This window comes from Galendromus occidentalis, unplaced genomic scaffold (genome assembly GCF_000255335.2).
Source record: "Galendromus occidentalis unplaced genomic scaffold, Mocc_1.1 scf7180000077487, whole genome shotgun sequence".
Taxonomy (NCBI): domain Eukaryota; kingdom Metazoa; phylum Arthropoda; class Arachnida; order Mesostigmata; family Phytoseiidae; genus Galendromus; species Galendromus occidentalis.
In genome coordinates, this window is record NW_003805475.1 from 359,979 (window position 1) to 503,853 (window position 143,875).

General features: G+C 53.4%; 1 protein-coding gene and 1 pseudogene across 1 annotated transcript; one reads left to right on the forward strand and one right to left on the reverse strand.

The window, feature by feature from the left end:
- Nucleotides 1-12,874: 12,874 nt before the first annotated feature.
- Sol1 (CUB domain-containing protein Sol1) lies at nt 12,875-91,251 on the reverse strand. Its single transcript, XM_029112235.1, has 11 exons — nt 90,853-91,251; nt 88,815-88,942; nt 86,545-86,770; nt 80,893-81,117; nt 78,650-78,709; nt 25,263-25,452; nt 16,759-16,952; nt 15,155-15,330; nt 14,756-14,987; nt 13,650-13,706; nt 12,875-12,942 (listed from the first exon to the last, which is right to left on the reverse strand). Exons 1-11 carry the CDS (start codon nt 91,154-91,156, stop codon nt 12,875-12,877), a joined length of 1,860 nt encoding a protein of 619 aa, XP_028968068.1. The 5' UTR covers nt 91,157-91,251.
- A 31,409-nt stretch (nt 91,252-122,660) lies between these two features.
- On the forward strand, nt 122,661-126,684 carry LOC100903664 (uncharacterized; annotated as a pseudogene).
- The last annotated feature ends 17,191 nt before the right edge of the window (nt 126,685-143,875 follow it).

Consider the following 143,875-nt stretch of genomic DNA (forward strand, 5'->3'; position numbering starts at 1 on the left):
CGAATGTTTGTGCTCGGCTGTTTTCCCACAACAGGGTGTTCTCCACGCAGTCGAAGCCCCGCGCGAATTTCGTAGCAGTCGACAGAGCTCCACGATGTGGTGCAGCAGGTCTGGCGGATGGAGCCGCATCGTTCCAAACGTTTTTTCGGTTCCGGGGTACATCTCGTGAGCTCTGGTCGTCAACATGTTTGCCCTGGCCAAAGCCGGGAAGGCGCTCCCCTCACTTCTTTAGCAGGTCAACCTATCTTCACCTCCGGGTTTCTTTCCCTGGTCATAAGACTCGATGGTTACTGCGATGACGTGGAACTTGAGAGGCTTATCGTACACGTGAAATCGTACACTTATCCGATCTCTCGCGCACCAGCTGTTGCGAACGTTCAAAGCGAGAGCTTCTCTGCGACGCTTGCTGTTGATCAGAAGATGTTTTGCACTGGAGTAATCAGCCCTCGGACATCATCGTTCGTCCACGTTCTTCAGATTGCGTGATTTTTCCGATTCCGTGATTTCTAGCATATTCTCTGCTGTCTCATGCCCTGGTCATCATTCTTCTCGGGGGGAGCAGTGAGAACACTGATTGGACGAACGTCGTCTCCGCTTCAATCTTGAACGTCCGATTCCCAGGGAAGGGATCTTTCGACCATCGTGATAGCCTGCGCTCACGGCTTCTCGCCTCACCACTGTGCCTATATCATAATTACAATATGGGCGCTCCCAGAGGATGGCAGGGACTCGCGCTACTCAAGTCCCCATGCCGCGCCGCTTGAGTATTCCGCGGCAAGAACACGATTTTCGATTCTGAGAGCTGGCGGGAGAATTCGGTACTTCCTCCCGTTTTGTTCCGAGTGCCACACGGAATGGTCTTGGCAACGTGAGCTGAAGACATGATGGAATCATTCCCGAGTGATGTGCAGCGATATCGATTTCCCGCAGATGATCTCGGTCATAAACAGGGAGCACGTGGGGCGGTACGCCCAGCTGAGGACCACAACGTCGGTCCGAATGGTCGCGAATACGAGAGCCCTGGTTGAAGCGGATGTTTCCCGCGTAATCACTGCGGGAAGTTTCGTATCGCTTTTTTATAGACTGGCGTTCTCCAATGGCACACATAGTTTTCTTCTCATTTGTTCGCTTGATTAGAAACTATCAATCACAATTAATTGTTCCATCAACGGTCCTGCCTGACCCGCCTGAGCCGTCGAGGTAGGAACGGGACGAATCACGGTTCACAGGACCGCTGTATGAGATCTCCGGGCCTCGTAGAAAATAGGACGGGGAACTGTATCGACTGCAGTAAGCAGCTGATGAGAGAACCGCAGCTTGATCGTGTCGGGATGCGTGGCAGGGCTTCCAGGGATCCTCATCTCGGGGATCGAGCGTGGATTGAGAGAGCAAGTGCTCGCTGCTTACGCGTTGGAGCGATGAGCTTCGTCAGACTACGCCGTCTGATCTGAGCTGGCTAATCTTCAAGTTTTCGATGGAAAATCAGGAGTTCTTTCTGATTCCTTCCTGATACTGTCAACGGTAAAGAATCACGCTCATAGTTCCTCATAACTTTCCAACGACGACGGCTCTCCTGCGAGAAGTAGCCCTTCTACTTCTGTCGCCCGTCGCATCGATTCTGTTTCCTCTGTGACGAGCGGCAGAATTTCGGCAGCAGCGTGCGCAAGAAACATCCACCGCCCCACACCGAGCCTGACTGAAGTCCCAAGTAGGCCGAATACTTGGCCGGGGCTCCGAGACCGCCAGCAGCTGTTGGCGGAACTCTCCTCAGCTGAAGAGGCGGGCAGCAAGCAAACTGGTCAACATTATTCCGGCCACCGTTTTGCATAAAAATGCCATCCCACTCCGCCCCGTGGGACTCAAGAATGCGTCGTCGACAGCTCCGTCTTTGGCAGCGCCGTCTTCGGCATTCGTTGACGCATATAAGACGCTGATCGAAACGTCGCCGAGAATCACGTTTTCCATCGTGAAACACTCCGTAAATGTCAGAGGAGGATCCCATGGTAACTTGCGTGGGAGGGACATTCTAAATTTTCGAAGCACATGCAAAGAGGGGAGAGAGAAGTCCCGTTCTCGTTCGAGGCCATACGGGAGAGACTTGACCAAGAAAGAACGCTTTCCCAACCTTCGGGATCCTCTCGAGTGGAAGTATCGCAATTGGGAAAGAATCGGGGAAAATAAGCGAATACCACGGGGACGCGATTGATCGTGAACCCGAGCTCACCGAAGACATCATCTCGATAGTTCAGCGTATCCGACTCGTCCCGATGCGCTCCCTATGTTGCACCTCGTCCGTACGTTGGCCGAGCCCCGTAAGGAGCGGTGGATTCACGCGTGAGCGACGCCTTAGGAAGGAAGTCAAATTCCTCCAGCTGTCACAGATGTCTCCGCTCGCCTGAGTCGTGTAATCCTTTAATATATTCGCAAAGGGACACCGACCACACGAGCGAGCGACCATCCGCTCGAGAAAAGCGGCGAGCGCTTGGCGGCGGGAAGAGACACTTTCGCGGATCGTAGCGCCCGGAATATTCATATGGTAAATAGGAAAGAGAAAGGGGACTCGAGGTAGACTGTGTGCCCACTTGCCTATATTTTCCCGTTCGCAAGCTTAATTCGCTAGCCGACGACCAGCCGCGGTCGAAGCTCCCCCCTGGTCATGGCCAGCGGGAATGGCTTCTGTGCACGGTAGCTTAGTGAGCTTTGGCTCGGTGTCGGCACAGGGTTTGTAGCGGTCGCTCGTAGAGCTCGTATTCTTGGCCCTAACTGGGCCTGGGGTGATAGTCATAAAGTCTTTTCGGCCGCCGCCGCGACCATTCCCACATCAGATCCGAGATTTGCGTTCGTCGTCAGCGGACGTCATGAACGTCGCCGCCGCCGCCGCTTGACTGAACGGAGAAGATGATGATCATGGCGCTGCGTTTCCTAGAGACGGTTGGTCGTTTGGATTTTTTTCTGTATCATCTCTGTCCTTTTATCTCCAGACCAGCTAGCGGAAAAAATTCAGACTCACGTAGCGGACGAAAACCGAGAGATAACAGAAGAACACGGAAGAGAGACTACTGGGAGCGAGAGCGAGCCCGCATAAAAATGGTCTTGATGACGCGCGCCACCCGGTGAAATTAAGCCAAACGAAAATCACTGTCTGTCAGTCACATGGAGTCCGTCCTTCCCACTGGCTGCGCTTGGGAGGGTCTCGCGAACGAACTCCCTCCCTATCTCGCTCTCTCACCGGGAGGATGTGGAAGTGTCCCCGACGCAGAGCTGGCAGAGGACGATTCATCCATTCTCTCATAAAAATCCCGGCCGTTTCCCGAGTTGCAGCTTCCAACGTAATCTTCGGGATTTTTCCAGCCCGTCTGTCAAACCGACATAATCGAAAAGTGATTCTATCAGAACGAGATCGCAGTCATTTTGGGGTGAGTCGATCCGCTCGCGAAACGGAAACCCTGCCTTCGCTCCGGGAAGCTCAGTCAGCCAACTCTGGGTCTCTTCATGGTCGGCCCGCAAGGACTTGCTCACATGATTCGTCGAATCGAAGTTGGTGCGAGTGGGAGCTTGACCTTTTACTCCGCTGCAGGGGAGGGAGCGACAGTCCACATGAAATCGGTAGAAACTTCTGAAGTGTGACGGAAGCTCATCAAATGAAAAAGTATCATAGATAGCAAAATTTGATCTTTCGTAAGAATGCGACTCTCCGGGATGGAGGGAGGGAGGGAATAGGTGAGGGGGTCGACGAATCTTCAGGATTGAGGGAGACACAAATCAGCGGACTTTGAATCAATCCTCCTGGAATTTTAGGAGACTGGACGGTCAAGGGAAAGTCAATGAGTAATATCGCGGATCGATCCGCACCTCGGATCGCGGCTTAAGAGCATTTCCGTACAATATGCGAACAAGGAGACTTCATAGAGTAGGAGTACCGGAGCGTTGCATAATTGAGAGTTCTGAAGGATTCTCATCCCAAACGGCTTCTCATTCGACACGCGCGAACACAACGACCGACCGGCACCTCAATATTTGCTCTTCGCGGTCTCGGTGACTCGCCTTGTACTCCCGGGACACTGTGTCCACACGAGCGAACACGTGATTGTAATGTATGCGGCAGCTGGGAGAGAAGACGCGCGCTGGACGGTTTCGCGATTCTTTGCCTTATCGAAATGTCGAATTGTTGTCAGCTGCAGGCCAAGTCCATCCAGAACTGTCAAGGTCATAATACCCTTCGACAGTAGCTTCCCCGAGATCGATGATCTGAAAAGTTCGTCGTAGGGAGTCGATGTCAATCTATTCTCACCTTGGTACGTGTTCGCGTCGACGTCGCATAATTCCTCTCATGCCGCTGATGGGACTTTGAGAGCACAGAAAACTTAGTTATGAGGAGGTCTTTCGGGTCCGAATTCGTCGCCAATGTGGAACAACAAGCGATCAGCTGCAGCGCGACCCTAATCAAAGAGGAATTTCGTCGTGTACAGAACGCCACAAAAATTGCAGTGTCGCTCGGCGAAATCGCTCTGCCGACCGACGGGTTCTCCGCGCGAGAGCGGTTTAATATGATTTTGATGAGATTAAATCAAATACGAGCGCCGGCGTCGCTGAAAGTTTAAGCCAGCAGTTCTTAACAGCGGCGTGATACGATACTCGGAGGATTCATTAGACGTTGAGCTCGTAGAAGACCCTCGAATCGCTCGAACGACTTTTCTGAGGCTCAGGAGCCGCTCATTCGGGTTCAACACAATTTTTCACAGAGGATCATCCGTTCCAAGTCCACTGGCCGATTGATCGCAATCAGGGAGTTTTTACAGAAAGAAAGGGCAAGGTCATTGAGTTGGTCCTCACGGAGAATCGGAGATCCCGAGAACGGCGGAGAATAATTGTTTTCGCATTCCGACCTGTCTGAATGAGAATCCGCTCCCCAGCCCCCCGTTCTTCCCTTCTGATTGATCCGTGGGGCTCAAAACTATTTTCGACCCGCGGCAGCGTGTCGATGTTGATCCGAATCCTTGCTGCAGCAGTCACTCAAGGCTCAAGAGTTGAGACAAGCTCATTCTTCTCCCGGATGAGCTAAGGAAAACATTGAGGGCAGCGTCTGAAAAGTTTCCTCGACAACGACCGTTGCCTTATGGCATCAGACTTAACAAGCCTGCTAATCATCGGGGTAAGGCTCGCATCAATCACAGGGAATTCCAAGAACTGCTCGACCTATGTGTCGCTCGCGATCACGAGCATCCAACGCCAGGACCCTTCCGGAACGACCTCTTACCTACACCACCAATATTACTCAAAGCTCTCCTCGATGCCTCATACCATCAGGTGGGATTAATTCCATTCAAACGGCTCGCGTATCGGAAGTATTCTTTTCTCGGAAGTCTCCTTCCCTCAAATGTATGCTCTCCCCGAGGGTATCCTCGATTCTGAAGTATCCTCTTCTCACGAGTATCCTCTCCACGGGACGATGCTCCCCTCGGAAGTATCCGCGTGCATCGTTCCCCTCCAGACGCTCAGAAATATTCCCCCGAGGATCGGATTGCGTCCCACACTTCCTGCTCACTCACTGACGGGGCGAAGATCTGCGGCGACACGCTTTCGTTGCGATGGAGCGAAAAGACTCTCAGGCGGCATTGTAATGAACAGAATGCTCACATGGATGCATGGGAGACTTCGTGGAGAGATGAAATGCTTCCGGTGGAGTTTTTACACGTTCTGAAGCCGACTGGCTGGCGTGATGGCGTCTGTCTGCCGGAGTTTCGTATCTTCGCCTTGGGCTCAGCCTCGCTCGCCGACGAAGAATCGGTATTTGTTCGCTGCGGTTCCGACTACGTGTAAGGATCGTCCGTTTGTGAGCATTATGATTCGCCTGGTTGCCATCTGTGAAGACGCTCGGATTAGCCCCGGGCGCTATAGATACGCTCTCTCGGATCGAACGTGTTCGCTTCGAGAATCGACACCTGCGGCGGCATCATGGAGCACCTGTGAAGCGATCTCGAACCTATGGCGCCGACTCTCCGATTGCGAGTCTCGAGAGACCCGGGCCGTGGAAGGGTGACACCGCGCGAACGATGACCGTAAAGACAATACATATTCGGTGAGTATCGACGTGGCAGTGCGTCTGATCGCGTGGTCGATACCTCTGACGCTGCTCCGGGCTGGAGCCCACGATGACGACGAGAATTATTACGACTCTAGTGTCAGACGATGATGAACATAATGGTATTGCTGGGAGCGTGTTCCATTACGGAGATGTGCCGGATACGTTCCAATATTGTGAGTGTATAATTAAATTGACGTGTGCTTAATCGAGTCGAGACGGAGCTTCTGCACGACCGACCGGCCGGGCAACGAAGCGGCTGGTCGGCCGACGCGACGCCGACGGTGTCTCTGAGGACCACATCAGTCTTCCGTCAGTCCCTCAGAGATGAATCCTCGTCGAATACTGAATGAGAACTAGCTCCAGCGAACGAGCGATTTTTGCCAGACCCAATGTTGCTAAGGCCTTGCCAAGCTGCCGCAGAAGCTAAAGGCGACTATCTGTATAAGAAGAAGAAGTGACGGCCGAAGCGATGGAAACCTCCTCGAGGGAGGAGCTTCATATATTCACAAGACCGGCGGTTCAGCACGGGAGAACAAGGCAGAAGGAAGCAGCTAGACGTATGGCAAAGAATGCATCTTTTGTGATGCAGCGATGCCCTAATAGCAGCCCAGTGCCATTGCGGAGCTCATCCATTGATTTGATGCTAAACGTCAATGTTCGTTGGGAGTATTTATCACGTTCTCCATCGGGTGTTTATGGGCACCGTGCAACGTGCTCCGCGGAAAAATTGAATATTCCAACGGAGCCCCTGAGAGACACCCGCCGTATCGTTGAGGGAATAATATCCGGGGGAATGGGATTCGAATGGGAGACGTGGAGGAAATTCCGGGCGCTCGCCTTCAAACTTCGCTGATCAGGCACGACCTCCGAGTCTTTAAGAGAAAACTCGAATTTCGGGGGACTGAGCTGATGTACGATGTTCTGGTTCGATTTCCGTCTCGAAGAATTATTGGAGTCTTCGGGAAGCACGAAATATATCAAGGGGGGAATTCGGAGTCCACAGGAATATTTTTCTAGGAGCGACGGACAGTTCTTTTCGCAATTGTCCCCGTGACACGGGCTGCTCCGTTCCGGCGCAGTCCATTCGCGAGATAAGTCAGTACGTGACGTGCAGAGGATTAAATATTGAGCCAGCCTTGTTCGCGTACCCAAATCGTGAATTATTTCCGCGGTGCTCTTTTCTTATTGAGAGATCCCCGTGATGGCGTCAGTCAGAGGTAGCGCTACAGGAGTCAGCCTTTCCCTCCATGTTCCATTAGCTAAAAACTAGAGTCAGGGAATATTCGTGATGCCGGGAATCTTTGAATATGCGACGTGCAGGGAACGAAGTCGTCTCAGGCAGATTTCGCCGCTTTGTCACAATCGAGTTCTGCAGACGATGCGTCTGAACAATCCGCGGGTCTAATAGGAGTTCCATACTTCAGAGTTTCGCGAGAAAAGCTCAGCGATGTGATTCCCCTCCCATTTCGATCCAGGCTCAAGCCTGGGCTCTGATCAGATATCAACACATCGAATGCGACAGGGAAGGTCCCCTCCTCGGAAATACTCATCTCGGAGTAGGGAAAAGGGATTCCAATTCAAGTGTGCACCAGACTGACCACTTCTTCTCGGAGCTTCTGGAGTGGTGCGACAGGACTGCAGGGCCGGAGTGGAACGAATCTTCTATGACTTAGTGGACGCGATCAGTCCTTTGACGAACGACCGACGGCAGCACATCAGCTGGGGGGAATCTTCCTGAAATGAGTCGGCTCCTTGTGTATGACATCATCGGCCCTGTCGCTGACGGTTGGGGGCTTGCGGAATAACACTGCCGCCCCTCCCGCCGCATCGATGAGTGCCCCGTCCGATGGAAGCCTCGCTGCATTGTTGTTCTACTCGACAGGATAGAGTCCACTCGTTTTCGTGTGAGCGGATTGGTCGCCGCCCCTGTGTTCATTCGCACGGCGCTGTTCTCCGGACAAACAGATCACTGATTGACGCTGTGTCGTATATCGTTTCGGAATATACGTACTTCGGCCGCGAGAAGTTGTCCCGCTAATGACAAAGCTCCATCCCACTGAGAGGGGCTCGTTCCGGAATTCCAAATCGATGTCAATCTTGGTCTTTGTCCGACGAGCTGTTTCTCGGAGATCGCTGTCTTGTTCGATCGGTTGATCGGAGGGAGGGAGTCGCGAGCGGAATTCCCGGAATCGCCGTCCACGCTCAGAGGAAGGGATTCTGACTCTCAGCGACGCTCCCAAACTTCCCAGTTCGGTAATACTCTATTTCTCCATCAGAACTCATCAGTCGGGACAGCAGAATCAAAATCGGAATCGAAGGAGGAATGTAAACTAAACATCAACTCATATGGGAGGAGCATTCTGGTGATAATCGTATTTCCGTGAACAGGAGTTCCGCAACGATCGGTCGAAAATTTCCGACGGAAAGTACTCGAGGAACAGCGAGCTGAACGGACGTCGGTCGCGACGCTCTCCGCTCATGCAGCGCGTAGACTCGTTGCCCTCCAAGTGATGGATTGCTGTATCGAGGTTCCGATATTCATGTCAGATCATGGAGTTTTCCACCGCGCTGCCACTACCGACTACCTGGCAAAGCAGTCGGTCGTAGGCTCGTCCATCGACGCATTCAAGCGCGTTGTTTTAAGTAAATACGAGCCTCGGGAAAGCGCAGGGGCGAAATGACGTCGAGAGTGCGGAGCGAACGAGCTTCCCGCCGCGGCGTGTTTCTCTATGCTGCGCTATTGCGTCGATACGGATCCCAATTTCAGCTGGTGCTCGCCAAAAGAAAATATGTATGCCTGCTGGGTCCGCTCTCGCTCTACGTAGGACCCGTTCGGTCCCTGTCGGTCTTCGAGAAAATATCCGCGTCTGTTCGCGGAAGCTTCCTTCCCCCAATGGGAACCAAAAAGCAAAAGATCTCCGGGCTATAAAACCGCCACCTCGAGTAACGGGAGGAGAGCCTTGCGAGGAGCACTCTTCGTCGAGCGTGCATGAGAGAAACCACTACCAGTGGTTCTTTGCGTTCCAAGGAGGAATGACTTGTCGGTTCCTGCGTTTGAAGTGCAAGGGTGGCGAGGTACCGGATGCATGAACCGCCCGAAAAGGTATGCAGTGTCAAAATGAATACCTCGGAAGATATCAGTTTCTACAAATCTCGAAGCTACGAGCAGTACTCCGAAAAACCCTCGGGAGAATGTCCTGACTTTTCTCGGTCACACCTATTTCTAGACTCCGCGTTTCCTCTCAAGGTTCTCCGAGTCAGGAGGAACGCACTTGCGTGCCAGGTGCGCCTTTCCTCGCGAATCTATCATACGTGGACCCGTCGACTTCGATCGGAAGACATGGTCGCTTGTAATGCATGATGCCGATTTTCCCTCATTCCCTCGACAGGCGTCCTCATTTCTCCGGAAACAATGAGCCAATTAGAGAAGGTCGTTCATTTCGCCCCATCGAAACTGACGATGGTGTCATCACGCCTCCGGGCAATTTTTTTTTGGTGGCTCAAATCGCATGCTTTCGGAAGGTATTCGGTCCCCAGAGTGCCTCAGCTCCGCTTCTTGATCTTCCCCTTCCCTCTGGTGTGCTACCCTGGTTCGGTGCGTCAGGAGCGAACGTTCGTTTTGTGTTCACTGTCCCCGCTCCATACTGGCGGCATGAAAGGTACTAGATAGGTGAGATGGCAGAATCGCTATTGAGAGCGGAGTGAGCTCGCGCTTAACTCTTCTCGAGTCCTGAACTCGAAAATGACGCTGTTTGCCGCTGACGTGCAAATCCTATGGGAGACGGGTCGGGAGCTCTCCGTGCGCGATTCCATTGTGCACGGGGCTCCACACGCTGTTAGAGGCGAGAAAACGACTGACTGAAGGAGTGAATGAGTGGGCTTCAGCGCATGTTGTTCCTGCTAGTGCCGCCTCCGCTGTATTAACATGATAATCCCTGCAAGCAAGCGCTATTGTGAAGAGGTTCTCCTTTTCACTCCTGCTCTCCGACGGTCTGGCGTATGGACCCCGTCAACAGAGCCCACGTTCGTCGACTGTATTTCGATGCATCAGACGACGGGCCGCCCCTTCGTCGGAGCAAAGGTCTGGCGTGGACTGACTGCGAATACTTCCGACCAGTCCGGCTGGGACGGAACTGGGACTCCGGCACAGGAACATGTCGGCACGAGGATTCGGTACCGATGTTGCAACTTTTGTCTCATCTTGGAAGCGCTCCGATCTGATCGAGCACCTCACTGCTCGTCTCGGCACCTTGGCTCTGGCGTCTCGGAAAATGTTCCCGTTCGATATGCGCCTCTGCCATAATTCTCAGGAATGACCCGAGGACATGAAATCTGTGTTTCCGGATAAAAACTAACGAGAAAGAAACATGCCACCGCGCAATGAGAAATACCTCAATTCGTTCTTGAGTCGGCAGAGGGCCGGCCGTGTGAGTTCGAGATTCCTTCTCGACTTCACGGTTGAGTTTATGGCGACAGCCGGACGGAGGACTCTCCACCGCTTTCTTGGGAAACGATAATCGATATGATGTCTCTTGCAAATGTTCGCGCAGAAGCCAAAGTCCGACTCTGCTTCAATTTCTATTAGCCTTAGTCGAACCGGGAAAGGAATAAAATTCAAAGAGCAAAACCCAGCGAGAGGGAACGAGCATCGGGATATTCATCGTATATCGGTCGGTGATGACGAGAAGCGAGAGCTTACTCACTTCAAAAGTCGATCGAGCACATCTATCTCCGGCCGAGAAGAACTCTTTCGATTCGTCAATGTTTTGCTTCACTGCCATCCCGATCGATAGAGTCGAAAGCGTCTCTTCTCCTCCGTCGTGCAACTCCAGGAAACTATCAATCTCCGAGGATACTCCTCGTCTTCAAGACTCGCACCTCCCAGAATCGAGTCAAACTCTCGACATCCTTCCTCAACGTCTCGTACTCGATTTTCTTTTGAATAAGGTACACAACCCTTGTTCCAGACGAAAGAAAAAGTCTTCTCGGGCGCTTCTCGACGCTGCGATCGCTATCGGGACGAAACAACCGCGAGGGTCTGATTAAGCCTTTGCTTATCCTGCGTCGCCGCCGTCTAATCAGAACAGGAGGCCTCGCTCTCGCAGTAGCCGCATGACTGCAAACAAAAAAAAGCTAAACAAGCCCAACAACGCCGACGATGAGGGCGACAGCAACACGGAGAACAACAACAAGACGCCGACGAGAAGCGTCGACAAGCTGGGACGTGCCCGGGGGCAATATTGAACTCCTTGGAGAAGTTCAGAATGTTGCAGGAATCCTTTCGCGGCTACAGGACGCCAGCTTTCAAACTGCGGCGCGAGTCTATGAATACTAGTCATTCGTTCCGCTGTTTTCCGGTTCAGCAGGCCAACCAGCTATCGAGCAGACGGGCGTCTCGTGTGACGTCTAATGGGAGTGTCTACTCCGTGTCTACTATATGTGAGAATCATTGTTCTCGGTTCTTGTGTTCCTAGAAATTCGATCGGCTCATCCCTTCTTCCAGCAGGATACTTGGACAAGCGATCAGAGGGCCCAGGAAGCCTCCTACTCGAGTACGCTGCCCACAGCCGCCGATGAGAGCCGATGAAACCTATGATTCCCTTTTATGAAAATGGCCTCATACCCCGAACATGGCTGCGAACATGCATCATGAGTATCAAGGAGAACAAATGATTTCAACGTAATTTTTTAATAAACTTTGGCTGTGACTCACTCTTTCTCGATATTCATCTGATCTCCGTTCTAAAGAACATCCGCGTCGACAACATGTCGATCTCATCGACGATTCATTACTTATATCAATTCCCTGCTTCTCTTGTTCCACCTCCGGGGTACCGTCGTTCTCCCCGTCCCATCCGTCAACGTTCACATCATCAAATTTATTATATGTTCATGGGAATGTGATATACGGCTTATGTACAGACAATGTGTTCAAAGAAAAAATAGAGACAGAGGAAAACTCCATCCTGGATATGAAAACGAGCATTTCCCTACGAAACGAAATTGCTTATCGCACCTGCGAGGAGCACAAGATTCTCGTCGATGGTCGCTGACAATCGAATCGGATTCCCTATCGAGAAATCGCTCCGATCCGCCTTAGAACACAAGTGAAACCGAGGGAAAAGGCACGGGGACATCGTCCCGTGCGACGCGTTCGATCTCGACGAGGTAAGCGAGGGATGGGAATTCCTGTGACTCAATCGTCAGAGGAAAAAATTGACCGCCGCACAACAATTTAACATTATGAGACAGAATTCTAGGCCTTGGAATTGTTCTTCCTCCCCCAGATCTTATCCAACCGAAACATTTGGCCGGAGGAGGGAACAGACATGTTGAGCGAAGGAGCCTGGAGCGTCCGAATCATCGATCACGGCTCGCTGATGTTCCATCAGATGATGACATCGGACGTCGACACTGTTCTTCCGATTAACAATTAGCTGATACTCGCCCGTCGTTGCTGGTGACAGCGACGACAGTGGCGGGAATATCACGCTCGATGACCGCTTATGACAAGCTACTGGATTCATTCAATTCATTCTCGCCATCAATCAATTAATCAGTGGAGACGATCACGACGTTGCAGTGATGCCCCGCGTTCGCGACGTCGGGCTTCCAGTCGACGGAGGTTTCGCAGCTGTTGCGGATGTCGCTGGATATTGATTGATGATTGCTGTTGGTGTAGGCACCGCTCCGGGCTCGATTGTGCAAGACTTCGTCCCTCTTTTCGCTGCTGTCTCTGAGTTCTTGTTCCTTCACAAGCTCGCTCGTCCGGCGGCTCGCTCCATCTGCTCAGTTGTGGGTACAGACTCGACTTATAACTAGGGCGAACAGCGTGATCATCGGGAGCGAAATCACACCTGAAGATGAATGAAAAAAATTGAGGATTTGAATCGAGCCTCAAGAAAGCAGAAGATTGGACCGCCTTCTGTGTGCTTGTTTTCCGTGCAGAAAATCCGGACCCCGGAACGAAACTCCGGGATGACCCCTAGACGATTGGTCTCGTCAACTTCTGTCGCAAAGGTGAACGTCCGATAGAGGAAATATCCAACGCAAGTCACGACTTCCGAGTATGGAGCTCCATTGGCTTCAAACAGCCAATAAGACAACGGTCGAAGTCCCAGTCTGGCGCTTGCTCTGAGGAGGAGCTCAATGTCGTGTATCTCTCACTATGCGATTGATTCCACACATCGTGACGTCACCTTCCGATCCTACTCGACCATCTGCGAACACCATCTGTGTTGTTCAGAAACTACGATCCACTGGCGAGGCACAAGCTTCCAGACGCTAATTGGGCCCTTCGCTTCGAGTATAAATCTTCCCGACTGTTCTTCGGCTCCCTCACGAGATGGAGAGCAGAATCAGAAATGGAATCAAGACAAATGATGGCGCCCGAAACGAGCGGCGATAACATTACAAACGACAGCATTGATATTTTCATCTCGAAAGGAAACCGAGGGAATCGGCACCATCTGCACTCCTGGTCTGAGGGTGTCCCGTCGATTGTCCTCTGCTCTATACCACTCCCCTAGCTCGGAGAGACCCCAGACACGTTGCTAATACTCACCGTGATATCTTGTTGAGGTTACGCTGACGTTATGAACATGACGAATCCTACCTGTTTCTGTAACGGATCGTAAGAGTTGGCCGTGATTAATTTCTAGCGAAACTATCGAGGGGGGCTCTGAGGGCTCTGTCGCCTCAAAATGAAAAAAGAGGGTACAAGGGAGGAATTTTTTTAATGAGTAGGATCCCTTGCTTGAATTTGAATGCTCCTCGAGGAGTAACGTCATTCTCTATGAGCCGCATAGGACTGGCAGAGAATCGGGTAATTGATCAGCGTCGGATCGCGAATCATTGAATCGAATAGGCTCGAAAACGTTTCGAATTCCGATTTTCTGAGTCTCGGCATCGCTCGAAGAATTTAACTTTTTGCTCTTTCGGAAGAAGATGGAATCGGTGCGACGACTAGATTATTTCAAATACAACATGACCTCTCGATGGGGTTCGACCGTTCAGTTTAGGGTGAATAGTCTATAGAGACTCGGTGTTGAAATCAGGGACGACATTCGAGGCTAAGTATCTACACCTACTCTATCAACGTGGCTCTATAAAGATAGAGGGAGAACGGCGTTGAAGTCTACGAACCTTCACGTGCAACTTTGTCTCGTCACATACATTAACATTAACAACAGACTGCAGGCGAGCGTCAGGACACTCGTACTGTGGTTCAGACCACTAGCTGAAGTTCTGCCCGTGGAGTGGGACGGTGGTCTTGGTTTCGGATCCTCGACTGTTTAGAGATACGAGCAATTATTACTTTTGTGATGAAATCCTCCATCGTCGCTACCCTGAGCTTTCGGACTTCGGGGATCAGGAGCGATTCCATGAGGAAACGATTCGGCTCCCGGTGCTTCCGGAGTGTCTACAGTTATGGGCTAATATTCTGATTATTTGTCTGAACTTTTCCTGAGGAATCGTATCGGGATGCATCGAGCCCAAACATATTCATTTTATATTTCAGACGTGTCTTGAGTGACTCGATCGGTATCGAGAGAGAGAGAGACGTTTCCAGGTGGGTGCAGACATATTCTTTCTTTGTTTCGCATACGTGAATCGAGTGTGCAGTGCGTGAATACGGATTAGCATTCGTCAGGTTTAGATTCCACCTACCGTGAACGCCGCGGAACTGATAGAAGGCTTCGAAACCGGTTCCGTCGAATTTATCATTGGAGCGAAAAGCTACCCGGAAGAAGTCCGAGTCTGATTCGATTTTGTTCGGCTTCATATTGCCACAATGCCGAGGTATTTTTCGGTCTACGGTTTTGAAGTTGGAGAACTCGACGTAGTCAGACGCCGTGTCCGATGTGCAGGGAGGTACGCCTTCGACATCGAAGTAAGCAAACTGGAAAGATGAATATTCATCCGTTTAACGATTATGACGTCGGCACCCATTTTCGAGAAGCTCCCGGACTCAATGGCACGGGAGCTAATGTTGGAGCAATTTTCTGAACGGTGAAGGCTCGACGGGGACTCTCTCTAATTCAGCCATCAGACAGGCACAGGGCTTACCTGAATGTGAATCTTCTCCTTGTCCTTGCCATAGAACAAGTAGTGACATTCGGTGTCTCTTGGGTACACTCCTGGGTAGTTGGGAGTGGTGAACGTCCCATTCGACACCTCACTGCTGTTGTAGATGAACGTGCAGACACCTTGCGGGTCTTGACGACCCGAGGGAATCCCAAAATCTGAAACACGGGTTGCTTCAGCCACGAGCAGCTCTCAGTGTGCAGGCCTGCGAGGAAGCGCCGACTTCCACCGAGACACACAGCCTCATCAAAATGAACGGTCGGTCCCACAGCTTCGTGTAGAACCCGATCTGAGCATGATTGCGTCCCCGAGCAAGAAAGGAGCCGACAGGAGGTCCTGGTAGTTCCCTCCTGGCTCAAGAGAAGGTGGAGCATTCAGAGACTCCGATTCCATCTCTACAGAAGCTCCGGATCGTTCCGGATCCTTCTCTTCAGGAAATCTCGTCAACGGCTCACCCAAACTCGGGAGGAACTCGTACGACTTGCTCCCCGACGAATCCGTGCAATACCTGGAGTCGGACAACCGACCATGAAGTGACCGATTCGACCGGAGCTCGGAGAAGCATTTCCGACGAAAACTTCCGCCCCGCAGAATCGTCGAGCACTCGGGGCAATAAATCCAATGGGAGCCACACTTGGCATCCTCCCATCGGAACATAAAATGCCATAATAGCGAACGGTGTTCGGCTCCGGCAACGGCTGCGTAGCCGAGCTCACCGACTCGTGCTTCGGCTGACTTGTTCCTCCTCGAACATGATTCAGTTCGGTTCCTAATCGACCGAAAGGAAACCTCGGCGCAACACAAAGACGAAGGGAGGGGTGTGCACCCCTACCCCGAGAGCTGAACCGAATGTCGAATATCTTCATACTTTTGCCAGCCGGGAAAACAAATTCGCTCTGACTCCCGGACATAAATCAGTCAGATGCCGATAAAGGCTATCGGAGAGGGGGGAAAGACGAAAGTTTGGAATTGTTCATTAATTTTTATTCGGTGTGCTGCCACTTCCGTTCTGCGGAAATAATTGAGGCGCTTGATGAATGGATTCTCGCATTCGATAGCTATTCAAATTCTTCTGCGCGCTCTGTCGAGGATCCTTTCGACTCAGTGAGGAGAACTCGGGAACAAACGAAGGAGTCAGCGGATTCACTGACTGACTGACTGTCTAACTGACTGCCCGGCTGGCTGGCGGAAGCTTTCAAGAGTTCGAGAGCTTGAATCTCGAGATAGAAGGAGTCGGGAGTAAAGAAAGACAAAGGAAATCGTCCCGACCGCTGGAAACGCGGCACGTCGTCATTGGTCCTGAAGAGGAGGATCCCTACCGAAGATCGCGTGATCATTTCCAATTGAACTTTGCTTTTGGAACGTAATTGGAAGAATTTGCAGAAAAGATGTCCGCACCTGACCGCCCCGACTCCGACCATTACCGGCAGCCCATCCCGGGCGAGTCGAGGAGGTCAGGCAGGAGCTCCGACTGAGTCTTCAGAGCGAGGCTCGATGCCACCTTCCCCTCTTTCGAATCCTCAGTCTTCGATAGTTCGTTTTCCTCGAGTGAGATGTAAAAACTCTCTGTAGCAAGCGATACTCACTAGTTACAAATTGATAGATGGCTCTGAACCCCTGGACGGGCTGGGATGCTGTAGCATGGCTCTGGAAGATGACCGTCATCCGATGTTCATTGCTCATTATCTGCACGGGCAAAGTGTTCCCGCAGAAGTTGTCCACCCGTTCACGTTGTCCTTTGATCGTGATGAATACCACGACGGAATCGACGTTCTCGCAACTGTAATTGACAACATGAGCCCGATTAATATTGCTCTCGGCTTCGAAGGCTGACCACTTGTCAAAAATCGCTAGCACCTGGTTGGGAAAATAATTATTCTTCCTTGATGGAATCGACTCGGCGGTGACTCAGAAGACAACGCGGTGATTGGGGAGAAAGCGCGTGGCCTTATCCGCGTCGGTTCTTCTCTCCTTTCCGCACCACAGATAAGGAGAAAGTCCGCTCGGGATTGATCGAGTGAAGTGAAAGAACCCGTAAGGGGGACTCCGAGCAGTAGACGAACTCATATGTCTAGCGCGTGTGCGGCGATGCCGTGCCGTGAGAAGATTTGTGCCGAGTCTTATATTCGGCCGGGCGTTTCTTTTCTCCATTGATGCGACTATTGCGTATTTCCGGTACGGAGCGTCTGGAGGGCGGCGTTCCACTCAACCACTACCAGTTCATTCACATGCACGCCACTCGTGGGCCCTCGGGTTCTCAGTAGTGCGGTCGGTAGCCATTGCACTTTCAAGTCAATGTTCTGGCCCCGAGATCCATCAGCCGGCGGAGTTCGCTGACACTGGGCCTCGTATTACGTTCAATGGGAATGAAGCAACTAGGGGATTTGTTCCATCATGAATGATACGGTAAAAACGGGAGTCTTCTCAATTCCGACGACTTCTGGATGCGTCGAAAAAACGTCTGGTGACAGTCTCATGTTCCTCCGAGAGATTCAGAAGCTCTGAATGAGAACCAGAAAAGGCTGACCGGAGGTTGTCCGGGAGCTCGTTGAATTTTAGGTAGTATACTCATGGACGAAGAATCCATGTCATGTACTTCAAGCCAGCCAACCAGAAAACTGTGGGACTAGAAGTTCTGAATTCATGATTTCACGGAATCTCAGAGCCCCCGCTCCCGAATGGGGCTGAGAGGTCTGAAGTCCTTGATAGGTTCGAGCGGAAAAACTCCGCCCTCGTCCTTGCCAATAGTGCACGACATGCTCGGCCGCTGCGAATGGTCACTTGTTCCTTCGTTCGTCTCATAATTGCGTTGAGAGAAAGAGAAATCATCAAACTTTTGGCACCATCGCCTAAAAGCTCGAGCGAGCCAAGCAGGACCGGCGGAGCGAGCGGGGGTCGACGGCGAGTGAAACGGAGCTAAGTATTTTTCTTCGTTCTCCGGCCGCCGAGCCCGCCGCCGTCACCGCAGCGGTCTGTCTGGACCTGCTGCCGGAGCAAAAATTGATGCCCCTCTCTGTTGGAAGCTCGGTCGCTTTTCATGTTTCCCTGTCGCGCACTCCCCGCTCCTATCCCATCTTAGTTTTCGTGGCTAGTGAACAGGGAACGAAGGCGACAGCAGCGGATAAAAATCGAACAAGTGCTAAAAGTCAACTGCGTCACGATTCAATTTCAACAACGTGGGAAGTCAACCGCCACACTCGCTCGCTTGGCGTCGATCGGCGCCATTCTTTGGCTCGAGACGCCCTGAGCGCTTTATTACGACAAAAACGTAGCGTTTCCAACGCCTACGGACCCGGGGTCTGTTGAACCGCTACCGCATCGAGATCGGCTCCACCGGATATCTTTCTGGCACACAAGCCCTCGACAGGATATCAAGACGCTGTTCGAAGCTTTGGGCGAGATCGGGTGAAGGAGAAGTGCTCAGCATATAAGAGCCTTTGTGCTCACGGAAGGAACTCATTCACAAGGTCCTCAGGAACAACGGCGTCAGGCATCACCTGACTAAAAGGCTGCCATGGGCAAGTTCTCGGGGATTCGGTCTCTAAGAGCCGAGTCAGGACGAACCGATCGAAAGACCACCGCCCTACTCGGCTCACCCAATAGTCTCCTAGGGAAATGGCGGTCTGCTCCTACATTAAGGTCCTCCAACCACTTCAAGTACTTCCTGTTTCCAGAGGCTCGGTTGACTCACTCAGCTGTCCTCGTCTTGCGGAGGTTTGCGTTTCGGTTCGACATTTGGCTCAGAATGTGCTCTGCGAGGTTCCACGGTAGGGGGTGCTTGCAGGAAATCTCGCTGAAGTGGGACCAGAGTCGAACAGACCGATATCAAATCGGAGCAGACTCAGATCGAAGGAGTTTGCTCCGAGTTCAGGAAGACTCTCTTGCGGCACGTGCGTCTACCTGGGATTCCAAACTCTGTCTTCTCGTGACCATGGCAAAGCGAGCCCATCGACGCGCCCACATAAGATGCGGTGCTTTGGACAGTGATCTGAAGCTTTTTCCGTTTCCAGGCGTCGATCTTTGGCAACGGGCTGTTGGGTGAGCGAGCGGGCGACAAGTGAGAATGGGGTTTCAAGCTCGACGGTGGAATTTTCCGCGGGTTCTTCTGCTCGCCCGGGCGGCTTCCAACGAGCGTGGAGCCGTCTAGTCCTTGGTTGCAATTGACAGCAGACAAATCGCGTGCTTTTCTCAAAATAGCAGCTAGAGTAGCGGCGTGTGTATTCGAGCCCATGAGAAAACTCCACCTTGCAGGAGAGCTGAGCCCCGCCGATGTACTCGATGTAGCGTAGACGACGGAGACTCTCGATTATTTCTCCGAGAATCTATTTCTCCAGAAACCTCGGTTCAGGACCCTATTCCTGGGTCGATCTCTCTCATACGCGAGAATTAATGCAAAAAACAACTTCGCGATCACTGTTGATCTCCTGGATTCTCCTGGGTCTCTGCATCGGCATACGGATCCGGGTGGTTTTCACACTTCGATTTCGAAAAATACAATTTCCGCCGTCTCAATTATCCGATAATGAGCGCTGTCAGTTTCTTAAGGCCATCCCTCGCTCCTTCCGCCACTGGGAACGGTGGTGCTGTAATTGCTGACGTTAAAAAATAATTATATTAAGGCAGAGCACGTGGACCGAGAGTGCGAAGAAGTTCAGACACACAATCCGGTTGAACCCGACCCGCTGGCCCGCTCGAGTGCGCCGCTTGTCCGACCTGGCCCGAGTTTTGACGACTTCCCTCTCGCCGTGAGACGTCTTCTCTCGGCGGAGCGCCCCGACCGACCGGCGGCTCAGCAACATACATAAGAGAGAAGGAACGTTCAGGGGAACGTCGGATGAGCCAGCAGACGGGCGACTTGGCTGACTGAGCGACACAGTCGGAAACACTGTCGTAGCGACAGAGAAAACTCACGTGAGAACATTTGCATAGCAGACGTCCCTCGCATCCGAGTTCGGCTGCAAAGCAAACCGAGTCGTCTTCCTCGAGTCGCGGGATGCGTGCGAGTCTGCGTGGCTGTCTCCCCATGCGTGCTTGCTTGCGTGCGTGCGTCCGTCCGCCTGTCTGTCTGCCCTTCCGTCTGTTGGTCTGACTGATGGCGCTTCGGGGCGTCTAAGTCATTATAATTTTTTGTCGTAAGTTCAGAAGAATGTCAGGGATCGTCTGCGCGTGAACAACCCAAGACGTCTGTCCGCCGCGAAGACAGCGGGTTCGACTGTCACCCTCTCTCGTCGACGGCAGCCAGCCTCGGATTCATTTGTCATTATTGACAATCGATTTTAGTCGAAGCCGCACGGCGCAGGTGGAGCGCCATATTCATATATTTTCATTGGTGTTCTAGGTCTTGCATACGTTGGCTGAGGGCTGTGCCCACATCCTGTCTCACGCCATTACGAAGAGCCCGAAGCGAACATTGAGGTTCGGGAAAGTTTCCCAAGGAGAAGAGTGCGCGGAAATATCGGAGACCTGAGAGATGCTCGGCTCCGACGGCCAATGATTGACGGACGATCGCCGGGAGAAGGGCTACCGCCTACCGCGAGGGAGAGGCCGCAAGAGGAGACCTCATGGACTTTCTCCTCGAATATTCCGGGCGCCGCAACGTGGTCAGGGACAGGTTTTCCTGACCGAGAGGGAGCACCGAGAGAAGGAAATTCACAGACGTAGGCAAGAATTAATGAAGAACAATCAAAAGCATGCCAGGAGCTTCGTGGTATCTAGTTAATTGAGCGTTGAAAAAAACTTTGAGGTTGTCACCAGCAACACCTCTCAGCAGCGCTCGGGCGATCAAGCGAGCGAGCACTGGTCGTGCCGACAATAGGACTCGCGGGCTCATATGCCCGAAGTTCTGACGGTCGTTCTTCGTCGCGTCCCCACTGCCGGGGTCCGTTTGGATAGACCTTCGCGACCACTGTTCGCAGCTCTTGATAACGGTCTCAACGCTCGAGTTAGCCGACGTAATAGCTGAAGCTCGTTCGTTGTTTCGCCGGCTCACATGGGAGCACACCCACACAGAGACAGAGTGGACCGGCTGCACCTGCATAAAAGAGTTCTTATGTCGTCGCCAGCGCCAATGGTCCGCACTTGGACGCTCTCCGTCGCGCTCGTACCCGCTGTCTCCCTCTGGCGTATTGTCTTCGAGCTCGCCGCGGAAGCTTGTACCTACGATCGTAAGGCTAGACCCTACAGCTCATGGTCATCATCCCTCACCGTTATCGTGTTGTGCAAAGCAATTGTACTTTCGTCCCCCGGGGTCATCGGGACGAGGGGGGGACGCTTTCCCGACCGCCTACGGACCGCTTGCCGGGCGGCTCAGCAGCTAATAAACACAGCGCTCTTCCGACTCGGAGGAGGATACGAGGGCCACTGGGATCACGAGGAATTGCGAACGTTCTGCTCGCGATACGATGAGAGAGCCGAGCGCTCTGAGCCAATTACACTACAGAGTATCGAATTCCACGATTGAATTCATTGCTTCGGAGAATTCTGCGCTCGCTCCCGCCTCGCCTAAGCCCCGGGTCGACGAACTGCGTCGAGCGACATCTTCCTTCGTTCTATCCACGAACGCTGCGGTAGGGCTCAATAAACGGGAGAGACAAAGTCAGCGTTTGCCCTCGGTTTCATTCTGTCGCCTTCTCGGGGTGTGCGATGTAGTATGTGTCGAGAACAGAACAAGGAACAGTTGGTTTGCGGGGGATGCGACGAGAGAACAAGGAAGGCAAAAATAATTACTTCCCTAATCGGTCGCACGGCTGACTGCCTTGTTGGTTGCGTAGTTGGCTCCCGTGTCGGCCGCTTGCTAAACCCGTTGTCTGTTGCAGGGAAGTCGAGCGGACGACCCAGCAGAAGACTAGGGGAATATGGAGAGGAAGATGGCAACAAACGCCTCGAGGAAGCAATTCACCGAATTCGTTGTCTTACGTCTGACGCTTATTCGGCCTATTCGTGCGTGGTTTTCCCCTCTGGTTGCCAGACATCCGCAAGGCGGAGTGCCACCGCCAGCCGTCGTTGACGTCGACTCACCCTCATGTTTCGAGAACAGACTTCTATAAATGAACGGAAGCGCGGACGAACACACGAATTGAGAGACAAACAAATCTGAGCCAAATTTTTCCATACTGAGAATGGAAGCGATTTTCGAACTGTTCGTCAATGAGTGGAAGGGGCGGGGAGGAAAACGACTGTTAGTAGTCGAAGGGATGGGGAGAATCCTAGTGGAGTTTTGTGACGTCATCGGGCTCCAAGAACGCGCTCGATACTCGCCATAGGGCTCGTCCGTTCCCTCTGTAATATTTTTCCCTCAGCAGCTCCCGCTCGGTTTCGAAGTAGCTGCCGAGAAACGCTTCCACTACCCTCGCTATTCGTTGTTGTTATCATGTTCGGAAACAAGCGGAAGAACAGAAGGACGATGAATCCAGCGAACAACTGTGCTTTTCGCATCCTTTCCGGTTTTTCCACGGCGACTGCTGCCACCATAGGAGACCCGATGGCCGGGCGACCGGCCGGCCGGAAGGAGCTCGACGAGGAACGCCCGGGGCGTCAGCGACCGAAACAACTGCTCCGGCTTCCACGACAACTTCTACAACTACATACACAGTTCTACTGTTTTGGAGCGTCGCTTCGTTGCGCTTTGCGAGCTACTTCACTTGCCATCCCGGCCACAGGCTGATTCTCGCGTTCGTGGATGGTCCCGACTCCGAGTTGGACTCATCCCACTGAGTGCAGAGAAGCCGAAGGAAAAAAACGGAACTTGTCACAGGCACTCCCCGGCCAAACCCGAGCGGAACGTATTCAAAGCCCGAGATAGGGCACGGACGACGGCCGCGATGGTCGAGATTTCGGTCATCCACCCTCAGATATGGGAAGAAAGCCCGGGAAGGGTGGAACCTGACGCTCAAGTGGAGAACTTTTTTCGAAAATCTTTTCTCCCCCTATCCGGGTTAGGGAATATCATGCAATCGTCGCCTTCGTTTTTCTTCCGTCGAAAGTTCCGCGTGGGAGCTGGGAGAAATAAACCACTCCATTGGGTACGGCCATTGAAATTGGCGCAAAACGTCGTTTCTGTCGTCGTCGCCGCCACCACCGCCGCCGCCATCGTCGCTTCCTAAGCCAATAGAGAAATTCCAAAGACTTTTCGGTCCTTTCATTCTTTTCCCAAATGACTGCGGATGGCAAAAGTAAGAAGGGAAAAAAGTAGGAAGAAAGCCGACAAACAGTCTCTCGACGGCAAGGCGAGCCGGCCGGCGCTCAGACTTGGCCCACTCGGCTTGACTTCACTCGCCACCAAGAGCAATAGACAAATGGAAGGCAAGACAACGAGCGAGACTTGAGAAGCGAAGAAAAGGAGAGTGTGCGAGCCCTGACTATCCGTCCCAAGTCGACCCACGACGAGAATCCCGAGAGCATCGGCGCGTTGTTCGATTCCGTCAGACGGTGTCAACTGAATCAAGAGCAGGGATTCGAGAATGAGACAACGGATTTCGATCCGAGACGCGCCTGCCAGCCGCCAGGATTCGAATGCAGTACTCCGAGGGACGAACCTGCGATTCCGAGCGGAGCTTTCGCTGTTTTAGCTCATCTTCTTTCGCTTGTCCTCCCCTCGGCTCTTCCCCTCGCTCGTTTTCTCGCTACAATTCACTTCTTTGACATCAAACGCTATTTTTCACGCTGACCTGCCACGAAGGGAGAAAGCGTCGGATGAAGAAGAACGTCGCGAGGTGCGTATTAGGGCAGTCACCCGTTAGATCCCCCTCAGTTTCTCTTCTCCCGGTGGGAATCTGGGGAATCCGGGTGAGGATTCACCGTTTTCCGCGGGAATCGGCACACCTGTCTAGGTGGTTGCCGTCGGAGAAATATTTTCCCGGTGTTATTGTGACCATGCGAAGTCTGTGAACGGCGCGGCGCTCCGAGGTGATCCCCTAAGAATCCTGATAGAAATATCTGCTACTGATTGAGCCCGCAATGCCCGTCCTTGATAGTTTTCCCGTAACATCGTGAACTCGCAGCTAGGGAATCCGGGGAATTTTTTCGCATATGTTCAAGCTCCTGGTTCGGGTGAAGGAATACTCTGTCTGGTATCTGGTGGTTTTTCCTTCTTTCTCGGGCTCTTTAACAACGTTCGACCTCCGCAATGGACATCGGATGTCGAGCCGGAGTTTAAGAATCGAAAATCCCAGACTAAGGAAGCGTAGCGAGCTCCTTAAAGGAGGTACATATATACATTGAAACTCTGGAACCTCTACCGGACTCTAAGGTCGCCCAAGGCGGTTGATATGGTCGCTCGACTGCTTAGTTCTTGATCGTTTGATGGAGCAAGAGGGAATGAAGTACGACGACGGAGAGGCCGCTCACGATGAGCGTGCCTGGCACGGCCTGCTAGCTCATCTTTAACGGATTCCGATATTGAGATATTTGCATATGGTCGCAGAGGAGTTAGGCGGCAATCTCGCGCAGAACTAACGAGAGAGGTCCACGTGTCGAGAGGCTTCCGATTCGGAAATGGAACCAAGCCTCGCAGCTTCAAAAGTAGATTCGGCATTGAGCTTGTTTATAGCTCTTGTGTCCTGTCGCCGCGGGTCAACTCAGCTAGCTGCCAAACGTCCGACAGGATTTATTCACTGCGTGGAATTCGGCTCTTCTGCAAGAAAAACGACTCTGCCCGGAACTCTTGACGTCGAGAAGAGCTCCGCGAGCCGAGCGTATAGCTCTTGGCCAGCTTTTTCTTGTCGCCGTCGAGTGAGCAACCGTCTTGACGGAGATCCCGAAACGGAGAGGGTGAAAAAACGCAGAAAATCTCAAAGAGCCCCCTGTGGCGCACTTGGTTGGGCTCTGGAATTTTTGGATCTAGCCCACCTCTAGAGGAGAGTGTGAGCTCTTTACGAGCATCGGATCTCATCCGCATTCATCTTATTTCACCCCCCACCCTCCCCCGTTGCGAGTACAGTAAAACGTGAGCCCCGGCCGACCGGTGCTCGGAAAGTAGACCCAGGAGTTTTCGGAGTCCCCAGGAGGACTCATGCCCAATGCTCCGTGAATTCAAAATCTACCTCGAAACCTGAATTTGACAAACCAGTACCTAAACAGAAAAAACACTCACTCTCGAGAGTCGTCACTCGACTTGTATAAGTCGAAGTCTGTGAACTTGATCTGGACACGTTCTTTCCCCTCGCCTTGGAAGTGGTAGGTGCACTTAATGCTGCCCGGATATGTGTTCGGGTAGTTGGGCGAGGTTATGGTGCCATTCTTGGAGTGGTTCGACGATATCACCATGTCGCAGCTGCCGTTTGCTGGAATAAGAAACGGTTTTGCGTCAGAGCTGCTGTTTTCCTTCTCAGTTGTTCCATAACTACGTCCAAAGAGGCCATTCGTCTGCTTGCTGTTGGTACGCTGTCTGTTTTCAGATTTCGCTCCGCTGAGAAAAAACGAGGGATGGGAGAGAATCTTTTGTAACTTGATCCGAAGGATTTCCCGGTCGAGGATCAGAAATTTCAAAATATCTCAAATTCAAGATACTGACTCAGGAGCCGCATTCCACTCTTTCTCGTTCCTTTCTTTTTTCACAGAAAAGAACAAAAAGCGCAACGCGGCGCTGCGTCGACGAACGAAGGACAAGAGAACAAAGTCATTGTGAAGTGCAAGAGCCCTGTCGACCAAAGGAGATACCCAGTAGCGCTTCCCGAAGAGTCAACAATCGGCAAAAGTTCGTCTTCGAGTCGAGTGGTTTCGCGACTTCAATCCTGTTGAGTTGGAGTCTCTGCTGCCGATGTCTTTCGGCGTGGCTTGATTCAAATATCCGCTCTCCCTCCCCGTCTCTATACCGACTGCGCTTTATAACCTGATGCATTACCAATATTGAACAGTGAGGAAAGTTCTGCTTTCCGCAAGAGTTTGCGATAGCTTTCGACAGCCTTCGCAGCTGAATGAAGCTTGTCGCCGATGCTGCAACCGCTGCCGGTGTTGCCGCTTCTGGTCTCGCGATATACGCGTTGTTGATGCCTGCGTTTGATCAAATCAGCAATTTTTGCTGCGTTGTTCAAACCACCGCTGCTGTTGCTGTCGACAGAGGAAGCCTGTTTCTATAGGTGGAAGGTACTTTCTCGTTTTAGCGGTAACAGCGTCCCGCAGTTTCCCGTTCGTCTGCCTTCGCTCAACGAGCCGTCCTTCACGCCGTAATTCCGCTCTCCAAGCATCGCGAGACAGAATTCTGCGTGATGTTCCTCGCAGAACACCGGCAAAGCGGGAGCGAGAGATGACGGGAGCGGGAAAACTGCCCCGGAGAGAAAAACGATGATGGCAATAGAGTCTTCGATATCACCCTCGCTCGTTTGTTGTTGTCACTGGAGCTATCCGAGGAGGTGCGTCGAGGATAAGCGGTAATACAAAGTGGCAAGTGCGCGAAGGCTACTACCCCGACCGAAACGGAAGAAGGACCGGAGATAATGGACATCGAGAGGACGGAAGAACAGCTGACCCTGGTCACTGAAGACGACCACCCGGGGCGCTTCATTTGTCTCAAACTTCCGTCTACAGGCGACGTTCCGAGTCAGAGCCACTCGGAGTGTCCCCGTTCTTGGTTTGTCCGACGCTCAACCGGCGCTTGGGAAATCTGAAGATTCCGAGGCCCGATCTCCGAGGAGTGGTTCCGGACTTCGTAATGGACAGGAGGAACCACGACAAGCAGAGAGGGCAGAGACAATCCAAGCAGGGGAGGGCGAAGCTCACAATCAGATGAGCAAGTCGTCGCACCATGTTCTAAGACCTCGATATTTCTTATCTAAATCCCTCCGCAAGAGAGTTCTTCTCTCCACCGCACTCTTTCTCAGCACTCCGGTGTTTATTCTGCTCCCTTCCGTCCGTTTTTTTTTCATACCGGCAGTTCCCTCTCGACATTCGCTATGCCGGAATCTGTTCTCTGTGAGAATCTTCCCGTACCTTGCAGTCGACCTGCGTTTCCAGGGTAACCTCGAATGCTGGAAGCTGCCGAGATATATATTCGGAACACACGGCGCGTGGTTTCAGTATGCAAGCGACTATCATAAACCTCGCGATCGTTCACGTCGAGATTTCGATTTACCGGAGCGAAACGACTCCGGTTGGTAGAAAGTGGAAGGAGCCGTCATTGAGCGTAGCCGCACGATTAGCCTCGAGAAATAGACTCATCATCTTCGGGCGGGACGTTGTCGTCGTCGACGACATCGATAAGAACGGATGCGAGGACGGCCGGAAGAACTTTGCTTTCGTCCGACCGAGGGAAAAACATTGAGTAGGCTGCGGCGAGCTTTTTTCTCCTCAACTATCTGATCCTTCCAGAAGCCGTGCTGCTCCGCGGGAACTCGCTTAGATGTTGTGGAACGTCCGGTCGGCATTCCCAGCCAGCAGCGGGTGAGCCTCGAAGATGGAGAGATATAGCGAGAGCCTCAATCCATTAGATTTTCGATCATTGAAAGGGGGAGTGAATCCCCGAGGAGTCTCGCGAGCGTCCGCGGCGAACACAATGGGACTCCCGTCGACGACATCGCGCTAAGACCCGTCGGTTCCGTCCCGGAAGACGCCGGAAGGGAGGAAAACAGAAACAGTTTCGCAGACGCACGAATGCCCGCGCAGAGGAACGTCCTGAGCTTCCTCTTTCGTTCCCGGCTGTTCCTCGAAGATCTGGCCACTAAGGTAATTGGCATTCCGACCATTTACAGCCGGAAGTTGAAGGGAAGCCCTTCCTCCATTCTCTCAATGTAGTGTCACTCGCTGAGAGTGAACAGGATGTTGACAAAGGAAATAATACTGGAACATCGTGAGCCTTTACTCACTGAGGTACGCCTACGCTAGATGGACGCCCAAGGAGATAGAGTCTCCGCTGTCTGCTGCGAATACAGTTGTTTCTCGTCGGCTCTTCCCGCTGATGGAATGGACAGAATGAACCGATATACCCGAAAGCAGACGTTCCGGATTGGAGTGATGCTCGAGCCCCGATTCACTGCGCTCGTTTCCTCATCGGAACGCGCTGTAGGGAATTTTCTCAAATGTTTCTACCCAGCATCACAGAATATCTCGTTTCCTTATTTCATCGGCTGTTCCTTCGATCGAAACGTCGACATCAGAGATTCTGACGTTTTTCCTCCGTAGGGAAGGTCGGGAATGAGGCGAGGCTCTGAATTTCCCTGAAGGTACTCCCGAACCCCTCCTCCCCGCTCTTGTTATCGGTGCACTCCGAAGAGTACCTACATGCGAACTGAGCTGCCGATGAGCTTTCTTGTCGATTCATTCTGATGCCCCATCCTATCTCTGCTACTCCGAATCGAAAGCCCTCCCCCGCCATGCCATCTCGTCGACAAGAGGTGAAATCGACGTATCAGGGGTAGTCCATAGGACGTTGAGGAGGAGCAGCAAGGCCGCGACAGCTTGAACTGGGGGCTTGTCCCTAACGAGCGACGAGCACATTATAAGCCAAGCGGTCTCCAGAGCAGGTTAGTAAGCCAGGAGCAAAACAACCGATAGCTGTCTCCGATTGGCAGACGAGATCTGGGATCAGCGACGTGCGGAGCGTAGTACCGCCAGGGCGAAAATCGCGCAAATACGACGAATCAAAGCCGTATGAGATTAAGGTCTGAACTCGCCAACGCGTCAAATCGAGCGGGCGAGAAGCCTGGTGCCGTGAGGTTTCTACGATTCGAATGAGCACGCGGGAAACTCGCAGTCATCTCCCGGAATCTCGTCCCAAAGGCAGAGGGTTTTATTTTCGTTTTGTCGACAAGTGTGCTTTGTCTGGCAGCGCTTGTGTCTAAAGCTCTAGGTTCTTTTTCCTGTCGGATTCGGTCCGCTTCTCTTGGGTTGAGTCTCAGGAGTGAGTTGCCTTCATGAGGGTCCCCTCGCGCGTTTGTGGCTTCCTCGGAAACGATAAATTACGCTGCGGGCAAGGGGGAGGAGGTACTAAAGGATCACAGTCTCGTGCCAGAAACACGCGAGCTGATTCCGGTCCTTTCGTGCGTTGTGATTCTGAATGGAATTCTTGAGAATCTTGCTTCAGCATCGCTGCCTCTCTTTTATTTCTATTCGAGTCCTGTTCCCGTTCCCGGCACCATTACCGTTCGCGCGCACTCCTCGTCGAACGTTCGGGATTTTTTTTCCATGGAGTCAACTCCTCGAATGCGCGATTGAGCGAGACGCAGGGCGGGAAGAGGCGCTAAGAGCCAAAGAACACCGAGAAAGAGCGGGCGGCTCGTTTGTTTGCGCCTCATTAGTGGTCAATCCTCCTTTCCGTTCCGCGTCTTCCAGCAGTCCTGTTCATTTCCCTTTGATTCTCAGCACGAATGTCGGACTGAGTCGGTCAGTGCAAAAGTGAGCAGGAAGAAAGACGGCTTGCAATTATCGAAACGACCCATCTGCGGGACGCGGGCGATGTTACGCTTCTCGTTCGCGATGGAAGTGACGGAGAGCAGACGACGCGGCGGGGAAAGGATTCGGATGAGGAAATGGAACAAAGAAATGTCGATCCGATAGGGAATAAGAAGAGCGAGTGCAAGACCGCGTAATGCGCGGAGGAATGCCGTAATGATCACAGAGGCTCCGGCGCTTGTTCGAGAAGGTCAGACGGACCGAGTACGAGAGCGGAGTTCATGGATTAGATCGAAAGCACTCAAGCCTTGACCTCTGCTGTTCTCCCTCGCTCGCAATGTGGAAACGGCAATTTACAAACCAACCGAGTGTTCGTCCGTCCGTTTGTCTATGCGCTCACCCGCTGCTCTGACCGGGAGTTCCGACTGAGGTCTGACTGACTGCCTGCCTGAGTGAACGGAGCATTGCAGACGAAAACAACTTCCTGCCGAGCGAATACGAAGTAAGAAAAACAATGCACGTTGCTTTAAGAACCACGTCCGTAGCCACGTATACTTGTATGTGTTCCGTGCCAGAGGGCCTCCGAGCGGTGGCGGGAACGAAGGCGTTACTTGGCTCGCTCGCTGCCAGGTCTGCCAGCTGGTAAGCCGCAAGGTCGACCGCAACGGACTTATGGAGAGATTTGAACTCTGAAAGGCCGCTACGCAACTCGGAGAACGCTATGCTTCGCTTGGTACAACATCGCCAGACAGACGGCCGACCGACCGACCGTCAACAATGGCGCAATCATGAGGAGCGATCCAGTAAAAAGACCCTTGAGAACGAGGCCGCCGAATGACGTCGGAGGTTTGTCGGTGCTTTTGAAGGGCTTCAAAAGCTGCGCGAGTCTCCGCTCCTGGCTTCGAGGATCCGTCCCGGAATGAGCAATGCGAGCGCAACAGCACGTTTTCGAGAATACAATTTCAAAATGCTTCTCCTTGTAGATATCTTTCGAGCCCTACCCAGGAGCCCGCATGATATGTTCCACCGTCTGACGCTTTCAGACGTCGTCGACCGTCGCCGCCGGGTCGCCTCGAGCTTCCGGGACCCTGTCCCTACCGGCATCGTGAATTCGTTCCCGTAGGGGAAAAGATGTGGTCTGTCGCGGTGCCTGATACGGGACAACGAGCAGACGTGGGACGGGGAAACGTGAGATGTCCACACGTTCGATGGACTAAGAGCCCTAATGGGGTCCTGGGCGGGAGAGAGCAGACAGAGAACGGTGAGCTCTCTCTCTTTATTTCGTCGTCGCATTCTCCGTCGTCCTCCTCGGCCGAGCGACTTGTTCCTCGTCTCGGTCCGTCTCGTCGCTCTCCTGGTCTCTTGTGCTCACTCCTGGTCTTGCCTCGTGTGGCCCGATCACTCAGCGACCACTCGCTCCCTCCTCCAATGTCGTCCGTATCTATCCGACTGGACGGAAAGACGAACTCCCTGTTTGCTCGCCACGGAACTGATTGACGAAGTGACTGACGGAAACCCACCAACCGCAGGTCGTATCTCTCATTCGCAGCGTCCCGCTGTTGCTCTTTTTCCTCTCTTGTTTTCTCCGAAGCTGGGTCTGCGTCCTCTCAGTCGGACTCCGGGTTGACTTGTTCGACATGTCGGGAGAAGGGAACGCCATCCGCTGCGGACTTGATCGCGAAAATTTCCAAAACTTGCTTGTGCTCCGCAGCAGCGGCGGCTGCATAATAAGGCATGAATAGGAGTTGCTGTCGCTGACGTTCGTTGACTCGAGTTGAATGGGTCGGGGGAAGATGGAAGACAAAAAAAATCTCCTAAACTTTGAAACAAATCCAGCCAGCCGGAGAGACACTTGCACGCTATGTGTGCAGCATCTCGTTCTGCCCTCGAAGGCGAAATCCGACTCGGAGGCGGCAAGCCCAACGAGCACAAGCGCAGCACTGAGGTTTCCGAGGAAGTAACAAAAATTTATTGAGGCGAGTAATGACCGCGGAATATTCGACCATAACGGGGAAAAGGTCGGAAGTACTTCCTCGTAACTGACTCATGGTTCCCCATGTTTACGATGACGATTTGTTTACACCTTATTCCTTGGCCGGGACGCAAAGTGCTATGAGTACTGAGTCGGCGAGACGACGGCAGGCAGGACGAATCGAAGGGGAAGGACCGGACAGACGATGTGGCCAGTTGCTTGCAACGCCCTGGGAGCGATGCCATGCTGTCGGGAGGGACGAACGGAAATCATATTTCTCCCTCTGTGGCTTGACAGACAGCAAAGCTCCATCCTCTGACCGAGTTCAAACATTGATCTCGACAGCTCATCTTCAGATTGTTTTGCTCTCCCGTTTCGCGTCCGGTTTGTAGGTCCTCAATACTAATTATACACTTCCGGCACTGGGCTGCTGATTCGGTGGTTGGGCGGCGTCACGCTGTCCCTCCAAGTGAGATTCAATGTGAGGTCCCGGGTTCATTGTCGCTCCTTCTTCCAGTGAGCTCTGATCCTCAACCACAGAAACCACATGGCTGCTCGAAACTAAAGTCCATCCTGTATTCTGAACCCCTTTCCCTCTACACATCCGGCGGCTGCTGTTCGGCGATCTGTTCTGTCTCATTCGAGCGATCACGACGATTTTATGCAAAGCGAAGACCGTTTCGAAAATGAGCCGAACGCCGAGATTCCCCACGGGAGGAAGGCCTAAGAAGAATCTCATCTGGCATTGGAATCTCCTTTTCTCCCGGCTCTCATTTTCCATCCAGAGCTCATTTCAGATATCGTTACGGTCGGTGTATCCCGCGAGCTCTGCGGTCGGAGCTCTGAAGTTCTTGATCATCATTCAAGAACAGACATCGCTCGTTTCCATTTCACGCTCCTTTCTCTCTGTCAATTTTTCATTTGAGTTGTTTCGTTTAGTCAAGGATAGTCAAGTTGTAATAAGTTTCTCAGAAGCGCCGGCGCCGTGGGGGAGATGAGAGTCAGTGAGCATGAGAATGGAAAGGAATCGAGGAGGAGACCGCAAGCGAAAACAGACTCACACCGAGTGAGAAAAAGACCCGCCAGCGTTCCTCATTCGGAAGTTTGTTCTAATCGTTAACGGACGAGGAAGAGAAACGAAACTTTTTCTGCGGAGCTCGGGATCCGGAGTCTGCCTTCGTTCTGATCCTCGTTCCGTTGTGTCCCTTCCTCTTTCTTTTCCCGCTCCCCCCATTCCAGTGACCCACCCCCTTCATCTGCTGCCTGCTGGCACTTCTGGGTCAGACAGGCTCGATTTCGCGAGAGATTTGAGGAGCTGGGGAAAGTTTCTCGAGTTCGTTCTTCTCTACGGGCGGATTTAAATTTCCATGGTGAGAGCTCTCCGATTATTCCCCGTCGCTTCATGCCCAAAACTCAGCATGTATCCCCGGGACTGTCCGCTCACGTCGCTTGGTATTTGCGATGATCCAGCATCCATATTTCAAAACTTCGAACGAACAACTCGCTTATCTCAGGCTCCCCGACTTGAAACCTCTTGACTTCTTGACCCTGATCGAATCCGGTCCCATGAAATACAAATCAAAACATTCCGAATGGTTTAGGTACCTACTACGGGATTGTTTCTGAGCAAGAGAATCTCTGTCAACGATCCTCCTTCTCCTCGTCCTCGAACTCGGACTGAACGCGACCTTGATTCCCAACGGCTAGAATCGTTCAAAATTCCATGACACCGCTCGCATTCCCCTTCTCAGATACTCGGCAAACTCAGAAGTACGAAAACTATTTTTTCCGAGACCCTGCCGGAGCAGAGACCGGGGCCGTAGAACCCTTTCTCCCTAGAATTGAGCTCCGGTCCTTGCGGACCAATGTCAAGAGAGCCCACGTCTCATTCTTCTCTTTATTGCTTCAGATCGAGCCCCGGGAACGCTTCTGTCGTGGGCAACCTCACCTATCGCCGTAAAGAGAGGCGAGGCCCGGGCGGTTCCGTTATTTCTCGTGGAAGGAAAGACTCGACACCGCTTCAATCCTGCCGGTTCAGTGACCGCGATCTCGCTCCGACAGCCTCCGTTGTTTGAATCTTGCCTCCTGCTTGCTTGGAACACTCCTCCTTAGAGATTTGAACTCCCGGGGATCCTCCGCGCCGCAAACCCCGGCTCTGCTCCTTCTCGCTTATTGACATTCAAACGGAGTTTTGTTTAGAAACTTATTAGCACCGCTCGTCGACTTTCGGGAAAGCTTACAAGGGCAAGCGCTGATCGAGGCAAGCTAGCGGTGCGGGTAGCCGCGGCGACTGCGTCCGCCGCTTCCTCCGAGATAGCCCGCGGGTCTTCAGCACAAAAACCGAGCGAAGTTCTCTCTTCGTCTTTTCTCTTTCTCGCTTTCTCCTCGTCTCCTTTTCCCCTCGATCTCCACGTTTCCTTCCTCACGACGTCTCGCCTCCTCCTCCGGTCATTCAAGATTTCCTTCGCTTCTTGTCGGCTACTTGGTCGGGAAGCTTGCCTTGAGGCTAAGTGAATTGTGGAGGTCATCTCCTCGTTCATCCGCAACTTCAAGCCGCCTTCACTCTCATTCCCCCCTCCTTGTCCTTTCTGATGCTCCCAATTTTCTCTTCGTCTCCTGCACCTCCCTCTCGTCATTCTTTTGCTTGACGTCCTGAAACGTTCGGAGGGTCGAGGGGCCAATCGACGAGACCGTGGACTCTAGTAGTGTGATGGCAAATGGTACAAAGAGTGTCGATTTACTTCGCCCCTTCTCGCTGTGCTCACCGCAACGCTCGACGTTAAGTTAGGACCCGAGCCTCTCCGGACACATCCGTCCCGTCCTGATCGCTATCGTGTCGCCTTGTCTTCCGTGTTTATTCTTCTTCGTCTATGCGTCCCGAGCTCCGGGAAGGGAGTCTCTACCCCCCTCTCAGAGTAAAACGCCTCTGCGTGAACCTCACGGAATCCCCGGCTGGTTCCCCACCGTTCCCCGGTTCCGAGACACCAGGAACTCGCAGAGCCCAGCGACCTAATCAGTCAGAGCGGGCGTTTCCTCGAGCGAGCCTGATTCAGACTTTTCTAAAAATAGCCCCCAAATGCGGAAAGCGAAACTCGACGGTACGCCCGCGAGCGCGGTGCCGAGCGCTACGATATTCTGCTTACCGGGTCGGTTAGATCGTCAACGTTTTCGCCGCGGCTATTTCGGAGCGCGATTGCGCATGATCGTCGTTCGGAAATCCGTCTCGGGTATCGTGCGAAGTTATCGAGAGGAGTACGCGATTACGTCAAAGCGATCTGCTCATTCAAGTCCCCGGCATCGACAGCTAGTCGCAGGGGATGCCATGATATTCGCCGGAAATTGGGTCAAGTCGAGTGCAACCCCGGAAAGAGCTTCGGGACACCTGCACCGACACTTTCTTCACCTAGAGGAGCTAGTGGTTCGGGGAATCGAGGAGAATCATTCTGGTCCATGCGAACAAGCAGGCACTGGTCGGAGGGAGTCGGCAGGCAAGTCGGCCCCAATTCTGAGGGAACTTCAGACGACCCCCAGACGAGACGCGGAGGATGGTTCGCCAGCCGTTGTTTACGTCGCCTCCTCGATCCGTGCAGCCTAGTCTGGTTGTGGTTCGTGGCTTACTTCAGACAAGTTTTTTTTTTCGTTCGTCTCTTTTTCGGGAGCACGCTTGAATGGACTGATTGGGGAGGCGCGAAGGCGGAGAGAACATACTGCCGGATACCCTCGCAGACGGGAGCGTGGGCGAATATCCTGACGGATACCCCAGCGCCAGAAACAAGAAGCCGAGCTCCCATCGAAAAAATCCGAGCTCTCCAAAGTAAATCCGCGCACTGACCTCGACGGCTCCTCGCCGGAGGAATAGGCTGGAACTAGAGCTCTCCGTCCTGTAGACTCGAGGAATCTCAAGGTGGCCCAGAAGAAAAGAGGCTGAACGATGAGCTGCAGAAGTTCGCATCGAAGCCTACGCTTTCCCGGAACAACTCACAGCAACAAGCGACGAGGACTTAAAATACTTATTCTCACAATGGACGCACCGGAGGCAGTCATCCGCACCGTTCCCTTAACCCTCGGAACTCATGAGCCCTACCGAGCCTCTCGTCCATGAGCACGTGGAAGGAGGATGAGGGGAGAACAGGGATCTCACGGAGGCGGAGGGGATCACAATGGGCGGGAGAACTAAGAACACGAGAAGAGAGATGGGGATAAAGGGCGAGAGAGCTAATCCCTTTTAGAGAATTTGCCAAAATCAATAGCGGCCCGAGGGAAAGATGGGCGAACAGCGACGGAGCGCTAAGCCCGATCACTCCCCTTGCACCACCTTCCCCGGCAGAGCAAAGTGCGCCGGCTCTTTTTCCCCAGGCCAGGCGCCTGTTTCTCACAACTCGCACCCAGTATCTCTTAATCCTTGCTATCTTCCTTTCTATTGTTCTCATCGTTGCCGTAAGCTGCTGGAGACACGCTTGACAATCTAAATTCCTGGACTTTCCCTTCTTTTTCTGCTAAGTTGCGTTTCTATGGAGAAGACGGTTTCATCAATTCCCTCTTGACGAAGATGATAGGTCGTATTTGACGAAACTCCACAGCTCGACATGTGTCTCGAGTATCCAAGATGGTGAAATGGAATTCAAACTGACTATGTCACGGTGAGGTTCAGACCGGTGTTTAATGAGACAATCGGGAAAATATAGGCCAACCAGAACGGACTCCGAGTGTACCGAGCGGTGCTCCCACAGCCGCCGAGAGGATGATGTGTTCGCCAATGGGGACGTCGTGATCGATCAGACGGGGATCAAATTTACGCGGATGCCCTGGGCAATCCCCCGTCCGAGGGATGAGGGACGAAAAAGCTTGAAAGAGTCAATCGAGCGTTGTACTTCATGGCGTGGCTCAGCGAAGAACGAGAGCCGACTGCAGCGGGATCTCAGTTCTCCCACTTTCGGCCGGCGGATCGCCCTTATCAAAGGATCTGACGAACGATCGTCGTTGAAAACTCGATAGAATGGGTGTGACTTACCCAGTTCCACGTATGGGGACCATAAGATGTAAGGAACAGTTATAATGAGGCACGGCAATTAGCCGATCTCACGTACTTATCGTCACGTGGCGTCGGGTTGCAGATTTTCACTGCCCTCATAGAATCTCGAGCGGCGGAACCAAGCTCCGTCTCCTGACGTTTCCCTAACCTCCAAGGCGGCTGCGTGGCAATCAGCGGCGACTTACTCCCGGCAACTAGAGCACCTTACCGCGCGTCGTTACTCCTGGACGTCGACCGACTCCTCCTGGTTTCTGACGTAGTCTTCCGGACGCTACGCGGAAGGGCCGCACGGAAAAAGCAACCGACCAAGTCTACCGATTGAGGGGCCTCCCGATTCCTAACTGAATGTAGCACGAGCGGGGGAGCAGGAGCGCACAATCCTCAAGAGACTGAAGCTCAGGTTCCGAGTTCAGTCGGACTCGAGAAATTTTGATTCATCCGCCTCTTCTGCGTCGACGTCCACAAATCTATTTATCCACCAGCGGGGAATTTATTCTTGCTTCGTTGTATAATCTCGGGAAATTGTCTTCTCAGAGTACCTTGAGCTACAGAACGGCGCCGAGTGGAAGTCCTCCGCTGAGACTGTAGCCCTGAGCGACATATCTAACTGGGTTGACTCGGCTTGTAGTGGATGCATACTATCCAGAGACTCGTGAGGAGTTTGTTGAGTGCACCGATTCATAATTTATCATCTCAATTTTGTACCGATTGATTCTTTCTGTAGATTCCCCCGGGAGAGAGCTCAGGTCGAGCTCGAAACTGCAACACAAGAGCTCCATCTATGTCATTCGAACCTCCCGAGCGGATCATAGCGACCTCGAGAGCATGTGTGGCGTGAAAAACGGTATCACAGCGAACTCGGTGGCGCATGAATCGATCCTTGCTTCGGACGAGCTAGGGAATAACCAGTCCAGCAGAACTCCCTTTCTGCCTCTCCTGTGATCTGGGAGAAGTTCCGCGAATGAGCCGCAATACGGAGAGAAGTCCTTCCGGGGCACCAGGCTTCGACCCCTCTTTTTCTCTTCATCCTCCATTCGGGGCCTGACGCGAAACAGAAGGTTCTCAGAACGAATTGAGACGGAGATGATGACGAATAGTCGGACAAAGAAGCGCCTTCGATCCATTCTTCATACGGAAAACTCGTATTTCTCTTTCCTCTTCTCTTATTCCCTATCGCCTTCCTTTTCCTCACATAATGCCGGTCTTCCAGGTTTGAGGAGATGAGGGCAGGAGCGTGGCGAAAAGAATAGAAGTGGGTGAACGAGAGCGAGATCAGGGCGAAGCGTATGGTTGCGGGAGGGTGTAGACTGAAAGCAGGGTGTGCTCTCCGGCGAGACGAGAAGCACACGCGAGTTTCCCGTTGTTGTCCAGGTAGTGCGGCCGAGCTTCGAGTCTCCGTCATTCAAATAGACGGATTGAGACGAGACAGTCCATTTTTTGGCAACGTGTACTTTTCTCCTCTCCAGTCCAGATTTTCTTTGAGATCGCCTGAATGCTTGTCAGACGCAGAGACTCCCGCCTGCTTTTATTTGATTTTTTGCCGCCTCAACATTCCCTTCCTAGAGTTCTCCTGACGGCCCGACTGCATTACGAGCACGGTTCTTATTGGTCCGATCGACACCGTCTGACTTGATCCAGGAATACCAATGGAGAACAATGATTCTTCGAATATTATGCGGAAGCGAATCAGGAGAACTTCCATACAGTTTTTGCACATCTCATTCGTCGGACTGATTTTCCGAGGGGCGTCGATGTCTCTCCTGACTTCGCCTGCGGTACCGTCGATGCGAGGTCTCATCACTCCAGGCGATCTTCCACAGTCTCCGGCTGGTCTTTGTCTTTTTCGTTCCCCCATAGATGTGCTCGCACCAATTACAAGTAGTAATACGAACGCCTGAGGCTCCAGACCTACAGGAGGTTACACAAGGCGAATCGCACGCGAACGAGTGACATGTAGACTGGCTCAGTCTTTTGTAATGACATTTCCTCTGATGTAGATCTCGGAGCGAACAAAGTTCGAGATAGGCCTGCCGCGGTACAAGGCTATCCTCAGCCAGTTCCGCTGCCGTTCCCCGACTCGTTTCCCCGCCGCCGTAGTTCAGGGAATCGAAACATCGTATCCGAATAGCTTGCCTGCCGAGAGTCGGCACAACTCCGGTCGAGCTATAACTCTGGCTGAGGAGGAACGTTCCTCGCAATCGGATTAAAAGATCGATGGGAACGAGTCCATTGAATTCAACAGTCACATCTCGACTCGGAAATCTCGTCGGCTCAAGACTTCAACCAAACAGAAGTCAGGATCCCCATCTGTACCTTGATTTTCGAACAAGATAGGGCAAAACGAACATGAGGATTAGGTACATGTCTCCTCTTGAATGGAGCGAATCGCTGGGAGTGCGTCCACGATCCCCCCAGCGAAAGAACTTACGAGGATGTAACGAGAAGGCGAACGAGTCCCTTTGTGGATCCCTTTCCAGATAGGACCGTCTTGGGCAACTACCAGACTTCTCCCGACTTACTTCTCGGAGAAGCCTTGCTGGGGACTCGACGATGCCACAGATTCGGAGGGAACCGAGGGCTGACCTCGTTTCCAACGCTGTCGTCGCCGATTTTGTGTTTTCTCCCCGCAGGCGGAACCAGAACCCCTCCCGCCGGTTTTGCCTCACTTGGTCGCTTCGCACATCTTCCGTTTTCAGTCCGCTATTTCTGGAACAACTCTGTAACCAGCGATCTGCTAAATAGCAACAAGTGTTGTCGGCCCCGCCTATCACCCGAGGGCCACAGCCGCCGAGCGAATGTTGTTCATTGACCAAACAGCAAGCCACCGAGCCGGAGCACACCAAGAGCAACAAGCAGGGCTTTCGATTTCACACAAGATTGGACAACAAAAAACAATTGGGAGCACGGTTCCGAGAAGTGCTCCCCCCACGTGGGGATGCCGACTCCAAGCGGCGAGAAGGTGAAGCTGTAAAAGAGCTCTTTTCGATGGCGGGAGAGCTGTCGAGACTAGAATCGTGCACGCAGAGCTAATTACTCGAGTGCGGCAGCCGTCAACACGTTGACAAAATTGAATACGCGACTGGTAGATTCAGCTCGACCACATCGGCATCTGAATCGTCGACTCCACCGCTGGAACGTCATTAGCACGACAGTGAGCTACAATTAGCGGTCGAATGTGAAGTCGCACCCTCCATGGGAATGGAATCGACGAATTGTTGCCGAGCTACAGAATGATATCCTATGCTCGAAGAGCTTCCCCGAGCGGACTAATCGTCGAGCACTAAGCCGCGGGCCCCTTCATGACACGAGCTGAAGTTTCGCGGAGAAACGACCGTGTACAACACAACTGCTACGCCGCCTCCCCACGCTGCTGTCTCGGAGGTCAACTCCGCTCCGCTAACAGAATTGTCCAGCTGCATGCTTTCGAAGTATTCAGGATCACGTCGTGCCTCGACTCGTAGCCCCCGTATCCGGCGTAGTCGACGTCGTCAAGCGAAAGTATGCGACAACATTTCCATAATCGCCGAGGAAGAGAACACGTTCGGGCTTGAGCGATGGCTCCGTGATTTTGTCGCCTCGCTCCAGGAGATGGCTCATTGTAACAGCGAGCCAGTCCCCCTCTATGCTCTATTCCTCCTGTCTCTTCCCCATTCCTCCCATCTATCTCCTATTCCTCTTTCGGTATCGCTTCCTTGCGCATCCTATCCCAGTCAGATGCGAGCACCCGTCAGCGACCAGCTTCGAAAATCCGCTATTGTGTCCGGAGCGTGGACGATCCGAGACCCCGACCTCATCATTCTCGTGAACATAACTGCTAACGTGATCGAGATGAAACGAGATGAGAGCAGCTCTCTCCAGTCACCCAGAGCCAATTATACGATTTCCCCGTAGAGATACGATAGGTGAGACGAGAGATCGAAAAGAGATGAGAAGAGTGACTCCGGTAGGGAGAATGTGTCACTTCGGTCGTCTAATAAAGTGCGACACAGGCTGCTGAGCCTTGCCTTGGGCTTTCCTGATTCAATCGGACGCTCGGTCGGCCGTTTTCCGCTCAATAAACCACAGTCTGTCTCACAATAAATGAGCTCGGTTCTTTCTTTTTGTTTTCCTCTATCCTCTCAGCTCGACTCGGTGACTATCCGTTTCCCTGGACGTCTGCCTGACCGAGGGTCGACCGCCTCCCGGCGATCCATCCACGACCGGAGTCATAGATAAGGCATTTTCGCTATGGCTGCTCTTGTCGCTCGTAATTCTTGCTTCATCAACGGGATTTCGGGGGATTGAGAATCGGCATGTAATCGCTCCTCCGAGGCTCCGTCCGGGACAGAGGCCCACCGATTGATCTTCGGCTCATCCGTCTGGTGCATTTTCAGAGGAGCACGTGGGAGCAATGAAGGAAAAACCGAGAACTTCCTCACCCCCGACCCAGTAGAGCCCAGAGAAGTAGTGCCGAGGCCATAAAACGCGGATTTGCTCTCGCGTGAGCTTGTTGCGCCAAACTCGTTCGTCTACTGGGAGGAGGCAATCTGCGCGAGACTCGTTATCCCACGATAAGGACCCCCCGCAGTTCGTCCGGAGCTGGTACTCTTATGTCGCGGGGGCTCTTCGTGTCGTATATGCTTCTCCTACATCATCATAATATTCTCATTCTCTGAATCCTCCACACTCTGCAACCGCGTGGAAACTGCCAGGACAGTTGGAGCTTGTCCCGGGTGATATTTCGGCTTCGATCATTCTCAGCCAAATTAGAGAATCGATATCGAGCCAAAGCGAGAGCTAGGTTCATTTTGCTCCTGGAAAGCTACTTCCACAATTTCAGCAAAGGCTGAACAGGGCATTATTTCTCCCAGTAAATCATTAAAATGATTGCTACAGCCAATCATCCGGTCGATTTATTCCGAGGGAGCTATTTGCCGGCAGATGATATCGCTCCTTTCCGAACGACAGCCCGCAGGACGGCAGTCACGCGGGAGAACTCACAGGCAGACAGATGGATCGACCGGCCGGAGGGACGGACGGACGACCGACCGTCGGATAAATGACAGTCTTTGACTCCCCCGGTCTGCAGCTCGATTGCGATTAAGCTTGGACCGCAACCAACGCAAGCTCGCAAGCGTTGCACGACTCGATCTCCAGACCATCCGTTGGCCGTCCCAAATGCCCAGCTCACCGACCCTCGTAGCAAGATCCGAACAGCCCCACAGAGAAGGCTGCGCGGACAGTCAGTCAGACGACCAAAGGAATTCTATCGATGGTAAGGCTTCACTGTATCCTTTCAGACTCTCAACCAGAGCGAAAACTCCGTCGCGGCCGAGAGTGCGCTCCAGTCACGACGACAGTGGAATCAATCTCCGAAGCCTCCGTCCGCCGCTGAGAAGTTCCGAGTAAAAACTCGAGAAGAAATGGATGACCTACTCGTTTTTTCTCCCTCGTGCGTGGTGAATATTCGATCGGGAGGGAGGAACCTTATCGGTCGAAGAGAAGAAACTGTCTGGTAAGTTGCACGAGTCTTATTTCTACTCTCGGAACTATCTAAACTGACAGCTCGCAAGTGGCTTTCCTCCGCCTTTGTTTCTCTCTTCGAGTCGTCGCACTTCCTCCGGGCTTTCTCTCAATAATTGCATCGTCTCGTCCTGGGCGCTCGCCGGACTACAATACGAAAGCCGACGCATCAACAGCGAGAGCAGCAATATCTTGGATTGTTAGCACTGGTCGTTCTTCCCTTCGCTTTTTCCCCTCATGATATTATCCTTAATAATGCCCGAAGGTCATTCCGACGGCTGAGAAGTCCTGCAACAAAGGGGATAGGAAGAATTGCCTACTGCAGGAAACAACCATCTTCCCGCACAAGCGGATTTGGCCGCTGGAACTTGGACAGCGGTTGTCCGCCGGCGGCTCATACTGCGAGGGATGTTTTGTTCCAATCAATACCCTTCCGCCGTTCACTATGCGGAAGAGCGTCGGAATACAAGAAGAGCCGGGACCGCGCCCGCCCCAGGGCGAAAAAGACCCATGCAACTTGTGAATCAAACTCCGGAGGATTAAGGCTGATGCTGCAGATAATTATCCGAGGGTGATTATTCCAGCTGAATTGTCGGAGTGCGACTGCCGAATCATTTCGAAGAATCTTTCGAGATTCAGCGAGCTCGGACCGCTCACCCAGGGTAAGGAGACGTTGTCGTAGACGGGAAGTTGCTGGCTTCGCAAGTTTGTTTCGCATCTCGAATGACGCTGTCTGCGCCACGCGATCCAACGGTCTTTCGATTAGGAACTTGTATGCCCGCCCGACCTCTGGGTCGGGTTAAGTTACCCGCGCCAGACAGTCATTCCGTTGGGCTTGTCTCCTTCTCCCGCAGCGTCCGTCCGTGTGTCAGTCGCCTGGACGGTCGGTTCGTCCGTTCGTCCGTTGGTCCTTCTGTGGGTCCACCTACACCTCTGATTCAATTAGCGAACACGCCGCGGTGGAAGCTCAAGAGGCCCAGCGAGAACGAGAGAAGATTCCTGTCACAAGAAACTGACAAGGAGGAAGTGGAGAGTTCGCACCAGCCCGGCTCCACTTGAAGGTTCAGCGGACTCTACGCGGCGCCTCACCAAGCGCCCGATCGACCAACGTACGGCCGAATGGACCGACTGACCGATGGCCAGCCGGCCAGCCAGCCAGCCAGCCCGCCCGCCCGCCGGTAGGAGACTGACTAGATCCTCACGGAAAGCTCCGAGTGGGTCCTTACGGAAGGAAGCGCCTTTGCTCTCTGTCTCACTGGCCGGAGTCCTTCACAGCGGGGTGAAGTTGCTTGATGATCATACCCTCAATAAGAGTTGGATCTCGATCAATCTCCATTAAAAGAACCTACCGTCTCGGAAGACGTACGGACAGACTGACAGACAGACGGACCAGCTGCATTGCTCCAGGTAACTTAGTGCTCATGGGAGAATTAGTCAGTCATACAAGTTCACTTGGACCGCTTTAATTGCTACGTCCAGTCGAAGGCGATTTCCTCCCTCACTCGGCTGCAATCCCCTCGAATCTCCAGTCTCGAATCTCCAGTGCTCTCACAAGTTCAGATTGCGAGAGAGATTGAGATTCCTCTGGCGGAGTGGGAAGGGTGCTCGGAGGGGGGGGGACGCGAGAATCGGCGCGGAAATCAAGATCGGTGGTTTCCTTGGATATCGTCGCTCCCGCACGGGAGGAGTCTCGAAAGCCATCGACAAAGTCGAACAGTGGTCAATACGCCGCGCCGTCTGCTCACCTGTGCTACAGGGAGGTCGGGGAGGTTACGTCGCTGCCCAGTCCGCTCTCGAACTTTTGTGTCAAGGAATGGGACCACAAGGAACAGCAGAAGCAGCGGCAGCAGCAAAACGGAAGGCAATTCGTCTTGTAGAATCGGTCGGAGACTTTCTTCGCGAGGGGATCACTCTGGCTTTTTCCTTTCCCTTTCTGTTGGGCTCTGTATGTCTCTCTCTCGCTCGCTCGCCCCGCTTCGACAGGCTTGGGGGTGAGCCCAGTTTCGCATGCTATGCGACGGAACGTCGGAAGAGAAAGCGGATACGTCTGGAAGAAGTGGAGCGTAGACCATTGTCTGCGCACCCGGACGCAAAATGCAAAACGTCGCGAGCCAAAATTGTTGAGCGGAGAAAACCTGCGCTCCTCCCCGCCCGATTCCGCGGCTGCTGAATGACGAGCACCGGCTGATAGAAACCAGACGCTGAGTGGTCTGCGGAAACGCGATGCAACTTACCTGAAAGGAAGGAAAGCATATTTTGAATTTCATTCACTCTCTGCATCAGCGGTCGATTTTATCCGAAGTTCCGTGGCTTTCAAATACCCGGGAGACAGTCGGATCGGGGCCGGAACGAATCGAATCCAACACGAGCTGCCATTCTGCTATGAGGCACGATAACTCGTCCGTGATCCGGAATCAATCGAGAGGAGAGCTCCGATGGAAATTCCGAGTTGGTCAGATAAGTGTGGGTGTCGAACGTCTGGTTGGAGACGCCGCGCGCAGGTCGACATTTGGCAGCGCCGGGGGAGAAAAGCCTCCAGGGGCCGTGCGGGGTCCAGACGGCGCTGGGTAGGTATCTGGACAGGTAGGTGGTCGATGATAAGGAATCGAAAAACGGAGTTGAGAAAAGAGACGCATTGCTGCTGCGGTGCTGATATCCCCGCGGTCACTTTCCACTCGACGTCGAGTTTTGTTCTCCTCGGAAAAACTGTTGTGGGAGCCATCACGCGGATAGCGACGGCAGAAAAAGGAAAAAAAGTACCACAGGCGAACGACAGAAAGGAACCGTACAGACGCATTGACAATAGTTCGCAAATGTGTGCGGAGATGGTGCATAAAAACTTCGGATTGGCAAAACAAACAGATGTGTAGGTGGTCCCTCAGCGACACCAACGTCCGCAACGATGGTTCTGATGCAGCTGTCGCCAGCCTCCGCTACGAACAGAGACAGATCTCCACAGGGAGGGATCGCAAGAGCTCCGAATCGCCGTGAGCTAGGATTTCAGAGAATATCACAAACGTGATCGACGGGAGACTACACACGGCGAATCATCCAGAGACCGATAGGTGGTCAAGGGGTAATCTCATCGGGAACAGAATTACCTAATCGGAATTCTCCACATTGATTTCTGATAAGTTTGCACAAGGCAAGGCTATCGGAGAGGTCTCCCGGCCAGCAGCGAGCAGTAACGATCGGAGAACTTCCGTCTGTCTGTTCGCTCTCTCTCCCAATGCTTCCCACCTGTTCCCCGAATGCGAGCCGCTCGTAATTATGTCCCTCGATCAAATCTGCAGGAAGTCTCCCCTGGAGCTAGATGAGGCTTTTCACCTGCTGTCATAAGCCCCGAGTGAACTTCGACGGCATCCACAACGGAGTCGAAACTTGGCGGATCATCCTCGAGTCGAGTTGTTGTTGATAGCATGTACATGACGGTGAACGTCTCCCTGCACGCCGAACACGGCCCTTGATTATCCGCACCGCCTCAGCGACGGAGAACTTCTTACAAAAAAGGGCCTACGTGTAGCGGCGACCACGGGGAACGTGAGGGAAAAATGAGCTGGCGAGCGAGCGGCTGAACCACAATGAGATAATCAATATTGGATGTGCGATGCTCCCATGCATACTTCTTTCTGACAGTTGGGTCGACTTGTCCGTCGGTCGGCCGCCCGTCGGCATAGGAATTCTACGCCCGTCCGTCCCCTCGCTCTTCTGCTCCCTCGCATGGACTAGATCGGCTCTGTGGACGCAAGGGTGATGAGATCCTTGCCGAGCAAGATGGCGGCTAGGTGAGGTTTCGCGGATCACACTCTTCCTCCGTCGGTCGGTACATCGTTGTTCGAAGGTCTACTCGTCAATGTGTGCTCGGAGCGCCCGGAGCTCACTCACTCCCTCACTCACTGTGTTCTTCGCTCGGCCCGGACTACGCCCCACTAATTACATCGATGAAGAGAGGGAACTCTAGTATAACAGCATTACCCACCACCACCATTCCAGGGGGTGTGAGTGTCGCCCGCCATCGTCCGCCGATGCAATACACCCGTTCGCTCGCCTGTCCGTGGGCCCGCACGCGTGCCCTTCTGTGTCGTTCGTTCGCTCGCGAGCATCTATAGAGCAGTAGACGATCTAAGTGTGCCTGTGGCTGCCGGCGATGTAGGAGAATCTGCTCTCACCCTTTTCCCGTCTGAATAGCTGGGGTTCTCGCTCCCTCCGCTGTTTCAACATCCAACCCACGGCAGGTTCCAGATGTTGTTGTTACCTCCCTTGCTGTTATTGTCGTTACTCCTCCATTATTGCTTGCGGTATTCGGCGGGAGAGATGGGAAGGAAGAGCGGGGGAATCTCAAAGACTCGTTTTGTCCCACGGGGAACGATTTCCCCCGATTGCGCATTCGATCGCGGAGTGCTCGCTCTGCGTGAGAGTGATCTGAGAAGCCTCTCCCTTTTCTATTTCATCAATCTCTCTTCGCTTCGATGTATTGAAAGTTGAGACTGGCGGTGTGATTCCGATGACTTGCCGGCTGACTGACTGGCGGAGTCGTGGACCGACCGGCTGCCTTGAGGGGAAGCGTTTATCGGAGAAACGCTCTGAAACGCATCTCGGTCGTCCGACTGTTTGTGCACTTTTCCCTATACACGATGGCTTCCCCCGATCAACCAGCCTCGAGGCTTTCCCCCGGCACTGAAGTGACGGCGGTCCTTCTATATTCGCTAGACAACTTGTCGCGTCCGCCGTCGTAGTATCAGTGACGGCGACACCGCAGTTCCCGCAGTCGAGGAATAAGGATTGAAGAATGTCCCACGAGACTCCAGCGCGCTCGCTTGATTCATTCATTCATCCATTCGTTTCTTCAAGCGCTCATCCATTCCCGATACGTCCATTAGCGTCAAAAATCATATCTTCAAAGTCCCCCTCCCCCCAGCAACAGCTGAGAGAAAACGTATTTTTTGGGAATAGGAAGAGGTGACGTGACGTTGACAGAGGGAACGGAGAAGGCGAGAAGAAGATTGCGAAACTTACAAGATCGTATTCTACACGGTTGAGCCTTCGGCAGGCGCTCTGATTGATGAAATTCCCCTCCTTGCGAGGGTCCCGATCCCCGCAGGAGTTGACTCGGATCGCAATTTCTGCGGGACTAGTCCGCAGCCCGCATGGCCGCGGGCGATGAGCATCCGGAAGGGAACAGAAGTCGCGGAGGTAAAAGGACTCGTGGAAAACGCAGAGCGGATGAAAACCTCCCGCGAGAGGTCTGCTCCAGCCGCCGAGAACGCTGAGCCTCGGTCACTCAGTCAGCCTGAGAGCGGAACGGTCGGGACACGCAGCTCACCGCCGACGACGACTCCAGACCTTGGGAGCACGGCCCGCACCTCGATGTCGGTCTAAGAGCACGGGCGCGTAAACACACCTCACCCCGCTTTTCAGTGTTGACGCAAAATGAAACAGCCGCCAGGAATTCCACAACCCTGACCTTCCGTGCCTCTGCCAGCGATCTCCGCCGAGTGCAGCCTTGCGCGGCGGCGGGAGAAGCGGAGCGGTGGCCCCTGTGGCCCGTTTTCCGTTGCTTCATTTTCTCTCATGAGACCTCTCTCGAGCGCACTTTTAAATGCTATCGAGATGTTGGCGGCTGTTGCAGAAGGCAGCGAGTTTTCCAACCAGGAACCAGACAGCCAGGCAAACTATATTTGAAATTTATGGCATACTACGTCGCTGGGCGTCCGTTGAGAGAAACGTACGAACGAACAAGCCTCAGAGGGAGTTTTGCCCGCTAACTCACCCACCCGATCCGTTCTCGCTAGCTGCACCGCTACCATCATCAGACCGGCGGCAACGTTTGTGCGTCTGTTTAAGCTGATATCTGGGCCTGGCAAGCACCGCGAACGTCGGTGGCAGCAAAGCTGCGGGACATGGCGGAACCGGGGCAGGGTGAGCGGCGGGGATGGGGCTGTGAACTAGTCGGCCACTTGGGACCAAACGGTCAGAATTAACTGCGTCCCTCTATTCCCTGCATCCCGCGCTCGGACCGACGGCCCTCCTTCTCGGCCCGCCGGTCGCTTTCCAGCAGGATTGGGTCTTTCCCACCTATCTCTGACGATATCGTCCAGTGGCTCGTTCACCGCTTGTTTTGAGTAGATCCTCTACCTCGTTCCCGACATTATTCAAGCCGGCTGCGCGGAATTTAAACTTCTATGAAGCATTCCGCGCCTGAGTGAGTATCGGGTTTCCGTTTTTTTTCCCGGCCTGACAGAACGGATGGAGCGTCGCTTGATCACAGATTCACCGCTTCTTCTTCAGAAACGGCTGCGTAGGAACGACTGACTTGTTTCTCGGAGCGAACAGGGCATCGCAAAAGGGAGGAGGCAGCCCGGGAGGCAGATATAAAGGCGAATAGGAACGCAAGCCGGTAGAGCAAACGTTGGATCTGTAGGGCTCCTTCCACGGAAATTCTCCGCTTCAGATACGCCGCCCTCACCCTCAACGCTCTTCCGATTCTGTGGTCAGAATCGTGATGTTTAATGCGGCTCCGAATTTAATGCCCCTCTTTCCAGCTCCGGCTGCTTCCTGCCGATCCTCTTCCGTTTCGACGTTTCCTCTCTGGTCGTTGCTCCCTCTTTTTGTATCGTCGTACCCTCCTCTCCGTCAGTGCCGTTCGGAAAAAGACCCAAGAGACTAACCAAAGCAACGTCGACGAAGACAGAATCGACAGTCAACCACCGAAACTCGTTCGACTGAGTGAACATCGGAGGGAGAATCATATACATATGTAGTCAGACCAGACTGACATACTCGGATCGAGGGAGAAATGCAGAAAGCCAATCCGTGTTCCCTACGAGAGAGCCATGAGATTGAGAGTATCGGCCCAATGACTTACAATTAGCTTCTTTCATAGGATTGTTATCATTAATGCAAATAAACACCGGGTTGGATATCGTAGTTCGATTCCAGTGTCACAAGCTGATCCACGAAACCGTCGTTTCTATCGTGTCTCTCTGGAGGCCTAAGCGTCGCAAGGGTTCCCCCGGCCAGCCGGGAGGATTCGGCGAATTCCCGCGCCCACTTGGATAACATAACTCCATGCACATCGAATTACTGCAAGCGGGTCGAACATTAAATCGAGACGGCTCTCGTCTTGCCCATACGTCTATGTCGGATAGGTCTACCCAGATCCCCGACGGAGTAGATCCGAGATGAACGTCGGAACCGGAGCAGCGGAAGCAGAAAAACATCGTTCGAAAAACGGAACAGTGATCGAGGAATGTCGAAGCCCTGGGCCAAAGTATACACAATTAGCAAGAAGTTTTCCCCGCGTGCTGCTCCGTTTCATTCACTACGCTCCGAGCGAATACACAAAAGCTGCGTCATCATCCTAGTAGTCTTCGTTCCCGTCGTCTTTGTCGACGATGGCAACGGCGGCTTCGTCGTCGTCATCGATGGGCTTTCATCGGTAGTTCGGTTCGCGGAAATGTTGTACGGTTTCACTCGTTCCTGCGCTCTCTACTCCTTTCTATCGCCGCCGCCGCTGCCGCCGCCGCCATATCCGCCTGCGATCCTACTGGCATAGCTTCCGAGCTTTCTATGGAGTACGCCGGCGCCGCCTTCGGGCGTTCTGGGAGCGAAAGGGGCGAGGGCTAGATGCGCGTATCGACTTTTTCATTACAAGTTTTGGAAATTATGTCCGTTACCAGCGACGGCGGGAGCGCCAATAGCTCCAGCAGCAACGTCCATCCCGACGTATTAGCCTTATTGGGAAAGAGACGCGAGCGGGACGCAATGAAAGAGCTCGAACCTCGTCCAGCTAACCGAGACCGAGGTGGTGGATAGCCAATTCGGGGAGTCGACTTCAGATTACCAGTCGGTTCGCACTCCTAGGGTCCCCTTGGGAGGGATGATCTCGGATTCGGATACCGCAATTTGAGACCGAACCCGTCCACCTTCGTCCGCGAAGGGAGTCCCCACACAGAATGTGCCCGTTAACTCATGGACTCCTTCGGACGGCTCAGCGAACTGCCAGGACACTCCGCCACCGAGCGCCGATCAAGACTCGATCGATGCAATGAAAGAAATCAGGGAGAGAGCAAAAGACGGGATCAAGCCGCTTTTCAGCCTCTGTTAGCCCTCCTCGGCCCGCCTCAATTACAGCTGTCGACATCTGTAATACGCTAATAGCACACAAACATCGCAGCCCAGCGAGTGGAGTGCTTCCCTCTGCTCTGCCGGCGCGGCGATTGCTCCGACCGGCATTGGGCAACGACGGCACAAGCAACAGCAGTCACTGAGCAACATGACCTATCAGCGAACGGGTGAGATAGGTCCAGTGGAGAAAGCCTAGGGCCTGTAGTGAATGGTAGACGATGAGGGAGTGCTTCCCGATTTTTCTCCATAATCCTTGCACGGTCTGGCAGTACTCTTTTGTTTCATAGTTCGCTTGTCTGCTCATTGTTCGGGGAATATGGAAGGAACTGCGATTGTCCTCCGCTGATTGCGCACATATGTATTTCGCAGAACAACTCCAAATATTCTTCAGGGCCGGCCTGACTAGAGAGGGATAAAACCCGTCAGCACGGTATCGTAAGGACAAAAGATTACTCGCCTAACCCGGACGTCGTTTCGCTAACGGGTATAATTAGGAGAATCGCCTACGTCTTGAGGGGAACAGGTGGTGATGCTGATGACGTGGTGATGGTGAAAAGATACGGCGCGGCGTCCCATCAGCTATCGGGGATCAATGGGTAGTAAAAGCACAACTTGCAATAGGGTTCGAAGTCACTTGGAGGCTTGAATCGCGAACAGATCGGGCCATGATCGGGGACCCCGAGATCGAATCGGATTCGGGGAGCGACGCGGCGACCCATTCGATTATCCAAGGAAACGTCAGATGACCGATAAACGTATTTGGGAAAAAAATTATACCAGATAGAGCAGGAACACTTAGTGACATCAACGGTCGCCGCCGACGTCCGAAGAGGAAACCGGCGAAGACGCGCGGAGACGGGAGAACGAGATAAGCGTATTAGAGAAATTATATTTCAAATTAAAGCGAGCCGGCGAGCTCGAGCCCCGGGCTCGCCGCCCGGCTGGCTGGATGACTTTGCTTTGCGATGGCGGCGAGCACGAATAATTCTGAAGCGAGTTTCTATTTCGTTCAGAGCCAGCAAACACGCAAGCGGACACAACCGTTTGCCAATCAGCAGCTGGCAGTCGGCTCAGGGTTGTTCTTATTCTTTAAATGTTCTCTTTTGAACAACTTGGCGAACAAAGAACAAAGCTCGGTGATCCTTTGAAGGCACATGGAGGCGTAAGGGAGTGCTAAATCACAGGAGCATGGAGGAAGCGGGGACGCGACGGTGGCTGGTTCCACAAGTACTTTTGTGTTTTTTCTGCTTTGCGCTCTCGTTTTTCTCCGAATCCACCGGCCACTGCTCTCCGTGGAAAACTGGTTGTTCGGAGAGGTGAGTCCGATGCTGCTGCTGTCGCGCGGTTCTGATCTCGCGACCGAAATCGCGGGTTCGCCGCGATTCGTCTTCGGATGTCGCTCTCCGACCCGACAATATCAATCACGGGAGCGATGAAGAATCGCTGCGATGTTCTTCGGTGGGTACGTTCTTCCCCGAGCGAGCGAGCCAGCCAGCCCGCCCGTCCGCCTTCGGTGGGTCGACCGATGGCGTTTGCTCCGCTCGTTCTTTTATTCATTCGTTCGTTTCGGCTCCTCTGTTCCTGAACACGCTTCAGCTAACCTGCTAACCTTAGAATTCAGAGCAGAGTGATGAAAATACGCCTGCGCACCAGCTGCCGACCCAGCCGACAAGCCCGACCGATTCGCCGGCTCTGTGGGATTTGCGGCGGCGTCGTTGTCGTCGTCGACATTATAATCGACTTCCTTCTTGAAGGTTCGATCAGGAAAATTCCGAGCAGGATAATAAGCGGATGAGCTGAGTTAGTCGAGAGAGGCGCATCCAGATCATTCAAAGCAGCAAACAGGTGAGGACCGCATGACCCGGACAGATCTTTGGATCGTGATTCTACTTCCCCGGCGATGGGGAACGAATGTCGGGGGAGACGAAACAAAAACAGTCCGTGTCTTCGATACGGGCTCCTAAGCCTCCGACTGACTCCACTGTTCGACTGACCAAAAGCCTCGCATTCCGAACGGGTTGGCTTCGGTGGTGGAATTTATCAAACACACGCGCACAATGGAGCCCATCAAGGAAGATGATTGGGGGATTTTTTTTCTCCTCGCCTCCTTCGTCCCACATTCTCCTCGCGCACCAAATTCCTTCGTGAGGTCCCTCGAGCCTTCGAGTTCGAGCCGAGTCGAGCCAGGAATAGACTTTTCAGAGCCTCTGCGATTTTCGCGCTGCGATTAAATGAGAAAATAATTAAGCTCCGCCATGGCGCGAGGGCTGTCGATGCTGTCCGGATCGAAGGACTGACTGAGATCCAACCCTTCTTAAAGCGCAGATTCCGATTCGATACTCTACGAACGCTGACTTGTCGTCGTCTCGTGCCGAAGTAAGAAGAGTTCGGTCGCACTCCGGAAGATCTGATATCCGATGCGATTATAATGGACCCGAATGAAAACCCCCCGGGTAGACGTAGCTCTCCGTATCATCTACTGCGACCGAGAGTCGAACGGAAGTAATAGATCGTTGCCGAAGGAGACACAGGAAAAAGACTCCATTTCAGATCTGACGATTCTAATTAGGTAGATTCGAATGGCTCAAGTCGCTTTTCCACCGCGTCGTGTCGCTTGCCACGACTCGTTTGCGCTCCCTGCGCAGAGGTTTTCGCTGCGCTGACTGAGATATAAATTTCCATTTAAAAGCCGCGAAAGTCGCACGTCTCGGATGAATAATCCAGAGCGTTCATTTTTTCCTGCAAGTCCACGCTGTTTCAGCTTGATTGTTTCGAATTCGCAGCTTGATTGAATTTTTTGCAGAGGTCGTTTGCTTTCACTCGGCGCAGTTATCTTCTCAGAGAGAATACGCTCTTTTTCTCGGTGACACAGCAAATAGATGTGTATGATCCTGATGGTTCTGCGTCGTTTGCTGCCCTAAATCGCAACAATTAAGAGAACTCGGCAAAAGACGATTCCAGAATCTTTTCCACGTGGAATGACGAAGAATGTCGCCGGCCGACCTCGGTATGTCGAGAGAGAAGGTTGAGGGAAGAGGCTGAGTCGTCCACGACCGGTTCAACGGAACTTTTTTCCCCTCGAGCGGAGATCGATTTTGGAAATTACTCCGATGTTGGATTAATTCTTGGGGACCCGGATAGTTTGATGTTTGCTGCCCGGGCAGTTCGGTCGAAGTGTTGAAAGAAGGGCCTTCCAAATGGCAGAGGCACATTTGAGCGAAGAGCGACGTGTTTGCTCGAACTGGGCGCCTTCGAGGCTCTCGGTGGGATAGGGGGCAGCCTCGGACGACTCTGTTCACTGAATGCTTGCGAGCGTAAACAAGGACAGAGCCTGTTTTCGACCGTCGAATTCGAATGAATGTCGTCAACGGAAACAAGACCGATCGATGCGTCTTGAGCTTCTCACGGTTTTGATAGTTGAGTCAAGCGAACGACGAGCGGAGGGGAAGATTTCCTTTTTCGCTCCCGAAACGAGGCGGCGTCCAACTCAGATGCGTCGGAAGCGTCTCTTGCGTCTCGGATTTCTGTTGCTGCGGACCCGAGCTACGAATGCGCTCAATGATGTCTTCCGGATTCTGCTCGCCGAATACTGTTGACAGAATCATCCACAACAAGACGCGGCGGCAGAGAGATCTCTCGGGAAGAATGGGATGGTGTTGCTCTAATCCGTTCTAGAGGGAGCCAGGGGGCCTCATCCGATCAGTGAGGTGATCCGTTTCTGCCAAGGGAGCTCGGAACCCTCGCCTTAGGGATCCTGGCTCCACGTCTGCCGCCTATCTAGACATCGAGCTGAACGCCCTGGCTCTCCAACATCTATTTCGCGGTGCTCCGAACGAGGGAGATCTCCCGGGAACTTCAGAAACATTGGAGAAGCCACGGGATATAAACGTCGTGTCGTTCGAGGGGATTTCCGAACTCTGCATCGGAAGATCTATCCAGTGCCAAGAGGCAGCGCTGGACCTCAAGCGAGAGTGAGGAACGAATGTCCCGAGGTCATCGTGCGTAAAACGAGCCGCAGAAGGGCCTCACGAAGTAGCGTTCGCTACGGCGACCCGCAAAAGGAGCTTCCGACGATTCCGATTCCATCCACCATAGGAGAGAAAAGTTGGAGGAGAATAGGATTCGAGTCTTCCGTCAAAATGTCATTGAACGTCCTCTCGACTGTGGACGATGTAAATATACAGCCTCATCCGGTGGAATATTCAGCAATAGAGGGAGGGACTGCAAGGGAGGTATTGACGACGGAATTGATTGGAGAGGGAAGGACGACACCTCGCGTCGACTCAGAAACCGAGACGTCGCGATCTCGATTCGAGCGGGGGTCGAATGAACGACTTCCTTAACGTTGGAAGTGGCGAAACTGATCGTCACTCAGCAGCTGGCTGGAGCGACACCAACAGCAGCAGCTGCGATGATGGTGGTGGTCGGTGACTTCGCTAATAAGACGGCTCTCTCACCCACCCATGCCCTCGCTCGGTCAAGGCCGTGACTCCGGTCACGTTCGGCTCCATTAAAAAAGTTGTCGTTCTTTGTTATCATTAAAACGATGTATCAATTATTGATACCGCCACTTTCTTGTGTGACTCAGCCTCTGAGTGAGCGGTTGAGCGGAGTTGAGTTTTCCGCCTTCGTTACGTTTAATGGAGCACGGCCCGAGATCGAATCCCCGTCCGCTGGGGCAGTTCCCGAAGTTGCCAGAGTTGACGGTGTCCGCCCCCGCATCGGAAGCGACGGGACTCCGGCAAGCTGTCGGTCCGTTCTGTCGGGCCGAGTGCCTCTCAGCCGGCGTGTTATTTATCTCGCGCATGTTTTTCCCGTGTGATGAACGAATCAACGAGTGGATGGGCGGGAGAATCGGAAAACACGGCCACGCAGTCTGTCCTGGACAAACAGGCAGGACCGTCCTGGAGTTTCCACATGACACACCCGGCGTCCATATGCACGCATATTAAAAGATAGACCATGGCCTTTCTGTGTTATGTGGTGTCGACGCCGACGAAGTGCGACAAGGCCATGAAAAACAGAACGATGTCTGCCGTATATGGGCTAGTTCTTACCTGGTAGAGCAACAGCTGAGAGAATTGCGAACACCAGAGACAGCATCACCGGCAGGGTCGTTATCAGCACGGACCGAGCCATCACAAAGGTTCAGAAACACCGAATCCTCAAGAGGTAGAAGCGAAGAGCGTCGACCGAGATCGACTTGAATACGTAAATAACGTATCGAATTCGGGAGCGGCTGATCGAAGATTACAGGTTCGCGAAACAAATCAGTATCGGGCGTTTTTCACCATCCTTGACAACATCGACAAAGCATCGCAAGCTATGTACAGCGTCCACCTGTCGCTAGCCCGCTATTCAGCGAAGGTCGCCGTGAATATCGACCGTCACGTTCCGCTCGGTTCCACCGTCACGTTGGAGTTACCGCTGTCGCAGCTGCTTCTAGTGCAGCTGTTTCTGATATTGACACTGTACAGCTACTCCGACAGCTCGACACTCAAGCACGAGAACTGTCGACTGACGTGGAGGCAAACACACACGTCCTCTTCGCAGCCGGACTCACAGCCGTGGATCCGTGAGACATGAGCTCTCTGTTCCGAGCTTGCACGCTCCAAGAGGCCGTTCGGGTTTGCCGATTCCACTCACTGAAGAACGAAGGAATTCTACGGAGGCCCGAGAGGAGAAGAGACAAGGGCCCGACGGAAAGGGCCTTGTGCGCATGCGCAGCTCACCTGGGCTCAGAAACAAGCGGCGGATATATCCACCACGGACACCCCCAACGTGCTCGCCGGGGAAGACATCACTGACGTGTCTGTCCATCCGAAGCAGCGTGCGACGGCTGGACGAGCGAACGCGCCTCCCCGCGTGAGCCCGCACGCAGGAAATCCTCACCGAGCGGCGTACGAGCCAACATGTATATTGTCGACGCTGAGGACAAATAAGCAATTTGGCAGAAGAGAGAACAGAAGGGTGATGGCGTGAGTGAGCGACACGGCGCTCCCGGAATACGCGCGGCAATGCGGGATTGGATTACTGCCGCCGCGGCAACCGACAGAGCTCAGCCTGACTTGGCCCGGAGTGTCAGCCGCCCCACCGAGCAGCCGACCCTGTCCGATGCCACGATTCTTCCGAACGGAAGCATGCCCAACTCCTCGGGGCATATTTCTTACACGGACGGCTCAAAGACTCCAAGGATAGCCGCCTATAATGTCTCATCTCCAAAGAAATTTCCGAGAGAATGACTGCACCCGTGAAGGATTCTGAAGGGTGGCGAATATCCGCGAGGTGTGACGTATTCCTCCGAGATCCCGCCGTATTATTCCTCCTAAGTCATCCGTGAGATAGATCTCAGGAGAAGACGAGAGATAAGAAAGCGCAATTCGCCGGTGTTCACTTCAAGCGCGGCTGAGAGACAGCCGCGGGCATGAGCCGTCTCTTTCACTTGCTGCAGCCGTGAAACTTAACCGAGAGTGCTGTCACGGAACTTCGAGTAGAGTTTTTTCTCGAAATAATTTGCTTCGAGCCTCCTGAGCACGACTCACTAGAGCGCCTACCCACCTGCCTGGCAGCAGAGCGGAGGTCTCCACGGCAGCTCTCGTTGTCGATGAAGGGATCAACAGCGATTCCAGATGCTCCTCGACTCTTGCGGAGCATCCTCGAAAGTTTGGCAACACGGAGCTCGGTGAATGGCTGCGGTGCTTTTCCCTGACTTTTGCTCTATAATATGTATCACCATCCGGACTCTGACCGAGAGACCCGTAGGCCGCGAGCCCATTCCTGTCCCGTTCAATCTTCAGAGGCTTCTCGGAGTTTCTTATGAAGCTCCCTGAACAGGCGCATGCGATTCCGACACCACCTCCGAGGTTGCCTACTAGGTGTAGGTCGCGAAGTCTTCGTGGAGAACCAATAGAATTAGCACCGAAACTCTCCGTGATCCCGTTGCAGAAAGTCGTCATCTCGGCAAACGAGAGGGATCGGAAGTTCTTTCGTGTCGTCCTCTCATGACATCGGTCGCCCTTGTTGACGCATCCGAATTCGCAAGTCCAAGGTCGCTGAGCGTCGAAAAGCGACCGGAGTACTCTGGACCGGACGCCACCGCGCTGGCGATTCAAAGATAACGCGGACGGAATATGAAATGCGCTTGACGGATGAGCTTATAATGGTCCAAAGCTCCTCCTATCCTCCGCTGCTCAGGTCTCCCGACAAAAGAGCCACAGATGGATCACCGACCTGTTGAACGGCCGTCGGTCGTCCACGGGCCTGGAGGACAGTCCGTCGGTGGGTCGACCGGCCGGTCGGCAACCCTCCGTTGGTCCCGATCATCTGTTTCGATTCATGATTTACATGAGCAACGAACTTGCTGGACTCCCACGTACATTGCCCGATCGATTCTGGGGTCAGGAGTTCAGTATGATCCAGCTGAGATCTCCGCCTGAGATTTCCCGCCAAAGTCTCGGATCGGGGTTTATTTGTTCTGCTCTATCGACTTTCCACGAACGATAAGCGAAAACACGGCCGGGAGGGTGAACATTGAACATTGTTGGGAAGGAAAATCCATCCCCGTTGTCGTCTCCATTGCGATAGAGCTCCAGGTATTCGGTTGCCGAGCAAACTGCCTTGCACTGCCCGAGGCCACGTAAATGAGCGCCTGGATCGGTTTTAGTCCGGTCGGGGTTTGAGCTCGGTGGGTCGGGTCTCATCAATGGATTGGGAAAAATTCCAATATCTACAATGAGCCATCAGACGTGCTGCCTTGCGGCAACTCAAAATTTGTTAAGCCTAATTCACTCCATGATCTCTCCATTGAGCGTAGCTTGGGATGAGGGGCAAACTCATCACCTGCTCTGAGCTCCGGCTTCCAGCAGAGCCTCAACTCGAGCCGGTGCATGATATTGACCGAGGAACAAGTGAGTTCCTGGCAGACTGAAAAAGCCGAGACATATTGGGCACTCACAGGGCTACATGGCGGAAAGGCCCGGTGGTCACCCGTCGGTCGGCGGCGGTAGCATCGCATTTAGTGCTGTACGTTGAGCCTCCCTAATACAGGTAGACAAGCTAATCAGAAATTCTTCCCTACAAGCAATCAGAGGATGCAGTTTCGGTCAGGGAGCGGTGAGGAGCCGGCTTGGTCGGGAGGGACACGTTTGGAGAGGGCAATCATACAGCCGTATGGCACGAGGAAGAGGTCGGGAGGAGAATTAGGAGAGAAGACAAAGCAGACGAACCTTATCCTCTACAGGTTCCCCCCTCCAATCCCCTCAACGTGAGAGCGCCACTCATGCTCGAACGTGACTCCACGACGGAAGAACATCTGAGTCCCTTTTCGGCAGAGAGGGCTAGCTGACGGCTCATCCTACAAATGATTACGAGTTCGTCCTTGTGCACACCTCCACTGATGTGGCCGCGAACTCGGTCCGCGAAAGCCTCACGCACATTTGGTACCGGTAGAGCTCATGACGCTCCGTTCGAGTTCCACGGCCTGAGGGATGAGACTTCCTCGTCATATTTTCAGTCCCCGCGTCATTCCCATGGATTCGTTGAGAGAACAACTCGAGGGAACTGGCGCTGGCGATGGAAAATTTGTGAATTATCTGCATACGTCGCGTTGAACTCGAACGCGCACCGAGTGACCGCGCGCAAATTGCAGAGGATCGACGATGGAAACATCCGGCCGAGAAATTCCAATCATTCCAAGCTTCAACATTGTCCTTCGTTGATGGCATGGCTCAAATTTCAGAGAACTCCGGAGGCGGAATGAACGTCGATAGAAGCCTGACGTGTACTGGGGTTTCACTTTTCTGGTCGCCGAAGCCCGATGCTCGTGCGTTTCGAGCTTGGCTGTTCGCGTTCATTAATTAATCCTTTCTATAATAATGAAGCATTACATCCTTTTGTTGATGCGCGATGCTCGTTCAGTCGCTGTCGCTGGCAGCCAGAGAGGATTTTGTTTGATGAAGCTCTCAGTTCGATCACCTCTCAAAAAGACGGAGCTAACCTGGCTCCAGAGAACAAAAGCGGTCTACGAGCTTTCCGACGCTCCTCTAAAGCAGCGGCCCCCGCGCTCAGCAGGCGGGGCAGCTGCCTCGGGCAGCCGCGCCTAAATTGCAGGATGCATTAAGAAATATTATCATTAAAACAAAGCTGCTCGAAACACGATTGTTATTATTCGGAAATATCAAACTCCTACGAGCGTAAATGACCAGACTCGAGCGAGGCATTTCCTTGGCCGCTGCACAACAACAGAAGCAGAAGATCGGAGTCTGGTCACACGCATTCCCAATCGTTCGCGGAGCCTTCAAAACTCGTTCGGTCGGGTTGTTCCAGGCTAAGTTCGGGGTTTCGCTCCTTGGCGCGGCGAAATGTGTTCTCGCGAATTGATCCCACACCGGTGGCACGCGGGACAGATCATCCTCCTTCACTTCGTCGCGAGCCTTCGACGCCGGGTTATTCGTTGTTCCCTTTCCCGCTCTATCCACACAAGAAGTGAATGGCCATAAGTGACTCCCAGAGGCCGCGTGGCAGCGCCAGCGTTGTGCAAATATCGAGCAATCCTCGATGGAGAAGACGTTCGAACGACTAAACAAACGGACGCAAGACGAACTGTAGCTTGTGCCGCCGTTGTTGTCGGTCACTAATAATTGATATTGGAAGTGGCTGATTGAGCGGGGCTTTTTCATTAACCCGACCCGACATTATGATGAGTCAGTCAGATAGTTCGTACCGCGAGTAGTTCGCTCGGTCGGCCGAGTAGTTCGCTCGGTCGGCCAGTCAGTCAGTCGACCAGGCACTAAGGAATCGTTCCACTCGTCCTCCCACTCATTCGTCCATATACTGGACTGCTGCGTCAGCCAACCCGTTGCTTTCGCCTCGATTCCTCCTGTGAGACTGCCGCATTCTATGATGATAAACCGCTCGACCGGTGGAAGCGATGAATGACTCTCATACTGTCTGCTCACCTACGTACACAGTGCACTCTTCCCTCTCGGCCAGCCAGTCCGGCAGACGGACAGACGGACGGAAAGGCGGGAGCACAGACAGACAGTCAGTCAATCAATCAATCCGTTCGGTCTGACCCGTTATGATTCGTTCGTCGGTCACTCAATCAGAGATACCTAAACGCTCATTTGAACGCAAGAGGACATCGTGGAAGAGCGACGATTGTGGCATCGGATCGGGGCGGAGTCGAGCTCTGTCGTATCATCGTCATCATCATCGCTATAATCGGCGATCAATTAGTCTCCGATAGTTGAAACAAAATTACGTGGAATTCTGCCGTCGAGTGTTTCGACACGGGATCGTTCCCCTGTCTCGATGTCGTACCGTGTGGACGGGGCAATGCGCGGACCTTCGCTCTACATTATTATGAATGCCATTTATCTTGCTTTGGATCTTTCCCTCCCCCAGGCGATAATGTGTGCTCATTTGTTACGACGCGCCGATCTCGCCTGACAGTCAGGAGTGGTAGGCCGCTTCCTTCCTCTTTCCGTGGCGGCCAGGTCCCCCCAACCTCCGGTGGCCCAGCGACCGTCCGCTCACTCACTCGCCCGCCTGCCTCGCCGACTAGCTGTCCGCCTGTTTGTCTGGTCGTTCTTTTGGTCGGTCGCACGCCTGCGTAGCCCACAGCACAAGCGCCTGTTTCATTTGGTTCTCCCTTTACTTACTTGTGAGCGCTACTCCCATCGACGGTCGTGGCGGCCGCCGCTGCGGGAAGCTCTGGTGGCTAGGCCGCACGTCGAGTTTTTTCTTCTCGGCGAAAGTTGTGGTCAGACACTTTCGCTCGATCTTACCTCATCCTGCTCACTCTCACACTCATCCACTCGTTCGGTTCCCGTTTACCAAGTTTGCCTGCCTTGATCCCGGAACTAGCTCCGGCCGGCGGAAGGAACGAAGCCGACTGACCAACTCCTCCGAATCTGCGGCAGGAACTTGCGGCTCCACGACCCGAGAATTCTCCGAGTCTCGGCACCTGAGCCAGCGTTAGTTATGCATTCGAGGATGGGGCAACTTCGGCAGTCGCCGGCAATCTGGTCCTCTTGGAAATTCTCGGTGCTCCCCCCATCCTCCCCCCCTTGGAGTTTTGTCAATTTCCGACGCCACTCCTCGACTTTGAAATTAGTCCACAGCGAATCCTCGCACCGGAAAACCCCTCGGTGGACTATCGACGATGGGAACTGGCATGTGGAAACGAAAAGTCGAGAGACAGAAGGTCGCGTGCCGATTCTTCGGGACTCGTTTATCAACATGTGGAGTCGACGTCGCTGAATACGGCCACATCTATGCGCTCTCCGAACGGTACCCCGGCGGGAGACAGTGCGTACAATGGGCTCCTTGAATAGGGCGGGTGCAGTCGAGCGATAAGGTGATGAAAGGAATCGAATACCCCCTTGAGACTGGATAAATACGATACCGAACTCGCTCCGGCCTTGTAAGGATTGCTCGCTTGCTTAGGTCTAGATATCTCATCGAATCCTTAGGGTCTTCAGTCAGTTGAACACACCGTTCCAGTTAACGATTTCGCTCGGTCAGGCGCATCCACGAGTCACCGAGTTATCAATCCTACTGTTGCGCCCACAGATTTGCGATTTTTGGAGAATCGCGGAGAGCCAGACGAGATCTCTTAAATTCCCGCGAACGGGACCCCTCGGCCAGAATCCAGAGGAGGAGTTCTCCTCGAGGATCATTCAATAGCGACAAAAGGTTGAGTTGATATCTTTTCTAAGGTACGCGCGAAGTAATGTAAAGATATCCCAAATAGCAAATAGCTACTTATCATGGGGATATCTTGCTCTCTGACAGGGGATCATGCCCCGTACAGATGCGTCTCTGAGTTTTCCGCAGACCACCGCATTATGTAGGAAGACGGAACTCGCTCCGAGCGTTCTGGCGAATATGAGAAATTTTAAAACCTGCTTTTCAGACTGAGCGTCAAAAGTTGTTCGGCGCCCCTTTTTCAAGGCTCCCCGTCTACTTCATTCCTCTCCTTTCCTGCAGCTCAGCATATTTCCGCATGGAAAGAGCCGTTCCGCGGAGGTCCAGCCAATTCGACAGCACTGGCCCCTACCATTACGTCGACCGTTGAGGTAGGCCATTAGTCTGTGCGACAACGAGAGCGACGATGTTCTGTCATAGAAGTCGTTGCGCGCTCCGAATTTCTCCGTCGCTCTCCGGTCCGAGGAAATCTCGCAGAACACGGACGATGCGCTGAATAAAATCCACGGTTAATTCCCAAGCCATCCACTGCGGAACTCGGTGAATCTTTTTTTACGAATGGCGATAATGAGCGATCAGCGACTTCTTGAAGATGAAATCATGACGGATTCTGCGTGCGACCGACGACCCGAAATGTCGGCAACCTCTCGACTCGAGAGGGGACGGTAGAACGTTCTCTCCGCCCTTTTCTTTTCTAAAAGCGTTTCCGCAGAGGAAATGTCTCTAAAGATTGGAGATTCCTCGGTAATCGATTCGACGTCACTTCCCGAGTCACTTTAACGCAATGTCCCGAAGAGAGTTTCGCGAGGCTTGGACACCGGCCAAGCAAGCGGTGCTACTAGATCCTTGCCGGCAGAAGGGGATCTCGATCTTAGATCAGGAGACACCTGTTCGCCAAAGTCCCGTCTCTGTCTCCTCTCGCGGATGAAGTAGAGCTCTTCCTCCGACTCCGTACCTCCATGCTGAGTGAGAGGGAAGCGAGGCCGTTCTTGCCTCGACGGTGACGACGACTGTCCGAGATAGCCAAGCCTTGCCATGCTCTTCTGCGTCGGGAGAGATTGCAGGCTTACTGGATGATCGTCTTAGCTTTTATCAAATCAATTAGCATCGTCAGTACTCCTCGCTACAGAAGAATGCAGAATTCCCCCGAGTCTTAGAGAAACTCGGATCATTTACCAACAAAGGACGGATCCGGCTCGAGAGTTCCGACTGCACAGTCGCGAGATAACGAAATTCTTTCGTGAATCCGTGCACGATCTCTAACGCCGAGCACAAAGGCGAGATCCGGACTTGTCACAGAAATAGGCGGAACAATACGAATCCCAGCTCACGGCAGCTCGACATCTATTTGGTATGCCGAGAGAGTTACCGCGAAGATCCGTCGTCCATTCTCGAGCGTATAATAAAGTCAACGATGACAACAAGCTTCGACGGATCTCGTATCACTGAGGTCGTAGCTGCGAAGCCTCTCAGTTCGTTTGATCTGTTGTTCCTTTCGTTCAAAGTACTGGAGGAATTTCCGTTTTTCCTCCGTCCTCGATGAAAACAGAAGAGATCAGTAGGTCATCAGTAGGTCTTGTTTCATCGATGAGAGTCACGGCTCAGGCGGGGGAGGGGGTGGGATCTGAGATCATTCCCTCATTCTCCAACCAGAGTCATTTCATGAGCACACAACCGAGTCCGCTGTCACGTTTTCGGTCGGTGTCGCGTGTCCGCCTCCGTACGCCTCTGCTGTTACCTCGGTGGACAGTTAGCGTGCGAGAATATCGCTGGAAAATGTCGGCACGAGAGCGAGTTTCCCGGAGAGGCCCGCGCGTCGAAGGCCAGGAGGAACAGGCGGACGCCCTAGCGCAGCTGTGGCTAATGTGTGTCGGTGGCTTAAAATGACTCAGTCAGCTCCCTCTTCTGAATACAGCCACGGGCGAACATCCCATGGATGGAAACACTTCTAAGCGACTGCAGCAAGAAAAACAACAGATGGCCCCTGCCGTTGTTGCCGTCGCTGCGGCCGTCGTTGCCATTGACAGAGGTGGCTGCCGCTGCTCGGAAACCGGGCGAACAGGCGGCAACTCAGCCAGACAGCGAGCAAGTCAGTGTTGCCTCTTTCCAAAGCACCGCCATCGAAGGCGAGTCATATTGGTCACTTTGAAGGGACCACCAAGCTCACGGTGTCGTCGTGCAGAGCGGGCAGCGGCCAAACCGGGAGAAGAAACATACAGCGTCAATATAGCGAAGCCGAATATAGGGCGCCGAACGGAGTTGCCAGCTGCTGTGGGCTCCTGGAAAACTCTCGGTCTGGAATCGACCCGTTCCGATACACTTGCTCCCGGCTGCCTCGACTTCAAACCACCGCTTGCCTTCCCCTCGAGCTTCCCCAGGCCGGATCCGAACACCTGCTCTCCACTCCCTCTACCGCTCTATCTATCCGACTATCTCTCACCAGAGGGCTGGTCTCAGTTTGCTGAACACCTGCACTTCCGCGGACGTCATATCTCAAATATCAGGCTGCGTGTCTGTCGGCGTAGGTCCGACTCACTCATTTGGAGAGCTATACGTCCTCGACGGCGATCGAGGGATGATGCTGAGACGTTCGTATGAGTAAGCTCCGGTCTTCGACGGAGAGGTGGGGAATCGCTCTCGACCAGAAAGTGTGGAAATGCTGAAGCATCGGATCATCGCGGAGCGCCTCGGTCTTTGTCGATGATCGCTGCCCGTCAGACATCGTGGAGGTAGGGACAAGAGCTCATAGCTCATCTTACTCTTCGCAATGACTGGGGAGCTACGGACTCCTCCAGCAGCGGTCATCAAATTCCACTCGCTAACGACCAGCTAGATTTTCATCAGGGCTCTCGGAGATCGTCTCCGCGCTCGCACGATATACAAAAACATTCGATCGGGGTTGCGAACCTTCACCCTTCGGAGCCTACTGCTTTGCGACACGATTATTAGCTCCAGACTTTCGATCAGCTAATTGATAAGGAGTGCATAAGTACACACATTTAGTAGAGATTTTGATTGGCTGCCGGTGGATTCGTATAGTTTTGGATCGAGTCCGATGCTGCATGGGGACTTCGTCGCATTCAAATTACAGAAGCTGCAGATGTCGATGTCGACCTCGAAGCGCGGTAGTGAATACTTTGCTTCGACATCAGCTGACCCATGTGCTTTTGGGAGCGTCGAAGAGCGCCGCCGGAGCGACGAAACGGGTGACGGGGGACAATGTCTGGACTCCTGTGTTGCGATCGCATGCTCAGAGAGTTTTTCGGTACTCCTTCTTCGTTCGTTCAGCTGTCTGCGTTATTCTCACGATTCCAGTGTTTGGCTTTCTGTCGTGGAGCCGCTGGCCGCGTACCCGCTGACTTCAGACGACGAGGTTTTTCGAAGTGAGCGGCTGTCCGGTTTTCGGACGCCTCGCTCGTCGTCCCCCTCGGTCGTGCTTCCTCCAAGCGGCATGAATTGTAGTTTGCATAGGGGACCCGCCATGATTCGCGGAATCCTCCGCCCGAATCGATCAGAGGAACCTCAGTTTCATGCTCCACAGCAATATGTGACACATCGTACCCTCGGAGAAGTCCTTGTCCGCCTCTTGCCCTTGCAGCTTTACCCTCCACGTTCTAGACGCTTGGGCTGGCCAAAAGACCTTGAGGGTCGGGAGGAGAGCGCGCAAAGAGTTCGCTTCATGAAGGGAGCAAGACACAGTGTGTCTTTAACGAACTCATTTGCCTCTTTACCATCTTGTCGGGGAACCAACGAGCCAGTCGGTCTCTCGGCTCCAGATGGGCGAGTTCGCGCCCTAAGAAACGCATTCTTCGAGTCATTGCGCGCCTAATCTGCATACTAACATCACAATTGCGAGTCGCCCCTCTACACGCCAGCGATAACGTCAGCGGCCCGAACACGGCGGCGCCGACGGCGTCAGCGGGAGGAGCGGTCTGAAGTTGCCGCTGTTTCAGGAAGAACTTCGCCGGAACGAGAACGCAAACAAACCCTCTGGCTCTTCCGTTCCGAACCGTCTCGCGCGAAAACAGGAGGGAAACCGGAAGTCGATTTGCGAACAATTTCATTGCATGCAACAACGACGGAAGTGACGGCGGCTGGTGACTTCACTTGGACGCGAGTTTCTCTTTCAAGCGCCCGTATTGAATATCAGCTGTCGCGCCGCTCGCAGTCGCTCTGCTATTGATATCAGCTCGGGGAGGCTGTGTTTGTCTCGGGTCCGGTAGAATCGAAGAAACGCGCTCTCATATTCTCCGATGGTCGATCGTAGGGGTTCAGATACGCCCAATAATCAGTCCACGTCCCATCAGGCCGTCGGCGAGTGCATCGTCGCCTTTCCGAGAATAATCGCAAATCATCAGGCGGAGAGCAAAATATACGGCGGCCAAAGTCGTCCTTGAAGAATCGGGTTTCCCTGAGAGCAGACAGACAAATTGTGAAAATTGGAAACGTCGAAAGACTTCCCCCTCTACGCTCTCGACAAATCGGCGAGTCGTCTAGCGGAACGTTCTTTAAGGAATCGAGAAAAAAAACGTATCTCGATAGAAACGGACGACTCTTTTCGATTCAGAGGAGACTTTGGGCAGGTGAGTAGCCTGTCAGCCAGCCACTCAAGCAAGAACCGCTCTCTACTCGGGCTTCCCCATCGTGGATATACGCTTTGCCGTGCCACACTAAAGAGACCGAGGCCCTCTGGGAACTCGCAACGAAGCTGAATCTTCGCCAGGAAGGCGAGCCCGGAGAAGGGCTCGAGAAACATTTCTATTTTCCTTTTGAATATTTATGCCGCAGCCCGCTGAAACCAAAAAGCGATTTGCGATTCTTCTGCGAGTTCCTCCTCGCTTTCCCGATTGATCCTTCCGTGCAGCGCTCGCCGAATCTCGCTCCCCGCGTGGGATCCGAATCACATCCAGAGGAAGACGCGTCGACTCTCAAATTTCATCCGTGCACTCGACGGATTAGGCGAGATCCGTAAAATATTCCCGCACCGCGAAATCTTCGGATATATCCTCCGACTGCAGAGAAAACGGGGCGCCTGGATCCAATGGAGACAAAACGCTCGGCAGAGTATCCCGGAGACGTCGGCGCCGTCATCGGGGAAACACCGGGGGGAGCAGCGTGCGAATGAGGATGAACGGCGTGGTCTGTAGGCTCAACAATCGAATTACGCGTCTGATGGGTCAACCGTCGAGCGACGGCGATTCTCGCGGAGAAGATCGATAACCCCAGAACCGGTCTCTGAAAGCCGAGCTCTCCCCTCCCTTTTCATCATGGCTGTCCGATGACCGTCGTGGAATGGGTGCAAAATAAAACGTGGAAAAAATAAAGCTCCCAATTCTCTATGTGATGTGCTCCCATCAAAGGAAAGGAACAGATCGGTGACCTTGCTTTGCACCAAGCGCTGGCCTATGGATTGTTGTCCGTCCGGTAGAAGAAGAGGCAACAGGCTCGTGTGAGTGCATTTCTCCGCAGGGATGAGGCACCGCGGAGTTAGTGCGGTGTCCGGTGTGAGCAATCGGCATTCTCGCGAGTAAGGCCGTGCCGTTGCTTGGATTGCCCACGAGTGCCATCGTTAGGTTGCTTTTCCCCGTTAGGAGGTTTCTCGAAGGCGTTCGCTGCCACTCGGCTTGATTATACGATGCAGTGTCGTGGAGAAGTTCGCCGGGGGAAAACTGTCTCAGCCATCTCTCCGTCGTCGGCGCAGCGGCCGTAGAGCAGCTGTGCCGTAGCATCGTATCAACTCTCCTGTCTCCCTTATTGCAGGAACAGTAGCAGCAGTGGCGAAGAACTTCCATCCGGCGGGAAAAGGATGGAGACGACGAACACGACGAAAGCGTTTCATTTAGAGATTTAATCGAAGCGCGCGCTATGGTTCCCCCACGAGTGCCGCTCCTTCCCCCCACGGTCCCCTACGGTCCCCGTCTTCCATTTCAGCCCCTCACAAACCTCAGCCATCGGCAGTTCGGCCATCGAAGAAATCGAGGGACCAAGCGGCTTTATTTCGGGCCGGCTAGTCGACAGGCAAAGGGATGATAAGAAATCGGGTCTAACGGACGGGCTGATATCATCCGACGACGGAGAGGAAGAAGTCGACGACGTCACCAGCGTTGCCATGAGCAGCATGTGAGCGGGAGAACCACGAGAAGCCGGAGAGAGCTCGGAGCCAAAACCTCCACAGACAGGAAGCGGAAATTTAATAAAGCAGTATCGTTGCCGTTAATGGTAGCTCACTCTACCGTTGTCCGTACGGAGTGGCTTGCTCGGCTCAGCTGTGCGCCTCCCGTGGGGGGGCTCAACCAGTGGCTGGAGCAGCTCCGAGAAATCATCGGGGATGCTGGGCACGCAGCGCGAATCCAGTCTAATCAACAACTGGGGTGATGGCTAGAAGACTATCGACGACGACGACGACGATCACGTCATCGACAGCTGCACCAGCGGCGGCGCGTGAACACAGCTGGGCTCGGTCGAGAGAAAGGGCCTTTGACGTCGACGTGTCTGAACATCATTAACCGGAAACTACGTACAGATGCTCCCGCGGGAGGAAAAAATAGCGACAAGGCCGACGAGCATGCCGGCGGGCGGTAGGGCACTCGGATGCAACCGGAAATCATGATCAGCGTTTCCAACAATGACGTCCGCGGTCGCGAGCAAAAGGAACATCTCAGCCTCTGTGGGTGTCGACGGCACTCAGGGGCTTGGCTCGTGGTCCCTGCCCGCCGTCAATGAGGTGATAAGCTGATCGGCCAGAAAGACGGCGCGGCGACGGAAAACATTCGACATTCCGGCGTTCCATCCCGATATTACTTGAAAGCTCCGACTCGAAACCCCGTCGTAGGAGTTCAGGCTCGCCGGCCGCTGCTTTTCCTCCGGGAAGAACTCACCTTCGATCCCTCTCCGGCGGCGCGTAGCTACGTATGTGTTTCGAGCCGGTTCCGTGGCAGATGCTCTTCTGCTCGTGGATCCCCCGAGGAGCATAACAAAATCTAAATACATTTTCTCGCTGCTCGCTTTTCCTCTCAAGTATCCATGTCCGGTGCTTGTGTTCCAGTTGGACGCGACGAGCCCTGGGGAATCGTGGGGCTGCTCCCGGGAAGCTTCTTCTGGCTGCAGGGCGAAATGGGGCCTTGCTTCGACATACATTTGCATAGTTGGCTTTTAGAATTTGTCTCCGTTGACCGTGTCCGTCGAGGACGCGCGCGTGGGTCGTCGGACCGGACGTGGAGAGAGGGGGAGGAGAGGGGGCTTGCGAGATACATTAGCCAGTTTCCGATTCGCAGCTACGAGAAACTTTCAACGCCAAGCAAGCAGGCAATTCAGCCCGACGGCCCGAGCTCGCCGGAGTGCCGGACCGATCGCCCGCCCGCCCACGCGAGCTAGGAAGGCGACCCCCACCATGACGATCGAATGCTTGTTCGATCCGTTGCCTTCTCGCAGAGTTGCTGAAGCGGCGGAATTCCGCGGTCGGTTCCATCACGGTGGTTCCGAGTAGCAAGACGTTAGATCACAAAAAGACCTCGGCTTTCGGAGCCCTTGAGAGAACCGCGGCGCTGGTACCGCTCTCTCTCCAGGGCTCCGTGAGTAGGCATGGACTCTATCGGCGATTGCGGGGTTGTTTTTCGCTGAGGGCTGACGGCTTCAGAGAGTTAGGACTCAGAGTAGGGACTCCGAAACAATGCGGAGGACGGGCAGGGAGGGAACAGAGGACGGGAACAACAGGAGGTCCTCTTCCGTGAGGAGCAACTTTCAGAGATGAAATGCCGTCCGTCTCGACGCATAAATGCGTTGTCGACGGGGCTGCACAAAATGTTATGCGCCTGTCAAAGTATGTTCCGGGAGTCGTCGTTCCCCCTCGGTCGGTGGATGTTCTCTCCGTACGAGCCCCAATCCGCTCGCTGTGCAAGAAGAAGTTCCTTTGTATTGCGCGTACGAAGAAATGAGCGTCTCATCGCGTCGTCGCGACGACCGAGCGGCAGAGTGTCATCGGCCATAACAGGCGCCCCATTGTCTTCAGGAAGCCACCGGTCTGGGATGGGCTTCGCGGTCCTTTCCAGTGCGACCGAACGAAAGAGGGAACGGCCGAACGAACGGACTAACGCAATAGCGAGAGGCGAGAATGAGAAGTAATTGATGGACACACATTTTCCTCGACGAGCCCGCCACATTTTAAAGCGGCGGCGGCAACGGCACCGCCGACAACGATGACGCCAGTCGTTCGTCCGGAGTCGTTGTTTCGCGCGTCGCGTGGGGTGTCCCCCCTCCTTCTGTTCGTTCCTCTGCAGCGGGACGATTCCTCTGAATTTCTGAAGCAACAAACATACGAGCGAGCGTCGAAGGCCGCCTGGTAAGACCAGTGGTCGAATGGACGAACGCACGAACACAAAGCTCTGGAACGTTCGTATTTATTGCCGTGTCTGGCCATTGTGCCAATGGTCGCAGCGATATTTAAAATGCGGACTCGCGGCACGCCAGAGAGGATAACGGTCAAGGATGACGCCATAGAAGCGCTTTCGCTGTCGGAGAATTGCAAAGTTTCCAAATCGGCAAAAAGGAAGAAGGTTCTGATCCATTGAAGATGGACAACATCTTTCGCACACGCTCCCTTGGTCTCGGATGCTGTTTCCCCTTCGGAAGCTTTTGTTCCTCCGACTGCATGAGCCCGGCCGATGGCAACGCCGGGCAACGTTCGGTCCGGCAATCTCGAACTTGGATGGAGAATCAATGAATATTCGGGAGACCTTCCAGATTCTTCGTCGGGGAATCGTGATTCCCGAAATCGATACTTCGACCGGGAGAATGAACGGAACGAGGGACGATAGGCTCGAAGTTCGGGGATTATCGGGGGTTTCGTCGATGTTTCGTCACGCGACGAGGCCTAACCAGCTCCGCCCCGAGACGAGGAATCAGGATGCAGAGCGAGCTTGATACTTTTCCAGAGGCACGCCGACGGACGAGCTGACTAACTGGATGGCTGACTTTCTCATGCCAGCACTGCAAGTGTCACGTCTTCCTTTAAGATATTCAAAGGCACTCTCCCCAGCGAGGCGGCGCGGCGTCGAGAGAGAGCGCGAGCGTGCGTGCGTGCGAGGAAGCAGTAGGGAACACGCAAAGAAGCGAATGAGCGATCCGTCAGCCTAATTAACTCCGGCTCGGCTTTTGAAAAGGTGCTTTGAAACGCTTCGCAGCCCGAGACTTCCTTTCTTACTTTCTTCCTCTATCGCCTCGCTCGTCCGGCTTCCGTCCCCGAAGAATGTCACTTCACAGAGGATTTCCTTCAAGTTCCGCCGACGTCGTCGTCACCGTCGAAGTTGAGAATGACTGATTCAGACGCGACGACAGCACATGGCAACTGAGAGTTCAGCGAGTTTGTTCTCGTCTTGTCGGGACGGAGTCGAGATTAAGCTGGCTCCCCGGCTCTTCGTCCCGCGGTTTTCCCGTCGACCTCGCGCCGTCTATTCCTCGGCCTAACTCTGTCCCACTCGGTATCGCCTAATTCTTCCCGGTCGTCCATCATGCCGGTTGGGGCTGTCCGGTTTAATGGCATTGATTCTCTGAAGGATCACGGGGAAGTCGGATGGGCATCTACCGCAACGGATCGTCTCTTGAAAGACCGTGTCAACTTCCAGGTGTGACCAGGCTGTCGCAACGCACGATAATTGAACCGTATTCCATTCTCGAGCTCTCTGTCCCTCCGCAGAACGCTAATCATAAACGGGAGCAGACGGAGAAGCTCAGGCTGACCGTCAGATTAATGTGGAGTCCACACCCACACCCTGCTGAAAGGAAAGCGAAGCATCCGAAAGGCGAAATTCGGAAACGAAGCGAAAACGGGGGGAGCCTCCGACAAAAACAACTCGAGAAATAGCGATGTTGACGCGGAGCTTTGGATACAACGTCGGTGTGGGTACAGCATTGAAATTCATCTCGGATCCCCACGCCTCCACAATCGCTGCCACGTTTCGTAACGTAGCTCGATCCGCACGTCTAGACTGTATCTCATTCAGAAGCCGAGCTCCCCCGCACTCCCGCAGACAGCATCACCGACGCCGGTATGGAGTAAAAATCAGCTCGGAGTTACGGTCTCGCTCTGCCGGCGGGTCTGCTGAGTTCTGGGAACGTGCGGCTCATATTTGGTCAGCTTCGCTCGGACGGTGCATCACACCGCTGGCCTACCCCGATTGGTTTCGTTTTCTTTCTCCGCTGTGAGTTCCCCTACCGAAGCTTCTGCTCATTTCCGAGCTTTTTCTCCTCTTTGTCTTATTCCTCTCGCCTCGGTTCGTTGGGAATCCGGTTCCCTTCGCCCGCGCCGAATCTTCGCTGGCCGTCGGCAGCGAAGTCTCACCAGATGTTTGAACCGCGCTTAGTCGTGGGACCCTCTCCACACGCGGGCACGTCTATTCGAGAGAGAATCGAACGAACCATGAAATGGCAAATACGTTTGTGTCGATTGCGGTTTTTCCCCCGAGAGGAAAACGGCGGAATGGCGAACGAGAAGGAGCACTTCGATCGCGAGGGAGAGTTCTCCGTTTCCGGGACCTACCCAGCCGCTGCGCCGCGCCGCAAGAATCTCGGAAGTGCGGTTGCTGCGTTGACGCAGAATCCAATTCGAATCCAGCACACATATATGTGCCTTGAGATTGGAACTATTTCCAACGGTCGTTCTTCTGGGGGTCAACAACATAGCGAGCCGCTGATCGAATATAAGAAGAATACTAACTCGGATCCTCGAGGCACGTAAGAGCGTGTCAACAGAGATTATACGGCTGGGCATGCCAGCGTGGATCGAGGCTGCTGAACAGAACTCTCACGCCGCGGAATCACGGAATGGAAGTTCGTGCGGCTCGTTTCCGTGGCGAGCGACTGAGATGTCCCATTCCGATCCCCAATACATGTTCTCGAGCTTCGCGAGAGCGTACTTCTATGGTCGAGAGCGTCGCCAAGTCTCCCGTCGATCGAGGAGATTTCCAAAGCGCCAGATTTTGAAAATAACCCGGAAGTTCAAATCGTAAGCTAAGTCCGGTTCGAAACAGCTTGCTAAACGCGGAAGTCAAGCTGCTCCTTCCTTCTGGAAACACGGTCACTGTCCTCGACCCATTATTTCATTCCACATTCCGCTGCGCGTCGCTCGCATAGAAGACAGCTCGGACTCGACCACCTGTTTGCGAGGACTTTGTTGACAGTCGAGGTTGCGACAACGGCGCTTTCCCTCGCTCCCCGGATTCCCCAGTCGGGGTTCTACCCGAGGAAGCGTTCCGCAAAGCTTGAAGAACACGTAGCGCCATCACCGTCCCTCGACGGAAACTCCAATGATCGGTGTCGCCCTCTCCATTCGGTTGGAGAAGTCCCTCGAGGACGTGGCACGCTCGAAACCCAGGGGGCGCCACGATGACAAGGCCGACGACGGTCGAGTCACGTGCGTTCAGAGTGTGGCAGCCCTTCCAGGGGCTCGAAGGAGAACCCTTTGACTCGGGACTCGCTGAGGGGAAATGATTCGGCCATCTAAAGCCCAGTTGTCAACGTTTGTCACAGAACAAAAGAGAGCGGGACGCTTGCTGTCGCGAGCGCCGCGCCGTCACCGCTGAAATCTAATTGTGAAGCACATGGGATTACTTCGTCCTGAGTTTTCCGCTGGCGCCGGACGGCACCCGTTCGCGAGCGGGACGGAGGAGGCGAGGGAAAGTTTTGACCGAGAACGATTTCCAAAAAAACGGTCAGGCGCGTCTCCGCCGTAAACTCAAAATGCTATAAGGCTATTCCGATGAGTTTCCGCTCACAAGAGGCGGGCCGGCGAGCTTCGATTCTGAAACATACGAAGGTCACATGAGGAAGTCGAGACCATTCAGTGACTCAAACCTTTATTCTCGCAGAGCGCGGGCTCCGCAGGTCAGCGCAGAAGATCTGACGCCGGAGCGATTTCCAAAGATTAGCTTGTCCTTATTTCTGGCGGACTTTTGCAAGATGCTGCAAGATCAGCGAGCCTCCCGCTCCTTGTGGTATTGGCTCAAGGACTCTATCAGGAGGAGAATAACATCGAACGAGGGAGGCACGTGGCTCATTGGATGATCTTCCTAAATTTTCGGCTCTCGAAGTTACAGCCGTCGTCACGTTCCTGCCCGAGTTACCTTCGCGAGCAGCTGCCGCGACCGCGGCAAGGAGTTCCGGAGAGGGAAATAAAGAAACTCGTCAGACGCGGTGGGGACGGCTTCGACGGGAGAGATAGAACGATTAATTATTATGCTTAAAGCGCAGTTACGACGGTCATCATGAGCGCCGTTGAGTGGGGAAAACTCGACGAAGGGTTTCTAATGATGCTCTGAATTCATACTTCAATTTCTCGGCCTCCACTCGGGAGTCGAGAGCTCTGAGTCAAGAAACATTCCGGTCGTAAGTCGAATCGCTGCTCGCATAATTGTCGTGGGTCGGATACGCGATGACCACAGAGGTCAATCAGTCTTTCCGCTCGAATCATCGACGGGAAGGCTTCGCGCCCAGTTAATGGGACCCTCGAGTGAGGCTCTCTCGATCATCAGCTCATTAATTCTGCATGGAGGTCGGGAATTATATGATCGCTTCCGAAAGCTCTCCTAGAGGTTTCTTCTGCGAACGGAGAGATACTCCGCTCGAACTAAAGGATCGGACCGAGGTTCATTGGTTCGGTATGCATACACCACCTTCCCGGGGCGTCCCACCCTTAGATTTGAACAGAAATTAGGGACCAAGTCCGGGAACCCGAGGGGAAGATGAGAGAGCTCTCTGTGTATTCTGCAGGGCGCGCACGGGATTTTTTTCCTGGGGGGGGGCAACTAGACTCTCGGAAGGGGCCAGACGACCAAGAACGATGACGCGCCTTGTCGGGGTCATACTTCAGAATTGAAACCGAAGAATTCCGGTAGGGGCCATGGCCCCTTGCCACTCCCCCCTGTGCGCGCCTCCAGTATTCTGTAGAGAAGAGCCTCGTCGATTACGAGCGTGCCTCATGTACATCGATTCTCCCTCTGAGAGAGAGAAAATCACGACGCTCAGAAGGAGAATATCCGTCAAAAGTTTCAAAAATTCTCAAGGACATCTCGCAAAAGCCAGCTTAGGTCTCCTGTTTCTGAACGTGGCCAATCATCGCTTGATTGAGCCGCTGAGTCCCCTGCCGAAGAATGAGAGCCTAAGCCTTCTCAGGCCGGTCGGCTGACAGGACACCAATTCCTACACGTGGATCCTGAATTCCTTGGATCGGAGTCCGTGATGGATGACGCGTCTCCTCGGCTCCTCTCCTAGCCCTCCGAATGCTTAATAAGCCAATCCTTGACACGTTTCAGCCGAAGACACTTATTTTCAATCTATCGGCTTTCCGGCGACCAGGGACTCCTGATCGCTGGAGACAACGCAATATTTTTCTTCATGTACCCCGTCTCTACCCGAGCGATGGTCTTGAGAGGATATAGGAGCCGGATAACGTCCTAAAGGTATGTGGGATGGTCCGAGAACTTCCGACAGGGTCCCAAGACGATCGAGATCCCTCATTCTGATCTTTCATTGGGTCCCAGATGTTCCTTTCGGATGCGACCGTGAATAGGATCCCGCATCCAATCTCGACCCAGCCCGCGGGAGAGCCTGAGAATTTCCTCATGCGGTTCCTCGCACCGAGCCAGAACCGCTGAGATACGCATGCGCATGTCCCCCCTCTCCGGTAACAGGTCTATCCGATCTCCGAAGCGGGCCCGATCCGCGCATATTCGGACCGAGCGTTGATTGAACTAGAATACGGTTCAAACTGAGTAGCGTTGGCCAACTCTCAACAGAGGCTTTCCCGTCGAGGCCATTATTTTCACCGTCAACTCGACGGTCGACAACTAAAAATCTGAAGGTCCGGACCCGCCATGTCGCACATCATCTCCGAGTTCAAAACCTAATTTCCCGCATGCTCCGTGCAGCGATCTCCAAGTTCGGATAGCTCTCATCGCTGTCGGGACTTACCCTGCTTTCGCGGAGAATGATTCGCGGGATAGCGAGGGAGATGGGAAAATGAATCTACAATCACGTACGAGCCGTTCGCGACAGGTGCGCCGGAAAGAGCGGGCGGAATAATTCGAGACCGACCTCCGAATGAATACAATCTCCGTCGTTCGCTTATCGGGCTAGCTTGAATTTGAGGAAAAATACAGGAGTGCTTTTTGATCATGGACGGAGAAAGCCCCAGGACTCGTGCACCTGTCCCGTCGGTTCGACCTTTCCGGAACTTTTCCATCCAGAAGATGACCTACGCCAGCTGAATTCGCAAACTCCGTCGCTCCGATGATTCTCAATATGAATCCCATTGTCCGAATAGAGATCACATGAAATTTTCCGAAAATGGAAAACCGGAGATCTACGGAGCCGATGTCGACTGTGCGGAACTGCCAGTCGGTCCATCGGTCTGTCGTTCGTTTCTCTGCGTCGGCGTAGGAGCTTGGAGGACGAGAGCATCCTGGCTTTCGTCTTTGTGCTTCTCAAGTCGACTCTCGGCCGGCCCTTCGCTTCGGAGAAGTATCCGGCGGCATGGAAGGAGCAGGAGAATGCGAAAGCAAGACTTCCTCCTTCGCATCGCCATCATACTTCGCTGAAGGGGCGAGGCGTAGGCAGACTGTTCGTTTAGACAGGCATTTGTGCAGGAGCATCCGTTGGGACGGCCGGTCACCAGCTCGGCCAAGGTTGGAGCCAGCTTGTGGATCACCAAGCCACAAAGGCGGCCGGGATTTGGGCGGAAGTGCAAAGTTATTGTGTCGAGACCCTTAGGGGGAGCCAGTCTGTCGGTGTGTTTCTCCTTATCCGAGCAGCGTCTGTCGGGACAATCCCATTCATATCACCTGTGAGACGGCGGCGGAGCATCTATAGTCGTCTGGCCTAGAGGCACACGCTGACTGGCCGCGCCCGCCGACCTCTGAACAGGCCGTCCAGTTGGGCCTTTGGAGCAAGCCAGGCCAAAAACTGCTCGTGAAAGAGTCTAATGCGGAAGTTTGCCGCTCCATCGGAGACGTTGGCTCCGATAACGGCCGGAGCCCGCCGATCCGGTGGCATCAAAGGGACTTTCACTCCAGCATAAAACATCCGCTGACTACGGCGGAGGGCATCGGGGGCTTTCGGCATCGTCGTTCCGCCGACGCGACGTCGAGCCGCTTGTTGCCTGACGTGATGACACGAGACTCCGCGATCTGATGATGTTCGGCTGTCCGTCTGGTGAACTGGACCGACGGGAGCGGCAGCCTCGTTCCGACTGCTGGCGGACCGAATTAAAAGATAAGATCATCCGTGACGAGTCCGTACCGTCCATACGTGATCTGATTACGGAGACGCGACGTTTCCGGGATTCTTTGGTTTTGCTTGACGGACCCGAGACGGAGTTCTCTGGGAATGACATTCGACAGATACTACCTGGAAATCTTATTCGATGAGGCTCCGACTTAAGTCGACTGGTTACCCTCAAGGCGTTCTCGTCGCTCTCGGCCGCCCAACTTTTCCGTCCGGATCAGCGACCGACTCTCGGTTTGTCTGGAAGCGATTCGGCTTCAATACCGCCTGCGTCTGCCGACTGGCTTCTTAACGAGCACATCTATCTACGGTAACGCTTTCGGTCCGCTCCTTCCTCGCGGCAGTCGATCGGGGGCGAGCAGGCGGAAGGAACGCGAGAGGAAGCGGGAAAACGAGCGGGACGCAGAGAGGAAAAGAACTGAACGGTCTCTCCCTATCCACTTGCTCATGGCGAGCGAGTTTTTTCCGTATCGGATTTTTCTTTATCGCAGCCTTAATACATCGTGGAAAAGATTTCATCGCAGCATGGCGACCGATGTGACCGAAGTCATTAATAAGATCCTGTCATCGTCTACTCCGAACGATCGAACGACCGACCGACCGATTGAAGACCCGAGGTCGGGTGCGAAGATGATTGCCTAATCAACAGCTGACAACTCTATGTGTCGTCGGTGAGGATCTCCAGACCAAGTCGTCCGATCGACATAGAGAGCTTCCGCGACTGAGTTGTAGACGTATCCTCTCAAGCCTTCCAAATTCAGATGGGACCAGACTGCGACAAAGTCTGGAATAACAGGGTTATCGGCAAGGAGAACAGGGAAAGGCATCGAGGGACGCAAGGACGTATGGACGGACAGACGGAAGGACGGAGCAGCGAGGACAGAGAGATAATGCCAACGAGTGCCGGCCATGGAAGTAAAACGTGGAGGGAGCTCGGGCGGATTCTAGAGGAAATAAGGAAGTGGAGCATCGTCGGAGCAGCCTGGCAATAAAATCGTACGCACTCCCAAACAGCAAGCAAAACAGTTCCCATCGTCCTTCGGGCAATGTCGTCGTGCGCCGCGTAACTGCATGTAAGCGTCCTCGAGCGCCGCAGCTTTTGAATATGCATTCTTTCTCTTAGCTGTTCGCATTTATGGGCCTGATCCTATTTACATAACGACATGAAATGTTTCTAAGCGACCTGTACAGCAAAATGGCACGAACGTTCCAGCTACTCGCTGGAGCCCCCAGGAATCCCCCTCTCGAGAACCACAAAACTGAATACGGAACACGGAATCCTGCAATTATTATCTGTCTGCCTAGACGAAAAGTTTGACTCACAGATAGATGAACATAATATAAGAATGAAAGGAAATTGAAAACCTAGTCAAGTGATCGAAGAATCTAACAGAGTTTGACCTCATCGAAAATTCTCGTAATATAACGCTCCTCGCGGGATGCAATTTCCAGTCGTTTTCTGTCGCGGAGGGAGCTCTTTCCGCATCGCATGCTACTCTTGAGGAGGCAAGAGCTCGCAACGTATTGCGATACTACTTACCATGGGTGGCACCGTGTTGCGGGAACTGACCGAACGTTTCCCACGACACCTTGTCCGGATCTGAAATCGTGACAAGAACACGCATTAGCCGTTGGGAAACGATCCAGAGGGAGGAAAAACGGGAATTTCCGGACACAGATCTGTCGATACTGCGTCGAAGCTCAGACGGCTGATTCTGTCGCATTTATTGCGAGCATCGCGCTTTCCCTCCGCAGCTCACCGAGCTTAGAGACCGAAGGAATGAACATCATCTTTCCAAAGCAGAGGCAAATTCGCGGAAGGCGATGCCATCAGCATCGACGCCTGTCCAAGAAGCGAATCTGGCGTGCCAGTATACTAATACAGAGGCACGTCAACAGCTTCGGAGAACGCCGTCTAATGACGGAACGAATATGTAGACATCGCGGTCCGGAAAAAATTCCCCCGTCTTCGGTCCCTGTTTGTCGCAGCGTATTCGTCCGTGCAGCTGTGTCGCGGAAACTCCAGCTCTGGCGTCGTCGGCGTCTTCGACTTCTCACGTTCCCCGCGGAGATTTCCAGAAGAGTCGGCCCCGATCGAGAAGTTTTCCGTTCTTGAATAATTCCTTAAGTGAGAATATAATGTACCCGAGGAACTTCACCTCCTCTGATTCCCCAAGTCCAAGAAGAGCCCACAGAGAGCTCCGCGCGAGCCGACTGTTCATCGCGGAATTACCGAGTTTCCAGAGAGGCTCCCGAGGGATTCGAGAGTCTCTGTTATCCGAACGAGTCGAAATTCTCTCGGAACCTAGATCGGGAGCACTTACGCGGAAGATCTCCCTCCCTGCGCGTCATCATCTACATACATACAGTCCTCTCAGTCAGTCGTGGGCAATGCTGACTTCCGGAGAAACGATTGAAAATGATTGAAGGGAACTCGATTCCAGAAAACTAATCCTCGCAGGATTTAGCGATCTGTGATCGTCTACGATCCAGGTTTCCCGGAGCGGCCTCGCTCCGATCAGCTTCTCGCAGAGCGTAGCTACTCGCCGACTCTCAAGTCCGTCCGTGAGTGTCGGGCTCGCGACACCGAACGACGTGAGAATCCCGGAGCCTGCAAGGAGGTGTAGCCGCAGACCGAGTCGTCTGGTCCTCGCACTCTTATCTTCGCCGGCGAGCCCGGAACTACTTCTGTTCCCGTCTTCCAACTGAGGATACACCGAAAGCACAGCGGCCCTCGTCCAATTCCATTGACATATTGCTTCGTGCGCAAGACCTCCATCGTAGAAGCGGCATCGAGCTCTATCGTGCACGCGGAAGGCAGAAAAATTCATTGCGACCCCGGAATATTTGACTGCGCTCCATCTAAGTGACGACAACTTCACTTGGACAGTCCTCGAGAGACCACGAAAAATCCTGAATTGTGCTCACTCAGAGCGCTCTGAATTCTGCTGAATGGGAGCCGTGTCGCCGCGTGTCGGGAAAGTCACGTGGAACTGCCGCCATTATTCAGCGCAAGTGAATTCTTTGTGCCAAAGCTAAACGGACATTTTTGCCATAAATGGGGTGGAACCCATTCTAGCCAGAGCTCTCACTGCGGCGAGTGAGTTCTCTAATTGTTCCGGAAATGGACCCTGAGAAAGAGTTCAGAGCGGCGCTGTACGTCGAAAAATCCTCCACTCTGTCGAGAGATTCCAAATGCGGTCGCGCGCTGCAGCTTGAGCATAGACGAACGTTTGAAAGTTCCCGCTCGATGAGAACACGCTCTTCCGCGCAAGACGAACGATATAGCATCGTGAACACGATGGATTCCACCGATCCACTGCCGGAAAGTTCTTCCAGCATTTACTAGGATGCAGCTCGTGCAGCAAACGATCATCACGAGCGTTGGTTGGCCATGATCAAGTCTTGGTCATGGACCACGTCTCCTAATTGGAACATCGATCCTGATGGCGACCGAGACGGATCCCTATGGTGAAAAGAGGATCTCCCGTTGCGCTCCCGATGATCAATAGCGTCTCGTTTTACGCGTAACAATCAAATCATCCCAAGGCTGACCTCTTGGCGGAGCTCAGCGGGGTCGGTTGTAAAGAACGCGGGGCGTAGCTCGTAATGATGCCAATGGAACTAGTGCCCGGATCGCACGGAGAATACGTGCGTGCCTGAACTCCTGTCTTGAACAATCCTCTCGGGAGCCGACATGCAAGGTGTCGGGCGTATTTCTAGCTGTCCGATCTAATACTATCGTACTGCTGCTATATTCTCCTGATGATGGAATTCACTCACGGAGCGATGATGGGTACATGTTCTGGTCGATGCTGGCGGAAATTGGCGGCGGAGAGAGCATCTCGATGAAGGTGAAGTTTCCGAAGAACCCGCGTCCAGGGAAGTGCGACGACGTGGTGAAGGTCACGAGAAGGTCTGGACCCGTGGAAACCAGCTCTACCCACATGTTGCGATTACAGAGCGTGCCGATCACGGGTGCGCCGAGATCCTTTCCGTCGTGGATGGCTGCAAGAAGCGAGAGAACTTTAGACTGACAGAGTTCCCAAGTCTCATTGTCAGACAGTGAAACAGATTCGAGGAACAATCCCAAATCGTCATCGACCTCGGGGGCGTCGACGAACAGGAGGTTTCCCTAGGGCGTTGTCTGATGGTGGAACGGTGCGGGGAACCATACGCAGCAAGCCAGAGTAGCCTCCGGTTTCTCGAGAAATTCCGGCCAGTTTGCTCAACGTCATCCAACTCGTCCAGGTGAAGCGGGAAAACCGAGGTCAGAGACCGAAGATTCTCGAGATACCGCTCGCCACTTGCAGGGTTGGGGTCTTTCCCTGTTCTCTGCGCTGGAGAATCCTCGGAAAACGCAATTTTCGAGGATATTCCTCTCATCGGGAAGATACTTCAATCACCCAGGTAGCCCAACGGTGCCTTCGGAAATCTTCCCGCAGGCCGACTCTCCGGCGGGACATTCGGCGTGGACCGAGCCTAGAGCCTTGGCTTCGAGCGGCGATCCCCCGTCAGCGAGAGGATTATCAAAGAAAGGTTCGATATCGAGCCCAACCACGATGTCTCCTCAGGTATCTATTGTCGACTTCGCAGCTCATCTGCCCTGAAGCGAGCTCACGAATTCAGACATTTGGTTTGCGAATTACGAGCTAGCGTATGAGTTTTCAGAAATTAAAGATTAGTCTCCGAATATCCGCGGCTTTCGAATAGAGGACCATAACCGGAGTACCTCACTATGAAACGAGACAGGATCGGATTGGAGCTGTGATAGCCGAATTTCCATCCAATCGTCTTGAGAAAAATCTTTTGGTGTCTTCCAGCAACGGCGCCGTCGCGTCGCTTCTCGGTCAGCCTCATCGACTGTCGATCATCACGGTTCGAGAGGTCCGCCATCGTAGCTAGTCTGGGTTCAGAAAAACCTGCGCGTGATCGGATATCGGTGTTCATAACGGAGAAGATCCCGGGACTTCAAGCCCGTTTTCGAAACGGAGCCCAGTAATGAGATCGAACAAAATCTAGCAGGCAGAGGAATTCGATCCTCGAAAAATACGAAATACCACCGAGCTCTGGTGGACTTCCGAAGAAGATGGCGATGCGGATGCCATGGAAATAGAATGCTCAGAATGATCTTCTGAAATCGGGGCTTCTCCGGGCCTGCGACCAGGTCATGGCATCGAAACGGAAAAACTCGAAACGTGCTCTATGTTTCACGATGGTGGACGGCGTAGTATGAGGGAGGGATGCCTTTGTTGTCGGAAGTCGCTGCAGGCGATGACTGGGACCGGGAAGGAAAACCTATATCACCGTTTGCTTAAAATGCTCCGAGGTCGAAGTTCGCGGGGTCGTGCGGGAGAAAGAGGGATGAGGGCTCGAAGAGGAGCACATCGAACCGGCCGCGGGGTTTCTCCCCTGTTTTCTGGCGTTCTCAGTCGTGTGAGCGAACGAGCGAGCCAAAAAAACGAACGAGGCTCGCCATGCGTACCATCAGCAGCGGCGGGACGGAGTCGATATAAAAATTTCCTCGAACCCGACTTCCTCCAATGCCCGCTTCCTTTCCGCCGCTTCTTCCCATGCCTGGCCATCGGAGTCCCGTTCAAATATGATCAACAACAACTTATTCCTACCCTTTCTCGAACTCTCTGATATGTATTTGCATTTCCCCAATTTCTTCTCCGAGTTCCCGTTTTTAGATCGAACTCCCAGAGAAAAAACTTTCCTGAACTCCACAACAGAGAGTCGCGACGGAGGGGGAGGGATGCGGATCGGCGGGCAGGATGTCGCCCCTCGGGCTCATGGAAGTTATAAGTTCATCCTCTGAGCGTCCGATCCTATTAGAACTCTGAATGAGCGGATGTCCGGATGCCGAGTTCACGGCTTGCGTACACTTGCGGCAAATGACGCTCTTGAATATATAAGTGTGCTTTCTGGACCGAACACGAGTTTGGGCGAAATTGAAAAGCTCTGGAACTTTGCTATTCCTCAGCTCGAGTATCAAGCTCGACCTGCAAGTTGCGAAGCTTGGATCGGACTGGAGCTATGATGAGCTCTCCGGACGAAACACAATCATCATAGGAGCTTAATCGGTATGAATTTGCTCTCAGTTCTCGGGTAAGGGACGACTGTTTTCCTCTCTTTCGACCATCTTCGAAGTTTGGAGAAAACAAAACACAAGCTGGCTCCTCGAAGCCGTTCGACCGCACTCGGTTGCTCCGAAGGTATTTCCTAGTCGGAAACAAGTTCCTCAACAACGACCAGCCCCTCGGCCAAAATAGACTCAATATCCGGCAGAGATTGGCTTTTCAACAAAGGGTCCTTGATAAAAATGAAATTCCTGCGTCGCCGAGTCGATCGTACCGGAGGAAAAACTGGTACGCAGTCCGTTTCCATCTGCGGTGCACTACATAACCGTCACCCGTCGCTCTTCGAATCCGGAGAGAAGACCGCTCGAACACACTTTTCCCTGCACTATTACCCTCGCTGATTCGAATGACTGCTGCGGAGTCCGGCGATCGCTCGACAGGAATTTCCAACGATTTCGGGCTTCATATCCTGCTGTGGAGAATCGTTCGTTTCTCGACGGCTTGGATCGGCCTCAAACGATTATCCCAAGCGGTTCCAAGAGACCCTCAATGGTTTTTGATCCTCGACCACGATCGTCATCACAAGTCGTCGAAGACGGTGCTATGATAGCTCTTTCATGATGATGACGGAAAAGATCATCGCTCTCGGTGAACAAGACGATTGAAAGAAGGAAAGAAAGATTCAGGTGCGGTCACCCCTCGCAGAGACGAGAAACAATAAGATTCGATTATCATTAGAAGGTGGATCGAGGTAATTGATTCCGTAGTTCGAAGCAGGAGCAGGAGAGAGCGTTTCCCTCGGCTAGGGGAACCGAGACGAAAAGGGAGGCGATGGTATCGACCTGTCTCTGTTCCAACCGGACTCAAACCGAAATTGATTCGTGGCGCTCGTTGAATGTGAATGCGGGAAATCAGAATAGGAAAAACGGAGACGGTCCTCTACGGCCTTAGCCGAAGTCGACTCGGAAAATTCTCAAAGATTGCGTTTTGCGAAAGTCGTCCTCGAGGCAAGCCTCTAAATCATGCGTTCATTTATTGGACTCGAACAACAAACGAGTCGTCAATATTTCACGCGGCAAAACGGATGACACTCCGATTTCCGACAGGGGAAATACTCCGTCTCCGTGGGAGTCGCTCCGCTTTTCGGGCTCGTCCCTGCTGCTGGCTGGCACTCCGAGCGTTCGCGCCGCGAACGATCATGCATCTTACTGTGTTCGTCGTTCTTCGACGAGGAAACTCGGTGGGCGGATTCGAGGTTCGAATAGCGGGGAATCCGCATTTCTCTGATGATACCATTCAGTGTCGACCGTTGAGGGAAAGCATCGGGAATTACTCAATCCGGTGGGGAAGGATTCGTGCCCAGAGACACCTGACCAGCAGTCGTGACACGAATCGAGAATTCCGATACTCTCGGACGCTCGCGAGTACCGTGAGCGTGTTATTCGGGATCCTGAGGTCGATAGATGGCGACGAGCAAGTATAAACCCGAGCTCAGAACCCAGGAGTCGGCTGGCTCCATTGATTCGAGCCATCGTCAGAGCTCGAACCCGATGAGGAGGAACGGGAGGACCTCCTCTAAGTGATTGGCGTAGGGAGGGTTGTTGCAGAAGAGTCAACGAGCGAAAGAGAGTGACACTTTTCTCCCGATTCGCCAACTCATTTGGCCAATGTCCGACTCGTCCGCCGACTGTCTCGCTGCCTCACCGTCGGTCATTACCACAAGGCGCGCCATTATCGGCCCCGATAGCCCAATGGTTCCGAGATTGACGCGCATTTTCTCAACCTTGCTCACGTTAAGCAGCGCGAGACGTCTCGACGGCCAAGACGCGGAGTTTCGCGCTTCGTCTCTTCTCCTTCGCAGCTACGGTCAAGCTACCGCCCCGCGGAACCCTCATCCCCGTCGAGCGGTCGCGATCTTCCCGGGAGTTCGGCTGAGGTCTGAGGAACTCCACCGACCGTTTACGTGCACCTCGCCTCGGAGCTATTCCTCGCGGCTCGGTTTTCTATCGCTCCCGTTCTCCCGAAACTTAATCAAAACCTATTGCTAAAATCAGGAAACGGGAGCTCTGGCAACCATGGCGATGCCACCAGAGGGAACGACCATGCTATTTGGGCGACAAAGAAGACTTTCTGTGGTCGGGAGACGGGATGCTTCATGAGGAAGCGGAGACTGAAGGACCGAGCGGCTTGAGAGCACTTTTGTTCGTGCACGACGCTGCTCGGTGGAGAGGTTAAACTGCTACTTGGCTGACTTGGTCGGTCGGTCGGTTGGCTCATCGGACGGACGGACGAACGAACGGGCCGGCAAGCGCACTGCTTGGTTGGTCTCACTGGCTTCAGTAGCGACCTCGGTTCGTCCGACGACCGTCGAACGAACGGCGGTCGGTCGGTCCGTGATGAGCTGTCGGCTTAGAGTCGGCAGAGGCCGACTTGATGGTTCGAAATGGAGGAAGAGTCGCAATTTAGTCGCTCTCGGGTCGCTCATCGTTTCTCGTCCCTTTGTGAAAAGGAATCAAGATAGCTCTGTTAATATTTGACAAAAGTGAATGGCTCGACGAGTTCGCCGGCTCATTTGGAAGGGCTGCTCGGCAAGCTATTTCGATAGCAGCGACTGCGGCGGAGCAGCCGACGACAACGGCGACGACGTCGACCGTCCGAGTAATCAACAAATCGAGACATTCTCAAGAGGGAGAACACCTGCGCAAAACTCGGAAAGGACAAGTCATCCTCCCGAGATCTTGTGTTTTTCGCCCCTGTTACGTTATACGTACTTGTTACGACGCTTCCTCTAAACAACACCGAGGATACCTTTGCGCTCTTGTGAGGATCCATCCGCGAACTACACGTGAGGCCGCCGAAAGCGAGAGTCGACAGATGGCCTCTTGTACTTTACGTTCGGCCAAATCAGCCGGAAATCGCAGGCTTCAACAGAGTTTGGGAGAAGCCGAGAGGAACCGAGCTCTCGAGGTGAATCAATTGTAGCAACGAGCGCGCTGTGCTGCCACAGCTCATGTTGCCCCATCCGTTCGCGCATTTTTATATATTTTAGAGACGTTTTTTTCCGCGGCATGCGGTAACCGTACAACAAACAAATGCTAATCAGGAGCCGCGAGCGTTAGCCCGGGGCTCGTGGAGTTGAAACCATCCGCTCCAGCAAGCCTCGATCGACTCCAGGTCGGGAGAGAGAAGCCCGGGATTTCGATTCAGCTCCCACCCTACTCCCGCTCCTCGCCGATTATGAACTATTTTCGAGCCTCTATCCCGGTAGTGAAATGAACGATAGGAAAACTACGCGCGGGTCCACAGAGAGCTCAATGAGGTCGATCTAACCCTGGAACTTGGAAGTACTCACTTATTTTGTCTGGCGCATTGTAACAGCTGTAGTCGCCCTTCTGCAGTCGGATCTGGCCGAAAACAACTTTGACGCGTTCGGAAAACCTCCCGAGAAATTGATACGAGCATCTGCTTTCACGGGGATAATTCGAGGGGTACTGCGGAGAGAAGAAACGGCCCTCCGTCCTATTCACGGAGTCCATGACGAAGTCGCAGTGCGTGTCCTCGATGAGCATCCCTTCGGTCTGGAAAGGTAAATCCGTGCGTCAAAGCGTGCCGTCCGTATGGGAACGCCCTCAGTGAATCACACCGTTTCGACGCCTCGGAGGAAGAGAGAAAAACAACTCCGGAAACTTCGATGACAGCGTTTTTTCTCCGACTCTCTTGTCCCGACCAAGAAGATACAAGATGACGACGGAGGGAACGACGACGACGGCGACGACGACTTGGTAAGTGAAGCGATACGACAGCGTGGTACGTGGAACAGGCGTCGCCTTCGTGAAGCGAATCGAAGCAGACACAGTGATTTTTCTCCCTGTTGAAGTCAGCCGTTCGCACAATGTTGGTGGGAGCGTATGCGAAAATCCGAACGTCAGGAAGACAGGCAGCATCGGAACGTGTTTTTCATATTTTATACCTGATCCCTACGATTTTGAACCGCAAACGCGTCGACTTAACCGGTAGAGAGGTTTTTTCTCTCACGACGACGGCGACAACGGTTATGATGATGATGACACCGACGTGCCTCCATTACGCCGCAACCATTAACTGGCGGGCTGGCCGTCCGTCCATCCGTCGAGGCCGTCGCGAAACTTCAAAGAGTATCGTTATCATTCCGTCCATCTGACACTGATGGAGGAAGAGAGCGACGGAGCGAGGAGGAAGAGCTGCGGCCGAATCCGCCGAGGCCCTCATTTAGTCGCATGTTGCTCTCACTCCAATCGTTTCTGAGCGATGATGAACAGGTCACCATATTTTTCTCCCTTCAGACAGAAGGGGCAAATGATCGATCGTCGCATCCGTGTCCGAAGCCACAGGGGACGAAGCCCCGCAAACTTTTGCTCGTCTATGCGGACGTTTCAGGAATGCTTCGGAAATTCTCTTACAGTCTTTTGACAATATCTCGGTGATTCATGACTCCTCGCTTTCGGGAAAGAGACAAAAACAATGACTGAGAATGACACAACTCCTCTGTCAGAATGGAACTCCGGGAAGTCTTTCGGTCGCACCGGATCGATCCAGCTCCAGGATGGGTTCTGTTCTGGAGGAGTCCGCAACACAGCAAAGCAAGCTGAGGGAGCACCAAACAGAAACCACAGATGAATCCGAAAGATCCACCGATGGAAGCATACGCGGGCTCCTGCAAGAAGAATCCTCCCGCCATAGCGATCATGTTTCATGATGCCAACGGAATTTGAGCTCCTGCACCGAGTTGAGCGGATCGACAGAGGCAACTGCGGTCGGCCCGTCAGCTGACCTCGTATGGGAGTCGGTCCGCCCGTTCCTCGCCATTCGCTCAGGCGGTCAGCTATTTGCCAAGCTTGCCCCAGCCTTGCAGGAGCTAGACTGGCGTCACGCGAATGCTCTGCGAGCGCTCCGCGAACGCTTTTAGTAAAATTGGAAGAGTTCGAGCCGAAATAAACTCACCGGCTCCAGCAAATGTACGTCATTTACTGAAATTGCCGGGGAAGAGCTCTCGAACCACGTTTCGTCTAGTATGTCGACTTGTGCAATCACTTCTTCCGATTCAGAAACTTTGAGTCGCGCATCAACAAGTTGAGCCTGTTCCTGAGAGAGAGAGAGAGAGAGAGAGAGAGGGTGCCTGTTCCAGCTGAGACGGGGCTGGTCGAACAAGACGGCATCGAGCAGAAACAAGGGAAGGAACGACGAGGAGTTTCGCATCAGGCTCTGTCCCGGTTCCCACACTTACGATCCACTGGGAACTATTCTCTATTCTGAGACGGAGGATTATGATTATGATCCATTGGGCGGATACCGGAGCCGGCTGTTCGCTCTCCTTGATTCCTTGTCGCTGACGACGGACTTGTGAAAACATTTCATCCGTGTCCCGGAGCGGCGAACCCCAGAATATCAGCGCGATCAACGAATGGATCGGAGCCTCAAGCGCTTTGCAGCCTGGCATCGAGAACACAACGTGGTCCCTAATCCTCACTATTCGTTCGTTCGTTCGTTCGCTCGTTCCTCCGTCTGTCTTCGGTCGTCGAATGGTTCGGTCCTACGGAGTGCCGGCGGGCGGGCAGGCGACCGGAGCGGGTGTGTCGAGCTTACCATGAATTGATCCTTATTAAGGAATTGAAAAGTTCCCCGGAAGCCGGTACTGTTGCTCCGACGGAAGTCTGAATGGAATTCGAAGATGAGCGCCCGTCCCGACGAGTAGTGGATCTGCTCAATGTCGCCTGCAAGAGAGAAGCGAGAGAGAAACGTCATCTTTGATTCCAACTTTCGTCTTCGAGTTCGCTCGGCTTGCGGGAAGATGTCGTTGTTCGAGTCGTCGCCGTTTCTCCGGCGGTCGCAGAGGGCTCTTGAAAATGATTTACATGTTTATTGTCGTCTTCCGACAGTCGGTCATGAGGAAAGCCCACGCTCATTTTTGAAGCATCAAAGAAGCTGCGGATTCCCGCTCTGGAGCCACACCGACCTCGCAGGAGGATATTGGAGCAGATCGCAAAGAAGTCGGAAACGTGGGCTCCCGCAGAGTACCTGACCGAAGAAGAAGCCTAACAAGGAAACTCCCGAGTTGCTCCGAGGTCGCTAGAGGGTGCGAGAATAAATTCGAAGGCGGTTGGTAGCCAGATCTCTGTCCACTGGAGATCGCGTCCAGGAACAGAGTTGCTTCTGCCCAATCAGTTAGAGTCTCGTTCCCTGCTTTTGGCTGATCTCAACACGCGTAATGACCATTAATCAGCGGGGTCGACAAGGGCGGCAGATTGGTGCACGTGAACGCAGAGCTCGTTCCCCAGTCCCACTCGGCGACGTCAGCGGAGCCGGCTGCAACCTCGTTCTCCGCCGCACTCCCCGAAGGCAGTCTCGCTCCAAATCCATTCATTTCTCTGCTTGGGATGCAGCGTTAGGAGTCTCTTTGAGGGATCCCAAGCAGTTTGTTCAAGCCGTCAGGAAGACAGCGCCTACAGCGGCCGACACAAACAGTGTTGTCACTGCACAATTCCCAAAGAAAAATAAAAAGAGTCTCCCTCCGAGAAGCCTCTATTCTCCCATTTTCCCCTCTCTCCTTCTTGGTTCCGATTGCTCCGCCTGCCTGCCGAACAGGCCGCTTGGGACTTTCCAGTCTCGGCGCTCATTGCATGCGACATGAATGCTTTGTGCACAGGAGGAACCGGAAACATTTCCCATCGCCCCATCCTCGGATGCTCTGCCTCGCTTGCGGGAATCAGAGCACGGGTGGGTACGCACATACGTACGCGGATTCCCAGTCACTTACGGCCCTGGCTGATATGCTTGCACGTATCAATCCATCCGTGGAACAATGGACTTATTCTCAGGATAGCTTCTTTTTTGAATCGAGTGAAACGAAGTTGGTCGAATTTCCCCCTCATTTCCCCAGCAGTTGCGTCACGCAGGCTATGCAGGGCGACGCACTAATGACAGGAAAATGGATCCATAAGCGTGATGAGACGCACGGATGCGGATCCAAGCCCAATGGATTCCCAGGAGATTTTCCTGATACGAAACCTCTGAACCGAGAATTGTGAGCTCTGTATCTCCCAAAGGAAGAAGAACACGATACATGGGCCAGATGTCCACGTGAGAGTTCGATGAAAATTCACCCGAAGGCAATTCCAGACTCGAGCCTCGTGCTGGAGATCGAGTCCTTGCCTCCAAGGAACACGATTCCGTTGGAAGCTGCGCGCCCGGTTTTTTTTCCTTCCTCTGAAGAATCATGTTGACAATCAGCTCAATATGTATCGTCGGACTCTGCGCCGAATTGTTTGTTCATTCGTTCGTCCGTCCGTCCCTTATTTACCAAGACATTCGGGAGCAACTGCCTCAAAAGGCAACAACGATCTAGCGGACCCTCCCGCGTTGCATATTCGCGCTTCGCTACAGAATTAACCACACACCGCTGAAACTTTCCTCGCTCGGTCACAGCCGGCGATCCCTCAATCTGACGGGAAGAAGCATCGGAGCGCATAAAGTATCCATCATGCGTGTTCGGAGCCAGTATTCTATTTCTCACCAACAACACCGAAACTCGACACCTCTCCATGAATATATTATGTGCGTAGGTTTCAGGATAAATTCCAGATTTCCGAAATAGACAAAAAGAAAAGGGATCAATTCCACTCACTGAGTTTCCCACAGAGCACAGAGTTGAACGGTGTTATCTCGTTGACAGCAGCCTCGTCACCGAGATGTAGGAACAGTTTGACGTAATCGCCGAATATGCAGTCCATATTGGTTTTTTGTAGATCGAATTCCTCGAAATACACCTTGACTATCTGATTCTCGCCACTGATGAAACGGTAGAGAACACACTCGATGTTCTCGTCGTACGGTGTGGGCCAGTCCGGGGAGGTGAACACGGCATGCTCCTTGTCGAACGTGGAGTCGAATGTCACGCATTCACATTCTGCAATGAGAAAAAAAAACATTCAGATCGTTTCGCCCTCGGCTCACTCTCGCCCGCCTCGATCAGCTCCAAGCGAGAGATTCTCGAGACTCCAGATAAGTATGCGGGATCGTCGAGACAGTCGATCTCCTCTTCCTTCGACAACCGCGGTGGTCGAACCGATCGCATCCCTTGACTGTATAATCCACGGCGGGTGAGAAAAAAACGTCGAGTCTCTCAGTGCGTCATTCACTGAATATTGAACACGTGAGTTCCCGTCGAGCCGACCGAAGCGTCGCGTCGGCATTAGCTGGTATTAACATGGATAAGGCGAACGTTTTGTTCGTCGGCGGATAGCGTCATTTATTCACGTCCTCATTGCAAGAACGGTCTTTACGACAGGTCTTTCGAGAATATCACCCGCACCGGTTGCTCTCATCCGCGCGGGAAAATCTTGAGCTGACGATGGCTCTTAGCACATCCATGAAGCTGCTCGCTCCGCGGGGGATGATTTCAATCACGGGCGGGCAACGGTCCACGGGGATTACCGACATACATCGTCGTGCTATAATTGATTGAACCCTAATCTCTCGAGTTCCCCGTGCTCGAGATAGGCTCCGAGCCAGAGCGTTCATGATGGAGCAAGACGCGGCGGTCGTCCCTTCCGTCCCCCGGTAATGACGGTTCTTGTGGTTGTTGTGGTGGTCCGCGTAGCCGCTCGAAAGGCGGTCACGGAGCGCCAGATCTATTTTTGGGATGAACGGGAATAGAACCTGGTCTCGCTGATACGGGCTTCGTTTAGCGGAAGAAATTGTTGTCGGGGATGCCGACGACGAACTTTTCAACTCGAAACCTCCCAGTTTCTAAATCGAGTGTTTCAAGAGCAATCAGGCGCTCCGTCGAGTGCACCCCCATTCGTGGCCGCCGTCGTCGTCGTTATAACGACCACGCCGCCTGAGTTCGCTCGAGCAAGTGAAAGTTTTTCTGTGAGGACGTCGATAGAAATAATTGCGCCTATAGGGATCGGATCGTCGCATGCATCGTCCCGCGAACATTTCCTCTCCGAACTCCCCGCCGCGAGAGGAATGTCTATGATGCTTTGCTACTACTTCCTCGGCGGAGTGAAATTTCAGACGGCCGAGTTTTCCAAACAATTGCTCTGCTACCGTTCGGGAACGCCTCGGGCCGCTTGATGAAGCCGCTCGAAGGGGACTGTGGGAGGAAGTCAGTGGCCAGTGGGAACCAGATTGGGGACAGGGGGAGGGAAGAGCCGAATCTTCGGTTGCCGGCCCCGGACGCTCGGCTGGCTGGCTGGCTTCGTTCATGAGATGAAATGAGGAGGACGACGAGGGGATGCCTCACTCTGTCGGAATCTATCTACCATCTCGTGCATACTGAAAAGCGTCCGGCTTAAAGTTCAATCTAAATGGAAATTCGAGAGAGCACATCGGAACGATCGGACCGACGCACGGACAAACGAAAGGACGAACACTTTCTCGTCCGTCCGCCCGCTCGCTCGCCGGCTGACTCGCCTGACCGGTCGCTACCCTCCGCGACTGCCAGTCAGTCCAAGTCACTGGAGTTTAATTAATACTTTGAACAATGTATTCGGAACGGGGGAGAGGCACCTTCCCCCTTCTCCCTCTTCCCCTCCAGGAGAGGAAGATATTCGAACAAAGACGGGCAGAGCCTTCCGGTGTACAAAGCAACAGTTTCCGTCAGCGACCGGAGCGATTCCGTCAGAGCGAGTATTGCACACATACGGAGGGACTCGATGGGTACGATTTCACTTTTATTGTTGACGCTGCCGTCGTTGAACTCAATCTCAACTCATTGTCATCGCTAACAGATTCGTGATACCGCGCGATCAGATCGTTGAGAATGATAAAGTCAACAACATGTTTCCTTGGCGGGTTACAACGACGTTCACTGCGGGCATAATATGCAATGACCGTAGACTTGTCCTCCCCTCTATTGTGTTATCGACAACCTCCCCCCCTCTATAAAAATGAAGCGTTTGTATCAATTAATAATTTTTCGCGAATCGATCGCGAGGGCACACAAAACCGGAACTCTCTGCCGTTGCTAAGACCGAGCGATCACGCACTGCCCCGCTCCCAAGCCTTGAGGGGCCACCGCTCAGCCCCGCTGTCCCCGATCCGGAGGAAGCCGGGCACAACCGTGGACTCCTCTCTCGAATCCGCTGCCGTATTCCGCTCACAGCGAGCGTTCTCGAATCGTGCGGACGCCAGACGTAGCCAAGTTGGGCCGAGGACTTCTGCTCTCCTCGGCGAGCTATACAAGCTAACGTTCACCGAAAGGATTTGAGAGCACCTGTCGACTGCAGGAGACATTCGGTTTCAAAGCTTCCCCCTGCCTGCAGAGACTCGAGCAGGCCAGATTACCGGCTGGTCTGCCGGCCGGAGCGTTCCAATTCGATTTTTCGGTGACGAGGTCGGGATATGATTACTCGAACGCCGACCAGAACACCCGTAATCTCCGAAATTCTCGTCCTTATCATAATTTTCGGCTCGGGAAGCGCGCTCAGGCGGCAGAGAAGAACTTCATTAGGGCCGGGGCGGCGCATGGTTCCGCGGCAAAGGAGGATTTTCCGGATCGAGTCCTCGGCGGGTGCGCATTCGAATACAAAGGAAAACTGGGCTTCGGGCATGTGAAAATCTGGATTCTCGCGAACAAAGCTGGCGATAAGACCCTGATTAGTCATTGCGGGACATCTGGAGCGAGAGCGCTATCGGAGCCGTAGGCACGCGCAAAAAGGAAAAATTTCGAGCCCCACCGTAGGACACTAGTCTCCTCTCAATCGAGAAACACGACGGACGTACGCACGCTCGTTCCAAACAGGCGACAAAGCCGTCGGATCCTCGAAGGAAAACTCGATAGCGGCATACGCGCTCCCGAGCCGGATATTTCGTCCCCCTTATCCCTCGCTCGACATCGACTTCCGAAGATCTCAGAGGAGGGGATTTCGCAGGAAACATGTGTGAATAAACTTGGAGGAATGTTGAAACTTGGCTTGCCGTTTCCTCACCTCTCGAGTCTCCGGTCGGAGAGGGAAGTCGAGACGGGAACGGAAGGCACGGACCCGATATATATTCATGCGATTCGAAACGAATTCCACATTCATAGCCGATATTCGAGCGGTCGACTCGAATAAAATATAGCGAGCGAGCAGTGTGGGGAATGAGGACGCTCCTTGCGGTGAACGTTCGGATTACGAAGATTTAGCTCTTCTTCCCTCCACCCGAGCGGACGACCTATCATTGGCGACCCCGCGATCCCCAATGGAGGGCGCCGCAGAGCTCCCGGGGAACTGCGAGCCAGCTCATGATCCGAAGACCGAATTCGAACAGGGACAGAGTGTTTGGTTTCAATAGTCGACCACGGGCTCCAGACACGAACAACGGTTCGCTGGTGGCCGATGCATGACTGCGATCGAGTCGCGAGCCGTTTCCAGTAAGCGCCGCGAGCTCAAATGAAATTGTTGCTGCTGCTGCTGCTGGCGTTACTGTTCTCTATGGGCACAGTGCGTAGATGCCGCGAATGGTAACGCTTCTGCCGGAATGATAATGATGGGAGCAGATAGGGAACGCGAGCGCGAGGGGGAACAAAGAACGACAACGGAGAAAACGAGCGGTGACAAGCGCGATGCTAATCTCAGCCACCATGCAGCATCTGAATATGCCGCCGAAGATCGGTGTGCAGTAAAGCACAGAGTCACGTTCTCAGGGAAAACTCTCGGCTCGGCAACTACCGTTTAATTCGAAAGTTTCCCCACTCTCTCGGCTGGTCATTCATGCGACGATCGCGGTAATGACGATGTCCATGTCGACGGCTGCTGCTGAAGACAGCCGTTTCCGAGACGCGTTTGTTCCTCTTTCCGAGACGCGGGAGTCCACCGAAGATACCAACGATGCAGCGGTTTCGGACGAGGGATTTTCCCCAGATAGGCGGTGGGGCTAGTCCCGGAAGGACCCATCGCTGAAAAGTCCAGACGGAAATTATCCACGTCCTCTCTTTTCGCGCGTTTTTTTTCTTGGACAGCTCCGCTGCTTAAGCGGAGATCGATCGCATACAGCGCCGCAACGAGTTGTCGAACCCGCGATCATGGGAGAGGAGGGGGGACTGGCGAATAGTTCATCAGCGCGTACATGCGTGAAGCCATCTTCGGCGTTCCAGCGCCGTTATCTTCGACCACAGAAAAACGTTTCGGCGGACCCGACTCCGAGAAACATTCGATCGCTTCCACAGGATCACGCTCAGCTGATTGTGAGCTCAGGCTGCACGGGTCTGCTGTACGCATTTTTATGACGCGTTTGTTTGCGTTCGCACCCGGCTCGTCCGAAGTACGCCCGTTCCGTTCCAGTTGTGGCGTGTGCCCCAGAGCGGTCGTCGTCGACGTTATTATCGTCATTCTAGTCAATTTATTCAAAGCACTCGCGACATGGAGGCGAATGCCAGCTCAGCCCCCCCCCTTCCCACCATTGTCGTTTCGCTCTTTGTGCTCCTCGCGGCATTCGGTATTTCGGAGACAATCTGTCTGATTAGATATAGTGTAGCCCGTGTCGTGCCTAGGAGCTGCTGCCTGCCCTCGGGCTTGTTGGTCAGCTCGACAGCGAGATAGCTCGCCTTGTAATTAATATCCGCTTTGTGTTCATTAAACACCTCGCGAGCCTCTTTGCGCCGGACCTACGGGGAACGGATTGGGGATATTCTTCCGGCAACAAAGGGTTATCCTGGTGTCTGATGGAATTTCACGGGAGCGCTTTAGACCTCTCGACGTCCGCCGCCTCGCCATTCGAGAGAAACTGATCGTCTCCGGCCCTCTGACTGATTGTTAGTTGTGAGGTCCGGATGATGTGCATAGATCGGACAATCATCGAGATTAGCTCTGTGAGGATACGCTCCTCGCGCCGTCCATATCCTCTCACGCATTTTCGGGCGAGCTTCTCTGGAGGTCGAGAGTCGAGATGAAATGACGCAGGGTACGGGATGTTCGCTCGGCTCTTCCACCCCAACGGACGCGGCTGACAAGACATATTTTTCGAGCTCGAGGCGGCCGAGACCTCGTGTCCTCGAGAACTCATCGATGCAGCAGCATGGAATGACCGACGAGAGTTGAAGAGCTCCAAGAATCCAGGAATATATATCATGGGGGAATCTCCCTTCTACTCACCGATTCCGATGGCCCTAGTGGACGGCGCGAGATTCAGAATATGAATCAGGGTAATCCATGCCCTCAACTGAAATAGAGAAAATACGTTCAGTCCCCTGCTTGGCTTTCCGGGCAACGAATAAACATACAGTGAACACTGTACAGGAGGACGAAGTTCAACACATGGGTAGTCTCCAACGAACAGGCGGGCTCCGCAGGAAAGAGGAGGTAGACGGAGAGTCTCCATTAGACGGACAGTCTCCGAATTCAGGTGAAGAATCGCAAAAATGTTTTCGTGCGACTACGAATATGCTCATGGTACTCATTTATAGATATGGGCGGGCTCTATTCTCTGTTGGGGGTCGAGGAAAAATCCGTGAAAAAGAGAGCGAGACTCGAGTCCGGTATGGTCTCGATCTCTAACCGGATGCCCCTGTTTCCCAGCATGCGATCGAGTCGTACAGATACTATTGTTAGGAAAAACCGGGGTATTCTCCGAGATAGAAGGGTATCGCGTGAGGCACTGGTTGAGTTTGATGCGAATGATGTCGCGTCGCCTCAAATATCGCCGTGGACCCGGTCACAGAATTCTTCGGCAATTCGAGGAGCGCGATTTGCCGCCCGATCGTGGTTGGAATATAGCGAATCCCAGTCCGGCCTGGGTGGGATGATACGAATCATCGGTTGCGACCGACCGATACAACTCAGACACTGACCAGGTCTTTAAGGAATTGCCGCGACCGTTTATCGAAATTCTCCTTCACCCGAGGATCGAATGACTATCGGAGTGAAGTTTTCGCGCGGGACACGTGCGTTGCAGCCGCAGCGTCGGCGTCGTGATTCGCTGCACTTGTATCGTGATCTACCTCTAAGACGCGAATCGACTTAAAAGACGCCGCAGCATGGGAATGTTCCAAGACGCGCACGAGTTCCGGGCCCACAGGGGGGAAAAAGATTTCTCTTCATGAAGGACGAAGTTTTTCCACCCGGACGCTCAAGCCATTTAGAGACGTTTGACGTCAGTTGACGTGCAGGCCCTCCAATTAGAATATTCACAGTATAACCTCGTAGGCGTCAATCCCAATTCACTTGGAAGTTTCTCCAGGGCATTGTTCCTCTTTCAGAGTCGGACGAGAGGAAATTCCATTCAGAGAGGCTTATTATCTCATGGAAAATGATACGCGAGAGTACATCACGGAATCAAGCTTATCTTAGAGCCCAGTTCGCTCCGCGACCGGACGCTCTCGTTCGATTCGTAAATGCATCCGATCGAAGGTCGGAAAGCACTCCGAGCTTCTGAGTTCAGATGACCGGGCTGGTCGCGCGGGATACGAGGGAATTTCCCTATTGAAACGGGCGAGCAGGCTTGCCGTCCAGACCGCTCACTGGGCTGCCAGAACGCCGACAGGCTGTCACCGATTCCATTATTCGTTCGTATTCGTTTTGCTCCGCCGCAGTCTCAGTCGCGGCACAGCTGGCAGGCGGAAGACCGCACCCTCTTCGTTCAAAGCCACGTTCTTCCAGATAAGTGACTACTATATCCCTCCTGCTGCTCAGGAACTTGGAGATCGGACTCGAGGCTTGTCATCAGACGTCAACAGGAACAATACGCTGTCTTCTGTCTCTCGGTAACTCCGAACTTGCGAGCGTCTCAAATTCTCTCGGACCAAATCGAGTTTTGATAAATCCGCAAGGGAGATTGCGACCGGTGGTCAAGTCACTGGATCCGATCGAATTTCAATCCAGCCAGAATGAGAACGCTGAGAATGAGGAATGAGAACGAGAATCATATCCGAGACGAGACTCGATGAGATTCGAGCACGGATTGAAATTCGTGTCTCGTGTCTTCTTCTCTCAGAACTCAGGATTCGTGATGCAGACTTCTCAATAGTTGATTGTTCCTGCAAAACTCGACTTTCCCGACTGCTAACATTTTCGAGTTTCCGGTCACGGATTTCAGGAAGCTCGGAGTCAAGCGAAAACCAAGCCTCATTCGAGGGATCCTGTGAGCTCATTAGATTTCTCTCCACCAAATCAAGGCCGGTTGATTGCAGTGGTCGTCATGAGTCATAACCTGAATCTCTCAAGGAATTTCGAAGCTCAAATTGGTTCGTTGCTCGTCATTTTTAGCGAACTTAATTTCGGAGATCACTGCAAGCCCATGGTCGGGATCCGAAAACCTGCGAAAATCCGGCAAATCGTGAACGCAGTCCACAGAATCGTTGGAGGTAGTCCCCCTCCTGTGGAGCATTGGGGCTCCGCGAGCAGTGGGCGGCGTGAGCACAAAAGGAGACCAGAATCATCCGTCGTTGAGTGGAGATAAGCGGGAAAAAGGAGTGGACTCAAAAACGAGAGAAACCCTCCTCATGAATAGCTCAGGCGGCACTACCGCTGCCACCGCCGTTCCGGGACCCATTCAGAGAGCTGGGACATCCATTCGTGGTACATTTACGTCTCAAGTACGTATTCCGGGCGGAAGCGTTTCGTTGGCTGAAGTCTCCCAGGCCGACGAGTTCAGCCATCCGCGAACTCAGTCACTCTTGCCCATGCAAAGGCTGCGGCGTCCCGGAGCAGTTAGGCGCAACTGTGCCCGTCTCGTTGAGACTGAGCGACGGTGTGGGCAAAACAGCCAGGCAGAGAGGACTTATAAAAAGCTTCGCTTTGGGTTGTTGGTGAACCAATAGATTTCCGAGAACACAAAGACATCTATCGCGTCCTTCCGAGAGGACTCCCAGCGTTATAGCGCGCCCTCGATCGAGTCTATCGTATTAAGAAAGATTCGTCTGGGCACGAAAGGAATAAAAACGATCCGTCAAGGAGAACGAGACGGTTAGATTAGAGGGCTATGACCGTTCGTTTAGCTCGGCGCAGTCAACAACTCGCTGCTCAGCGACTACGGTCTGGACGTAGCGCCCAGTATTTCGATTTCCGAGCCATTACTTCGAGTACGAGAAGGATCTTTGGGCATCTTCGGGACTTGTCGTGACGGCTCTTCCTGCAGTCGCTCAAAGAGGTCTGTTTCCCGTTTCCGCCCGTTACAAGTGTGAAGCGGCGTTGGAATGCGCATCCCATGCCCGATCGGATGCGACCGGTGGCGAGGCCGTTTAGGCCTCGACCGAGGGATAGACATGTTCCATGAACATTATATATGTACTGCGACTCCAGCGAAAATTCTGGTTCCGAGCACCCATTCCCCTCAAGGCATGATTGGTAAGAGGGACGCCAAGTTCTCCACAGGGGGCCCCGGAGATTCCTGGATAGGGGAGGAGTTTTGGTTGCGGGTCTAAGTCGAGATTCCCGCTCTGATGGATATATCCTCATGGAAAAACCAGTTGTCCCCGCGAAGGAGCTCGGAATGAGTTGATGGTTGACAACAACGCCTACCATCGACGGATGATCAGGCCGGATGACGTAAGGTTGTTCTAACAGAGCTAATTGAATATTTATTCCGTCATGTACCGGCAGGAATGGAATGATATCCCGCCGATGTCCACGAATAGCCATGTATCGTAGAATAAATGTGATGTAAGCCACTCCGACATGCGATCGCGATATCCTGAGGATTACTCGTGTGGGATGAGTTATCAAAGTCGAGACACGACCACGTTGCGAGACATACATACGTATGTCGACGTATGACGTGCGCCAGCGCCAAGGGTTCGGAAGAGCGTCGTTATCTATCAATTGCAGGAGTCTGCGCTCATGGTGACGGGAGAAAAAAGCCCGATAGGTTTAGTTTTTCGGAAAACACCGAGAACGTGCTTTTGCAAATGATTCACGTTCGATCGGACTCGGCCGTTCGAACAGGAGCGGCTCGAACAGTCATTAGCATAGAATAATCACGCGAGCGGTCGCAGGAGGATCTTCGGATACTTTCTTCCCTTCGGTCGGGCGACCGACGGCCGCGTGGACCTATCCGCGCGGCGCCGGCCTTGTCAACCGCACCATCGGCTGACCAGATCTTTCTCGCAGAGTCGCTCAGGCGTGAGACTCTTTATATTTTTATCGCTAACTCGAAAATCCAGTTCCCTCTGGTCGGAAATTCCCTCGGCCGTCAGGTCGCTCTATTTTCTGAGTGAGACACAGCAAGAAGAAGTTCTCTTTCTCGGGACGAATCAACGCAAATAGCTCTTAAGAACCGTTCGCTCGCCCACTTACAAGTTCCACGGCGCACGGTGGAAAAAAAACTTCCCGTTCCTCCCGGCCTGGTGCCAAGACAACAAGCGGCTGCAAGTCTTGCCCTCTCTCGGATCAGATCAACGAAAGCCTTCTAATGTAGCGCCTCTTCAAGTTCCTCAATACGGTCGACGACGCGACCCAAGCTCTCTTCCTCAGACAATCTCTTCGAAAGTATCGGAGAACATCATCCCACAGTAGCGATCAGATCCCTAGGCCGAATGAGTTTTTTTGCAAGATGCGGATTCTCCGCTCGCAATACTAATAATTTGTTCTTGGTCCAACTCATCCTGTCGAATATCGCTCATTTTCCCTTCGCGAGGCTCTGCCTTCGACAGGCTGCAATCCAGTTGTCAAGGGCGCGCCGTGTCCCCTGGTTGCTCCCCGAGCTTCCACGCGTCGCGTCGTCTGCTCGTCCGCCGACTCCTACGTCCCCCTCCCTCCGGCGATTCTCCGAGCTGCCTTCGGTCACAAAGGGTGAGCTGCGGTATGAGGCATTCCTCGGGTCTTTCATCTTCGGAGACATCGGGGAAGTCCTTCTCTTTGACCTCGTTATGAAGAAGACAAGAGATTCTGCAACTTTTCAGGAACCCTGGTCTCCAGCGGTCGACGAACGAACTTCTGAGCCCATTGCGAGACACCTTGCAATCAGGCGAGCGTCACTCGAATGGCCTGCCGTCAGCCATTGTTGCTCTGTGATAGGTCCGGCCTATAAACAGCAGCAGCTGTCGATCTGTGTTCCGGTTGATTTCCATACCTGCCCATCTGCCTGTTGTTCGAATGAAACTGGACGGCCGGAGTGCCACTTTGGCCGCTCGTCAAGCTCTCGGCGGAGGGTATTTGATTCTGTCACCTCATGCGCCAATCTAATGAAATGATCCCCGCCCGCTCCGATTGGCTCAAACGCTGACCGCGGTCATACATCAGTGTACGTACACGTGACTCCGGGCCGGCGGAGGTGAGACCCGGGTTTCACTCGCAAAGATTGAATCACTGCATGGGAGCTGCCGCTACACGAGAAGCTCGGTGTCGACCCATTCGGACGATGCGACCACGACCCTGTGGAGCGCGGGGCTAATGTGTGCGGATCGCCCTGAGTGGACTGCGGTCCTGCTGACGACGGAACCGGACTGCGTGGACGTGACGTAAATGAAGACGAAATTCACATGACACAACTTCTCGATTTACGCGCATTCGCTCGCGATTCTCCAGAGCTCTCCATGCCCGGCTATCTCGTATGTATGTGCCGACCAGAGAGGCCCCTACATGCTGAATATCTCTGGATACACCTCGATGGTTCTGCGGGGTACGTCAGCTCCATCGAAACGGTCTCGAGCCGATCGCTTGACGACGGAGTTCGGTCAGGAATTGCCATCTCCTCCTCCTGACCGAGCTACCGTGCTCGCGTAATGAGCAAAGACTGCGAGCTTGACAACGGAAATCTCGTTCCGAAATTGGAAACGACCGATGTGGCTCTGCACGATGCGAACGCTCAAGAGGGACGAGAGGAATCTCTGAAGTTGAGATTCCCAAGCAGAGGTCTTTCAGCTCGATAAAGCGTGTTCTTCGACGAATAATCTTTTTCCTTTCATTACGATTGAAACTGTCATGATTCTGAGTGCAGATTTTTTACCCAACGGAGTGGACTCGAGGATTCCGATCATTTGGGGTTTCGAAGCAGAGACCGCTGGTATCTACGATTCCTCGGAGCTGGGAGGGCTGTCTGAGACAGGTTCGAACTAAAAATGAGCATGTACCTACCACGTAATTTCGAGTCGTTTGCGGTGCCTCGAATCGGTGCTTCTCTTCGCCGTACCCGTTCGTCCGCTCCGATCATGTATATTGGCGTTTTCAGAAGCAGCCTAATGATGATACTGGGGCCGCGGTTCCGGAGCTTTGCGGGCAATGACCGAGATCTCCGCCAAACGGGCGCGCGGCCAGTCAGCCAGCTAGCCAGCCGAGCAAGCAAGTAAGCGAGCGATCGAGCCGCGTGACCAGATCCATTCCAGTGTTGTGGTCTGCCATTTAGGATCGAGAGATAAATTGGGAGACAGGAGAGGAAGAGCTGGTCCACATCATGCTCCGACCGAGGACTCTGGCGAGAGAAACGCAGGAGTCTCCGGAGCTCGAGCTCAATCTCGCTACACTCGACCGTGAAAAATGAAATTGACCGCTCCGACTTCGGGGATGTCGACGGCTTAGAGCTTTTGAGAGAGCCTCGAGAAAAAAAAGAAACGAAGGCGAGAGCTACCTTCTTTCAGGATGCGCGTATACGCATACAAAGGCTCAAAAAACGCCTAATTGAGTTGCTTGAGGAATTACGCTGCCCCCCCCCCCTTGTCTGAAGCATGCGGGATGAGCGTCTCAGTCAGAAGAAAAAACGTAGTTCATTCGGAGCGAGTCCGCCACTGAAAGGCGGAAACAAGAGAACGGAATGAAGGAAGGCACCCATCAGAGTCTCCGTCCTCCCTCATAGGAGAAAAGTGCAAGAAACGACATTCGCCGCCCGCTCGTTTCTTCACTCAGCCGACGGCTCCAGCTCCACAGTCGACGATGTCACGGATGCTTGCGGTCGTTTGAAACGCCCAAGGCAAGCTACAGCTTTTCCGGCTTGTTTGCGTAGCTGCTGGCTCGTCTGCAAGGCCTGCCAGGGCTAGAGCCTACGACAGTGACGACTCATTACCATGAAGCCAGCTGAGAACTCGTTCCCAGCGAACACTCGACGGTCTGGCCTCCTCATAAGACAGCGAGGGAATCAGTCGGTCACTCGAGAGGTGAGGGCCAGGCCGGCCGGCGGGGAGCACCAGCGAATGCCGGGGTGGAAACCTTGCCGCTTCCCCTTACTCTTTCTCTCTAGAGAGCTTCGTGCTCACAGTTGGCCTAGCGTTCCCTCTTTCTCCCATGGCCGCTTCCGACGGAAAAAGTTTGACTGACCAACCGACCGACGGACGGAGCGACCAGCCGTCCAAGCGATAGACTAAGCGCTTACTACCTACTGACTGTCTAATTGGAACAGCCAATGACCTGCAGCAAATAGAGCTCCGGGGGAGCACCACTACATATATCCTTGATTCCCAACTCTACATGAGCTACTAGCAATCGTGAGACAGAAAACGTCAGGCGATCTAGGAACACTCAACTTGCATGGGCGATCGGGATGCTCATGACTATCGTCCCGATTTCCACGTCATCAGAAGACGGAGTCGACGCTTCTGGGTCCCGACGAGGAGGAACTCAGAAGTCTTGGGTCAGGACACTGAGGTTCACACAGGCCGCCGAACGGTCTGCCTCGGGCGGCGTTCATCTTCGGGAGCATTAGAATTACGTCAATGTAGGTCTAGCATGGCGCTGTTTCTGGGAATCCACGTTTCCACATCGCGTTGAAGTTCCATTTTCGCTACCAAAGTCCCACTTGGCGGCAACCGTTCCCCAGGTCAGGCATCGACAGCCGCTGAACGAGCTCCAAATCGGTAGCCTCCGGCGCCTCTACTCCTGAACGTTCCTAGGAGACACTCGCTACGCTTTCAGCAGAAACGCATCGTCTCGCTCTACGCATGGATTCCGAGAGGAATTCCGCAGTTAGGTACTGAGGAAGATTCCGTGATTACAGAGGAGAATCTGAAGACTAATCCGACATCGAAGCGTTCCTCGGACGTATTCGCGAAGGCAACAGCTTCGACGTAAGAGAAGCCGGGTCGCCCTCTGTCCCGCACCTCTCGCAGTATGAGCGAGACACTTGATACCCTACAGGATCGGGAATCGCGCGTAACGGAAGCGATCCAGTGATCACCATGACCTGCTTGGAGGTAAACGGAAGTGCTCGTCCCTGCGAGGGATGCTCTTTTCCTTGCCCAGGTTCCCATCTGAGTGTCATTAGGTTTGGAAAAAAACTAATGGAGGTCTTCTCGAAGGAATAGGCATTCACGTCTGGGCAACCATCCAGTCGACCGCCCCGGGAGCAGGCAAATTGCTACCTGCATTCTCAGCCATCAATCTTGATTTGTCAAAATCGGACCTCACACAAGCCCCCTCCCCTAACACGAGCAAGCGACCACCGACAACGACAGTACTTTCTAGAGGGGGGGTGGGAGCGAGGAATGCCCAATCGATCGCAGAACATTTCTCAGGACTCGGTTCGAATTAAGAGGACCGGAGGATTTCGACACCGCACCTAAACTTAGTGAGTATGTTTTCCCGGCAGATAACCATTGAGGGAATAGGGGAAAAATGACTTTCTTCAGAAGTTCGAAAGTCATCCCGATCGCGGGATGGAATGTCTACAGTTCGCTCGGAGATTCGAATCACCATCACAGACGGGAATGAGCTAAACGAGAGCTCGTCGTTGTTTCGTTGGTGTACGGCTCGCTAATTACCTAGAATGGTGGAACTCACTCACCAGGATGGACGGAGGCCGAGAGGTCTTCATGTCTCGGCCAGCCCGGACGACCGCTGAGCGTCCCGTTGTATCATCGCTTAATCACCGATGTCTGCAAAAGAACAACAGAACGTGAGCAAATATCACAATCATCCACACAGTTCTTTCCACTACCGCTGGTGTCATCCCTAATTTTGGACTCTGTCACCGGAACCGAATGTCATACGACCCACGGTCGGACGGGTGAGCACTGCGACGGGAGACCCTCGAATCGGGTCCTTCGGGGCCGGAGCTACAGAATGCGCTGCTAGAGGTACGCTGCTCCAGCGACGCTGATACCGCGTGTGCCGGCCTCGGTTTATTCTACCGAACTCGAGTTCACAAGGATTTATACAACTCTCGGATCCGCATGGATCCGAGCTCTAACGATTACTATCACCGACAGCGGCGTATTCCCGCCGGAACGAGTTGCATGGAACGATCTCATTTTCGGCCTCTGTATCGCGCGGACGCTGGAGAATGGCTCTGGGGTCACCGCATGACCTCAGAGGGGGTCTCATATGATCGAGTTATCATCCATTGCGCCACTGCAGTCCAAGGTCCAGCTGGCTGGGGGAGCCCGCGAGCAGCTTCGTCGTAATGGAACGATATGCGCTCAAGATCCACTGTAATGATTTCTCGAGGAATGTCCCCCAGGCTTCGGACAGGAGTTGAACAGAGATGAGTGTGATGGAGTCAGTCGAGGTGATTTTCTAAATTAGCTGCCTGCGACAAGGCTTTCGAGCCGTCGTCTGCTCGAGTGTCCCGTGTTCTAAATGCAATTTCGGTGAGAGAAACACGTATTGTTTACACTCCTATGAGCAACCGAGCCGACGCCGTCTGGTGGCTGCGCCCATCTGTCTCGTCGCGCGGAGACTACATGAAGAATATTCACGGACAAGTATTTTATCACCAGGATGGCCCTCTTTTGTAGAGCACGACGCCTAATCGTGCTCTCCGCTCTAGCTCGGACCCCTAAATCGTCCGAAGCTGAGACTCTGTCCCGAACATTGATGACGGCATCGCGAATTAGAGTCGGTAGACTTGACTTCGTATGATGAATTCTCCTGAAGAGTTTTCTGCGCCAACACATCATCGTCCCCGGGGTGAACGGATCCTTATCCGCAGCATGAGGGAGTTCGACATCTATCGAAAACCCGAGCTCCTCCCTGAATAGATTGGACTCGCCCATCGATACATCATGAAGTCTAGCCTAGATTTATTCCAATGTAAAACGGAGAACAGTATCTGATGAGCATTGGAGTTCAAGGTCCCAAGAATAACATATTGGACATCGTTCGTATGCCCTCGTGGACTTCGTATTCGTCGCGCGCGAACTCGATTCAGTTCCGATCCGTGGTCATATGAGCGCGCACTCAGAGCCGTGATCAGGTACGAACTATTTCTCTTCCGACAGCTCAATGATTCATGTCGATATTCCACTCCGCTCAGCAGTCGACGGCGACGAACGTTTGGTGTCCAAACAATCCACTCTGTCCATCGAGCTGACAGGCTTGCGAGCTGATTGCGACCGTCGGAGAGGTTATCGGATATTCAGATCATCGTTGACAGCCTCGTCAATTGCGTCGCCGGGGAACGTCGGTATCGTTTTCGGCTGATACATGTAGCGGTCTGCGAATGCTTCTGGATAATGAGAAAATCCGGAAAAACCATATGGAGCCATGGTCGGCACCTGGCGAATCGATCGGAAAACAACTTGGAGCCGCTTTGATTCTCACACGTGAAAATCCATATACATATGCATATACATATGTATGTAGGTGTGAGAATCAAAGCGGCTCCAAGTTGTTTTCCGATCGATTCGCCAGATGCCGACCATGGCTCCATATGGTTTTTACATACATATGTATGTAGGTGTTAGAATCAGAGGAGCAAATCCCCGGTGAGTCCGTTCCTCGATGATTTCATACCGCAAGCCGTGCTGCATCTTCAGAGCGAAATTCGACGCGTTTGGGGTGTTAATGGGGATGGATGTTTCAGTTCCGATGGCAGTTGGCGAGCCAGACATCCAACAATCTGCAATCGCCCGGAAGTTGGGAATCTAAGCCCCATCTAAGGCAAACGCTCCGGGTATACCGCGGCAAGCGGCAAATAGAAACCTGGAGCAGCCGGAAAAAAACGCACCATTTCGCGACCCAAGTTGATGTTCGTGAGCTCTCCGCCCACCGTTCAAGGCAGACCAGAGGAAACCAAGATATGGTTTTAAGTCAATCCAAATCCAGAATCGCGACAAAGTGCCGCAGGCTCCGGATAGGACTACATGACTGCTCTCACGTGTCGAAAGGAAATCCCCTCCGACCAAAAGATATCGCTCGAGCCGCCACATCCTAACCAATGACAGGGTGAGCGATGCGACCCGAGCATCTCACGTACGTCGGCGTCGGGTCGGTCAGAATGTCGTGAATCTCCACTACCGTCATGAGCATTGAGGCTTGATCTCGCCTTGCACTCACGTTTCCGTCGTGAAAGGTGAGCCCCGCCCCAGATCCTCGAGAGGAAGTACTCACGTCATCATTCCCACCGAAACCCGTCGCCCCCGAAACTTGCGTCCCGATGGTGTGGGGATAAGACGAACGAAGGAGGCATTAATCCCGTCTCGAGAGAAGAGGAGAACCGCTGACCAAGAACCGCTAGCCGAGCGTCAGGGAATTCCATTCTCCGCTGTCGGATCTGTTCATCGTTGTTTGTGTTCTTATATCTTCATGTCACTTTGCGAAACCTCAGAGAGACAGCTCCTCGGGGAAGCGGTGCCCATAGGTACCCCGAATAACGGGAGAGACCGAAGAAAAAGAAGAACCAGCCGAAGGCTCACGGGTAGCGGGACGAGGATCAGGACGCTAGGTGGAACGACACATCTACTCCTCCTCCTCCTCTTGCTTGTTTGTTACGCAGTTCCGTCCCCAGCAGACAAAGAAGACAAAGGAAAAATGAAGAAAAACGGAAGCTGTTCGAGAACATTCCGTTACAAAACGCGAAGCGGCATCTCTACGGAACACTGAGAGCAGCGGGAGAGCGGCCTGAGCAGAAGAATGCGCAGGAAGTCTGAGGAACGTATCAGAAGAACGACTCGAGCGAGGCAGAAGAAAGGTCCACCGGGAAACAGACCACCATCGCCGCGCCGGCGCACACAGACCTCCGACCAACAGCCCCGTTGGCTGCCAGGTTGGTCTGTTGGCAGACGGCACAACCTCCTGTGTAATGGCTAACGACCCGCAAGAAAGAGCTGCGCGTCAGATAAGAGAAATCTTGGAGTAAAAAAATCCTCGCTATTTATGGCTGGCCCAGAGGAAAAGCTACGTAGCTTTGATATACGGCCTGAGTGTCGGCTCCCACAAAGTACAGGTGGTGGCCGTAGAGGTGAGATCGGGGGGAAGGAGGGGTGGAGGAGGGGATTCGCAGAGGACGAGCCTAGCAGGCGACCTAAAAATGAGCTCCGCCGCGCCCACTGCACCGGCGAGCGTCGGAGAAGCGAACCCCTCGCTCCGGCCTCGGAAATCCGCATGCGAACTCCGTTCGAAAATAGCGTATTAAGCGCGTCGGCCGAAGTAACTGTTATTATGTCTCGGTCGCGGTGAGCTTAATTCACTCGGTGATATCCCTGTCCAAGGAGTAAACTGAGATTCCCTCTCCAAGAACATTCTCTTGCGTCCAGAGCAGAGGATTCCGAGCCTGTGGGAATTTAGTAGCGTTTCAGCGCTCTCACCCTGAGGAAATCCCGTAGGAGGTCGTTAAGCACTGAAGTCGGCAGGGCATTAAATAACCAGGGAGCCTCACGCTGACGCGAATTAAGGCAGAAATTCACTCGTAGAGCGACTGCTGAACGCTGCTTGATGAGTCTGGCAGCCGGAGCGCTGAGTAGCCGCTACGATTCATACGATGCTGTGCAAAATGGACAACTCTCACACGTAACCTACGGGGCTGGCGACCAGGCCTTGTTCAGTCCGGGCCAAGTTACAAGTCAGCGGGGGGCCTCCGACGAGCGCCAGCGCTCCTCAGAAGCGACCTTCCAAGACTCGAACAAGCTCCGGGCCGAGCTCAAACGGTCCGAGCGAGAACTCTTCTCCATGGGGACCACGGCATCGACATGACGTCGCCAGTTTGTTCTCAGAGCTCTCTCGAGTACTGATGTTGACACGATGCTTCCCGCGAGTGGTCGGAAATCCGTACTCCCACATACTTCATCATCTACTTCGCAGTGGGAAATATGCGGAAGATCACACGAATCATGTTAATTCGGGGGCTCGCCGCGTCTGTTGAGTGACCCGTGCGAACAGAACCCAAAGTCTCCATCACGAAAAAAGCGACTATCGTATGTTGCGCGGCTTCCGATGTCGCATGTGTTCAGAGCGAAGTTCTGCTCGACTTACCACTGCTCCTGAGATAATGAGAAGATGACGTGTTAATGAGCTAAACGAGGACATTGTGCTAACCAAGCAACTCTATCTGGAGCCCGCTCGTGAAGCTTCCGGCCGTCATATCATCGTCGAGTGCAACGAGACACCGGATATACCGAAGTGATAACATTGCTCGCTCCTCTTCCCCTCTCCAGCTCGTGCAAACTCATCGCTTCCGCGCGCTTTTCAAAGAAGTATACTCGGAGGAGCGTGGCGATTTTCGATCGGGGATGAGCGGAACTTTCTAATCCAGGGGATTCTAGCGACTTTGGACGAAATGAGTCACTGCCTTCGAGACTTCAAGGGTCGTGATGCGAGCTCAGAGACTCGAAGAACCGTCCGGTGCTCCTCAACGAGTGATTTTCATTGTTCGCCTTGCATTCGATTCGCTCAGAGCTCCTTGATGAATGAGCGTCAGCCGAGCATCACAAGTGCCCCAGCACGGCTGTACTTTTCAGTCGGCGTGCTGTGTCACGCTCAGATACAGATTGCACGTCCGGCAGTGACTCGTCTCAGCGATGAGACCGTATGGCAGACGCAGACGCGGGAAATGCTCCCTTGATTGTACATTTGTTTGTTTGTTCGTTCGTTTCTTTGTGTGTTCGTTCCTTCCCTGGACTAGTCATGCAATCCTGATCTGTGAATATTCGGACATCTCTCGATGCGTACCGATTCGTAGGAATTCGTCTGGCAGGATTTCCACTGCTCAGTCAGACGAACGGATTCTGCATGGCTTCTGGTCATGCACCGTCCGCTGCCTTTGCAGTCTCTGCACCGTTGCGGGAAGAACGTCAATGATCAATAAACATGTGGCATCGGTTCCCTCGCGAAACGATGCCGATGAGAATGCGTCCATGCATGGCGGGAAAAATTATCGCACTATACGGAAATTTCCTCTCGATCGATTCCTTGTATGTAGTAGCGGTCGATGTAAGCCGTCCACAGCTAAGGACGAACGTCCGCGCATTCAGTCGACTGCGTGTTTTCAATAACGTCGCTCCAATAGAGTACTCTCTCGCTCGTCCAATACCGTCGGCACTGGTGTGGGAGCGAGGGGAAGCGTCTTTTCTCGAGCCGCGAAAGGTACAGCAGCAATTGATTTCAGCCGCAAAAAAAGAGGATCGAGAGGGATAGGGATGGGAGAGAATCCTGTCCGACAACAGAGAGGTTGTGGAGGCTGAACAGGGGCACAGCTATCCGTCGGCTGTAGCTGGTCAAGGATTCCACCGGACTTCCAGCGAACGCAGCGCGCGGGACCCTCAATACATCCGACGATTCGCCTCGCGACAGGATAATCAGCAGGGTCAGTCGATGTCGTCCAGAACCTCAGTGACACCTCCGCAAAGATTCCTCACGAAAATCGGTTTTCCGAATGTGTCGTCTGCCACTCTTCCTACAGTTCGGATGATCGAGAGCGAGTCAAACTACACGAACTGCGGAATCGATTTCAGACGAAAGCCTCATACGTATAATTGTTTCGGATCATTCAAAAGCAACTTGTGGATTCATTGAGGGAAAAATTCTTCGGAATGAACCGGGTACAAATCCTCGCGGAAAACTCGAATTCGGGGTACCGAAAGGAGGATCTGGCCGCGCAAGCGTCGGCGAGATGGAAATTCTCCAAGAGCCGATTTTCTCCCGGTCTTATACTCGGCCTCTCTTTGCCGGTCAGTCACGTTGCACAATCGGCTGGATGACGGCGATACGGGAAGCGATAAAGTCATTGTTCGCCCCGGAGTTGCCATCAAACCCTCGGCCAAGAACAAATATTTTGCTGGAGAAAGCTCGCCTGCTTACGTAGCGCCCACTTCGGCGGAAGGCCGCGGGTCTAGCGGCCGTCGATCGTAAAAACCGTGGCGATAACCCGTCTGCTGTCCATCCTAAAAATGATTCCGTCAACGGGTCTCGATATTTAGTTGTGCGAGATCGCCGTCAACGATCTTTCTGTTTAACACCGAATCTTCGATCTCGTCACGGGTTTTTGTGGCATCATTTTGCGGAGACTTCGGCGAATGGCTATCTGACCGGACGAACCTCCGGGCTGAGTCTTCGTCGTCGGTATGGTCTCCGGCTTGTGAATCGCAATGAGTGGGGTCCGGAACATTCAGTGGGAACTTTTTTTGTTCCTTTTTTTTGACATCTATCAGTTTTGCGGCGCCTTTTCCCTCTCGGATCTCCCTCTGTGCCCGCTGCTCGACGCTGGGCATTTGGGTGGAATTTCAAGACAGTGATCGTACGTGACCAGAGTCCGTGTTTGTCATCCTGTACGGCCCAGAGGGGTTTCCGTTTCCCTTCCAGAACAAAAACGTTTAGACGAGGTGCTTCCGGATGGGCATGTGTACCCCCTTCTTGTATCTCTTGCGAGCTCCAGCAGGCTCTCGACGGAAAACAGAGAACCTCCGTGAAATCCGAGTCGGGCGCGCTCCGGAGAGATACGTCGCGAATTGGGCACCAATCGAGTGAGCTTCCTTCGATCGAGCGGAAGTTTTAGGAAGGGAACTCCTTTGCGGATGGGGGAAAAATACTCTCAGCGCGAGTATATGATAAGAATTCCGCTTTTTGCTCTCTCGTTATCATCGATGGCATACATCCTCGCCGTCGGCGCCGTACATCAGAGCCGAATCGGTCCGAAGCTCACAGGTAATATTTCTACCCCGAGTAAATGATACACGACTTTGGAGATAACCTTGCGAGAAGCCGTTCACAAGCGAAATATTGCGCGATGCACCGGCCGCCTCCGCCCATGTTTCGCGCGATCTCGACGCTCATATTTTCCTCGGTGTCATGGCCCAAGCAGAGAGCATCTCCATTCGACAAGCATCACAGAGGGATCCCCCCTCCCGGGAAACCTCCAATAGTTAGAGGATTGATATTCTGGAGTCTAGATTATGGCGAGACCATCGCAGACCCCTTGCTCCTCTTCGCAAATCGAAAAGTTGTGCTCTTCCCTCGGTACGTGTGGGTGACGAAATACTTCATCTCTCCCCTCGATCAGGCGAGGGTCATGATATGGCCGGAGTCCCGGTTACGCGAGCGATACCTCGAGCTGCTAGGTCGACGCTTCGGGACTGACAATGTGCGAGGGGAGCACTATCAATTTCAGATTTTGTGCAGAGCCACGCAATTCATACGACACGTGATACGCTACAATGTACAGACTTGGCTCGGAGCTCTATGAAAGTAATAATGGATGCTCATCGATTGCCTCACGGTACTTCTCCAATCGGCCTACCCGCTTCTGGGCTCTCTCCTGCCTCAGTCATTGAGCCCGACTACTACCGAAGTACAGTGAAGCTGCCGTGAAAGGATTCTCGAGAGGAGATTTCGAGGCCCGAGTTAGAGGTTGTCAATCGCAACGTTGAGCTCCATAGACCCCCAATGAGTCGACTACTATTGCGGGAATCCTGGCTCATGGGATTCCGTACTTCGGGAACTTCACCGTAATTCCGCGCATCAGACGACCTCGGAGTATAAAGCCCCTCGTGCTTGGATGAGTGAGGTCGCGCTGCTACAATCTAACTGATATGTCGAAGACTAGCTCCGCTGCGACGAGAAGAGGCCACGACTCTCGATATATCCAAGGAATAAGAACCAATTCTCGCTCCCAAGTACGAAATGAGACGAGGGGGTAATTCGGGGAATCAGAGTATCAAAACAATACTCGCGGAGGAGGAAGGAGTCGAGCAGGAAAGGGGGGATCAAGCACCAAGTATCGAGTGATTCCGGAGAAAAATCTCTGAACTATCACCAATGCTTCTCCGAATGTAATTTTCTCAGTTTTTCCCATCTCACCAGAAAAACTCCCTGGCCGCGACTTGCAACGAGTTTCGCCTCTGAAAATGGAATATGGCAAAATAGATGGAGTGACCCTTGGCTGGACCGCCTGATGGAACTGATCGTGCACGGATTCCCACAGCGTGAAGAGCCCTCAGTAGGATACTCTTGGGCTGAGCGCTGGACCAAGACTTGCTTCTCGGCTCGCTCTATCCTAGGTCATTCGCTCTAGCATAAATTCTCATTCTTTACCCACTCCTTGTTGACGAACTTACAGCATCCGTCCTCAAGGAATACGCATACCTACGATAGAGAACGCATTGAGTAGACTCCTTCGTGTCTGACTCGAGAGCGGGAAGGATTCATCGGTCCTTGCATCGACTCGAAGAGAGACCGCCATCTAACTCAGGAATTCTCCCCGCGTTCCAGAAACCGTCAGGGAATCCGTCAGCGACGGAAGAAATCAGTCGGGAGTTCAGCCGAAGATCAAGCCTCAAAACCGCAGTGACTGAGCGCTACCTGGAGCCGACTCTCTCCCGAACGTTCACCCGGGCTATCCTTCGATCTTCGTCCTGCAACCAGCGAGACAGAAACTCCGACGGCGAGCGGCGAAGACCGTCCCGTCCGGTAATTATTCTCGTTCGATCTCCGACTCCGAGCTCACCCATACGCCGCGTGCAAGTTTAGAACCCGAGAACGGCCGACTTCGCGCATGACGGGGTTCAGAACTTGAACGAAAATTCTCTACTCCCTGTTTGGGTGAGGCGACCTTCACTAATCATGTTCCGCTGATCCGAACATCACTGCGGCCGGTCTCCGAATGGGTCTCGTGAGATCTCCAGTCGGTCCGGTCACCAGGAGATGCGGTCTCCTCGAGGTTGGCGCCCATCTCCCATTATGAGAGTAGGTAGGCACTTGAGAGACGATGACCGAGCCGATGAGTATCCCACTGCTGCTGCCGTCAACGTTAGGCCGTCTCAAAAGCCGTCGTCCGTCAAGGGTTCCGCCCATCCGAGGGTGGCTGTCGAGCGAGAGCCTAGGAGGCGATGGTCCAGCCGAAGCTGCGTATGGCTCCGAATCATTCGCAGCGTTGATTCGAGGAACTCGCTGAGAGCGGGACTCGAAAGGAAGTCCTCGCAAAGTTTTGTATGGCCTGTTTTGAGTGGTTCAGGTGGGAAGGCTATTTGCTGCCGCTGGGCCTTCGGTAGCTCGGAGAAATGAGACGGGGAGTATTTTATACAGTCCCGAAGCTTCTACTGCTGATGCTGAGCATGCCCGCCATGGGAGTTTCCACCAGTTGAAAGCAAATGAGGAGCAGTGGGCCGACGGAAGCGAACCAATGAAGCCTGATGGGGACTTTCGCGCTTTAGCGGTGACGGCCGGGGCGGACGAGCAAAAAGCTGAGCAGCCGCTGCAGCCTGAATAGCTCTCGGCAGTGGTCTTGAGACCAAGTCGGACACTGACGTAATTTGGTGGCGCTCCCGCAGCTCGGTACGCAGCGATGGCGGTGCTTGGAAAATGTGCTCGCTCGTTTGCCTGGCTGGCCTCTCCTGCTCATTCGGAAGGGAAGGTCGTCGCGCTTCATTGGATCATCCATCAGTTATTCTGACAGTCATAGCGATCTCATCTCCACCTCCACCGCTTTGAGCCATTCTCTTTTTTCCGAGAAAAGATTCCTGAGCAGTGGTCGGTCGGGGATTCCGGAATCGAAAGGAAACGGCCCCATTCCCTTGTAAACAAAGCCAAACCTCAGTCAGATGATGTGCCATGAGCTATCGGATTGAAGCCATCGAACCCATTCGATCGCTCGAGAGATCGTAGACGCGAGCCGTGTAGATTCAGCCGGTTTTAGTTTCTGTCGAGCCCTTCGTCCGAATTCGGCGCAACCTGGCTATCGGCGGAATGGGGACGGGGAACGGCTCCCGGTTTCCCTTCAGAGCCGACAACTACGCCTCTGCAATGCGACGATACGATGCTAATGATTTTTCTCTGTCGACATCGTCCAGCTGCGGAAAGCGCCCCGATCACTAACCCCTTCAAGTTCCGGAATCGGTCTCGATCCCGCTCGACGGCGCGGCGGCTGAGCTTCGGACTCGGACGCCCCCTGGAGAAAAGAGGTCCCGGCGACAGGTTGTCGACTTCAGTCGCCTTCGCCTCCTCCACAGAACCCGTTTGCTTCTCACGAAGGACCATATTCAAGGGCTCAGGTCGACAGTGAATGCTCGACACCTTGCTCATGCACGACGGTACCTCGAGGAGCTGGGACCTGTGTCTCACTCGAGATTTGAACAGTTCTGATGTCAGGGTCCGGGGCCGAGCCCCTCTCCCCTCCCCCCCCGATTCCGTCAACCCTCTTAAGATCGGAAGGGAATCCGAACCTTTGGATTTTTCAGGAAGAATGGTCGCGACGGATTTTTCAAGCGAAGGAGGATGCCTATCATTACAGTAAGTTCTGATCAACACGGCGCGCCCCTATAGAACGGATATCCGTATAGTGCATTTGTACGGACGCAGCTCACCTCTCGCTCACTCACTCAGATGTCTTTCCATCTAGGCATTGAGCCGTCCCTCGTGGGCGCCGTCATCGGCGGCCATGTCATAATAAAAACAGGTACAGAATTTACAAAGCGTAAAGATTTCATGGAGCAGACCTCCAGTCATGACGACGCTGGTGTTCGCAGTAGCAAGGTCCGGTTGAGCGAAGGGGCGGAACGAGGGCGAATGCGTTTGCGCGCGGTAACAACGGCGTCTAGACGTGGACTCCAATGGGCGGACGCATGGATAGGACGAGGAGACAGAGATCGCTCGTCTGATTGTGCACAGATTAGACCATGGCTGAGTAAATATTCATGGAAGTTGATTGAAAGCGTAGATAAGCGACGAGAGCTGATGTACCTGCTTCGCTTTGTTTACGATTGTGTTCGACGAGGCACACTAGGAGGATGATAATTTGAAGCGAAGTGATTAAATGAAACAGACTTACACTGTCCGCTGGAGCTACGGATCCAGGTCTGGGATGCATGCGAAGTTAACGAGCGTCACCGGGATATCTGCCCACTGAGTAGTCAGCCTGCGACGGCACGGCAGGAAACTTGGCCGAGCTTGAGCAAGAGGATCCATGCCTAAGTGTCTGGCCGTCGAGTCGGCAAAAAATCTCTACCCTAACAGCACTGATGTCTCTTTCATGTCATGAGTGATTAATGTCAACTCGGCGCTTTTACTCTTGGGCCTGTTAAGCGTGTTGTTCTCTTTGTAGTGATGCTACGTCGCTCGCATCCGGGAATCTCTTGTCACCAACCCGGGGCTCGCTCCTCCCCCCGTCTTCGCCGCACCTCTATCCCATCCCTCGATGGGAAGCAGGCTGGGGACTTTTCCCTCGTGGTCGCTTCTCTCCTCTGGAGACGGTCTCCAGTGCGGTCCAGGCCCACGCAGGGAAAAGAAGTCTGTTGCGTGACCCGACCCTTCAGCGACTTCCACGATCGTGAGAACACAAAGAGAAAGGCTCTGCTTTGTGCAGGCAAGTGCTTCATACTTCCCGTGGCTACACACCAGGGACTGGTAGAAGGAGAGGACAATCGAGTGAGCAGCGGAAGCCGACGGAGAAAAATCCTCAGAGAAATGACGGAGTAGCGAGAGAGAATGAGAGACAGACAAAGAGAGAGACAGAGAGAGAGAAAGAAGGAAAGAGAGAGCGAGGGAGAGAGAGAAAGGAATCAGTCTCCTATGGGAGGAGAGATCCATGATGACGATGATGATGCAAGTATGCTGCCTGAATACTCTATTGGTAAACGAGGGATGCAACAAGAATTCCTCGGACGACACGGTCAAATATCCTCTCGTTACGATCAGTTATTCAGGGACAGCCGGAAAGAAGAAGAAACTAACGGCGAGCTCAAAACACGGACCTTATGGGAGAAGCAAAAATGAGTGGCAAGGACAGTGGGGCGGCTACAAAAATGAGAGGGACAAGAAACAAGACGGAAAATCCGGTCATGATGCCCAGCCAAGGATGCTGAATGAAAGAAGGCAGGGAATGGCCCTCCTGATGTCGTTCCTTCTTCCTTCTCACGGTGACCGTCAATTCACTGTTCAGGAAGCAGCCACTTGCAGAACGGAAACAATCATTTTTGGATTGGACGTCACCCTGAATTTTCGTCTCGCCACCTGCTCCAGCTGCTGCCGCACCACTCGCGCCCCCTCGACGGACTCAACGAAACGGGAAGGACACAGATGACGACGAGAACGATGATAATGACTTCTAGCAGCAACAGCGATAACAACAACAGGAATAGCGGGAGCGGGACAAAGAAGCGGGGAACAATGCTTCTCCCACCGGAGAACTGCCGGTATCCGCCGTCGCGAGATTCATCCATATGAGCTTCACCTCTGCTCGAGAACCGGGCTTGGTGGAATTATTTATCGAGGCTGCGATCGCTCTTTCATGCCGTCGTTGTACATTTTCACCGTTGCCCGGCGACCCCGTCTCGAGCCATCGCAATCGCTATACATCTCTCGAGCACCTACATCGACCAGGAGTCACTCTGTCCCCGGAAAAACATCTTGACAGGAACGATTGAGAGGAGGATTAGAGAGGTATCTCGGTCACCGAGAGAAAACCTTCAAATAAGACGAACGAAACACCATGCCCCAGCTCGTGTGTTCTCGCTCGTGTGTTCTCCAACGCGCGGCTGTAGATGTCCGCTCCGACGTAAAGTTTGATTTACGGGCCCTTTATGTCTGTGGCGAAGCTATGGAAGATTTAGCTTCCCCAAGTACTCTACGTTTTCTCATCCTCGTCTACCCCTTCCTGGCTTCGCTTCTTCTTTTTCTGTTGGCGGCTTCCGAATATCTTCCTCCGCTCTGTTTTACGATTCTCGTCGTCCCGCTACATACTTTCACATGTTACTGCCTCACCATTCACGGTTCACTTCTCACCTGTCTGAGGTGGTTTGCGTGATGATACTTCTCGACGACAAGCTCCTGAGAGTATCGGACACCCGGGAAGATTTGATTCGATCAGAGGAAAGGTTTCGACTACATTCTGAGCAGGACAGGACAAGCGAGGAGTCCCTTCCGGTTATGGGTACCAGAAAAATGGATATTCCGTCCGCTATTTCTGTGGACATGTGGATTACAATTCGAGAACGCGGCAAGCGAGAGGTCGCATTCTATTCTTCAGGTTCACATCGGAGCTCCCTTGAGGGTTTGGTCGCGGTTCTCTATCAGAGAGGCTCCCGATGCCCATTCTCGGCGGTTTCCGCTGGTTACGGCCTCGCCCATGGCTACCCCGACCCGAGGGATCCTCACTAGGGAGTGTAAGCTCATCGTCGACCACTGGTCTGAAAAGAGCCCCGGATTCGCGTGGGAGGAGTCGGCGAGCGATGGGCCCATGGTGCTAGCAGAAGCTACGGCTCCAGTTCGGAACGACGCGACGTTGCCCGGTCGTTGACGATAAGCGTAGTTCAGGACGAGCCGTTTTGACGTCTCGGAACACGAAATCGTGAGCACAGCCATCGCCGCTCGCAGTTCCTCTGAGACAGATGAGCACACCATGTTGTTCTCTCGGACTCAAATGAGGACTACGCTTTCCGAAAGACACTCGGCTTCTTACAGATTAGAGGCCATTCAATAGGATGGTCGAGTCCTCGAAACGTGATCCGGCATGAAGGTACATACTTGAGCTCCATCGACAAACTCAAAGCACGGAGACTCGCCCCCAGGAACATTCTATCAAGGGCGGAAGAGCCGGCTCGGAAACATTCGAATGGAATCGTCGACCCGATTTGAATAATTGAGTCGAATTCAAAAATTCGTGATGAGGAGCGACTGCGAAAGGGGACTCAAGCATCGCGTGGACGGTGACTCTCCAGTACTTTCGCAGCCGTCCCTAGGAATCGGCGAGCTCTAGAATCATAATGAATACGACCGCGTGTTCCAACCTCTCATGGAGCTCTGACCGGACCCATGCGAATGCATAATTAGATCCCATTCGGTTTCGGGTGTTTCGAGTGCCCCTGAACGCAATGCAATGGATGTGTCGAGTCAGATAAGCAGACCAGCGATTCTCGGAATTTGAAGAGACACAGCAATTTCTTGCAGCGCCGCGTAACCGGACCTCAATCTTGAGTTTTCTTAGAAAAATCTCACGTCCTCGCTCACCGGACCTGGTCTCAACCCTAACGTGCAGGGACGTCCTGCTTGAGGCTTCTCTTTTATCTCCCGTACAGGAGCTTCCATTTCAGTTGTAGAAATGACCGCATACTTTAGTGGACGATTTCGAGGGGATCGCGAAAGACCGCAAGTATAGCAATTCGGACCACAGAGGGTAGAAGCTCCGAGGACGTGACACCTCCACGTCAAGCGGTCTTTTGACGAAAAGATTTCCCCTCGCTCAGAAATCGACTTTCCTTCCTGAGATTCTCTGCTGCTGCCTCTGCGCTCATTTTCGGTCGCCGCTCTGAAACTCCTCCGCAGCTCCAAGCCGTGCGTCGACTTGCTCGCAATCAGTGGCTCCCTTCCGTTTGCACTTGGTTCGAGAACGTCTCAGGGACAGATTTGGCTCCCGATGGATCTGATCATCCGGGATAATTAGAGGGTTGTCTCTCCAACGAACTAATCTCTCGGAGATAATTGTTTCACGTAGCGTTCCTTATTTGTGAGAGCTGGCAGAATGCTGCTCAGAGTATTCCACGGAAAAGGCTCGCGAGCGTCTCCATGATTTATTCGGTCAAAGTGAAGATCTCCTCGATTCCACACCGACCGCGTCAGAATTTCCCGTGGAGCCTCGTAGAGCTGCGACGGATCTCGAGGATCCCGGGGAAGCTCAGAACTCCGCTCTAATCCGGAAGAGCCTTTTCGGTTGGACATGATCATTGTTAAAATCCCGAATCTCTTAAGACATGACGAAGATCTCGTCTGTGTCGCTACAGCTAAGCCCCGCGACTCGAGGGGGAGTTCCGCCTCGGGAAATGAATTTACGGTCATAAACGTCGAGAGGGTGGACATTATTCCTCGAAAGGGACGAGAAATATTCTGACGATACGGAGCTCGATGAGAAAGTGTCTCGCGGAAGATGCGAAACGAGAACGCAAAATCGAGGAGCTATTGCACTCAGCGATATTGACTCCGATCCCTCCAACGGCGGGAGACTATGGGAATCGGCGAACATGGTAAACGGACACTCGTCCAACGTAAGGCTGGACCGAAGAGGGCGTCCCAGAGAGTCAAGACGTGGCTATAATGGAACAGGCTGTATGGACTCGATATAGAGGAGCAGAGCGCTCAGGAACAATGCCGATGACGAAGACTTCACAGCCCATCAGGGCGCGAGCTGGCGGACATCGATTGCTCCCCGGAATTAATCAATGCTTTTCCTTCGTGCACTTCATCGAATACCTTTAATGCGTTTACAATCTTCCTCTTCTATCCTCGTTCGCTGCTCGTTGGCGACTCTCGAGAATCGGGTCAGAGGTAAGCTCGTGTCGGTAGTCGACGTCCGTGGCTCGGCTCGGGTCGGCGCCGTGGAGACTCCGAAGTCGTTCTTCTCCGTCATTCTCCCTCAACTCATCCTGCAACGTCGTGGCGGCCACCCAGCTCGAAAAAGCTAGCATTTTTGAAGTACGATCTGCGACTCCGAACTTAAACTATCCACGGAGTTTCCGCCGATCATCCCACGTTCCCATCGACGCATATCGATTGTTCGCTAACATATATGTACGTGTACGTCCGCGTACAGTTCAGGCAAGACTGGACGAATCAAGAATTCGGTTCTCCCGGGGAGCTTCTTACGGAACGACGAGTCGGCAATGGTACACAATTGATTTAAATGTATCCGATGAGAAACAGCTACCGTAGGTTTCGGCAGTCGTGCTTCGGAGCGGAGGAGCCGCTCTGGAAAGTGGAGAACTTCCCCTGCTCGTTCAGCTCCTCTGTTCCAATGGCGGAAGCGAGCTCTCCTAATTAGTCTTGGCCCTTATTTCCCGCCTCCAATCCGAAGTTTCCTCCGCACAAATACTCAAACACTCGATTCCGCTCGATGGAGAAGACGAGTGAGAGGATCTTCCCCGTTCAAGATCAACAGGAAAAAGTTCACTCGGGAGAAACTTCTGCTTCCCAATCGAGAAAATCAATCCCTCTTGAAATATTGGCTCCCACATCCCTCATGGAGGCGTGACGAGTTGACGCTCGCTGATTGCAAGTGCTCTTATACTGCCCCGAAGACCTCTTTCCCTCGGAGACTGTTTCCTATGGAGCTCAACAATCCTGAGTCGTGGCGCGCCAACTCCGACCTGAGCCAGGTTCCGGGGCATTCCCGTCGATTAGATCGCACCGTCGGTCATGATTCATGATTCTCTTTCGCATTGCTCGGAAAGCTCTGATACAGGAGTCACGGAGAAATAGACAGGCCTAGAGCGTGACCCGAAGGATCGAATCCGCGTGAGAAACCTCGAAATCTCCGAAGAATATTCGGTTTCCTCGCACTGGTTGGTGGGTTTGAGGGAGAATGCTTATTATTACTGACTGCGCAGATTCCAGCTGGGGGGAAGGTTGCTCGGCAGGGGATGCCTGGTGTGGAAACTCACAGCGATTGGGAACAACAAAGCAGGCGGGCCCGGCCGCTATAATTTCGCAGTGAAAAACTGAATCCTCTCTGAAAACGAAGGATCACCCCCTATAATAAAAGCGTAATGTCTGTCCGTCAGTCAGTTCGCACCTTATCGACTATTTCGCCCCATTAAGTGGACCCCATTCCGTGCGCCACGATTCCGTCTTATGCCTATGTAAGTTTGGTATCATTCCGACCCACCGTTTCTTGGGGGGAAGCAAAAAACTCCCAGTTTTTCTTCAGTATGTACTGTGACGTCATCGTGTATCCAACTGTCTGTCGGCGCCCGTTACAACGAAATTCTCCGATCTGCTCGCGGTAGACGACGAAGCCAAGAGATCGACAGATCAACCCTTCCGTCTACTATTCCCAAGTCAGAATCGCAATTTTTGCCAGTGCAGCTTCTCAAACTTCCGGTGTCTACTTTACATTGTTCGCGAGTGTCTCAGACCGATCTCGGATTCAATCATGCCGGGGCTCAGACGTCCACGACGGAATGAACGTTCTCGACGTCTATCTGCCCGAGACCGGATGAGACGTCTACGAGCTCACCGGGATCAAGACCGGATCGCCGTTTCCCGAGAGATCAATTCTTTCCAACAACAGCAGCTCCGAGTGAATCGCAGTGAAGCTCAAGCTGCCACCGACCGCGCGGAGAACACTGCGTTGCAACGTACCCTACGGGCGCGACGAACTCAGCAAGAAACGGAGGCTGCTCGCAGTCTGAATACGGCGCGACGCTCCGAAGCGCGGTCGAATATGCCACAATGTGAGCTCGAAGCAACGAGAACTGCAGACGCGACGCAACACCGAGAGACGAGGGCCCTACAGAACGACCACCAGCTCCGGAGCACGCTACACATGGCTCGAGATCATCGACGGCGCCCGTCGACCCCCCATCATCTGGGGCATATGGATGACCCCTGCAGCGGTTGCGGTGCGACTCATTTTAGAGCGGAGAAGACAACTCCCGGTCGGACTCCATATACAATGTGCTGTTCGAAGAACACGGTTGTGCTTCAGCTGTTCAACAATTTTCCACCAACGTTGCGCTCATTGTATGTGAACCAGGATGAGGATTCGAAGAGTTTCCGTAAATTCATCAGGAACTACAACAATGCTCTGGCCATGGCTTCTATGACCGCAAATATCGAGACGCCGCGGGGATACGGTCCTTATTGCTTCCGGGTGCATGGCCAGGTATACCACACGATAGGAGGACTGCGACCTCGGGATGGCGAATCTCCCCAGTGTGCGCAAGTGCTCATAATGGACACGAACGAGGCTGCTCAGGAACTCGCCGGCCGTGAAGTCAACAGGAACTGTTCGGAAAGTATCTTCATCACGCTCCACAATGTCTTGAAGGAGTCCAACCCCTACGTCAAAGCGTTTCGGCTCATGGCTCAAGTCGCAGATGAGGAGTCGCGCAGAGCTCAACGAGAAGGAAGAAACTCCAGACCCGTGCAAATGGTGTTCGAGCAGGATACCCAGGACGATCATCGACGGTACAACATTGCGTCAGCGAATGAAGTTGCCATTGTCTACGTGGGAGATGATGAATCTATTCCGGGAGACCGTCTTCTGATCGTGCACGAGCATACCGGCAACCTTCGATTCATAAGCTACTTAGATAAACTGTGCGATCCACTAACATATCCATTGCTGTTCCCTCTAGGGGAAGACGGGTGGCATCCTCAGATGGAACGCACTGATTCGGCTTCGCCGAGGAGAGCTAGAGTCACCCAGAAACAGTACTATTCGTACGTGCTTTTCACTCGGGATCAGGTTTTCAACCCGTTGCTCCATGCTGGCAAATTGCTGCAGCAGTTCATGGTGGACAGTTGGTTGAAAATTGAGATGAATCGCCTAAATTTCATCAGGCAGAATCAACATGAACTTCGGCTCGACACCGTTCGAGGACTCCAGGATTACATGCTGAGCGACGATTCTGGAGGACCACCCGGCCGCAGAGTAATTTTAGCCGCTTCATTCACCGGAGGGCCGCGGTACATGGTTGCACAATATCAGGACGCAATGAGCATTGTGGCCAAATACGGCAAGCCTGACCTTTTCATAACTTTCACTTGCAATCCGGCTTGGCCTGAGATAGTTTCCAATCTTTACACAGGTCAGAGCGCTTCCGATCGCCCTGATTTGGTAGCACGAGTATTCAACCTCAAGGTCAAAGCTCTTTGTGATGTAATATTGAAAAAGCAAGTCTTCGGTGGAGTGGCGGCGTACATCTACGTGATTGAGTTTCAGAAACGCGGATTGCCCCACCTGCACATGCTACTGACTCTGGAGTCTGATTCAAAGTTGCGAACCTCAGCAGATGTAGACCGTCTGATAAGTGCGGAGCTTCCAGATCCTCTGACAGATTCCGCACTTTACAAGATCGTGTCCTCTTGCATGATACATCGCCCCTGTGGGCGACAGAACCCGAGTTCGCCGTGTATGATCAACGGCCTGTGTTCGAAACGGTACCCAAAGACGTTCCGAGATGAAACTTCACTGTCCACCGAAGGTTATCCCGAATATCGGCGTCGTCAGGATGGCCGTTTCCTCATGTATCAGGGCTCGGCTCTTGACAATCGTTCTGTGGTACCGTACTGTCCTTATTTGTCCCTATTGTTCGATGCACACATCAATGTTGAGGTTTGCGCACTCCTTCATGCTATCAAGTACCTCTATAAGTACGTATACAAGGGATCGGATCGAGCACGGATACGCCTGAGTCGGAGCGCCTCTACTGACGACGAAATTCACGATGAAATTGACTCATACTGGGATACGAGATATGTTTGTGCGCCAGAGGCGGCGCATCGTATTTTCGGCTTCCTGATGAGCGCTCGCAGTGATTCCGTCATGAGGCTGCAAGTCCATCTCCCAGGTTTTGAAAACGTCAGTTTTCAGGCCGGAGCAGAGGAATCCGCCGTCGAAGCCGCGAAAGATCGATTTTCAACCTTGACAGCTTTCTTCGAAAAAAACAAAGCGTGCCGGGACTTAGAGATCGAAATAGGTTCGTTTCCTGAGGGTGTGTTCGATTGCCGCAGCCTTTGATATCATGAGATGCCAGAGAAATTCATCTTCAAACAGCAGCACTGGCACGAGCGTAAACGTGAAACAAATCGTTGTATCGGACGTATGTATTTCGTCAGTCCCAACGATCGTGAACGTTTTGCTCTGCGTCTTCTGCTTCTCTATGGATCTGGCTTCACATCTTTCGATGACGTTCGTACAGTCCACGGTCGAACGTATTCAACCTTCGTTGAGGCTGCCAGAGCAAGTGGTTACCTGAAGGATGACACTTTCTTCCGCCATTCTTTGCAGGAAGCTGCCGGTTTGGGTATGCCAGCTCAGTTGCGGGGTTTTTTCGTTGCCCTCATTGCTTTCGCCGATTTGCAATCAGCTTACGCTGTGCAACTCTGGCTTGAGTTCAAACAATTTTTCATGGAGGACTTTTTGCATGCAGGGATGCCGGAAGAAGTCGCTGAATCGAGGGCTTTCTATGACATCGCTCAGAAGCTTTCGGAACTCGGTCGAGATCATCATGTGATTCTCCCTTTGAACATTCCCCAACGAGACGACCCCGTTGGTTTCGCTGTGGACTTAGACTCCCACTCGGACCCAAGGGAATGGGAAGTATCTCTTATTGAATCCGGAGCAAAATCTGTTGTCGATGAAATTTTACTAAGCCTTAGATCATCCTCGAGGTCAATGCTACTTCATTGACGGGCCCGGTGGTAGCGGGAAAACTTTTGTATACACTACAATCTACCATTTAGCTGTGTCGAAAAGATTCGCTGTTGTCAATGTGGCCTGGACTGGGATCGCAGCTAATTTGTTGCCTGAAGGTCGAACCGTAACATCTACCTTCCGTTTGATAGTCCAAGACAATAGTAAATCCTCAAGCATGAAACGTCAGTCCAGGGAGGCGCAGGCTTTGCGGGCGACTGATATAATTATTTGGGATGAAGCCCCCATGGCCCCGAGAGAATCATTGGAAACGGTGAATTCACTCCTGCAAGACATCATGCAAAACACCGCACCTTTCGGGGGTAAAATCATGGTGCTCGGAGGTGATTTCCGACAAATCCTGCCCGTTGTGGAGCGAGGATCTCGAAGCCAAATAGTGGAAGCCTGCTTGAAACGCTCCGCATTGTGGCCGAACTTCCGCATTTTCCATTTGCTACAAAACATGCGAGTGTCTGAAGATGAGGCAGGTTTCAGAACATGGCTACTCAAAGTAGGTGACGCCAGCCTGCCATGCGATCTTGAGATTCCAACGGTTATGCATTGTCGAACAAATCTTGCGGACGAGATTTTTTCCGGCATCTGTCACGAAGATCACGACACCGACCTCGCAGATGTGACAATTTTGACGCCGAAAAATGTCGAGGCTCTCAAAATCAACGAATATGTTCTCGATAAGATCCCAAGCCGCAAAATAACGTTCCTGAGCCAAGATGAAGCTGTTGTTGAAGACCCGAGCGATGCCCTGAATTTCCCTACTGAATTCTTGAATAGAATGACTCCCTCAAGTCTTCCACCGCATGCTCTTCATTTGAAAGTAGGGTGCATAGTCATGTTGCTACGAAATTTAGACGTGAGGAACGGTCTCTGCAATGGGACACGATTGATCGTCACTGATATTCTATCGCGTTTGATCCTGTGCAAATTTGCCACCGGATATAAAAAAGGATCGCCAGTGATGATTCCAAAAATCGATTGCTATTACTCCCATCGAACGCTTCCGTTCAAACTCCGTCGAAGACAATATCCTCTTCGACTGAGTTTTTGCATGACGATCAACAAATCCCAGGGTCAATCTTTCTCGCGCGTTGGCATCGATTTGAGTGAGCCTGTTTTCTCACACGGCCAACTCTACGTCGCATTGTCGCGGGCCAGAACTCCTTCAGGTATTCTCATATCCTCACCGCACAGTCATGTGAAAAATATAGTATACGAGGAAGTTTTAGTAGATTCACATTCTCGCGATGAACTTATGTCATGAACCCTAAGTTCGCACACCAAGAACATAATCACCCATGCAATCGAAAATCGGCAAGAAACATTCGCATTGCCATTCGTAGCAGATCCAATTATAAATCGTCCCGTTTTACTCCGACCCGTTGTCATATTTTACGTCCAGATTTTTAAATCCATACTAGATCCAAGACGTTTCTGAGTCCATGAGCAACGCATGCACTAGCAGCGCACACGATCCAGCCGTCGCGCGCGGCCAAAGGCCGCGCCGACGGCTGGTTTGGGATAAACTGAACCGACATGCCGGCCGCTGCTTCTCTCGGGCACCGCGCAGCTTTCCCACGACCTCTAGACCCCATCGATTCCGTAGGGAGCCTCTTTGTCCTTGCATAATATCCGCGAACTTTCTCTAATTCCCTGAGCTTTGTTTAACGCCCACCTCCGGAGCCATTGACGTCAGACTTGCGAGCTTGTGTCACCTCCTCAGGGGTCTTTGTTTTCTTGTAACGAAAAATGATTCTACTGAGCCACTTCAAGCCTCATCGAAGACCCGATCATGCCTTTTTCGATGAACGACAATACGGTGATTACCCGAGCGGAGACGCGAGGACTCGGGGAGTGAAAACGAAGAGGATTCGATCGGGACCAGCAGCCAGAAACCCCTTCTCTCGCGGACCTGTTTGATACCGACGATGATTTGGGAGGAAAATCCATCAGGTATCCTTTCCTCCCCATAAGCTTCTCGAGTCAGGACGACTCCGACTCTTCTCGGATCGCTTCATGAAAGCGGAACGTGACGCGCGTGAGAAGAATTCACTAGATCGAGCCGATCGTATTCCATGGCTTCATTCGCTTTGGATGCTGCTCGTTTCGGTCTGCCTTCCGTAGGTCATCCCGCAGCGGAGCTCATGCCCCATTTGACTCTGAAACGCTAGAGTCATTTCCGTCAGGCGTACGCCAATCACACGGATATTATTGACGTGGGTTCCGAGGGACCGTCTCGGATCGGATATCGGGACCCGCGGGAAAACTGATTGATTGACAACTGAAATTCGCCTCGAACAGGGTAGACCGGTAGTGCGACTCCAACAGGGTTTGGATATGAGATCTCACCGAATGGGTTTGAACGAACCATTCAAATAGACCCTCGATATCTCCATTAGTCTAAAATTCGAATATTCCCGAGTTTTGACTCTTGGGAAACATTCTCCAACTCGAGGTCCGAAATTCGGTTGCTAAGGAAGTCAGCCGGGACCTCGTTTTCGTGATTGAGAGAACTGAAGCCGGAAACGCGGAAACCGCTGACCAGACGCAGATATTGAGGAAATATGTATATGCCCCGCTCACGTTCCGTGAAAAATGTCTACATCGAATACGCTCTCTTCATGAAGCGTTCTTCTACCGCCATTCCCTCCCTCTGGAGCGGAGGCTCGACGTAAGACGGAACGGCTCTTCTCGCCCGCTGCGAATCAAGCAGTCGATGATGGAACACTGGAGAGTTAAGTGAGAGACTGCGATGCGGGAAAAGGGAACAGAGAGGAGAAAAAATCTTAAAAATCATCCGAACGCTACGCGCAAGCAGACGAGCGGCTGCACTGGTTGCGGGGGCCAGCGATGAAACTTTATTTCTCCTTATCATGCTCCATCTTCAGCTTCTTCGTCCCAATTCTCCAGAGCTCATTCTCCCATCGTCGATTGTGGGTCGCTCAGCCATGTGGGTGCTTGATGCCGCTTAGGCCAAAAGCCTTGGGTCAGCGATTGAGCAGCTTGTTTGGCGAAACCCACGCCTCGTCTCAGCCGCCGACAGAGATGTCTTTCAACAAGGCGTCAAACGTCTCGTTAGACAAACAAACGAGTATGGCAAGCAGGTCAGCCGAGACGAACTTTCTACCTACGCTGAATAAGCGGAACCGTTCCCGGGAGCACGAGGTCTATGGGACGGCTGCGGGTATCCAGCTGCATTTTGTCTGACGGTCTGGTTGGACTTCATCCTGGAGCACGGCGGAAGTTCCCGAGGAAGCATAGAGGATCGCGGAGAGGCGCGAGCGGTTTTCTGAGCTTCCTCCACCTAATTTCAGTTGAAACAGGAACGCTCGGCAAGCACAAGGAGAGCGAGGAGGAAGAAGGAATTTCCGTAGGCAAAAAGGAGCCCCGCTCGAGGAAAGGGCGCGTTTGCGACAGGGCTCCGCGGGGAGAAGTGCTCCTGACTGATGCTCGATAGATCCGCCGGACCGGGGTCATCACCATGCAGGCAACGTGCCCTGCATTGAATAGTCACCGACCTGTGTCTCGTATGTTTTATGGATAAAAGACAGCAGCGAGCGGAGGTGGCAAGCTTGTCTTCTCCTCTGCTGCCGGATTCTCTTTTATTCTGTTCTCCTCGACCATCCCCTCCTGGAATCTCCTGCTCGAGGGGATTCAGAGGCAACGCTCGCGGTAGATGCGATTCGCGTCTGCAAGAGGCTTTCAGCGGCCGGAGTTTTTCTTCCGGCTCTGCCCCGCTGAAATTCGGATTGCTCGGCGAGCTACTCGGCGCGAGATAACTCTTCATTGGATTGGACGGGGGCTGAAGTCGGAATATGAAACGGAAGAGTATATACTTTCGCGGCGCCCGGAACGCGGCGACACGCATCCACTCAAGGCAAATCCGCCCGGGCTAATCCCCTCCACGGAGGTGCGTCGCATGACAGCTAATAAAACGAGCGGGCGAGCGGCTGGGCGCGCGTACAGATGAAGTGAACGGAGCTAAAACCAGATTTCTGCCCTCTAGTCCCAAGGAAGAGAAACAGCCGGAGAAACAACGGACTCCCCGAGTCGGGCCAAGCCCACTCGGCAAGCAACAAGCGGACCTCTCGCAGAAGGTCACGTACCCGACTGCTCTGGATCACGGTTGCTGGAGCCGAGCGTTCTGATGATGATTCAATCGGACAGCTGGGCCGACTGTCCAGGAAATCCAAATAAGTTTGTCGGTGGAGACGGACGTTTGCCGGAACGTTCGCGCCAGGATTGAGGCATTCGGCCTCGATGAACTTTGAGCGAGGTTCGAGTTTTTCTCGCGGCGTGGAGAAGCATCTCCGACGAATCTTCACGGGGAGTATCTAAACCGCTCGCGATCAGTTTACGCTTCAGAGATACACATCGCCCCAGGTGCGAATATCAGTGTACGCCCGAAGTCGAAATCTCAGATTCGTTCCCGCTTCTCTGAAGAGAGACGAAGAATAAATACGTCGGCGAGGCAGGGGATGCTCGCCCAGCTGGATGCTCAGCCGTGCAGATGTGTCCGCGAGTTCTCCGCCCGATTGCAGTACCCACAATCATGCGTTGCAGCCGTCGCCAACGGCCGGAAAGGATCAATGGGCAGCTGGATAGATGGTGCAATAATGCAAGCAACGAACTCTATGCGTCGGTCGCTGGCGGGCTGATAATTCTCTTGGACATTAATCAGCTCGCAAACCGAAAACGCATCACCCCAGTGTACCCTGATTAATCCGTCGGACAAAGAATCAGCTAGGCCCTCACCACAATGAGGGCCCGTCCGCCGGAGTCGGCCGGACGGAAGTGAGGCATCTCCACCTTCTCCGAGACATTTTCGTTCCTTTCGAGCATCGGGGGATTTTGTTCCCGCTCCATGGAGAGTCTTCCCTGGCACCTATCATGCCCAAACTAATTCACTGTCGGGTCGAGTGCGCTTCCGGGACTTGCGGAGCTATGCGCACGGTCGAAGAATTCCCCGGAACGTTCCGCCTCGATCCCGGCGGAGAGCGGCGCGGGAGGGTCGGATGTTTGCAAATTAAAGAACACTTAGGTTCCTCCCCCAGCAATATTTTGTTGTAGTTCCACGAGGAGGAACTACGTTGCCTGCAGTTCGAGGATATAACAAATGCTTTGGGGCCTGGCAAATGGCCTTGTGTGACGCAGCGTAAACAACACGCATTCGCGCATTTTGTCATCTTGTTTCGACACTGCACCCCCGCGCCCCCCCCTCCTCCCCGTTCCCCGAACGCCGGCGGGAAAGTGAGCTAGTATGTTATTGTCGTGCAATCTCCGAGCTCGCGGTCCACGTCATGCCCCCGCCACTACCATCCGCGCAGGAAAGAATAGCGTCGTCGAGGACTTTAACAACCGCCTCTCGTTTTTCCGTGGGTTTTTGCCGCGAAAGCGGGCCTAGTACTCAGCGGCGAGAGGATGCGGCGGCCCCGAGTGACTTTCGCTCCGGAGACTAGCAGAACTCTTGCTTCGATGACTCGTCTCTCTCATCGACGGCAATTGATGAGACCTCTGCCACCATCGATCCGGCCGAGCGCGTCGCAAGCTGGATAGATGAACGAGTGCGGCCCCGTCGTTCGCGTGGCTCGCGACCGAAGAAAAGACACACGGAGCCTTCGGGAAGAATGCGCGCAATCTTCACCAATCACGCCATCTTTTGCAACGTCGAATTTGAGGAGGCTTGCCTCTGTAGCGTCTCTTCGTTCAGAGGCTCTTGGAAAACCGGCTGCAACGTCTATCCTATCCATCCTTCTCCGGCTATATTTTGCGCGGAGGCAGGGAAGAAATCCACTGGCTTTGCCGACTCAGCTCGAGGTGCTAGCGGGGCTTTGATCTCGAATGGCGAAGTACCTACCTAGTCGCCGAGGCGAGACCGGGCGGAACTTCGACCCGACGGATCTTCGATTCCAATGAGAAGATCTGCTGTCGACAACGAAAGGGAGCTTCTGCTCCCATCTCCCAACCTCGAAATAGCACAACCTACTGATAACACACTCTCGGAAAATATGTATGTACATATGAATTGCCCCCAACCAGAGCGGGAAGAGATCGCAACCCCGGTTGAAATTACTCCATGCTCCATCCGTTGCATAGACGTCGACCCGGGCTCTTGGAGGAACATACGCTCAAGCACAGCTTGACACGCCGGCAGGTAAATTCTTCATGTCTGAATTATCTGGCCTCAAGGAGCGGTCGCTTATCAGGATACAAAAAGGAGCTGGAGATAAAAACAGCGGGGCATTGAACAAACACCGCGACTCTTTTCATCCGCACGGCTTTTTTCCGCTCGCCGTTGCCGCTTAGGGCGGCCCTATAGTAGTTTCATTATCGGCTTTCGCTTTTAGGGAAACGCACAACCGAAAGAAAAGCATCTCATCCAGCCAAGCTTCCGATGATTTGATTTAGATGTCTAGACTCTTGGCTCCTGCAAACTCCATCCCTCGCTGAGCTTTCTCGCTACTCCCGTCCAGCTTCTCTGTTTCCTTCTTCTGCACGGAGCGCCCATGACTTCTCCAGCCTGAGACTTGAGCAAGGTCGTAGGCCCTCCAGGGTGCTCGGCTGTCCAAGTTCAGGTGGCTCAGGTGTGTCATCATCGATCCTAATACGTTGTGCTCCATGAGCCGAGCGCTGACGACATGCGGATGATTTTTCCGCGGGTTCCGACGGACTCCCCGAAATATTCTGTTTCCCAATTTACACGGAATGAATTTTCCAAATATTATTCTGCAGTTCTCAATACAGAGCAAATCAGCTGCGAGAACGAGCCGCCCCCCTTCGCTCGAGCAGGGATCTGAGCCCAGTCATATCCGAAGTAAGAAGTGCTCAACGCCCCGTCAGCTCCATTCAAATTCGTCCGAACTCCGAATGATTGCGTTGATCGCTCGCCGCCCATCCGCCTGCTCGTTCGCTCGCTGGTTCTTTTGCTCGTTCCTCGCTCCTCTCCATCGTTCAGCCGGAGATATGCAACGGGCCTACGGAAGCAAAAGGATTGTCGATCCAATTTTCACAATGGAAAGCGAGTCGGATGGAAGAGGAGAATCATTGCGAAGCGAATCATATCGTTCTCGAGATCCTTTCTCCGCTGCGAGCACCCGCCGCTCACACGCACTGCTGATGCGTGCGCGTTTTTCGCACTGAATTGCTCGACTATCGGAGTTCCTACCCGCAGTATCAATCCATTCGGGATTCCTCGTGGTCGGAGAAGGCAAATCTCCGGCTGAAAATCGAAGGAATTTCATTCCTTCGGACTCAACTCCGCAACTAACGGCACAGAACACTTCTGTCACGTTTGAACAAGCACCAACGGTCTCCATCATATTCTGAGGGAGGTACATAAATCGGCTCTTTCTGTATCGTGCTCCATAGTGATCAGAACCGGAAACGCGAAACGCGACGATGCGACAACAAAGCGACGCGCGAGGAGCGATAAAAAGTTTCCGGGGCATCCATGGGAAGGAGCGGATATCATTGTCAATACATTCCGTAGCTGGATTCGTAGAAGCGAGACACTTCTGCCAAGAGCACAAATGGGTCTGACGCTTCCGATACCGCTCCGGGACGGGCCGCGACCACGAGAAAGTCAGCATGCCAATCAGCTCGACGTTGAACGAAGTCATCTTCAACTCCATCGGTTCGTGACGCGGCCGGAAGATCGACCTCATTACTTTTAGGGAGTCATCAACGGACGCAACGGACTAGCACGTGGCCCGTTGGATGGAGATTCCGCGATCCGGGGTAGCGCCACGGCGGTGCATTCGACGTGAACACGTCTCCAAACGCGCGCCCGTAATTCCGCCTAACCGGCTTTCGTTCCTGCCGTTGATGAGTTCGAGCCGGCGTGCGTAGGAGTAGCCCCGCTCAGGTGGGAAACGGGAACGCGGAAGGAGATCGTCGAGCGCCCCATTATCAGGTCGTCCCGTCGGATTCTGCCCCCGAGACGCGAGGAATGAGCTCGATATTCTAGACCTCGTCCCGGGGCTGCGCGAACGAATGAGTTCCTTTTCAATACCAGAGCTGCTCCACGTTGGAGAAATTGAGGACTGAAAACTCTCGGGAGGGGGTCTGGACATTCACTCGGCCAGATGAGGGACCTTCCTCGTCCAGAGAGACTACCTATCGACGTAAGTACTCGAACCCACCATGAATGAAGCGGTCCACGAGGTTTGAACTCGGGAAACCAGCGATGTATCCGTGAGGAGAACACTGTATCCTTCAAGCAAAACAGCACAGCACTGCGCGCACGCCCGCCCGCACTTCACAAAACACCGCGACGCGACGACGTGGGCCGGTAGAGCATCGACGGAGCAGCTTTATTATCCACCAGCGCACCAACTCCACTTCGGCAACCTGCACGGGGTTTCTAGCCACGGAATCTGAGCACCCAGTACACAAAACAGCTGAACACTAGTTCGAACTTCAATTATTATTGCTCGGTCCTGTTCCTCGCTCGTTGGGAAGAGCGAGCCAAAGAGCCTGCTTTTGAACATTCGAGAGCCCTCTCCTGCTGGGAGGTGGAGGAAGGCTGTCCGGAAAGGGACCCCATGGTAAACATGGATGTCAGCGCCACTCGCGGAGAGTCCTGCCCGCTTTAGCGGGGCCGTTGATCCTGGCAAGAGCGATCGGTCGCTGTGATAATCTATCCTCCGGACACGGATCCAGCGGATGCATCAGACCTTCATTAGGGAATTCGCTCGAGTCACCAACAAGTTGGACGAGATGGTACTTCGCCCGAGATGTTGAGATCAATTAGGTAGCTGAATACCGGGACCCGGCACGTTTTGCGCTCGCTCGGATACGATCAAATTTTGCCGGAGAACGGAACTCCGTGCCAGGAGCTCGTCATCGGCGTCGAGGCTTCACTGAAATGACCGGGCGGCGATGTCAGCGAGGACAGAGGGTCCCGCCCCCGCATCTTTGAACTCGAACCTCACCGCGTTCCGATTCCTGATTGAATCACAGTACGCGGGTTCCCATTCCGATTCGCTTGACTCCTCGGTTGGATATTGCTGCTCATGAACGGCCCCAGTGAGCTCTACGCACACAATTTCGCTGGGGAATCGGCGAGCGAAGATCTGCTTTCCCGAGCTCATCTCTCGGATGGTAGGAGACCACCGCCCGTACCACGCGAAATATCGAGAATCCACTCGGCGCAGGGGCGCATCAATCGAGGCAAGGCTCCGTATCGAACTCCCCGACGTTTGGATCACCGTGCGAGGCTCGCGTAACCTACAGGCCCAGTGGATTAATCATTCCCCCGCCGAATACCCAGAGAACGCGCTGCCGCCCTCGTGGTCGCAGCAGCAGTCGCCACAGAGTGAGTGGGTTACCGAAGGTCTCGGTGCGAAGAGGCGATATCGGAAACGGGCGATATTATTCGTCATAAACGAACGCTGCTCCATCCGATAATGAACGAATTCCTGCAACTACCCGAAGAGAGGCGGGGAGATGATGAGAACGTCCACAGTACAGCGACGCTGCCGCGGTATTTGTTGTTGCTGATGTAGTTGTCGATGATCGGAACACTTCAGCTATCCGCTCTACAATAAGAGAATACAGAGAGTGCTCAACATCGGAAGGGGTGGTAGGATCGACGCAGGGTCCTTCTCACGTTTTCAGCTTTCTCTGTACTGTTCTCCCGTGTCCGAGCGATTTCTCCTGCGGCTTCCCGCGCGATTCCCACAGCGATTGTTCACTTCGTTCGTTAGTTCGCACATCGAGGGAGCGGTAGCACGTGAGTCAAGGCGTGCGTAAGAACTTAGCAAGGTGGGAACGTACGTGCCTTGGCGGGCGCATGCGCGTCTTGGCCGAGGGAAGAATTCCAATAGTTCAATTACGCCATCGGAAGCTAGCCTGCCCTATTGGCGGGAAGACCAACGATCCATCTAATCGTGGGAGACCTTTTTCCGTTGCTAACAGCGGGTAGTCGCTTTCCTCCTCTTCTTTTCACCGAAGAAATCTGTCTGACCTGGTCGTTTGGAGCAGCGCTGAATCAATGTTCACCGAGCTTGTTCCCCGTAATCATCTGAGCGTCTCAGAATGTTTGCGCCCAGGAGCCTTAGACACTCAATCCGGAAACCCTCGTTGGTTGGAAACGCTTAAGCTCGACTTTCTCTTCCTCGACGAATATCGCGCGACTTATTCGATTTGTAAAACTTTTCTTTCCTGATAACGAATGCGCGAGCGATGGGACAATGATCTGAGGGCTCCGACGGCAAAAAAAGATCGTAGAATAGCATTTGCGGCAGACCGATCTCGTCGAGGCACTGAGACGTTTACAGGTCCTCAGGGCCATCGGTCGGACGGATAATTCCCGGACAGGATCTCGTCTTTTCTTCCGCGGGAAATCATCGTGTGAATGTCAAACGATCGAGTCTGATCGTGAATGTTCGAAGTCTTGGCTCTGAGTTCGCGGAGGGATCTCACATGGCTTGCATTCGCTAATATGGAATTCTCCACCACCGAGTCGCGAAATCGAAGACAGCTCTCGGGCTGGGCCGATGGTGTGTCGAACACGCCTCCAAACGACCGATGGAAGACCGGCGGTGCTATCTACGATGTTCTACCGTGTCGTGTCTCTGATCCTCTACGAGCGCCGGCCCTTCCCGGCTCTGACGCACGTCGTAAACCACTCAGTCAACAAGCTCCGCTCGGTTTGCTCGGAATCCCGTGACTCTCACCACTGAGCTTGCTTACGGTCCGAGCGTTCTTGCGTGGAACACGCTCACCTACGGACAGCCGCGGACCCTCGAAATGATGTACCCGTAATTGCGGACACGCACCCATTCATTTCAGCGCTTCTAAGCCAGCGGCACGTCAGTATTCACCTGTGCTCGGCCGACTTCTGCGAACGGTCTTTCGCAAAGAAAATCGTTCTTTCACTTTTTTGACTCGAAATGAAGCGAGTCGACCACTCGGTTCAGCACTCCATACAGAGACATTGACGCGAGCAGGGATCTCGATCTTGAATCGTGGGACACATGCCAATGATATATTTCCCGGGCAGGACCGAAAAGAAGAAATTCAGGTTCCCGGGATCAATTGATTAGGCACAGCTCCCGAGTACGTATCCCAGTAGCGAGACTTCCCGGGTGCATCAAGGCCGGGAACCTACTGTCCCGCGTGGGTATTCCTTAAGGGAACTCCGCGAGGGAACTCCGCAAGGGAACTCCGCAAGGAAACCCCGCAGGGAAATGTGGATCGCACCCTTTCCAGCTCCTGCGCGGGCGGCGTCGATCCCCGGAGTGGGGGGCGGCGTTCTACGAGGTATAACCAAAAAAATTTTCGTGAAGTGCCTGAGGATCTCCCGAGGCTCTGACCACTCGACGGTAGAGTCAGCTAGATCGTCAGCTGGAGGCGATCCGTCTGATTGAGTCCGCCACACAGCGTTTCTGGAACCAGCGTTGCCGATGTGTCGCCGATTCACTCGGTGGGAATCAATCTTTCAGATCGACATGCGCAATGGTTTCCGACGGTTCCTTGTCAAACGTCCCCGGCAACAGCTCCTATGTCGACTTTCCCATGCTGCTAAGGCCTCTTGGCATCCCTCGAACGGGTTCGGCTGCCGACAAGGTGTGCGGCGGAGAATACACGACACCGAGACGCAGGCTGAGCAAGCAGCTAAGGAGGACTAGAAGGCTGCCCACTGCGAACCTTGTGGATCGGTGCGTCCGACTCCTCGCTCGCCCGTCGCAAGAAAGAAAAGAAAGGGCGACAAGTCAGCTGCAGTCAGCAGTGGTAGTACGTGGTGCGTAAAATAACCTGACAGCTGCCTTTCATTGGCCGTCGGTTGCTTGGTTGGCTGGTCGGCCGGTACCTTAGTCGGTTTGTTGGCTGGCTGGTTGGCTGTCCGGTCCGTCGACTCGTTTGGCTCTCCGCGCTCGTTCTCCTCGCGAGTGCTGCTTTGTCTGTCGCTACGTTCGCTCGTTGGTTCGTTCGATGCTCGTCCACCGTCGCTGGACCCGCCGTCGTCGAGCTCGCCTCGGATGGGAGGACAGGCCCCGAGGAGGGAAGTTTCCATTCAAAACTCGCGGGGAAGTGTCTTGTCGCCGTTCTTCTTCCCCGTCTTCACCTCGAGAGACGCAGTCGTCACAACTGTCATCAACGATGCTTTCGATGGCTATCGCCGCCGCGATATCTGTCATTCTCGAACTTTTCCCGATTTTGATGTCTCAGATCTTGCGGGCACTGAAAAATGAACGCGCGGAAGATAAACAATGCCGTAGTGAAGTTCAGGGCTATGGCAGGCAGGCAAGCGATCGGTCCCGTCGACCTACAGAAGGCGCTTGTGGGAAGGTGGCAAAGGTGGTCTAATGCACTTTGCGAGTTGCTCGCCATTAAGTGTTCTCCTCTCTGCACCGCGTGTCCTGATGGCTCGTGGCGTTGCTCGTGTTCCATGCCTGCATCGAGCGAGCTACGCCTGCTAGCTAGGTAGGTAGGTATTCGACCAAACGAGGCAGTCCGCCTATTCCTCTGTTCCCGCGTCTATCAGAGACCGGGCCCCGCGAGACGTATCGGAGCAGCGCACGCCGTATTATCTGATGCAGTCCATGATGTAGACTCTATGGCCCATTCGCCGCCTATCGTTTTCCTTTGTTCCAGCAGATGTTCTCGAAGCCGGTCAGCCGACGGAGCAGCTGACAGCCAGCGCAGGAAACTTTCACATAGAGCCCGCCGTACTCGGTGCCTGTGTCACAAAAAAGAGTCTGTATACATAAACACAGAGTGAGTGAAAGAGAGAGCGAGATGCAGTTCCTTTCTCCGGGTGTTGGAGCCCTGCTCGGCTCTCTGAGGTGATAGTGGCGATTGAGAGAAATTCAGTCAGTTTGAGAGGCTACTCGGCGGCGCGGCGCGTATTAGCTCCGTTGTCAGTCTCGTCCAACAGAACGGACCGACATGCGAAGGAAGGAACGGGAACGAACGAATGGACCATGGGACAGTCGGGTGCGCGACAAGGACGGACGAGATAGACGCAGGGACGGGCGAGCCAGCCAGCCAGCCTTCGAGCGAACGTATGAACGAACGAACGCAAAGATGGTCACGGTGCTGCTGGGGGCGGCTCTTCTCCCGCCGAGCGCCTCCGCCCCAGACGACCGCCTGTAGAGAAAACAATTTATCCTTGTCCCCTCGTCTTTATTTTTTCTCCTCTTAGCCGACCCAGTCCCGGGGTCCCTTCCAATGCCGACGCTGTTTCTTGCTTGCTTGCTCCTGCACGGAACCAACAGAACACTCGGCCGGCCTCTGCAGGCCGACCAAGCGCTCAGCTGGTTTTTGAGCTGAAAACGAGCGCTCAGGATGAAGCCATGGCTGCCGATGATTCGCTATTTGGCGTTATTTTTCTCAAAAATTACTCTCTCCCTCTATACCTGGGGAATAATCTCTCTTACAGAGGGTCTCCGATCGGAATTCGTTGTGAGGAGAGATCATTCCGTCATCTGATTGCAGCCAGGACTCTGATACGTGCGTCCCCAACGCGAAGCGGTAAGCGCTTCAAACGGCAAGTTCGATTCCGTGCCCACCTGATCGGTCAACGGGTGAGGAATTCGGCAGAAGCGAGAATGCGAGAGAGAATTATTATAAACCTCAGCACCGGGAGCACTCGCTCTAACGGTCTGTCAAAGGTGTCGTTTGCGTTACCGGTGTGATGGAACGCCCAGTCAGACCTAATAAAAGTAATTCCCCATCGGCCGAGCGTACAACACAGCGCCCACAGCTTTGATACAAGACAACGCAGACGATTAGGCGGCATGAATAATGCACCAGTTAAAGGCCCCACATTCTTTATCTCAGATCACTTGATAATTACGTTCGCGCAATCTCGGTAGCTTCAATCATATCAAGTGAAGTCTCGATGACAGTGACCACTGACCTTTCCGCAGATTGGGAAAATCCATCGCTCCTGCACCAGCATCAATCGTGCGATGGGGAGGGAATCCGAAAACCTTGTCAGTCGGCTTCAGTCAGCCATGGATTCAGAGATTTCGGAGTTCTTCTGGGCCCCTAACGCCTCGAGCCGGAACGGACACCTTCGGAAATTCCCGAGATCCAGACTCGCGGATGCGTCAAAACTGATTCCGAGAGAGGAATCAAGGTCGTAGGAGTAGAGTCAGTGGCAAACTTACCCAGCAGGCTCAGTAGGCTATAGACTGGAGCGGCAGTTCTCGTGGGGCGGCGGAATCCTGGTGGGAGCTTCTGTGATCCTCTACAACTCACTCAGTGAAATCATTCGGGACCAAGACGAAGACGTCAACTCTGTCAATGAGCTTGAAGCTGCCAGATTAACGGCGGGGAGTCGTCTCAAAACGAACAGCGAGACATAATTCCTTGAATGATCCCTGAGATCATACCCGATCTATTATTTTGAAGAGGAACTCTTCTTTTTCCTCTTCTGGGATTGACTGAATAAGTGGAGAATAATAAAGACAATTCCAAGTCCACGGATCCTTGGGCTTCTTGTGGAATAGAAAAGAAATCTTGAAAACTTGGTGCAAGCGCCGGGAAGAATCGGGATACATTCCCAGATGAGTAGTATCAAGGTGGCGCTTCTGATTGAGCACGGGGACGGCAAATTCGTGAATCTGCCGCTGAGTAGAGTCGCTGGCGATTCTCCATTGCCTCTAGAAGCGAAAATCGCCCCCATAACCCGAATATTCGACCGGGCAGATCGAATTTTGGTGCTTCCCAGCTAGACTTCGGGAACGCTTACCGTATCGTTCTCATCTCATTCGAGGAGTCCTCTCCCTCAGCTTCCTCGATGTACTAGAATTATTCTCCTTCGGAACAACTACCACCGTGTACTTCAGCGGAATTTCGGCAGCGACCTTCCTTAGAACCAGATATGATCTAAAAGACGCAATTCCAAGACCAGCGAGCCTAGACGGGAAGAGTCCAGCGTTTTCCCTCTTCGAATCAGGGTTATCAGAGTTATCAGAGAGATTTCTTCCAGGCATACCATAACACCATAAGGGTCTGACATTGCCGTCAACCCACTGACTCATTATCGCGAGCTACATATCGAGAGAATTCTGGCAGAGTTTCACATACATGAATCGAGGTAAGAGTTTAGAAGTCCGGGAACTCGAACAGACGTGAGAGAGACTAAGTGAACTCGTAGATTTCCCCCTGGTCACAGCGAGGAGGAACCATATCCAAGACCTTTCGACCCACTGTCTGCTTCGTGGAGCGACGGAGACGCACGCGTGGTCGTTTCCTCCCAGAATTCATGGATCAGAATACTACATCTAGCATTCTTCCCAAACCTGGATGCGCGGCTTCGATTTCGGTCACCTCGATCAACTCATATTATTGTGGGAGAGTTCGAGTTTCTCGTTTGAAAAGCATTGAGGAGAAGCCGGGGCCCCCACTCTTGAAGCCCTTGAGCACGTCGCTCGCTCGAAAACACGTCTTCCTCTTGTTAGCAAGAGACACATTAGGGTTTGAAATTGTTGCTTTCCGAGAGACTCATCCTCGAGCATCGCGTCCTCCGAGCGGAGTTAATTTTTATTCTTATCTAATTTACGTAGCTGCCGCTGATGGAGCCTTTCGGTCGGCCCGATGCGAGACGGTAGTCGTGGCAACCGTGTAGCGGTACATTTTTGCACGGGAGTAAGTAATACAACGTTGGCCGACGAAAGGTTTGTTGGAGAAAGAAGCGGGACAGCGGGCGGAGAACGGGATAGTTGCATGTAAAGGGGTTGCAGCGGGTCGTGCAGAGCGGGTTTCACATTTGCAAGTCAGATCTCTGGCCAACGATGTTTGAGGCCCCGTCTCGTGCATGGATGCCGTTACGCCGCTTTCGGCGTAGCTCCCGCGGCGGCGACCGCCGCCGTAAACATCAACAACACAAAGATCTCTTAATAAATGTTCGGCCACTCGATGAACGCAACTCGATGGGTCATTATTCCGTCATTCTGGCTATTGGCGGGCTCTTGACTGATGGGGGGAGGGACTTCCCGCCACTCGTCCACCCCGAGCACTCAGCATCGACCGAATAGCGCCTTAACGGGAATTGAGATCAAGCGAGGAGAAGAGACCGCAGAATTCTCCCATGGTCCTCAGAGACTGAGATTTCCACGCATGTTGTCCCCAAGTATTTGTGGTATCGGATGACGAGACGCGGAAAAAATTTGATCGGTGGCAGACCTGTAGACAGACTTGAATCGAAGGAGTCTGGAGGCCGTGGAGTGAATGATTGAGTGATTTCCTCGTCGTCGTCCAGGGGTCGCCGAGAAATGGAAAAAAGCGGGACGAGAGGTCGGAGCACGAATGAGAAAGCATCCAGCGAGTCAGAAGACGACCCCGGTAAGTATGGGGAATACACTCTTGTTAAGCTAATTCGATTACTCCTATAATTTGTTTCCTGTCGCCGACAAATAACGCTCGGCTCGCTGGCTCAGTCAGTCCCTCGATTGCTGTCGGGTCACCGTCCGTAAGCTATTCAGTCCCGTCATTCTCGGCATGGGGTCCTCTTGATTGTTCCCTGTTGCGCTATCGACGCTGTCACCGGCAACTAGTGACAGAGCATCGATGCTTTGCTTCTGACCGCTAGGTACGCCCGAGAACGTATCGGATCAGATATGCGCCGTGATCGACCGATCCGATGTATGCACGGTAGCACTCGCCTGGGACGGCAGTCGGGATCTGATCAGGCAATCCAGACCCATCCCTCCCGTAAGAGCATCCAGGATCGAGTACGCATCCATTGCCGTTTCCAAAGCGAGGAAACCGACGGACATACTCACTCACAGTCGGATCGAGGGGACACGTGATCTCTCCCGCCTGGGAGCAAGTCGTCCTCCCGTGCGAAGCAAGGGGCCGAGCCCTCGCGTGGCAAGAGCCGCGCATTCGAACAGAAGAAGGCGTTGCAGTCCATCGTCACTTCGAATGAACAAGCTGTCGTTGAGGCATCGAGTGAGCTCTGCGAGCAAACCCTTGTAGAGCGTGGGGAGCCAGAGTTGCCTTAAACGGGACAAGCTGGAAGAGGAAGGGAGGAAGGAAGTGAGAAATGGGCCGTCAAGCTTGATGTCTGTCTAGCTCGATGGATGGTCGGTCGGTCGCTTGGTCGGCTGGTGAGTTTGCCGGTCCTTACGTCCCCCGACGTTCCCTCGCTCGGTTTGCCCCGTTGCTTGCTCGGTGTCTGTCTCTCTCTGCTTGCTGGCCGGCTCGCTTGCCTGCTTGCGCGACCGCCCGTCCGTCTGTTCCACGATGCTGACTGCTTTGATAACCGGCCGAATGACCCGCCGCCAGATGTCATCCCGCGTCGCGAAGAGACTCAATCTTCGATATTAAAGTGCATTCAAGATCCATCTCTCTTTGGAGGAACCGTCGTGGCACCTTTTGCCCCATGCACGACGCCGATGCAGGTGTGGGAGGACAAATGAAGGAACTCCGCGAACGACCCGATCGGATACCAGGACTCTCTTCGTGAATTTCGACCCAACGATGGATTGGAAAAACTTGACTCCGCCTCAGCTCCGGCGAGCGAGATCTAGCTCGGTGAACTAGGACAGAAGAGATTGAACAGCGGGACTTTCAAACGATTTCGGAGCAGAATATCAGAGCTTGAGTTCTGCGTAGTGTGTTGGGTCAACAACGACGGAATTAAGAGATCTGCCGGGCGGCAGCGGTCGCCGCTCATACCGCCGCTGGTGGCTCCGAGGTTGCGGCCTCTCCGTACTTTCCAAACACACATAGTCAGACCGAGAGTGGATTTAGCGGGAACTGCATTAAACGAATTTGCCAGGGAAGCGGCTTAGGCCTTCATCCTGCGCTGGGAGACAGTCGCCGGAGTTTTCCACATGAGGCAACAGCCACGCGGGCTTTCCGGGACGCGCTTACGGCGGGCGCCCCGAAATTACTATGCGGAGGAGTTGAAGGGGGAGAGAGAAAAGGAAAACGATTCAGACGTTCATTCCCGCTATTGTGCATGAGTTGGACTCGCTCGCTCGCATTCCGGGGCCGCGAGTAGCGAATTGAGTAATACATACTCATATCGTCGGGGGCAAGGCACGGAACTCCGCCGCGGTCTCTCGTGGAAGTCGGTCGGCCCAGCAGGTGAATAATTCTTGGCATTCCCCCGTCATACGTCGACCTCGACGAGTCGCATTCCTGAAGAGCAATGGGACTTTCCAAGGACAAATTGCTCTGTTGATTCCTGTGACCTCTCGGGGCTTCTCGAAGGAAACAAGTTCGAGGGGAAGGGAATCTCGAAGGATGACAGTTTTCGACAACGACGTAGGATCGGATCTGCCGGGCTCTGTCGACTCATAGCGAACAATCGCTTGATAGGATTGGGGGTTTGCGGAGAGAAAAAATGACTCAGCTCTGCCAACATGACGGAAGATGTGTCCTTTCGGAGCCGAGGAGGATGTCGGATCGAAGCCGCCGATATAATAGCGGGTGGGCAGTTGGATTTGTACGTGAAGAGACGCCGCTTCTCCGGTGAGGATTGTCGACCG

What these genes read in the sequence shown, in the direction of transcription:
- Sol1 (XM_029112235.1), bottom strand. Translation starts at nt 91,156, where the DNA reads ATGTTTTTTTTTCTCATTGCAGAATGTGAATGCGTGACATTCGACTCC. An exon ending in TGTGCTCTGTGGGAAACTCA is followed by an intron (nt 88,943 to 90,852) that starts GTGAGTGGAATT and finishes TCTCTCTTGCAG; the next exon opens with GCGACATTGAGCAGATCCAC. An exon ending in CATCTATCAATTTGTAACTA is followed by an intron (nt 15,331 to 16,758) that starts GTGAGTATCGCT and finishes CCCGTGTTTCAG; the next exon opens with ATTTTGGGATTCCCTCGGGT.